Below are 125369 nucleotides of genomic sequence, written 5' to 3'. Positions count from 1 at the left end.
AGAGGGTGGTTTAGTACAAGCTGCTAGCGGCCCCTTTCCCTCCCACACGTTTGTCCTCCCAGGCCGGGGAATCAGCTGACTAATGACGCTGACTAATGACGTATTTGATGGTCAACAGACAAAGGGACAACTCCCTAGGGAGGCTGTGTTCCCTGCTCCCCCTGCTCATGCTCACTTATCACTGTGGCCACAGAGGCTGGCAGCAAGCCTTGCTCCAGCTCCCCCAAAAGTGGACAGGAAGCTTATGGTGCAATGACTTTGTCTTCCAGCTTTTCTCCAGGGTAGTTCTCTGGGTTCAGTCAGATTCTCCAGAGCCGAGGTTTTGATCCCTGGATTAAAGAGCACAGGTTGGCACCGCCCTGCTTGCCTCTGCCCTGCAAGGTGGTACATCTCTGTGTCACTCCCCTGCACTGCCCTGCCCTGTATGACTCTCTGTGGAGCTGGCCGTGTCCCAGCTGGGCTCGAAGCCCTGCATGACTTCCCACCATGCCTCTAATGGACACCACGTAATTCTTACTGCCTTCTCAGAGTCAGACTGCCCTACTTCTGCAGCCCTGGCTCCTTATTGCTTCCCACTGGCTCACTAACACTAGGCTTGCCCTGTGCTTCTAGAATGTCTTCAGAAACTGGTTAGAAGAGACTGAGAGCTTTCGTAAGGCTTGGAAGAATACAACAACAACAAAACAAAACAAAACATAGGCATGTGTGTGTGCCTGCCTATGCGTTTTGTGTGTGTGTGTATATGCATGTGTGTGTGGGCGCCTGTCTGTGCATTTTGCGTGTGTGTATGCATGTGTGTGTGTGCCTGCCTGATGTGGGAGTGTCATGTCAATCTGTTGTTTCATTGGTTAATCAATAGAGAAAACTGCTTGGCCTGATAGGTCAGAAAATTAGGTAGGTGGAGTAGACAGAACAGAATGCTGGGAAGAAGGGAAGTGAGCCAGACGCCATGCTGCTCCTCTCTGGGGCAGATGCAATGAAGCAAGCCGTCAGGTCAGACATGCTGAATCTTTCCCGGTAAGACTGGTGCTACACAGATAACTAAATATGGGTTAAAGCAAGATATGAGAGTTAGCCAGTAAGAGACTAAAGCTAATGGGCCAAGCAGTGTTTAAATGAATACAATTTGTATGTTGTTATTTCGGGTGCAAAGCTAACCATGCGGGAGCTGGGCAGGACGAAAAGCAGGCCCGCAGCTCCTCACTACACCTGCCTATGCATTTTGTGTGTGTGTGTATGCATGTGTGTGTGCCTGCCTATGTATTTTGCATGTGTGTGCCTGCCTATGCGTTTTGCATGTGTGTGTATGCATGTGTGTGTGCCTGCCTATGCATTTTGCATGTTGTGTATGCATGTGTGTGGTGCAGCACATGTGCACATGCATGTGGAGATCTGAAATGACATCTGGTGTCTTCCTCCGTTACTCTTGACTTTGTTTTAAAAAGTTTTAAAAAGATTTATTTTGGGGGCTCGAGAGATGGAGCAAGAAGTTAAGAAAATTTGCTGCTCTTTCAGAGAACCCAGGTTCTGTTCCCAACACCCACGTGGCAGCTCACAACCATCTGTGACTACAGTTCCAGGGGCCCAGCACCCTCTTCTGACCCCCTCAGGCACTGTACATGTGTGATACACTTACATGCCTGTAGGCAAAACACTCATACACATCTTTAAAAAGACTTATTTAACGTGTTTGTTTTTTGTATGTCTGCACGGGTCTGTGAACATGTTTTAGCTGCCTTTGAGGCACCTGAACAACCTGGAGCTGGAATGACAGGCTGCTGTGAGTCAGCCAATGTGGGTGGCACTGAGCTCGGGTCCCTGCAGAAGCAGCAACGACCTCTAAGTGCCACACCGTCTCTCCAGCTCCTGCAATGACTTTTTGTTTTGTTTTGGTTTCTCAAGATAGGGTGTCTTTGTGTGACAGCCCCCAATGTGTCCTGAAACTCACTCTGTAGACCAGGCTGGTCTAGAACTCACAGAGATCCGCCTGCTTCTGCCTCCCAAGTGCTGGGATTAAAGGTGTGCACCACCTTCTGACTCCGAGAAGACATTTTTTTTTTTTTCAATTGAGACAGGGTTTCTCTGTGTAACAGCCCTAGCTGTCCTGGAACTAGTTCTGTAGATCAGGCTGGCCTCAGATTCACAGAGATCCACCTGCCTCTGCCTCCTGAGTACTGGGATTAAAGGTGTGTGCCACCACCGCCTGGAGAGAAGATATTCTTAAGATATAGGAAAAGAAGGGGCTGAGATGGAGCTCAGTTTGTAGCATGCTTGTCTACCATGCATGAAGCCCTAGGTTTGATTTCCAGCATCATATAAAATCAGGCCGATAAATTCAAGGTTATTCTTAGCTACACAATGAGTTTTAGGCCAGCCTGGGCTACATGAGACCGTGTCTCAAAAACAAACAAACAAACACATAAGGAAAAAGGTTGAACAGATTCAACACAAAGCCCATCAAAATCCCAGCAAAATTCTTCACAGACCTTGAAAGAAAGGTACTCAACTTCATATGGAAAAGCAAAAAACCCAGGACAGCCAAGACAATGCTGTGCAATAAAAGGACTTCTGAGGCATCACAATCCCTGACTTCAACTCCACTACAGAGCTACAGTACTGAAAACAGCCTGGTACTGGCATAAGAACAGACAGGAGGACCAATGGAACCGAATAGAAGACCCAGATATTAATCCACACATCTTCGAACACCTGATCTTTGACAAAGAAGCAAAAATATCAAATGGAAAAGGAAAGCATATTTAACAAATGGTGCTGGCATAACTGAATATCAACATGTAGAAGAATGAAAATAGACCCATATCTATCACCATGCACAAAACTCAAGTACAAATGGATCAAAGACCTCAACATAAAGCCAGCCACATTGAACCTTGTAGAAGAGAAAGTGGGAAATACTCTTGAACGCATTGGCACAGGAGACCACTTCCTAAATATAACCCCAGCAGCACAGACACTGAGAAAAACAATTAATAAATGGGACCTCCTGAAACTGAAAAGCTTCTGTAAAGCAAAGGACACAGTCAATAAGACAAAACGACAGCCTACAGAATGGGAAAAGATCTTCACTAACCCCACATCAGACAGAGGTCTGATCTCCAAAATATACAAAGAACTCAAGAAATTGGACACCAAAAGATCATAAATCCAATAAAAAAAAAATGGAGTACAGACCTAAACCGAGAATTCTCAACAGAGAAATCTAAAATGGCTGAAAGACACTTAAGAAAATGCTCAACATCCTTAGTCATCAGAGAAATGCAAATCAAAACAACTCTGAAATTCCATCTTACACCTGTAAGAATGGCCAAGATCAAAAACACTGATGACAGCTTATGCTGGAGAGGTTGTGGGGAAAAGGGAACACTTCTGTATTGCTGGTGGGAGTGCAAGCTGGTACAACTCCTTTGGATGTCAATGTGGCAATTTCTCAGAAAATTAGGAAACAACCTTCCTCAAGACCCAGTAATACCACTTTTGGGTATATATCCAAAGGATGCTCAATCGTGCCACAAGGACATGTGCTCAACTATGTTCATAGCAGCTTTGTTTGTCATAGCCAGAACCTGGAAACAACCTAAATGCTCCTCGATCGAAGAATGGATAAGGAAAATGTGGTACATTTACACAATGGAGTCCTACACAGCAGAAAAAATAACGACAGCTTGAATTTTTCAGGAAAATGGGTGGAGCTAGAAAACATTGTTTTGAGTGAGGTAACCCAGACACAGAAAGACAATTATCACATGTACTCACTCATAGGTGGTTTTTAAACATAAAGCAAAGAAAGCCAGCCTACAAACCACAATCACAGAGAATTTAGACAACAATGCGGACACTAAAAGAGACTTACAGCCGGGCGGTGGTGGCGCACGCCTTTAATCCCAGCACTCGGGAGGCAGAGGCAGGCGGATCTCTGTGAGTTCGAGACCAGCCTGGTCTACAGAGCTCGTTCCAGGACAGGCTCCAAAGCCACAGAGAAACCCTGTCTCGAAAAACCAAAAAATAAATAAATAAATAAATAAAATAAAAGAGACTTACATAGATCTAATCTACATGGAAGTAGAAAGTAGAAAAAGACAAGATCTCCTGAGTAAATTGGGAGCATGGGGACCTTAGGGGAGGATTGAAGGGGAGAGGGAAGGGGCAGGGAGGGGAGCAGAGAAAAATGTAGAACTCAATAAAAATCAATTTTAGAAAAGGTTGAGGCATGATATTATACAGCTGTAATTGGCACTTGGCAAGTAGAGGCAGGAGATTCAGGAATTCCAGGCCGACTTTGGCTACATAAAAAGTTGAAGTCAGCCAGAGCTATGTAAGGATGTCTCAACTCATCAGGCAGCGGTGCTGTATGCCTTTAATCCTAACTCTCAGGAGGTAGAGACAGGCGAACCTCTGTGAGTTCATGGCCAGTTTGGTCTACAGAGTGAGTTCCAGGACAGCCAGGGCTGTTGCACAGAGAAACCCTGTCTGGGGGTTGGGGGAAGAATGTCTCAACTCTCCCACCCCTTCCCTTAAGAGAGAAAAAAGGAGGAAGCCTCTTGCTTACATACACTACACTTTTAAAAAATGTTGGCGGCACTAGGGGTGTGGCTCAGTGGGTAAGAGCACAAACTATTCTTCCAGAGGGCCTGATATGGATTCCAAGTCCCCATGTCAGGCAGCTCACAACTGCCTGTAACTCCAACTCCAGGGATATCTGACACCTCTGGTTTCTGCGGGTAATTACTTGAGTATGCACATACCCCCCCCACACACACATACACACTTTAAAATAATACAAATAAACCTAAAAAGAAAAAAAAATCTTGGGCAGATGAGTAAAGGCGCTTACCTGGTGATCCAAGCTGGATCCCTGGAAACCGTGTAGTAGAAGGAGAGAAGAACTGACTTCAGCAAGTTGACCTCTGACTGCCACATGCATGCTGTGACACACGGATGCGACACACATGGACACATATAAGCATGTTTTTAGTCTTTTTAAAAAAGAACCTGTCTCTTTTCAAATGAATACTCCTCACCCACAAAGCCTAGCCCTTCCCGCCCTGCACTTCGGCTCTTTTCTGGGGGCTAGTCCTCTCAAAGTATCACTATTTGTTTCCTAGATCTGGGGAGTGTGCGTGTGTGCGTGCGTGCGTGCGTGTGTGTGTGTGTGTGTGACAAAGTCTCATGTAGCCCAGGCTGGCCCCAATCCTGCGAGCTGGGATTCTATGTGCACCACCACACTTGGCCCACAGCTTTGCCTTGCTAGTCTTTTAGCTTGATCCATTGGCCCAGATTCTGCTCAGACAGGAGGTAGCCCAGCATTCAGGAAGCCTGGGGTGGAGCAAAGCCTCCGCACCTGCGGCTTCCCACTGGTTAATTTTTACACTCTCTTTGTCCTCTCCTTCCTGCAGGCCACAGCGTAGAACTTTCTCCAGCAGCACCCAACCCCTCCACTCAAGGCTCCCGTGGCAATCAAGCTCACAGGCTTGTTCCAGAGCTAGACTGCACCGCATCCAGGGTGCTGTAAGCTCTAGAAATGGCAGCCCCGGTTTCTGTAGCGTTCACAGCCAAACCCCAGACCTGGCTCACAACACATGGCAGGATCCTGAGTGTTAGCTCTGGTAGCTGCACAGCTAGTTCTTACTTATCCTGCGGAATGCCCTCGGCTCAGCAAGCCTTGGACTCTCTGAAAGGCCCCTTATCTTGCTACTCTCCTGCCCGTCACCAACCACTAGGCCTAAAGGGAAGGCACCGTGTCCTGTCTGCCATTCTGTATGTCTGTGGACAACAATCCCCTTGGCAAACACATAGAACTGAAGACTGTCTTCTCCAGATAACTTTAACCAGCCTCTCACTCCGCTGGATCCTCTCCCGCGTCTGCCTTCCAGAGGGGGCTAATATTCTCCCTAGCCCCGCTTTCCAGGCACCGCGCAACCCTCCCCCTTCACATTCTCCCACCGTCCCACGAATATTATATGATCCTGTTTAGGAATCTGTCCGCAGTTCAGAACTGCCAGCCAAGCGTCTTGTCCCGGTCTCCTTGCTACCTGTCTTGCAGATCGGACCATAGTGGGAGAGGAATCCCCAAACCGTAACAGCCTTTCTTCTTCCCTTCCCATTAGGAAATCCCATACTCGGTGGCTCAAGGGTGCGTCTCCGACCTTCCTCCACAGGCGCTGAGGGCCCTGAAATCACCCTGCCTACTTTTACTAAAGGAAAAGCTGAGACCAGAAAACATGGATGCTGGACCTTAGGCCAAAGCCCACAGTCCCTTGCTGGTGCCCCGCGCTGCCTTAGGCATATGAGAGCTGTTCCGTGGGAGAGGGCGACTCCTGGTGGTGATGAGAGGAATGACGGCCTGGAGCTCAGTTCACAGGACTCAGGCTGACGGAGGAAGTAGGTCACTGAACCTGAGGCCCTAATTATCAAGAATGTAAATAGAGGAAAGTCCCTTCTCGAGGGAAGACTCTCTCCTCACCCACTGTCCTTAGTCATGTTCTCCATAATGACTTAATAACACGGTCCCGTGGTTTTAATTGGACCCTAAAGATTGGATCTTCAGGAAGCAAACATAGTCATTATCAAATGGTTTTGGGCACCTGGCAAGCCACACAAGCTTTTACAATTCAGGAATCAGGAGCTAAGTCCTATTAGAATGCAGGAGATTGCTTATTAGAAAGCCTTCTAGACTCGCCATGACTTTGGGGTCCCAAGTAAGCACTGGGCCAGGATTCCGCAGTAGCCCGCTAGGCGGCGCCCCAGCACACCGTCGTCCCTTCCTGGAGCCCAGAACCGTTCTAACTCTGAAATGCATACAGCTCCCTGAGGAATGCCTGCTTGTACTAAATGATAAATGTCTGCCTCCAAATCTAAGGAAAAATTCTCTAACCAAGCATGGGGGTGCACAACAGTAATCCCAGCACTTGGGAGACGGAGACGAGTTCAAAGGCCTAGTTTTAATTGTTTTTGTTTTTTGTTTGGTTTTCAAGACTGGGTTCCTCTATGTAATAGCTCTGACTGTCCTAGAACTTGCTTTGTAGATCAGGCTGGCCTCAAGCTTGCAGAGATCCCCCGCCTCTGCCTCCCAAGTGTTGGGATAAAGGTGTGCATCACTATGCCCGACTAGTTTCAATTTTTTAAAAATTGAATAGAACTTGCCACTCCCAAGCTATAGCTGCGACACCTCCCTTCACCGCTCCACCCCACACTCCAGCTCCCTCTCCCTTCTCCTTCCTGTAACAGGGTCTCTCAGCCCAAGGTTGCCTTGAGTTCAAGATCCTCCTGCCTCAGCCTCCCGAGTGCTGAAGTTACAGGCCCGTACCACTGTTATCAAAGGTGACCTTGAATCTCCTGATTCTTCTGCCTCCAACTCCCAAATCCTGGGATTACAGACGTGTTCCACCATACCTAGTTTATGGTTCTTCCTCAAAGACTTTCATGGTATCTTAAAGCTTTACATGTTTTTATGAATGTTTTGAGATGGCTGAGCAGGCAAAGATATTTGTCTCCCAGGCCTGATGGCCTGAGGTTATTCCCTGGACCAATGTGATGGAAGGAGGGTTAATCCTTATAGGTGACCTCTGACCTATACGCGGACAGGTGCGACAGTATGTATGTGGACTTGTGCCTATGCACACACTCACACACTCAAGCAAATACATAAATATAATACATTCACACACACATACACAGTCTCACACTCCAACACACACACTCACACACACCCTGGGCAAATGGCTTAGTGGGTAAAGCTCTTGCTGTACAAGTATGAAGCCCTGAGTTTGAATCCCCAGAATTCATATTAAACTGTATGTGACCGGGCGGTGGTGGCGTACACCTTTAACCCCAGCACTTGGGAGGCAGAGGCAGGCGGATCTCTGTAAATTCAAGGCCAGGCTGGTCCATAGAGCGAGTTCCAGGACAGCCATGACTGTTTCACAGAGAAACCCTGTTTCCAAAAACAAAACAAACAAACAAACAAAAAACCTGGATGTGGCCAGACATGTCTTACATATGCCTTTAATTCCAGCACTCGGCAGGCAGATCTCTGTGAGTTTGAGGACAGCCTGGTTTATATAGTTCCAGGACAGCCAAGGCTACACAGAGAGACTGGCTCAAAACAACAACAACAAACGCTGAGCATGGTAGCACTGACGGTAATTCTACTGTTTCTATGGAGACAGGACGCAGAGGCGAGAGGCGTTCTGGACACAGGATCCAGCAAGGCTGAGGCAGGAGGGTTGCTGCAAGGTCAGCATGAATTATATAAAGTTCAGGCTAGCCTGGGCTGCAGAGGGAGATCCTGTCTAAAGAAACAACCAACAAAGTGACCCCTATGCATAACATTTCATAATGAAAACCAAGAGATGAACAAACCTAAAGGAATGCTGTTTTGAAAGATGTTTTCATCTTTTTGTTTTTGTTTTGTTTGAGACAGAGTTTCTCTGTGTAGTCCCGGCTGTCCTGGAACTCACTATATAGACCAGGCTGGCCTCAGGCTCACTGAGATCCGCCTCCTCTGCCTCCTGAGTGCTGGGACTGAAGGCGTGCGCCACCACCACACAGCGTGTTTTATTCTTGTGTACCTGTAGTCTGGGAGTGTCTGTGTACAGGCGCCCATGGAGGCCAGAAAGGGACATGCAATCACCAGGAGCTGGAGTTACAGGCCACTATGAGCAGCCCAGCGCGACTGCTCAGAAACAAACTCAGGGCTTCTAGAGGAGCAGCGGTGCTCTTAACGGCTGAGCCACCTCTCCAGCCCTACTGAAGGAATTCTTTACGTCATGAGCATTTTATTTTGATAACGGTTTTGATTTCACTCGGGGCACTTTTAGAAGGCTGCCCCATTTGTGTTTCTTCATAGCCTTTCAAGAATTCAGAGCTACAGTTCCTGCTTGATTCGCCTCCTGCCTCCCACATGCCATACGGTATTAGGGATTGACTAGGGTTTCACATAGGCGAGGTGAGCACTCTGCCCTGAACTATAACCCATCTGTTAGTTCTCAAACCCAAGACCAGTGACTGAGGTGCCCCTGGCTGCCACACCTCGCCCTTCTCCTGCCCTTTCCTCAGTTGCTCTTCATATAGAATCCCACCATTTTAGCTATGCGGGTCCTGTTTTTGCCCCTTAGGCATCTTGGTCTCCTGGCTCTCCCCTCCCCCCTCTTTTCCCAGGGCCTGGCTCAGGGTCATGCTCACTCTGGAATTTCCTGACGTCTTTGCCTGTTCTCTCCCTCATATCTAAAGTGGGCTTCTCCTCCACCATACCTAGGAGCGTCACGTCCTTCCTTTTCATTTCTTCTTTTTGACCACCATTCTTTCCGCGTGTTTGACTGTGAGACAGGAAGTGTTCCAGGCAGGCCTTAAACTTGAAATTATCTTGCCTCAGCCTCCTGAGAAACTGGAATTACAGGCCTGGCTGACTCAAAAATTTCTACGACAGCCCAAAAGAAAACAACTACAATAACACCCCCAACCAAAACTCAGCAGGAAAAATGAATTCTAACAGTGGGCGAACGGGCTTCTCAAAGCTAGGGACCGGAGCAATGGCTGTCCCCAAACTGTTAGGGTGTTTACCTCTCATCCCTAGGGACCAGAGCAATGGCTGTCCCCAAACTGTTAGGGTGTTTACCTCTCATCCCTAGGGACCAGAGCAATGGCTGTCCCCAAACTGTTAGGGTGTTTACCTCTCATCCCTAGGGACCAGAGCAATGGCTGTCCCCAAACTGTTAGGGTGTTTACCTCTCATCCCTAGCAAAGGGCTATTTAAAACCATGGCTTTCTTTCTTTCTTTCTTTTCTTTTTCTTTTTGATAGTCTCTTTATGTAGCCCAAACTAGACCTGAACTCATGACCCTTCTGCCTCAGCTTCCCAAATGTTGGTTGTCTAACAAAGACTCAGAACTCTAGGAAGTCTCTGAAAAATTTCCAGGCCTAGATGAACATGCATGGGGACCACAGGAACCAATTAATATTAATTTTACCTTGCTACCTGGAGAATGTGGGCAGTCTACTGAGTCCCTTTTGGAGTTATTTCTAATTGTTTCAAGACTAGCTGGGGCCGGGCGGTGGTGGCGCACGCCTTTAATCCCAGCACTCGGGAGGCAGAGGCAGGCGGATCTCTGTGAGTTCGAGACCAGCCTGGTCTACAAGAGCTAGTTCCAGGACAGGCTCCAAAACCACAGAGAAACCCTGTCTCAAAAAAACCAAAAAAAAAAAAAAAAGACTAGCTGGAATATTTCCAGGAAGCAGCTGACCAAGAGTGAGATCTTTCTTAATAGGGTCATGGCTACCCCTTCAGAGTCTGACTTCTGGATTGCCCATCAGATATGGAGTGTACAGACTAAAAATGGGGTCGGAGACAGAGTCCATGTGTTCCTGGCCACTGTGGTGTCACTGTTCCCAATACAGGTGTAACCTGAGTCCCCACATGGGAGCCAGAAATCAGCTGAGAAGACTTCAGGAGAGCAGCCCAGGCGGAGGTGGAGGCAGTGGGGGCCGCAGCTCCGCTCTTTCCACCTAGCTCGGTTTGCACTGAAGGGTTGGGGTAAGTCCCTTCCTCAGCATCTCAGAGGCTCTGTGGGCAACCTGGGGAATAGGCCAAGAATTGAGACACATGGGTTGTGGGCAGAGGCCTTTGAGTGGATGATTACGAGTGTCTTGGTTATTGCCTCCAAAGTAGCCTCTCATCCTGATGCCCAGGGTCAGGACCTCAAATCTCTCGGACCTACATCCAGGGGACAAGGAGGACCCATTCCTGGGCCTCTCCAGATTTGCAAGCCATCCACGGGCGCTAACCAGCTCAGGGTCTGGGCTGATCCTCCCGCCTGTACATGGAGTTAGCCCAGGCAATGGAATCCGAGTCAAGGAGGCGCACTGTGCCCACTGTGGGCGCTCGCCATCATCCACCGTGCCAGGCACCAGCCGTCTTTAGTTCGCTACCAGCCTCCCTCCCCAAAAGGGTCGTCACCACACCTGTTTGACTCCACTTCCGGTGGAAAACATCGGCCTCTAGGCCCCACCCAGCATCCCGAGGGCTGCTGGGATTTGTAGTTAGTGGTGTCGTGGCTGGCGCATGTGCGTGAGTGTGTGCGTGGTGTTTGTCTGACTTTGCCAAAGTGGGCCCTCAACCTAGGCTCGGTTGAGGCAGCATAGATCCTGCTCTGCAGCCCACTGCCTTCTGGGACTTGTAGTTCGCAGCCTTTGTCTCTGGGCTACTGTGGGGCCCAGTCCTGGCTTTCCTGTTTGTGACTCTGGGCAAACTAAAGGACCAGGCTCCGGGTGGGAGAAGCGCTCTCTGTGAGGGTCCAGGCTTTCTCCAGTAAGGGCTTATCCTGGAGACACTGCCTGGCAAAAATGAATTCGGCCAAGGGTCTGGAGTCTTTTCTGTGATCATCGGTTATCCCGAAATAATGAACAGTCCTGCCCAGGACTGGTTGTACATACAAGTTCATTGTCCTGTAGGATTGAGTGATAAATATTGATTTCACAAATTTGTTAACTACTTCACCAAGGAAGGCTTTAATCACCAAGAAATTGGTGAGACAGACTTTGCTGTTGAAGAACCCATATTAGGCTTAAAAACCATCTTACAGTAAAGACAAACTAGGTTCATTCCTGTTTATGATTAAACCTCTGTTTCTCAAGGATTGGGTTATGCCCCACCTGTGACGTTAACTGCAAATGGTTTTGTACTGCCTGCTCTGGGAATGTCAATTATGTCTTTGTTTCAAAAAGTTAATAACCAATTTACAACCCTACTTTTGTTTCCAAAGGGCTGTTATGGCTACCTTGTTATTGACTGCCTGTTGTTAGGACCACCTTGCAATCATGTCTGTTTCAGGAGGTGGTTATGACTAACTTATTACACCTACGTTCTGCTACTGTAACCCCACCTATTTTGCTGATCAAATTCCCGATTTGGGAACTCCCTACCCCTGAGCTATAAAAACCTTGTTGTGGGACTGGAGAGATGGCTCAGTGGTCAAAAGCACTAACTGCTCTTCCAGAGGACCTGTGTTCAGTTCCCAGCACCCACATGGCAGCTCACAACTGTCTATAATTCCAGTTCCAGGGAATCTGACACATTCATAGCAAGTGCATATAAAGTTAAATAAATATTTTTTTTAAAAAAAAAAACCCTGTCTCCCTCACATCTAATGCTGACCTCTTGAACCCCACCTTGCAGGGATGTAGCCCATGTATACAAATAAAAGAGCTTGCTTTAATTAATTGCTTACTTTAATTAATTTGGCCATGATGATTTGGGCCAGTGGTCTTTCTCTTCCCATCTTTGTGATTAACACTTGTGTGTGTGCATGTGTGTGCACATGTGTGTGCATGTGTGTGTATGTGTATGTTGTGTGCATTTTGAAGACCAGAGGTCCACGTTAATGGCTTCCCCTTTGGCTAGCCACCTTTCCTGGTAGGATTTCTTAGTGACATGAGCTCATCAAGCACGGGGTGACAGGGACGCAATGGCACAAGCTTTATATGTAATTTCTGGAGATTGAACTCAGATCCATCAACCTAGTCCCCACAGTTTGCTTTGAGGACCAAACAAATGGGTTTGTGTGGGACTGAGGATATTTAATAAACTGCAAAGCATAGGGTATGTGAGGTGTCCACACCAAAATCAGATTGTGGTATGTATATGACTTGATGCTGCCGGGGGTCCTAGGTTGCCAAGAGTGTTTGGGAAGGGGTGTACTTATTATCTGCAGGTAAGGGTCTCTGGCTTCCAAATACATCGTGAGAGAAAAGGAGAGTACACATAGCACACACAATGAGGAGATAATTTGCTAAATTATTCTCTATGCTTGCCTACTTCAACTCCAGCAATGGGATTACAAGGTATCATATCTGAGTGCTTTTAAAACACTGGCTAGTCAGTGGTGGTGCACACCTGTAATCCCAGCATTGGAGAGGCAGGGGCAGGCGGGTCTCTGTGAGTTTGAAGCCAGCCTGGTCTACAGAGTGAGTTCCAATACAACCAGGGCTACACAAAGAAATCCTGTCTTGAAAAACAACAACAACACCAAAAAATCCAAACCAAGACCCCCCCAAAATAAAAAAAAAAAAAGCCCACATGGATTCTGGAGATTAAACTCGGGTCCTCATGCTGACAAAGCCAGTGCTTTCTTTATTATATATACAGTATTCTGCCTGCATGTATCCCTGTGGGCCAGAAGAGGGCACCAGATCTCATTGTAGATGGTTGTGAGCCACCATGTGGTTGCTGGGAATTGAACTCAGGACCTCTGGAAGAGCAGCCATTGCTCTTATCCTCTGAGCCATCTCTCCAGCCCTATTTGGGGGCAGGGGGATTTCATATTAGAGTTGTATTCCCTGCAACCCCTCAGGGAGGAAAGACATAGTCTGCACTGTACCTTTGGACTGAGTCAGAGGAGCCAGGACAGCGTCTGCGAAGCTAGCCTTTATGTCACTGATGGGGAATGAAGGTGCACGGAGGGCCACATGTCAGGCTGGGTGTGGTGTTTGTAATCCTAGCACTTGGGAGGCTGAGGCAGGAGGATTACAGTGAGTTTGAGGTCTGTCTGGGCTACAGTAAGACACCTTGTCTCAAAAGAACAGACAGCAAACAAGGGAGCTGGAGAGATAGCTCAGCAGCTAAGAGCTGCTCCTGCAGAAGATATGGATTGGCGTCCCAGCCCCCCATGGTAACTCACAACTGTCTGTAACTCCAATCCTTGGGGATCTGATGCCCTCTTCTGGCCTCTGCAGGCACCAGGTCCACATGTGGTACACAGATATATGTGCATATAAAACACCTATTCATGCCGGGCAGTGGTGACACACACCTTTAATCTCAGCACTTAGGAGGCAGAGGCAAGCGGATCTCTGTGAGTTCGAGGCTAGCCTGGCCTACAAGAGCTAGTTCCAGGACAGGCTCCAAAGCTACAGAGAAACCCTGTCTCAAAAAACCAAAATAAATAAATAAATAAAAAAAACCACCTATTCATATAGAATCCAAATTTTTTAAAAAGGGAAAGAAAAAATCTGGAGTGGCGGTACCTACTGCAGTCTCAGCACTTACGCTGAGCATCAAGAGTTCACGGGCATTCTTAGCTATGTAGAGAGTTCACAGCCAACCTGGATTACAGGACACTCTGCCTCAAAAAGGTCAAAAACAGGGGAGTGTGCAAAATGGCTCAGTGGGTAAAATGACGAAGACATGATTTTGACCCCTAGAAGCCAGGAAACAGTTGGATTTGCAGCCCATGTTTGTGACTCCAGGGCTGTGTGAAGAGGCAGACACAGGCAGTTCTAGCACTTTGCTGGCCAGCCGGTCTAGCTGACCTGGAGCTCTGGGTTCTGTAAGACAGGCAGAGGCTGGAGAAATGGCTCAGCGGGTAGGGACATTTGTTACTCTTGCACAGGACCCGAGTTCAGTTTCTAGCACCCAGGTCTTGGCTCACAGCCTCTGTAACTCCAGTTCCAGGGGATCTGAGGTCTTCTTACGCTCTCCTCAGGCACCATGTATGTATGTGCTACACAGACATAAATGCAGCCAAAACACCATACACATATATAAAATAAATAAAATCTAATTTTGAAAAATAAGGTAGAGGGGTGGAGAGATGGCTCAGCAGTTAAGAGCATTGTTGCTCTTCCAGAGGACCCAAGTTCAATTCCCAGCACCCACATGGCAGTTTACAACTGTCTATAACTTCAGTTCCAGGGGATCTGACACCTTCACACCAATGCATATAAAATAAAGTGAAATAAATTATTTAAAAAAAAGAAAAGAAAAATAAGATAGTAATACAAGATACCCAACATTGAACTTTGACCTCCATACACACATGCCCACATACCTGCACATACATGAACATGTATGCATGCTTAACATACACAGAAACACATATATACACACAAAGTAAAAACCAAAACATATTCTCTCAAAATATTTAGAGAAAAGACTGGGCATGGTGGAATTCCTGTAATCCCAGCACTTGGGAGGCAGAGGCAGGAGGATCACTGCAGGTTCTACAGTAAGACCTTGGATCAAAAAAAGAAAAGAAAAAAAGGTCTGGGGAGATGGGTCACTGGTTAAAGTGCTGGTTCAGTCTGGGTCTTGGCATACTATTTTTTCAAAAAGAATTGCCTTGTTGAGAGAAAAAAGACACAACAACCACAACAAATCAACCCACAAAACAAATCACCCTGTAGCTCCTCAGGTCCCAGTCTCCTAGGTAGAAGAATTAGGGTTTCTGTCCTTGTTTTCCAAGGGAGCAGGCTGTCTCCATGACTAGCAAGTGGGCAGTTCTGCAGTGTGGGAGTTTTGACCTTCATCTTCTATGACAGTCAGTAAATGTTCGAGAGTTGGTCCTGCTTAACCTGTGTAGATGAGAGCACCAGAGCTGCGGTAAAGCGTGATGGAGCGTGCCTGCCACCCCAGCCTTCTGGAGGAGAGGCAGGAGGATCAGAAGCTCAAGGTCCAGCACTCGGGAGACAGAGGCAGGAGGATCTTTGTGAGTTCGAAGTCTACAGAGTGAGTTCCAGGACAGTCAAAGATACACAGAAAAACCCTGCCTCGAAAAATAAACAACAACAACAACAAGTTCATTTACCCCTGCATAGGGAGTTTGGATCAGTCTGAGCTATATAGGAACTTGTCTCAAAATTTGTAATTTTTTCCATGTTATTACCTCCTGAGTGCTATGGTGGGTGGTGGCGTTTCAAGGGAGACTTGACATTGTTCCTGGGCCACATGTGCAAACAGTGTGGCTGGTGAGGGGGACAGAACTTGCTGTGGTGAATGTGCTTGACTTCTTGGTAGGGATATGGGTCACATGGGTGTTGCATCTGTCAATACTAGAAAAGTGCTGTGTGCCTGTAAGCCCAGCACTCCATGGGCAGAGGCAGGCAGATCTCCGTGAGATCACAGCTGGCTTACATAGAATGTTCCAGGTAGACATAATAAGACCTTGTTTCAAAAAAAAAAAAAAAATCTGCCCCCCCCCCCCAGCCATCTCACCAGCCTAGGGAGGTCCTTTCTAACCTTCCTCAGTGGGATGTGACTGCTTGGGTTGCCCAGCTGACCAGGAACAGTCAGGGTGTAAATCTTTCAAACCCAGTCAGTGGAACTCAGAGAATCGAATTCTGCTTGACCTTTGCAAAGTTGCTTCTCAAAAAACAAGGCTGCTTTGTCCTTTGTCGACAGAGTCCGTGGGTGGGTTTGTGTGCTGTGTGTGGAGCCAAGGCAGATACTGACACAGACACTGGCTGGTCTGTTAGGCTCTGAACTAGAGAAGGGTAATTGCATTGATGTGGGTCAGGTCAGCCTGGATTCCAATCCTGGTTCCCTCCTGATCCTCCCTCACAATTCAACTAAGTAGGAATAATGGTGAAGAATGGGAAGATGTGGGAAGATGGAAATCATTGTTAAAAATTACATTTATTTATTTGCTTATGTGAGTCTGGTCCTCCAAGAGCTGGGATTACAAGCATGTATTGCCATACCAGGTATTTGTGGTGGGGGGGGGGGTCAAAGTCAGGGCTTCCTGCAAGCCAGGCAAGCACCCCATCAGCGGACCTGCATCCCAGGCTGGAGATCACATTGAAGGCACCAAGTGCTCCAGGGAACTGCGGAGGTTGGAACCCTGATGGAGACCGGGACCCGTGGGTTGAATGAGAAGTGAAAACTGCTCTCCTCAGCCCGTTTTCCCATCATATGGAAAATTAGCTTTCCTGGTCCTGAGGTCCCTACCAGGCCCCCAGTGCAAGGTCTCTAGTGAAGCAGATGATGGAAGGGAAGGGCCGGGCCAGGATCGCCCCCAGTCAGCTCCAGCCACTTGGCCCTTCACGGTGACTCACTTCTCCTAGGGGGTGGAGGCGTGGTCGCCAGCAAAACAACGGTCAAAGCCACCAAACCTTCCTCGAAGCAAGTCGCGCTCTTGGGTATGTGTTCTCTGCGGCCTGGGGCTCATTCTTTGGGGTCCAGAGGGCCTCTGTGGGTCCCGGGACTGCCCGGCTACCTGTTCCCCTCCACACCTTAGGGGCGAAAGCTCAACTGGAATTTAAGACTGGGCGGGTAGAGCCAGCAAAGCACTTTCTCAATTACGTGGGAGTTAAAGGGTAGGGCAGAATAGAAGTGGGGTAGGGGTGAGGGTGGAGGGACCAACCTGAGTCTTAAAAAGAACAAATTCCATGTTTTTCTTTTTATATAACTTTGTTGGGTTTTTTGTTTGTTTGTTTTGTTTTGTTTTGTTTTTTGAAGCGGTGCCTCCTGTAGCCCAGACTTCCTTAAACTCACTATCTAGTCAAAGATGACGTCAAGCCTCTCATTCTCCCGTAATCTTCCAAGTGCTGGGATTACAGGTGTGAACCACCCTACTTAAATTAACCACACTCAGCAAGTCTTTCTTTTCTTTCTAGGTTATGCGTATTCTGTTGTGTCTGAGTGTGGGTTTGTGCATGCAGGTTAGAAAGGCATCAGATCCCTGCAGCTGCAGTTACAGGTGTTTGTGGATGGCCTGATGTGGGTGCTGGGAGCTGAAATTGGATTCTCTGGAAGGGCTGAGTGCTCTTAACCACTGAACCACACACAGCTCCAGACCAAGAACCCTCTCTCTCTCTCTCTCTCTCTCTCTCTCTCTCTCTCTTTTTTAATAAATTTTTCTTCCTGTGGTGAAAGGACCCTCTTAGCTCAAGTGTAGCGAACAGCGATTTTCATCCATCTTTGTCCTCCAGTGTGTACATAGGGACTCAGTCTAAGAGCCACCTAGGTTCTGCATCTAGTGCAGCCAAGACCAGAATATCTGGGCATTCACAGGGAAGTGGGAAGTGGGAGAGGGCCCTGGTTTAACTTTCTCTCCACAGCAACCTCCCAGGAAGCTTGGGAAGGGATGGGCATTGCTACAGCAGGTGCTGGCCACTCTTGCCAGGGTCCCTAGTAAATCGTGTCAGCAATGTTTACATCACTGCTGGCATGAATGGTGACTAACAAAGAGGGTGCATGAGATGACTCAGCTGGCAAGGACGCTTGTCACCAAGCCTGAAGCCCTGAATCTGATTCCCAGGACTCACATGATAGGGGACAACCATAATTTGCCCTCTGACCTACACCCTCAAGTTGTGGTGTGTTCATGCCACCCCCCCAAAAATAAATGAAAAAAAAATATATATACTTGAAAAAAAAAAAGAGTCCAGATTTACTGAACATTCGTTATTTGCTCATTAATTGTAGCATCTTGTTTAACCTTCACGTTTATCTGTGTGTCTACTTTACAGATTGGTCCCGAGGAGGCTCCACGAAGCTGAAGTTGAATCAGACCTGAAGTCATACTGCTGGTAAGTTGTAAAAGCCACTCCCCGCAACACCTGTGGGTAACCAAGGATGATCTGGGACTGCAGGCACTGCTCACTGCTCCCACTCCTGGAGTCTGAGCTCTCTTTCTACCATGTGGGTCCTGGGAATCGGACCAGGTCTTCAGCTTGCTGAGGAACATCTTTAGCAGCTGAGCCATCTCACTGATCTCTGTTGTCCCATGCTGTGGTCCCTCTCAGGGCTTCATGCATGCTGTGTGAACACTCTACTAGCTGAGTTCCAGTCCTTAAGGCTAGCTCTCTGCCCTGCCTGTGGTTCTGTGAGGGACAAGGCCTTGCTGGAATCTCAGCCCAGACCACCATGTTTTTAAGGCTGTCATTTGGCCACGGGGACCCTTGGAAGCCAGCTACAAGATATCTTCTTCTTCTTCTTCTTCTTCTTCTTCTTCTTCTTCTTCTTCTTCTTCTTCTTCTTCTTCTTCTTCTTCTTCTTCTTCTTCTTCCTCTTCAACTGCTATTTATATTCATGTGTATGGATATTTTGTCTGCATGTCTGTATACAGTGGGTGCCTGGTGCTTGAGGTGACCCGAAGAGCACGTTAGATCCCCAGGACTGGAGTTGCAGACAGTTGTGAGCCTCCATGTGGGTGCTGGGAATGGAACCTGAGTCCTCTGGAAGAACAGCCAATACTCTTAGCCACTGAGTCACCTCTCCAGCCCCACAGACTGTGTTCTTAAGAGAGAACATTCAATTTTTTTAAATTTTATTTATTTAGCCGGGCAGTGGTGGCGCACACCTTTAATCCCAGCACTTGGGAGGCAGAGTCAGGTGGATCTCTGTGAGTTCGAGGCCAACCTGGTCTACAAGAGCTAGTTCCAGGATAGGAACCAAAAACCTACTGAGAAACCCTGTCTTGAAAATCCAAAAAAAAAAAAATTATTTATTCATTATTATTGTGTGTACACTTGTGTGCATGCATGAGGTGCATGCCACAGCACATATGGAGGCCAGAGAACAACTTGCTTTCTTCCTAAATCTCTTTAGATTTATTTTGGTATGTGTGTGTCTTACTTAGGGTTTTTCTTGCTGCGATAAAATACCATGATCAAAAGCAACTTGGAGAGGAAAGGGTTGATTTCATTTCACAGTCCATCACTGAGGGAAGTCAGGGCAGGAACCTGGAGGCAGAAGCTAAGACAGAGGCCATGCAGGAGTGCTACTTATTGGCTCTCTCCTCATAACTTTCTTATACCGTCCAAGACCAAGTGCTCAAGGGCAGCTCTGCCCACAGTGTGCTGGACCCTCCTATATCTTCAATCAAGACGTTATACGCCATAGACTTGCCTACAGGCCAATCTTATGGAGGCATTTCTCAATTAGGAATCCCTCTTCCCAGACATGTCTAGATTTGTGTCAAGTTGATGAAACCCAATCAGTAGTATAGTGTGTCTATCTGTGTATGCAAATGTGAGTGCAGTGCTCTTGGAGGCCAGAAGAGGGAGTCAGACCCCCTAGAGCTAAAGTTGTAGGCAGTTGTGAGGTGCCAGACATGACTTCTGGGAACGAAACTCCAGTCTTCTGGAGAGCAGCAAATGTTCTTGACCTCTGAGGCACCTCTCCAGTCCCGGAGGACATCTTTGAGGAGCCCATTCTGTCCTTTTTTTTTCTTTAAGATTTATTTATTTATTACGTACACAGTGTCCTGCTTGAATGTGTTCCTGAAGTCCAGAAGAGGGCATCAGATCTCATGATAGATGGCTGTGAGTCACCATGTGGTTGCTGGAAATTGAACTCAGGACCTCTGGAAGAGCAGTCAGTGCTCTTAACCTCTGAGCCACCTCTCCAGCCCCCTATTACTATAGGTTCTAAGGACTGAACTCTGGTCATGAGCAAGTGCTTTATCCACTGAGCCATTCCATTGCCTCCACTTAATATCTTGAGAAAGCATTTAATTCTTGCCTTGGTGGCATTTTAGAACACAGAATACATCCATCTAGAGGGCACGGTGTTGCACACCTGTAATCCCAGCACTCGGAAGATGGAGAAATGGAGACAGGAGGATTGAAAGTTTGAGGCCAGCGTGGGCTATGGATCGAGGCTCTGTCTCAAACAAGCAAACTCCCCACATCCACTTAGTACTCTGTTTTCTCCGGGCTTTCCTCTAGCAGCATATACTCAGATTGGTGTGATGGTCGGATAGTTGGGAAGGCTTGCTTCTGGTCCTGTTGCATTACCAAGGACAGAGCCTTGTCTCTGAGTATTAAGTCCTGTCTGGAACAGACTGTTGACCAACACTCTTCCAGGACAGGCCTGCCAGAGTCCCTGTTCACTGAGCCACCCAAATGTGGCTGCCCACTGGGTGCTGACTCTCCAGGGCTTCACACAGACTCTGCTCTTCCTCCCTCTAGGGCAAGAGGTTCTCAACCTGTGGGTCACGATCTCTTTGACAAACTTATTTCCAAAATGCATTTAGATTTATAACAGTAGCAAAAGTACAGGTATGAAATAACAAGGAAATAATTTCATGGTTGGGGGTCACCATGACGAGAAGACCGGTGTTAAAGGGCTGCAGCATTAGGAAGGGTAAGAACCACTGGGCTAGAGATTCAGAAGGGAATCGGAGCCTCCTTGACTCAGTCTCCTGCTTCCTATGTGACTTGGGGCTGTGCCCCAGGGTCCTTCATGGGGCCAGTGAGTTAGACCAGATTGATTATATTTTGTGATACTGTTGCCTTGGGTGTAGCCTGAAACCCTACTCCCTCTATCTCTGCTTCTTTTTTCTTTGAGACACGGTTTTGTTCTTTAATTCTGGCTGGCTTGATCATGCTTATGTGCTTCTTTTTTGAGGGGGTCAGGAGGGCCTCCAGGGTCTTATGTGCCCTGGGCTGGCTCTGAACTCTCTATGTAGCCGCGGGTGACTCTCCACTTCTGATTCTCCAGTCTCTGCCTCCCGAGTGCTGCTTTGACGGGTGTGAGCCACCACATCCTGACCACGCTAATTTCTGTTGCTCTCCCCGAGACCCCCAGTGCCAAGACTGTGTGGCAGTGGACACCTGGCAAAGGAGCGGCACGAGGGGGCAGCGTAGGTTTTCATTATTTTTTATTTATTTTGGTTTCTTGAGACAAGGTTTTTCTGTGTGGTCCTGGCTGCCCAGGGTCTTGATTAATAGTTTTGACTGGCCTTGAACTCAGAGTTCCACCTCCTTTGCCTCCTGAGTGCTGGAATTAAAGATGTGAGCCACAGGGGCCGGAGAGATGGCTCAGTGGTTAAAAGTACTGACTGCTCTTCTAGGGGATCCGGGTTCTATTTCCAGCAACCACATGGCAACTAACAACTGTCTATAACTCCAAAATCTGACACCCTCACACAGAGATACATGTAGGCAAAATTCCAATGTACATAAAATAAAGTAAATAAATTATTCAAAAAAAAAAGATGTGACTCAGCACAACCTGTTGAGGGGAGGGGGTAGTCTTTGGTATTTGGGGCACGGAGAGACTGCATTAAATGTGCCAAGGCAACTGGGGTAATGCCTTGATGTATGGAATCTTAGTGCTCAGGAAGCAGAAGCAGGAATGTTGTCATAAATTCGAGGCCAACCTGGAATACATATTGAGTTTCATAGTAGCTTGGGCTCTAAAATAGAACTGTCTCAGTAACAGACAGAGAGACATTTGGGCATGCTGGTACACACCTGTAATCCCAGCACTTAGGAGGCAGGGGAGTCAGGAGTTCAAGGCCAGCTTGAGCTGCATCATAATTTAGAGGATAGCCTTGGCTACAAGAGTGCTTGTCTCAAAAACAAAATACCCAAATGAAAATAGACACACCCCCAAACCAACCAGAATGTGTCAGGGCCCCAAACACTGTCTTGGAACTTTGCTTCAAAAAAGAAAAAAGAAAAAAAAGGTGGCACACGCTTTCGATCCCAGCACTCGGCAGGCAGAGGCAGGCGGATCTCTGTGAGTTCGAGGCCAGCCTGGTCTACAGAGTGAGTTCCAGGACAGACTCCAAAGCTACACAGAGAAACCCTGTCTCGAAACCCCTGCCGCCCCCCTACCCCCGCCCAAAAAGAAAGAAAAGAAAAACACATGTACTCGTGGTAATGAGACGAATAGTCATGGGGAGGAGGAAAAGTTAGTGCAGAGCCAGTGACCCAACCCAGGAAATGTGACTAACCAGCCACAGCAGGGGAGTGCAGCTTCGTCTGTGCAGAAGTGCCTGTCCGGGCTGGTGAGTGGAATGGGGCCTTCCTCGCTTGTCTGACTTGAGGTTGTTCAGAAGCTGCCCTGCCCGAGGCCGCTGTGAGGAGACTGGGTGGGCTCTAGCCTTCCAGTGGCCACGTCTGAGAAACAGCTTTCTGTCAGCGGGCCAGCTGAGTCTCAGAGTTTGCTTCCCTGAGTCCTTGGACCTCAGAACCCTGAGCCTTCCCTTGGGTGGGGCAGGTGGGTGGGACAACTCGGAAGAGAAGAGGGAAGTGAGAAGCGAGGGTGGGGCAGGCTGAGAAGAGTCTGAGAAGAAAAGGCCTGTGGAGAGGTAAAGTGGAATGGGCTCCTGGAGATGGGCTAGCTGGACCCTCTTGGCTGGACAGGGAGGACTGGTTGGGGGAGGGCTGGCTGCTAGGGTCTGGGTAGTCAGGAGTGATGCCCCTGGGCATAAGTCCGGCTGAGGCCGTTGTCCGACTGCCGTTCTGCAGCTGCAGAGAGGCCGGGTGGTGGTGGATGTATTCCAGCTGCAAGGAGGTACTAGCGGGTCTGGGTTCATCCTGGTCTGTAGGAGGTGGCGTCAGACCTTCTGAGAGATCCCCAAAGGCCATCAGTCAGGGGATGAGCTCAGATATGGCAGTGGCTATCCCCAAGATAGCACTGGCCTAGGTCTAGACAGCTGGACCGAAGGGGCTTGGGAAGAGGCAAGATAGGTCCGGCTACTCGAGGGGCATTCAGTCAGCCCCCAGCAGCAGGCCATGCGGGGAATGGTGTGGACAGAGAAGAAGGTAGACTCGGAGGTGTGGAGAGTGGGTTCTGCTTCGTGTATGGGGAAAGAGCATTGTCTGGGTGTCCAGAGCCACTGCTGTCCACACTTCTAAGGAGCATGGGTCACAGTCCAGAAAGTCCCTGCTTTCTTGTGTGGACAGTCCCCTCCCTAGGGCTGGTGCTATTTCAGGTCACAGTTAACGGTGCGAGAGGGACCAGGAGGGGAAGTGGGAAAAGTTTTTGCGTCCCAATAAACCTCTCTGCCTAGTCAATAATTCAAATCAGACCAAATCAAACCGAATTAGAAAAAGCCCAGGTTTAATGGATACTAACACTACTGGGTGGTGTGGCTCTCCAGCCCCTCACAGAGGCAGGAAGGAAGACCGGAAAACCACGTGTTTGTTCTCTGGGGGGGCAGTTTAAATACCGGGTGAGGGGAGTGGTCTTGAGCATCTCTGGGGAGGGGTCATTGTTTGGCGGGCTTTCTCGGAGGTGGAGTCTGGTCTGAGTCAACTCCCAGGGGAGGGGGCTTGGGATGGAACTTCTACCCAAACATTGCAGACTCTTTGGGTATGTGGATGCCAGGAGCTGAGGCTACGCTTCCTTCCGAACAAAGTGACCTGTTGAGAATCGGAGTCCGAGGAGGGCAAAAATCGCCCAGGCTTTCCTTAGTATGGGTCACTGGTGCAGTTAGGTCACTGATGGGGTCAAGCACGTTGTTGAAGGTGGGAATGACCCCAGGGTGTCCATCAGGTTATTCTAAGGGCCAAGATTGGCCACCTCCCCCACAATCAGGACAGTCTGATGGGTCTCTTCACCTCTGCCTTTCTGCCTTAAGGCTGCTCCCAGCAGTGCCCCTGGCGCTGAGATCCTAGGCTATCCTCTGGTTTCATCTACTCTGATAACTGAGGTTCAGCAAATCAAGGCAATTGAACACATTGTTTGGACGCAATCAGATGTACCCAAAGGTCCACAGGCAAACTCTTCCTCCTGCTCCAAAGGTGCTTTATAGTCTCAGGGAGAGAGCCAGTCCCTAAAACTCACGCCACACTATGGCTCAGTGGGGAAAATGAGTCTTCAACCGAGGTGACCAGCTATGATGTAGCTCAGTGGTAGAACGTTTTTTAGCTGTGCCCCTTGACCTTGGGTTTTGTGCCAGCACTCCTGCCACTCCCAAAGGAAGATATATAAAAGAGACTGCCTGGCGCCATCTTCCTCTCTCTCTCTCTCTCTCTCTCTCTCTCTCTCTCTCTCTCTCTCTCTCTCTCTCTCTCTCTCTTCTCCAGGCCTGTACACGCTCCCCCCAATAAACTCCTAAGCTGTCTGTATGTCTGTGAGTTCCCCATCACCAGAAGCATTCAAAAAGGGGACGACGAAGTGTGCTCTGGAAGAGGTGTCTGTAGTGTGCTCTGAGGACTAAGCCCTAAGGCTCCTAGTGCTGGTCTGTGATTACGTGACAGTCTTATGTGGAGGAAGCAGGTCTGTGGTTTCACTGGATGTGATGGTTCCCCCACTTCCCTGAACCTGCTGGCTAGGCCACAAGGCAGACTGTTCTTCATCTCTGTCTTCCCCTCCTGCAGCCGGCCCAGTGCTGAGCCCCTGGTACAGATGGGGAATGCACGGAAGTGCAGGGACTGAATGCTTGAGGGGTAGGGTGTCAGGAGTGCCCCTGCTGAGTGGGCTGGGAAAACTCCCACAGGAGCTATGGTACTGGAGCATCCCTCAGATAGCTGGGGCTGACATGTGTGCTCCTACAGGGATGGAGGGCTGCGACCCATGCACCTCGCACCTCACTGAGGAGGCGAAGGGCTGAAAGCAGGAGACAAGAGTGGAAGGCTGTTTGCTAGGAAAGCCCCTTTCCTCAGGAAAGCGTGGATGCAGGCAGGATCAGGAGCTGATGGGGGGGCAGTCAGGATCTAGGGCTTCTCTCACTGCTACCCAGCCATGTACCCCACTTCCCCACCCTTGGGAGTAGGAACTGAACTTGGAGTCTCTGCATGCTAGGTGAGCACTGTACTACAGAACTACATTCCCGGTTCTCTTTTTACCTTTTATCTTGAGATTGGCCTCATTATGTCGCACAGGCAGGCCTCGAACACACTCTGCAGCCCAGGCTGGTCTTAAACTGCTAATACATCTGCCTCAGTTTATCAACAAGTTGGGATTTCAGGCTTGTACCAGCCTGCCTAGCTTTGTCAGGAGGTTGTTGGTTTTGTTGTTTGTTTGTTTTTGTTTTTTCAAGACAGGGTTTCTCTGTGTAACAGTGCTGGCTGTCCTGAAACTCACTCTGTGTCCAGGCTGGCCTCGAACTCACAGAGGCTCCTGCCTCTGCCTATGCTGGGATTAAAGGCATGCACCACCACACCTGGCTATCAGTTTTAAAAGCCTTCCTCTCCTTCGAGTTCCAGAGCCTGTTTTCATACCTCATGTACTATGGGATCACTTTGAACACCTACGGAAAACACTTCCAGCCTGAGGAGAGTGTCCTGGCCTGCTGATACACTCAGGGGCTGGGGATGTAGCTGCTGGTGGAGTTCCACCCAGCATGCACGCAGACCTGGGTTCCATGTGCGTAAATCCAGCCTGCTCATCCAGCACTGTGGAGGTGAAGGCGGGAGGATCAGAAGTCCAAAGTCTCCCGTGGCTACCTAGTGAACACAAGACTAGCTCAGGCTATAAGAGACCCTATCCCAAAAGAAAAAAGAAATAAAAGAAAAAAAACTTATTCCCTAATACTTGATACCGTAAGGAAGGCTATAACAGGACCGCCACAATAAGTATAGGGACCGAGCACCAGGTCCTTGCAGTGTGGGGAAAGACTAGTCTCAACACCCAAGTAGTGTGAGCCAACAAGGCTTTCACAGTCCAGGAGCTGGGGAAGAGTCAGGGCGTGGAAAATTACTAAAAGAAAGTGCCGCGGGGTGGGGTGGGGGGGGCGTTCTGTCAAACTAACCTAGCAGGTTTCTTGTTGAAGATAGCCAGGATGAGCAGACATCTTGTGGGGGGTGGTGCAGGTCGTAGAACCAGATCTGAATAAAGGATGATGGGATATGGATTATGGGAACTTGCAGCCTAACCCATGTTTCAGGGATCTTTGGCAGCAACCAGATTTTGCAAGGAAGTACGGAGAAAGGTCTAGAAGGTTTAGATGGAGTGATAGAGTTTAGCCAGAGTCTTGCACTTCTGTAAGGTGGTTGGTTATTTTTTTTTTTACTTTTATTATTTATTTTTGTGTATGTACACATGCATGTTTCAGAGGTCAGAGGGCAACTCCAGGAGCTGGTTCTCTCCTCTGTCCTATGGGTCTTGGGTATGGAACTAAAGGCACCTTGCCAGCAGACCATCAGTCCTGAGGAGGCTCTGTAATGAGCACTAATGAGGGCCGTGAAGGAGCAGATAGCTGAACCCCCTCATCAGAACCCCACAGTAACTTGGAGTGGAGGGCACTTGACTCTGAGTCATGGCCCAGCTTCTCATTTTGGTAACACGGAACTGAAAGCACTGAGGTTACAGACTCAGTCTCTCATTCCTGAGCTTGGGTTTGGGGCAGCCTCATCAGTTCCTACCTGACTCACAGGCTAGGCTGCCCATAGCAGGGGGTGTGCACACAGCCCATGGCATTTGTGGGGGTCACGCTGAAACACATGATCCTCTGTTGGGAGGTTGATACTGAAAAGGAAAGTAGTAATTCCCCGTGGGCATTTCAAGTCTTTCACCCTAGCTCCGCCTCCTGCTCTGCTTCCTGTGCAGACTCAACAGTCCCTGCTGACCCAGCCACCCTGACCACAGAGTGGCCTCTGTGCTCCTGCAGCTCCAGTCTGCGGGGTCTGCTTCCTACTCTCACCCTCCATGTCCCTCAGGGCACCTCTCCCAGTAACTCACTGAATTAAGTGCTGGAGACACAGAGTCTCTTCCTTTAAAAGCCTTCAATAAATAAACAAGCAAACAAAACACCTTAGCTATGAGACCTGGCTCAGTGGTAAGGGAGCACTTGCTGCTGGGGCTAACCATCTGAGTTTGACCCCTAGAACTTACATAGTGGAAGGGAAAGCCAATCCCTTCTTCACATCTGTTTACTGTTTAGTGTCTGTACACGTACACTCGAGCGCGTGTGTGCATGTACATTGTCCATATGTGGAGGTTGAGCGCGTGTGTGCATGTACCATTGTCCATATGCGGAGGTTGAGCGCGTGTGCGCACGTACATTTGTCTATACGCGGAGACTGAGCGCGTGTGTGCATGTACCATTGTCCATACACGTAGGTTGAGCACGTGTGCGCACGTACCATTGTCTATACGCGGAGGTTGAGCGCGTGTGCGCATGTACCATTGTCTATACTCGGAGGTTGAGCGCGTGTGCACATGTACCATTGTCCATACGCGGAGGTCAAAAAAGGAGCCAACTACCATTGGGAACAAAGAAAAGGGAGGGTGAAGTTGTTATGACTATTTTTCTGAAATTAAAAACAATGTCAACAACAGCTTGCCTTTTGTGTTCTCCCTATACTACAATTCCTTTTGCCCAAGAAATATTTTCTCTACCGACTCACAAAACAAAGATGGCATTCATCATTCTGGAACTGGAAGATGCTGGGATGGCTGATGCCCAGAACGAGTGCAGTTTTTGGGAGAGCATTGGCTAGGAGGGAGAAAATCCCATAAAAGGTTTGTTTTTAGTAGATTTAGAGAATACAAATTCTGCTCTTTCTCTCTTCCTCTCGCTGGCTGGCCTGGAACCCACTGCGTAGACCAGGCTGGCCTTGAATTCGGCGCTCCACCTGCCTCTGCTTCTGAGTGCTGGGATTACAGGCTTCCAGGCTGCTCCACCTTGCCGAGTTCTCGCTCTTTGTCAGGGTCCCATGGATCCCAAGCTGCTCTCAAAATCTTTGAGGATGATCTTGAACTCTTGTCTCCACCTCTCAAGTGCTGAGGTTACAGGCATGAGCCATCCATCATGTCCAGTTTCTGCAGTGCTGGGCTTGAACCCAGGACTTCATGCGTGCTAGGCAAGTTCTCTACCAATTAAGTGGCATCTCTAGTTCTTTGTCTGTTGTTTAATAGTTAAGATTTTTTTTAGATATTAGATTAAAAAATAACATTTTTGTTGGTATGGGTACATACGCTGCATGCATGTACGGCGTAAATGTGGAGATTGAGGGCAGTCTCAGGGGGTCTGTTTTTCCTTTCACCTTTACTTAGGTTCTGAGATTAAAGTCAGTTCATCAGACTTATGCAGCAAGCACCTTTACCCGCCAAGCTGTGACACAGGCCCCTTGTCTATTTTCCTTCCTTTCTTCCTTTTTCTTGTTCGATGGGGTGTTTTATAGTCCAGTTGGCTCAGAATTCACTAGGTAGCCAAGGATGGCCTTGAACTTCTGATTCTCTGCTTCTGTTTCTGGAATGTGGGTCCCACAGGTGTACACTGTCAAACCAGGCATTTTCTGTTGTTTTAAGACAGAGTTTTATGTAGCCCAGGCTAACCTGGAACCTGAATGTCCCTGAGCATCTGGACTTTCTGCCTTCCCCTTCCCATTGCTGGGGTTACGGTCACACATGATGTCCTTCTCCTCCTCTTCCTCCTCCTTCTTTTCTTCTTTTAGTTTTTGAGGCACGGTCTTCTTGTGCAACCCAGGCTGACCTAAAACTCTTGATCTCCCAAGTGCTGGAATTGCAAGTCTGTACTAGCATATTTAGCTTACTTTTTTAAAGATTTATTTATTTTTATTTTCATGTGTATGGGTAGTTTTGCCTACAAGTACACCTGTGCACCGTGAGCATGTAGTACCCTTGGAGACCAGAAGGGGGCATTTAGCCCCCCCAGAACTGGAATATAGATGATTGTTGGCTCCTGGGAACTGAACTCAGATCCTCTGCAAGAATAACAAGTACTCGTAACTGCCGAGCCATCCCTACAGCACCAGGTGGCTTATTTTGTTTGTTTGTTGATTCTAAGTCAGGAGTGGATGTAAAGTTCTGCTAAATGCTTTCTGTGTACACATTGATATGACTATGATATAGTAATATCACATATACTTGTAAATTTGGTGTGTTATATTGATATGAATAGCCATAAAGATATACTAATGTCACATAGAGTTGTTAATGTCTATTATATTGGTTAAGTTCAGATGTTGGGACAACCTTACATCCCCAACATAAGCATCATTTGATCACTAAGTTTTGTGTTTTTTAATTTAAAATTTTTATTTTGTAAATACTTTTTCTATTTGTGTGTGTGTGTGTGCAAATCGTGTTTGTACGTGTCTGCATGTGTGGACACGTGTATAGGTCTAATAGCATGTGTGTGTATGCATGTGGAGGCCCAAAGTTGATGTCAGGACTCTTCATCTTATTCATTGAAGCAGGGTCTCTTAAACGAACCAGAGCTTGCCGACGGGGCTAGTTTTGTTCTTCAGTTTGCTTTGGGGATCCCCTGTCTCTGTCCTCTGAAGCTGGAATTACAAGTGGGCAGCTCACCCAACACGTATGTGGTTTCTGAGGATTCGAACTCTGGTCCTCACACGTGCCATGCAAGCATGTTAGCTGTTGAGCATCACCTCAGCCCAGGTCATCCTCAGCTCCTGACAGCTGTGAGGACCACCCAGGTTACATAAGACACTGCCTCAAAAGAACCTAAGGGAGACTACTTGACCACCTGGAAGGCTCCCCGAGACCAAGGAGGGAGGTCTGTTAGGACCCTCGTGGTAACCATGGTTTCTCTCCTCAGGTCTGGAGCAACATGTACACACCCATCCCGCAGAGGTAGGCAGTGCGCCCCATGTCTCTGCTCTCACTATACCCAGACTTCGTCTCCAGGCCTGCCCAAGCATCTGTGCTTGAGCCCACTAGCAACCATCTCTTCCTACAGTGGTTCCCCATTCCCAGCCTCAGTCCAAGACCCAGGCCTACACATATGGCGCGTGGAGAAGCTGAAGCCCGTGCCCCTAGCGCGAGAGAACCATGGCATCTTCTTCTCTGGGGACTCCTACCTAGTGCTTCACAATGGCCCCGAAGAGGTCTCCCATCTGCACCTGTGGATAGGTAAAGGCTTTGGAATTCGGCAGAGGCAGGGACGGAGGTTGCAGGGGGTCTCGGGGACCTTGCCTGTCACCTGTCATCTTCATCCTAGGTCAGCAGTCATCCCGGGACGAGCAGGGGGCCTGTGCTGTGCTGGCCGTGCACCTCAACACCCTCCTTGGGGAGCGGCCTGTGCAGCACCGTGAGGTTCAAGGGAACGAGTCGGACCTCTTCATGAGCTACTTCCCGCGTGGCCTCAAGTACCAGGTGAGACCCACCTCCAGGCCCTCCTTCCCGTGACTTTTCTCTGAGTTAGCTCCTCTTTCTGGCTGTTCTTATCCTTCGGAAGGCCTGGGCACCCTTGGCAATTGGTTTCTACGGCAATGCAGTGTAGAAGGCTCTGGGTGCCTGTGAGGCCACTCAGGCCGGTTTTCTGGGTTGCAGGAAGGTGGTGTGGAGTCCGCATTTCACAAGACAAACTCGGGGGCCACCCCAGCAGCCATCAAGAAGCTCTACCATGTTAAGGGGAAGAAAAACATCCGTGCCACTGAGAGGGCGCTGAGCTGGGACAGCTTTAACACCGGGGACTGCTTCATCCTGGACCTGGGCCAGGTGGGTAGGTGGCCGAGACTGAGCACTGTGTTAAGACAGTCTGGGAGGCCGGGGGAGCAGTGAGAACCCGTGTTCTGGTGAACAACCGGGAGAAGACATCCCCAGCCAGCCAGCCCTTAGACCCATAGGGATTATTTCCTAGTGCCACGCAGACACCACTATCCACAGACGTCCAATCTCATAGATTTAGCGATCTCGAATCTGTATACATATCTCGTGTGCTTCCTCCCGTTCAGTTCCAGGCCTGTTCAACCCGCGGCCATTGGCTGCATGCAGCCCAAAGTTTATAAATGGGGCTCAACAGAAAGTTTCAAACTTTCTTAAAACATGTTTTTTGATTTTTTTTTTTTTTTGAAATTTGATTACGTTTTTAAAAATTTGTCTGTGTGTGTGGGGGGTAGCATACTCATGAATGCAGATACCAGCAGAGGCCAGGAGAGGGCGCTAGAGTTACAGGCTGTTGTCAGCTCCCCACGGTGGGTGCTCAGAAAGCCCGGCAAGAGCAGTGGATGCTCTTGACCACTGAGACATCTCTCCAGTGCAGGAGGCACTCTTACAGGCATTGTCCTTCCCTTTCTCAGAGGCCTCTGGAGAGTGGCCTTGACTTCTTGGCTTTTGTTTGTTTTTGAGCTAGCGTCTCAGTGTAGCCCAGGTTGTCCTGAAACTCACTATGTAGACCTGGTCTCAAATACACAGACATCTGCCTGCCTCAGTCTCTGCCTTGTGAGTACTGGGATCAAAGGCGTGCACTGCCATTACTATACCCCACACTGGCACAGCCTTCTTGCTTGCACCGCCTGTGGGGACAGTTTTTCAGTGGGGGCAGGACAAAAGCTACTGGCTGTGATGGGCCTGTCTGGCTTCTCTGCAGAACATCTTCGCCTGGTGTGGTGCAAAGTCCAACATCCTGGAACGTAACAAGGCAAGGGACCTGGCCCTGGCCATCAGGGACAGCGAGCGGCAGGGCAAGGCCCAGGTGGAAATTATCACCGATGGAGAGGAGCCAGCCGAGATGATTCAGGTTGGGAACACTGCAGCGGGCAGATGGGAGCTGCTGTTTGGATGTAGCCAGGAGAGACAATGCTAAGCTGGGATGATGAAGGCTGCTGAGAGAGGATGACTAGGGCCATCCGGAGCCCTGCTCGGCCCTGTGGTTTCACATGGGGTACCCTTTCCTCTGAGTGGGTACAGCCGTGGGCAGGCTGGATCCATCGCTTTGCCCTCCACTTTAGTGCAGGACACAGGTGGCCCTGGATGTGTGACTTGAAGAATTTGGGGGTAGAAGCCTCAGTAATCCTGTCTGGTTCTGCAGGTTCTGGGCGCCAAGCCTGCTCTGAAGGAGGGCAACCCTGAGGAAGACCTCACAGCTGATAAGACCAATGCCCAGGCTGCGGCCCTGTATAAGGTGGGCACGTCAGGCCTGCTGGGGACCAACCAGTCATCTGCCGGTGGCAGAGGCATGGAGCTGAAGGGATTGGAGGAGGAGGGTGTGGGAAGGCTGGGCCAGGAACTAGGTAGGTTTGTAGGGGTCAGAGGAGGGATGGGTGGGAGTAGGCATATGGCAGCCCTCTGAGGAGATACACACTTCCAGCTCGTTGGTGGAGGTTGGAAGCTAAGGCGGAGCTTGCCTTTACTTGAACCCTGTGCAGTTGTAAAGTGGAAGTCACCTCTTTCCCTAAGGCAGTTGTAGCCTCTGAACTGCAGTTGACAGACAAGAGGGGCTGTCTGGAGCTTGCCTTTGGGAGGCTTTTTCCTGCCTGTTGCTCAGAACTGTTGGGAAAAGCAACTGGGGAGGGCCTGGTTAACCCATTCCTTCATTCAAGGTGTGTGTGTCACACTGGGGACTGTACTTCCTCCCCAGGTCTCTGATGCCACTGGACAGATGAATCTCACCAAGGTGGCTGACTCTAGCCCCTTTGCCTCTGAACTGCTGATTCCAGATGACTGCTTTGTTCTGGACAACGGACTCTGTGGCAAAATCTACATCTGGAAGGGTATGTGTGACTCCTCTGTATGAGCCTGAGGGCCCTGCAGCTGCAGCTGCCATGGGGCCCTGCAGCAGGCTCAGCCACATCAGCCTGAGGGTCCTGCAGCTTCCTTGAACCCAGCAAACTCAGCCATTTTGAAAACCTCAGTGGGCCTCAAAACTCCAAGGACCTGTTGAGTACATTTCTGGGTCAGTTCCAGAGATTCAGATTCACCAGGTCTAGGCTGGAGTCTGAGCATGTATGGGTTTAACACATTTCCAGGGTATGTCTGCGGGGCTCCAGGGGAGACAGTGTTCCCAGGGTATGCCTACGGGGCTCCAGGGGAGACAGTGTTCCCAGGGTAAGCCTGGGGGGCTCCAGGGGAGACAGTGTTCCCAGGGTGTGTCTGCGAGGCTCCAGGGGAGACTTTGAGAACTCTCTCTGCAGTTTCCAGGCCTTCAGGGCTCTGAGGTCCCTGACCTTGAGGTTCTGAGTTAACTGTAACTGAGGTAAATTTTAGTTGGGCTTGGTAGCACTTTACACAGTGTGTGGTAAACTTGGAGGCTGTGCTTTTCCAAGAGATTGATTGTATTTACTGGAGAGAGAAAGGCTGCTGTGTGCTGGAGCCTGGCTGCTTGCTTTGACCATGGAAAATGTAAAGACGGCATGATCTCAGGAGCCTCTTTCCTTCCCTCCCTCCCTTCTTTCTCCTTCCTTCCTTCCTTCCTTCCTTCCTTCCTTCCTTCCTTCCTTCCTCCCTCCCTCCCTCCCTCCCTCCCTCCCTCCCTCCCTCCCTTCCTTTCTTTTCTTCTTTCTTTTGTTAAGTCCAAGTTTCTGGTCCCTCAAATGAATTCACAGAGCTGGTTTTCTGATGCAAATTACATGAGGGTTTTTAATATGCAAACTCAAGTTTGGACCAATACCTTTCCAGCACCATGGTGAGTGCCAAAAATGTGGCAGGGTGTGTGTGTGTGTGTGTGTGTGTGTGTGTGTGTGTGTGTAGAACTTTTAAAGGGGAAATGCCACAATCAGGGGAGTTCATGTCCTGTCGCCTTGGGATTGGGTAAGGGGGTCATAGGGTAAGATAGTTTCTGAAACCATTGGTCAGGTTTTGGGCACAAAAATCTAACAAAGAGCCAAGATACCTGACAAGGTATCTTCAAGGACAGGGTGCCTCCTAGGAGCTTCTGGACCTCATTAAATTGTATGGCCTTGCTCCCTAGCCCCTAGCTATTTTCAGGATGTCCGTTCAAATTCTGCTATCCCAGCGCATCTCTGGAGCTGAGATTGAGCCCCCCACTCATTATATGGCTTAAGATGAAGTCCCTTTTTTAAAACAGAGTTTGCGGGCCTGGAGAGACAGCTCAGTGGTTAAGAGCACTGATTGTTCTTCCAGAGGACCTGGGTTCAATTCCCAGTACCCACATGGCTGTCTGTAATTTCAGTTCCAAGGAACTTGACACCCATGGCAAGACACAAATGCCCATAAAATAAAAATAAACAAAAACAAAACAGAGTTTGCAGTCAGGTCCTCACACTTTCTGTGTGTGTACAAGCCTGTGGGTGGCCGAGGAGGCCAGAGGAGGCCATCAGATCCCTTTAGCTGCTGTTAAAAGCAATTTTGAGCTCCTGATGTGGGTGCTGGGAACTGAACTCTGGTCCTTTGCAAAGCAGCAAGTGCTCTTAACCACCGAGTCATCTCTCCAGCCCTTTCCCTTCCTTTTTGAGACAAGGTCTTGTGTAACCCAGGCTGGCCTCTGACTTGTTCTGCAGCCAAAGATGACCCTGCACCCCTGATTCTCTTGCCTCCATCTCCTGAGTGCTGGGATTTTCTCTGGTGCTGCGGCTGGAACCCAGGGCATGCTGGGCAAATATTCTACCAACTGAGCTACATCCCTTGCCCTGGGGTGGCCTCTTCCTTCCTGCAGAGATGCCAAACCCCATGAAGCCAGTGCTAAGATTCCAGAGGCCCATGTGAGTGTCTGTGGTCCCCGAGAAAGGAATCCTTACAGAAAAGGGCACAGTAGGACAGGAAGCTCGGGAGCAGGGAGACAAGTGCCCACAGATGCCACAGCAGTGAGTCACTTACAGAGGAAGGACACAGATACTTCATGGTTCACAAGATTTTGACAGTGGTCAGAGAGTCAGCCACTGCTTGTCTGTTTCCTTGTCAAATGCCTTCAGCTTGAATCACACTTTGCGGCCCAATGATTGCCTGTTGTGGATTCTGTGTTTTTAGTTTTATAAACACTTCATCAGCAAGCGTGCTGGCTTTTGGCCCTGTGTGAGTCAATTTGCCTCTACAAGCAATTCCATTCCATGTACTATTTAGTTGCACACAAAAAGTTTGGCAGCAGAATGTGTTATCCTGTACACACACAGAAGGGGAGGGGCTCCGGGGAAGGGTGAGGCCATGGCCCTAGCGTTTCTCTTTTATTTTACGCGTATGTATGTCTATTTTTCCTGCATGTATGCCTGAGAATTGTGTGTGTACAGCGTCCTTAGAAGCCAGAAGACAGTACTTGCTTTCTCGGAACTGGAATTTCAGATGGTTGTGAGCGCCAAGTGGGTGTTGGGAATCAAACTCAGGTCCTTTGCAAGAGAAGCAAGTGCTCTTAACTGCTGAGCCACTGCCCTAGCCCACTGGCCTTACAGTTCGATGTCTAGGAGGAAGCTCATTCTTCCTAAAGATGGCTCGAGCCAAAAGACTCTGCTGGTTCAGGCAGAAGCTTTAATTAATTAATTAAATCTTAGCTTAGCGTTAGGAATTTTTCCTAACGTGAGCTCTCTGCCAATGCAAATTCCCAATCAAGACAAATCAAAACAAGTCAAATTAAAAAACATCCAGGTTTAATGGGATTCCTGCGCTCTTGGGTGGCCCCAAAGGGGAACCAGGAGGCTGCCAACCCGACCATCAGGAGGAAGGAAAAGGGACCACGCGTTCTTCTTTTGGGAGTTCACTTAAATACTCTGTGGGAGTGGTCCTGACTAATTCCCCAGGGAGGGGTCAGGACCTGGCCTGCTGGGATTTGGAGTTCAGATCAATACAACTCTCAGGCCTGGGGGCTGGGATGAATGCGAGGGGCCGGGGTCTACCCTCCCAACTTAACACTTAGAGCCACCAGCTTTCTGGGAAAAATAAATTAAGGGCATGACTTCATACTCCAAGGCCTTAGATACTCTGATGTTTGTTTTATAAAAAGAAGAAAACTGTCAGGTATTCTGTGTACCCCCTAAATTTCCTCAAGAAAACGGGGTCGAGACTAGAGACTTTCCATTCCCTCCAGTGGCTCATGCAGTCCGGGCTGACTTCAAACTTCCTGCGTAGCTGAAGACGTGAAGATGGGGCTGGAATTCTGAGCTTCCTGCTTCCACTTCCCCAGTGCAGGGCTTACAGATGGTTTTCTGTGGTGCTAGGGACAGAAAGCAGAGCTTCATACACGTTCGACAAGTCTTCTCCAGGTGGCCACACCTCACCTTCTGCTCCTTTTGACATCTCGTTCCTATGTTCTAGGGCGAAAAGCTAACGAGAAGGAGCGGCAGGCAGCCCTTCAAGTGGCCGATGGCTTCATCTCTCGGATGAGATACTCCCCAAACACTCAGGTGAGGACAAACCCATGTCCCCACCTCCTCCTCCTGGTACCCTCCTGTGGCTCCCTACCCCAGCCTGGACAAGAGCCGGACACCTCAGGAGTTGGGAGCTGGCTTGCCTGCCTCAGACCAGTCAGGTGGAAAGGCCTTTCAGTCCTTCAGCCTTTTAAAAAAACAAAAAAAAAAACAAAAACCCAAAACATATTATCAGAGAGAATCCTGGGAGGTGGAAGGGCAAGGTGTGTCACTGGGGCTGGGTGTCCCCAGCCACTAGTGTTCCTTTTCTCTTAGTCCCAGCACGGCGCTAAACAAGTTATTCTCACCCCGCCTCTCTCCGTAAGGGTCTCGTGCAGACTAGGCTGACCTCAAACTCTCTAAGTAGCCAAGGATGACCTTGAACTTCTCATCTTCTGGCCTCTAGTGTGGGTCCCACCTGTTTTATGTGGTGCTGGGAACTGAACCCAGGGCTTGGTGTGTGGCTGGCAGGTGCTCTACCAATGGAGCTACATCCTCAGCCCCCTTGACCCCTTTCGAGACAGTCCCCTCTGTTGCCCAGAGTAGCTTAGAATATGCATCCCTGAACTCACAACGATTCTCCTGCCTCAGCCTCTCAAGTGCCGAGACCACAGGTCACCATTCCCTGGTCAGAAATTCTGATACAGAAATTCTGGTACAGCTGATGTCTGATTGGCGAAATTTGCCAAACTGGGTACCCCAATCCATGAAGCAGTGTTCTCTCAGCCTGTGTCCTGTGAGCTTGATTCTCATCTTTGTCTTCTCAGGACTGGCTCACACTGCTTGTGGCCTCTCACCTGGTATTACAGGGCTCCTGTTTTCTTCTTCTTCTTCTTCTTCTTCTTCTTCTTCTTCTTCTTCTTCTTCTTCTTCTTCTTCTTCTTCTTCTTCTTCTTCTTCTTCTTCTTCTTCCTCCTCCTCCTCCTCCTCCTCCTCCTCCTCCTCTTCCTCCTCCTTCTTCTTTTTTTTAAAGATTTATTTAGTATGTATACAATATTCTGTCTGTGTGTACACCTGCAGGCCAGAAGAGGGCACCAGACCCCATTACAGATGGTTGTGAGCCACCATGTGGTTGCTGGAAGAGCAGGCAGTGCTCTTAACCTCTGAGCCATCTCTCCAGCCCCTCCCGTTTTCTTGAATGAAAGAATTTAGTCAAGAGACAGAGAGTTTGAGCAGTTTATTTAGCAAATCACACAAGGGAACACTCCAAAGAGATTGGAGTGCATTGCCCCCATGGTGGGGACATTGTACCACACTGGGTTCTGCATTGTGGCTTCTGAAGACATTTTATGACTATTTGGGAGGTGGGTGGTATATTCATGAGGCAAAGTGGTCCTTTTTCCTCCTAAATTACGATGAACCAGATATCCCTTTAGAGTGGTTCCTCCATAGCCTCTATAAAACCCACAAAAGGGTGTATGTGTGTGGGGGCCATTGAAAACACAGTGCAAGTGGCATTAGTGAATGTGCACCACTCGAAGATGTGGGCCTTCTGGTTGATGGCACGCGTGGGAAAATGCCCTCGCCCCTGTCTCTGATGTGGCAAGACAATCTAACCGTAGGGCCATGACAAGAAGATTTAACCACAAAGGAACATTCTCTCGGGAGACACAGCTGTCAAGGTATCGCTGCGCGTTCCTTTGGTCATGGCAGCCCTTGTCCCCCTCCTCAGAAGCATAGGCGGGCAGCCTGTGAGCCAAGCCTTTCTCCCACTGCAGGTGGAGATTCTACCCCAGGGCCGAGAGAGTCCCATCTTCAAGCAATTCTTCAAGGACTGGAAGTGAGGGTGGGAGTCCCCAGCCTGCCCTCCGGTCTCCCACCATTTGCCCCCTCCCCCCGCTGCTGAGTCAGCACCAAGGTGCCCTCCGGATGCTCAATAAAGGACGCACATTCCTTTCCTAGTTCCCAGCTCTCTCCTGTGTGCTTGCCCTGGACTGTTTCTTCTGCTTATTCACTTGGGCTCGTCCCCATTCTGGGGTCTGAGTAGAACATAGGTGATAGATAATCCCACCGCTTCCAGGAGCCCAGCTCTGGTTCTGTGTGGCCAGGACTCAGTGGAACCGCTGTTCAATCCCCACCGTGCCCAGAACCTGATAGGGAGGTGGCACAGTGCCAGGCCTCGGCATCGCTTTCAGGCCAGGGTTTAGTTCAAGTCTCACATTCCCGCCTGGGAGAAGACTGTGGCTGAGGATAGATTTCTGTTCAAGCCAGTATTCCCTCAGATGCCCCAATAAACACCCATGAGGCAGTTTTAAATGATTACACGAACCCAGCAACGGAATGTGCCAGAGTCCTTGAGCAGGGCCAGCTGTCCTCTCTTACTCCGCTGGGTTTTGTGTTTGGCTCATCAGCCCAGGGCTGGTGTGTGTGTGTGTGTGTGTGTGTGTGTGAGAGAGAGAGAGAGAGAGAGAGAGAGAGAGAGAGAGAGAGAGAGAGAGAGAGAGGCACCAGTCTATAATGGAGAAGCCCTATTTCTGATCCTTGCTTGCCTGTGAAGTGTGTGTATGAAAAGCACCAGCTTAGTGGAGAGGCCCTTGTTTCCCTGGCCACAGCCCTAGTTCTATTTCTTGTTAATGACAGTATGGAAGAGCAGAGAAAAGAGGGCAGAGAGTGAGTGAGCCAGGTATGGTGGTAGGTGTCTGTAACCCTGACATACCTAGGAGGTAGAGGAAGTGGATCATGCCTTTAGTCTTTGACACACAGTGAGATCAAGGCCAGCCTTGGCTATGTGACACCCCAACTCAAAAGAAACAAGCTAGAGAGAGTGAGGGAGCTGTCACAAAGAAGCCCCGCCCTTTCAGGGCGTGGCGGGAGAGGTGTCTGGGTGAGCCTGAGGCCTGGCAGCAGTAGCCCTGCACCTCCCTCCTGTGTCCCAAGGTGTTATTGCGGCTCTGCGCTGCGTCACTGGATTCTTCTGTCCCACAAGTCATAAAGTCTAATCAAGTTCATCTTCTGATGCTGTGCCAGAGAGCTCGTCTGCGGACCCGCCCTCGGTCTCCCTGAGACTTCCTGGCCCTCGGTCTCTCTGAGACTTCCTAGCCCTCGACTGACCACACAGGGGCACATGCTGGGGAGGACATACCCAGGGATTCTCCCGTGGAAGGCGGTCCTTCCTACCCACAAGAAAAACACTTTTCAGCCTTCAGAGGCCTCCACCCCCAACCCACCCACCAGGAGAACAGACTGCTGAGTTATCCTGAAGCTGTGTGCACCCTGCTCAGGATGAAGGGCCCCTGCTGGGGAGCTGGCTCCCTTACAGCCGGCCCTCCTAGTGTCCCTGCGGCCCTGGGACCCTGTGCTTCCAACCGACGCTGAGGAGCGAAAGGGACAGTAGCCAAGCAAGCACCCAAACTGACTCGGGCCTTGCTGACCTCTCTGCGGCCGCTGAAGATGGGAGCTACAGGGAGAGACACGGTAACAAAGCCTTCAACTTGAGACCCTGTAAATATGCAGAGGGCCAACTGCAGGGCTTTGTCAAGGGCACACTGGGAGGGAGGCCTCTGGAGTGGCCGGAAACAGCAGCAGAGATGGACACAGGCTTCTACAGCTTCACTCGGAAGCCAGAGGAGCCCAGGGGCCTGAGGCTCATGGGTGGTTAGGTGGGGGGCTGGGGTGAGGGAGCAACAGCCAGGTCCTGGAGCAAATGCAGGCAAAGCCTGGGGTGGATACCACACCAGTCAACCCTAACAAGAGCCACCACGCTCACTAGCTAGAGTAGGCAAGAGGTCTCCTGGCCTGGGTGGGCAACTTGGCTTAGTGGGTAAGGAGCTTGCCACAAAAGGAGAGAACCAACATCGCCAGCTGTCTTCTGACCCCCACACGTCAAGTGTGTGCCTCACACCCTGTATCATACGCACAATAATAAAGGACGTCTCCAGGCCTGCACGTGCAGCCAGGGGAACTCGGATGGCAGGCAGCCAGGGTGCAGGAAGCCTCTCCATCTTGGGGCCTGAGGAGTCTGCAACACCACGGCACCCTAGGTGCTAACCTGCCTGGCTCAATCTGGTCCCTGGACAACGGGGTACAGCAAGGTCCTGAAAGAACTGTCTTGGAAGAAAACACTAGATACAACAGTTCCTTTATTCTAAAACGGCTGGTGGGCGAGCGAGTTCCCATCGCCTCTCTGCCAGGCAGATAAACCATTGTTAACCTGGTGCGCGGTCTCCACAGGATCCCCGGCCTGTGCCCATTTCTAAATCACAAACAATGGTGGGCAGGGGGAGGGGGAGAAAGGTGGGAATAAGTGTCCTGGAAATCCTGGTGACTGAAGGGAGGGGCCTGCATCAGTCAGTCGCTTTTTCCTGTGTTGTGCTGCCCCCTACTGGTCGAAGACATTGTTGCCTCTGCCTTTCCAATTCCAAACTCAAGACAGGGGAGGCTGCTGGGGAGTCAGAATCCTAGCAGTCACTTGCTGGGACTCTCTCTCGGTGCGAAGGGGTAGACTGGATGTGTAGGCCGTTCAGACACGGCTGTCCTACTTCACGGCCTGTTCATGCCCCCTAAGATATCGGGGGCCCAACCCTGTGAACAGGGGCCCAGCTGGGAACAACAGACGACTCCTTGCTTCAAAGGTAGGAAGGAGGTTAATTCTAGCTGCCGAATGAGCTATGTTGGTGAAGAAACTTAAGCTTCACCACCCACACGTGGGAGCATCCTAATGTCACCTGCAGAGGCAGGAAGGGTTTGGGCCCAGACACGGTTCTTCAGGTGTGAAAGCTCCAGCAACCCAGGCAGCCTCTCTGGGAATGGTCTCTGGGGTGGGTCAGGTCAACCCTGGTCTCCATAGTGGGTCAGATCAACCCTGGTCTCCATGGTGGGTCAGGTCAACCCTGGTCTCTGGGGTGGGTCAGGTCAACCCTGGTCTCCATGGTGGGTCAGGTCAACCCTGGTCTGGTCTCCGGGGTGGGTCAGATCAACCCCGCGCTCTCGGATGACTGAGACTGCGCGTCACAGACACCTGTGAAGGTGAGGTCCCTGGAGTGAGGACCTTGTGATCCAGAGCACTTCTGTGCCCCCAACAAGGAGGCCTGTCCCTTTGACACCTGGGCTAGGTAAACGTCCAGCGTCTTGAGCAGCCGTTTGGGGCTCTTCTTGGCCAATATTTCCAAGTCTGGAACAGAGGAGATGGGAAACTGAAGGCTTAGGGAGGTCTGGGGTCACAAGGTCTCGAGTCCAATGGCTCTGTGAACACGACCAACCCCTGTCCTTTAGAGACAAGAGGAAAGCAGTCAGCAAAGATGGCAAAACCAGACAGGGCCCAGGGACGGCTTCTCCCTGTGACACAGACCTCAACTCCGTACAATCATTCCAACTGCTAGACCTCAGCTTTCACATCCTTTAGTTTAAAACTTTTCTATTTTATTGTATATGTACGAGGTTTTGTTTCAATGCATGTCTATGTAGCACATGTGCCTGATGCCTACGGAGGGCAGAAGAGGGCACCAGAGCCCCTGGCACTGCAGCTATAGTTGGCTATGAGCCACCACGTGGGTGCCGGGTTAGAGGTCGATCCTCCAGAAGAGGAGCCAGTGATCTTAATTGCTGAGCCGTCTCTCCAGCCATAGGTCTCACGGTTCTGTTCTGTTTGAGACAGGCCTCCTGTAGACCCTGAGCTGCTCGTCCTCTGGTCTCTACTAAGTGACTTGTGCCACCGCACATGGTTTATGAAGCACTGGGTGGGGATTGGGCCCGGGGCTCCTGCATGCCAGGCAGGTGCTTTAGCAATGGCACCACATTCCCAACCAAATGTGGTCCCCTGCAAGAGCAGTAGGCCATCTGAACCAGAGAGCCATCTTGCCAGTCCTGTTTTGTTGTTTCTTGAGACGGTCTTAATATGTAGTCCTGACTTGCCTGAAACTCACATGTAGACCAGGCTGGCCTTGAACTCAGAGATCTGCCTGCACTATGCCTATTGAGCTTTCAAGTTTCGGTTCAGAAGATGTGGGGGTTTTGCTGTTTGATGTGATCGTCAGGAGCCCCTCATGCTCAAGGCTGCAATCCCAGAGCAGGGGGACAGAGGCAGGATTGTAGCCTGGCTACAGTGTGAGACACTATCTCAAAAACAGAAATAACAACTATCAGGCATATAAGGCCAGAGCCCGTCGTGCACACCTGGAATCTTTGTAGTCAGGAGGCAGAGGCTGATGGACTGACATACATTCAAGGTCATTCTGGTCTACACAGCAATTTCCAGCTCAGCCACGGCCTTACAGGGAGACCCTGCTTCTTCGACACACAAATAACAAGCAAGGGAATGGATGCGTTTGGAAGAAAGGGTGGCAGAGAAAGGGGAAAGAGCGACCCCAGGGCTTTCTGAGGGATGGGAGGGAAAGGGAGAGGAGGAGCGGAAATGCAGTTCCACAGAAGGTGCCCACCTTTGAGGACAAAGCCTGAGTCTGAGATAGTCCTCTGCTGGACCCTCCACACGCGTGCCAGGTGAAGGAAGGTGGCTGCGTAGAAGCTGTTCACCACTGGGATGACCTTCTGTCGCCGGTTACATTCCCTGCGGGACGAAGGAGGTGACCTGCTCAGCCACAGTGAACCCGACACACCAGTGCCCTCCTTCCCAGCCTGTCTGGTCACCTCACCCCACTGTTCCCCAAGCAGAGGGGCATCTGGGTCAGGTTAGGGAGGCGAGGTGGCTGGTGCAGGGGGATTATCTGTGGAGAACGGAGCATGGATGGGGCTGGACCAGGCTCTGCCGGTCACTCTGATCCCAGGGACTCACCTGGAGAGACACTCTTCCCTCAGGGCCTGGATGGCAATGCGGGTGATGTTCACAGACATCAAACAGAAAGGGAATTGCTGGAATGGAGGGTCAAAGGTCAGTGGTCAGTCAGCTCTGGCCTTGTGCATCTCCTCTGCCTCGGGTGGCTGGCAGGAGCGGCCGGCTGCCATTACTGCTTCCCACCTTATGTGCCAAAACATTTAACGGTGACCTCGGGCCTGGAATCTAGGGTTCTTATGAGGCAGGTCTAAACTAGCTCTGTATCCCTCTTTTTCATTTTTTTGAAGACCGTGTTTCACAGACCTCATGCTCGACTTAAACTCTCTGTAGCCAAGACCGACCTTGAACTTTTTAATGATGGCGTTTTGTTTGCATGTATGTCTGTGTACCATGTGTGCACCTAGTGCCTGAGGAGCCTAGAAGAGGGTGTTGTGAGCTGTCAGGTCCTCTGGAGAAGCAGTCAGTGCTCTAACCGCTGAGCCATCTTCCCAACTCTTGCTCTGGAACTTCGTCCTCCACCTGCCAAATACTGGGGTCACAGTCACATGCCACCACGCCCAATCTGTGTGGGGCTGGGGGTCAAATGCAGGCCTTGTGAATGCTGAGCAAGACTTCAGCCAACTCAACTCTATCCCATCCCCTTTGTGTTTTGACACAGGGTCTCACTATGAGCCCTGGCTGGGCTGGAGCTTGCTAGGTAGACCAGGATGGCCTCGAACTCGTGTTCCTTTTGGCCATTTTTTTTCCCATTTTCATTTGCCTCCATGCCTGGTGGGTTTAAATAGTTTCGAATACCAAAGCAGGCTGACCCAAACATCTTTTGAGGTTCAGTTGACCACACTCCTGAAGATTCTGGGGTGTGGTTCTAGAATGAGGTGCTGGCTGGGGATCCCTGTGTGCGCAAGTGTGGACTCCAGGCCCAGCTCTCCCACTTCTGAGTGCCTGCTTTGGGCAGGGGCACTGTACCTCTCAGACTCTCAGACTCCAAACTCCTTTGCTGGAGAGGGGACACGCAAGGACAGAACACAATGCTGATCCCGGAAAGCTAGCAACCACGTCGGCATTGCTGCGCGGTGCCTCCTTAGAGGAGACTGATGTGGCCCACTTCCCTCGGGACTGAGCTACTTTTCAGGTTAAAGTGTTAATAGCCCTGGGATGCATGGAGGCTGGGGTCTCTCAGCATCTGGAGGTTTGAGTCAATCCTCTTTTTCTTGAGTCAGGTTTCTCTGTGTTGCCCTGACTGTCTCAGAACTCACTCTATAGACCAGGTTGGCCTTGAACTCAGAGATCGCCTGCCTCTGCCTCCCGAGTGCTGGGACTAAAGGTGTGCGCCACCACTGCCACTACTGCCCTGCTTGAGTCGAATCTCTTTTATCAGGGGCACAATGGGCACCTGAAACTTAAATTCTCTCTTCTTTCTTTTAGAAAATATTTTTAGCTTTACATGTATGGGTATGTTGCCTGTATGAATGTCTGTGTACCAGGTATGCCCGGTAGGTCAAAAGAAGGGGCTACTCTCCCGGGTCTGGAGCTACAGAGAGTTGCAAGGTGCCATTTGGGTGCTGGAAATCAACCTGGGTCCTCTGGTAGCCATTGTTCTTAATCATCGAGTCATCGCTCTAGCCCATAACAGTTTTTCTTAATTATATGCACGTATTTGTGTACATGCATGTATGGGCACATGTCTGTATGGCACGTGTGAAGGTCCGAGGGCAGTTTGCAGGAGTCAGTTTTCTTTTGACTGTGATTCCTGGGGATCGAACTCAAGCCACCGTATAGTGGTGTATCACTTAATAGATAAAGCTGCCTGAAGACCAGAGCACAGAGCAGCCACACTAGTCAGCCCTATAGGCCAGGCGGTGATGGCACACACCTTTAATCCCAGCAGCCACACTAGTTAGCCATAGAGGCCAGGCGGTGATGGCACACACCTTCAATCCCAGCAGCCACACTACTCAGCCCTAGAGGCCAGGCGGTGATGGCACACACCTTCAATCCCAGCAGCCACACTAGTTAGCCACAGAGGCTGGGCGGTGGTGGTGCCTACCTTTAATCACAGCACTAGAAAGGAATATAAAGTGGGAGGAGACAGAAACTCACTCTCTTTCAGTCTGAAGATTTCACAGAGGAAAGAGCTCTCTAGGAGTGTGGCTGCGTTGCTCTTTAGGTTGAACCCCAATATCTGTCTCTGGGTTTTTATTATCTGTGCTGTATCACTGGACTTGGCAGCAAGGGGCTTTACCTGCTATCTCAGTAGCCCCAGCCACGGTTTTTAGGAGTAAACAGACATGGCTTCTGGTTGGCCATGTCTCGTAGACTGCATCTGGAAAACTCCATGTTTTGGAGGTTCCCAGAGCTGGGGTCAAACTTCACACTGTTATTTGTTGTGTTCTAAGACAGGGTCTTACGATGTGGTCCCCACCGGCCTCAACCTCATCAGTTCTCCCCTCCTCAGTGCAGGTTTCACAGGAAAACACTGGAATTGCTAGTCAGGGGTGTGTAGTAACAGCTAGTCAGGGGTGTGCAGTAACAGCTAGTCAGGGGTGTGTAGTAACAGCTAGTCAGGGGTGTGCAGTAACAGCTAGTCAGGGGTGTGCAGTAACGGCTAGTCAGGGGTGTGTGCAGTAACGGCTAGTCAGGGGTGTGTGCAGTAACGGCTAGTCAGGGGTGTGTGCAGTAACGGCTAGTCAGGGGTGTGTGCAGTAACAGCTAGTCAGGGGTGTGCAGTAACAGCTAGTCAGGGGTGTGCAGTAACGGCTAGTCAGGTGTGTGCAGTAATGGTTTGGGAGGCAGAAGGGGATGGCTGAAGGTTAGCAGACATCAGATGGCTCACAACCACCTTAACTAGTCCCAGGGCATCTGATGCCTCTAGCTCTGCAGGTACACACACGTGCGCACACACATACACGTTATATATACACACATACATCATTTTAAAAATAAATCTTTCTTTAAAGTGGATGAGTGAAAATTTGAGGGTAAACAGGATATTTGCATAATTTCAAAGTATTTTCTGTAAGATGGTTATTTATTTGGTTTTACGAGACCAGGTTTCTCTGTAGCTTTGAAACCTGTCCTAGAACTAGCTCTTGTAGACCAGGCCGGCCCCAAACTCACAGAGATCCACCTGCCTCTGCTTCCTGAGTACTGGGATTAAAGGCATGCACCACTATCGCCTGGTCATTAATTGTAAGGGGAAAATAGAAGCTTTATCTAAATGGACATAAACCAGAGGACCCCATCTCAACCAAAGCTAACACCACAGAAGTGTGTGCTCCTTAGTACCAGGCAGCCAGAAAGCACATAACATACACGGTGCCATTCTGCCTCAAATGCATACCTCCAATCTAATTTTGAAAAAAAAAAAATGAGACAAAACCTAAATTGAGGGATATTCCGAAGAATAACTGACCATGGGCCCTTTAATATGTCAGGGCTATAAAAGACAAACAGGCTGGAAGAGATCAGGAGACATGACAAGAAGCAATGATACAAGCACAAGGCCGACAGCAGAAGGTGTGCCCAGAACAGAGGCTGCACAGGTATTCACAGACGATGCACTAGTTAGTCATTCTGTGTGCGTGATCCCCACATCGTTTAGAAGATTACTGGGGAAGTGGAATGATATATGGCGGCTCTTTCTAGCAATCCTTTTGCACGTTTTCTGTAAATTTAAAATTGAAGGGACACAAGCCCACTCGAGCATGGCTCTGGCAGGCCTTGCCCTTCTCCCCAATGCCTTCTGCCTTGCTAAAAACCATTAGATGACGTTCCTAAAGCTAACCACCAACATCTATTCTCTTATTTGGTCACTTCCTCTTCCTGGGGCTGACTACCAAAATCCAGCAATCAAAAGTCCCCTTTGATTCACCTAATTAACATGCTCAATTAAAATTAAACACCTCATACTAATACTGGGTTTCCCCCTTTTCCCCTCACGGTTAATTTTTAGGAGTTTTTATTTAACATCTCTCTCTCTCTCTCTCTCTCTCTCTCTCTCTCTCTCTCTCTCTCTCTCACACACACACACACACACACACTCACACATGCACACTCACGCATACACACAATGTACTTTGAGCCATCCCCCTCGATACCCCACCTTAGCCCGCTCTCCCTAACAAGCCCCTTCCTACTACCGTCTTTTCTCGTACCCACTGCATTTAATCAGAAGTGCTTGTGTGAGCGCAGGCGAAGGGAGTTAGTTGATAGTCATTCTTGACTGTCACCAGAGGGATTATTTCGGTTAGTTAACTGAGGTGGGAAGGCCCACCCTAAACATTGGTGGCACCGTCCCTCGGGCTGGTGTCCTGGACTGAGTAAGAAAGACAAAGCCGGTCGCGCGGCAGCACCCCTGGTCTTCCGCTCCCGCCATCTGAGTCCTTCCTAAACTGTTCTGTCAGGTAATCCGCCATAGCCACAGAACGGTAACTAACACACTTCCACTTATTTATCTTGAAAATACCAGGACTATGGGGCTGGAGAGATGGCTCAGAGGTTAAGAGCATTGCCTGCTCTTCCAAAGGTCCTGAGTTCAATTCCCAGCAACCACATGGTGGCTCACAACCATCTGTAAAGAGGTCTGGTGGCCTCTTCTGGCCTGCAGACATACACACAGACAGAATATTGTATACATAATAAATAAATAACAAAAAAAAGAAAAGGAAAATACCATGGCTAATCTTGTTTTTTTTCTGTTCGTGTTTTCCCTTTTTGAAACGGGGTCTCCTGTAGCCCAGCTGGCCTGGGATGTGCTATGTAATTGAGGATGACCTTGAACTACTGATGTTCCCGCCTCTACCACCTGATCAATGCCTGATCTCACCCAGCTTCATTTTGTTATTTGCCCCTTTCCATGTGGTTCCTCCACCGCCCTTTCCCAGACTCCAGGGTCACGACTGGCTGCCTGCACGCCAAGCCCAATAAAGCTCTGTGGAACCTTGGTCTGCCCCTGTCTCTTACCTTTCCCCTACTTCCAAAATGTGCCACTGTGCTCCTGGCACAGCTCTTGGACTCAATGTGTGATTGAGCTTCTGCTTACTAGCATGCGTTCCTGTGAATAAATATTCACTCTGTCTGTGGTCCTGGCACTCTGCTGGGGACGCAGTTTCCAGGCAGTGCTGTGACACATGATGGCCATTTCCAACCCCTGGGGCTGGAGTGTGTGTGTGTGTGTGTGTGTGGAAGGGTGGTGTGGCCTGCTGTTAAATCATCCTCCCATTTTCCCCTGCTGCCTTCTGAGTCCTGGCGGGACTGAGGATGAGCCTGACTTGAGACTGTGCGGCCTCTCCCTCCAGAGTGCTGGCATCACAGGCGTGTGCCGCAATGCCTGGTTTGTGCCGAGGCCTGAGCGCCAGGCCTGTGGATGCGAAGCAGGCACTCTGCCAACTGAGCCACATTCCCAGCCCCCGCCCTCTCTTTAGAGACACAGCTCCACTACGTTGTAGACTACACTGGTCTTGAACTCACAACAGACCCATCTGCCTGAGTTCCAGAGTACTGGGATGAAAGGTGTGGGCTATCACACTCCAGTTAATTTTTTTTCTCTTTTCTTCTTAAACAGGGTGTCTTGTAACCCAGGTTGGCCTTGAACTTGCTATGAATCTTAGGATGACCCTGGATTTACATGTATGCCCTAACATGCCAGGTCCTGGGGACCTGTAATATCCATTATGCAGGTAAATTGTCACGTGCAGCTTGTGCATGTTGAGAGCGGACTCTTGAGAACAAGTCTCCTGCCTCACACTCAAGCCTGTTTATCTCCAGTGTCCTCCGAGACTCCGTGTCCTGGAGAAGGTTGGCACCCCAGGTCTGGGGGGCGGGGGAAGAGAGCAGCAAACAACCAAGGGCATTAAAGACAGTGCACCTTTGGGACCAGCGAGAAGGAAAACCATTTTCAACAGATGTTACCGTTGTTTGGTCCACAGTATACAACTGCCCGCAGTGGGAACCAGAAGCTGGACGCTCCCCACGAGGAGACCTTGCTTTGCCCGGGGCGATCACTTCAGCATGGGCATTGAAGCAGGGTTCTTCTGGATGTGGGAACTGCCTGATTTTATGAGCATTCTTATTTATTACCTGATGTTATTATTATTATTTTGGTTTTCTAAGACAGGGTTTCTCTGTGTGGCCCTGGCTGTCCTGGAACTCGCTTTGTAGACCAGGTTGACCTCAAACTCACGGAGATCCATCTGCCTCTGCCTCTTGAGTGCTGGAATTAAAGGCGTGCACCATCATGTCCAGCTTATCTTTTTTAAAAATGTTCATTTATTTTATGAATGAGTGCTCTGTCTGCATGTATGCCTTTATGCCAGAAGAGGGCTCCAGATCTCATTACAGATGGCCTGACCATATGGTAGCTAGGAACTGAACTCAGGACCTCTGGAAGAACAGCCAGTGCTCTTAGCTGCTGAGTCATATCTCCAGCCCAATACTTATTCTCTTATTCAAAACTGAAAATATGGGCACCATATAATCTCAGTAGAAAAGAGCTGAACCCAGGGCTTTGTATACGCTGGGCAAGCACCCTACCAACTGAGCTGTATCCCCAAATCTCTAACTTTGATTCTGTACATTTGAAATTTCATGAGAATAACTACTTGTTGTGCAGGGTGGCTCACAGCTGTGATCCTAGTACTTGGAATGCTGAAGCAGGAGGATGGCTATGTATTTAAGGGCAATCAGGAGAACCTGTAAGTTCCGAGACAGTCGGGACAACAGAGTGAAACGCTGACTCAGAAATTAAGAATGAAAAACACAGAACAAGGGGCTGGAAAAGTGGCTCCGTGGTAACGAGCACTGGTTGCTCTTGAAGGACTGGATGGGTTCCCAGCACCTGTCAGGCAGCTCACAACCACCTCTAACTCTAGCTCCAGGGGAGCCCATGCCCTCTTCTGACCTCCATGGGCACCTGCCCACATGTGCACAGATGCACAAATACACATAAATAAAATAAAATAAAATCTTAAAAACAAAAACACAAAATAAAAAACAGGAAAACACACACACACAAACACACACATACGTGCACATGCGCAGAGACACAAACACACACGCGTAGACACACACAAACACATGCTCCAAATGACTAAATCTCAACTTACAATCACCCTTCTTGGCTTCCCTTGGCCACAAAATCCTCTGAAAACTGAGTCTATATTTACTGTCTCAGATTTGTTCTTCCCTTTTAAACATAATCCAAGTCAAGACTCTGCCTCTAACATCTGCTGGAAACGTCCTAGCTGCGGTTCCCAGTGACAACCCGGCAGACCTTAGGTCTTACAGGCCAGCACCATCTGACCCCAGGCCAAGGCCAACACTACATCCTCCTTCCTGTGACTCTGGGGCTTCTGTCTTCTTCCCCCATCTCCTGCTCATGTGACGCTGGAAGTGCTGTCACTCGTGTTCCGGAGTATCTCACTTCACCTTCGTGACTGACAGCCGGAGCTCTGTCAGCACCAAACTCTCAGAATTGCTTGCAGGGCTTCGTAGGACACCGACACCGGCTTCTGAGACACTGGGATGGTTCTCCTCCCCCCATCATCTTCCTCCTCCTCCCTCCCTCTCTTTCATTTCCTCCCCTCTTCTCTTTTCCTTCCTCTCTCTTTCTAGCTATATAGCGCAGACTTGCCTTGAACTTGCTATGTAACCCAGGCTGCTGTGTAACTCACGACAGGTATTTAGTTTACGGTAGTGCTGGGGGTTCAGCCTGTTAGGTGAGCGTTCTCTCCTAGCAACATTCCCAACTCCGGGAAGTTTCAATGTGAGGCCTTGAACTCTTGTCTCAGCCTCGAGTGCTGGGATTACTGTCACAAAGCTCAGAATGTGCACTTATTTAATTTTTATGTGTATTGTGCTTTGCTTGCATGTCTGTCTGTGTACTGCATGCACTCCTGGTCTTGAGGAGGGCAGAAGAAAAGTGTGAGATGCTCGGTCTTTACTGGAGTTATAGACCACTGTGACCCACCATGGGGTGCTGGGAACCAAACTCGGGCTCTCTAGAAGAGCAGGGTTCCTCTGTGTAGCCCTGGCTGTCCTAGAACACCTCTGTAGACCAGACTGGCCTCAAACTCACAGAGATCTGCCTGCCTCTGCCTCCAGAGTGCTGGGATTAAAGGCGTTCTCCATCACACCTTTTTTTCCTTAGTTGTTCTTAGTTTTTTCTTTTTTTTTTTTTTTAAGTCACCAACGTCTTCCTTGTCCAAAGCCTAACCCTGTGTCCATTCCATCAAAAACCACACTGCTTCTACTCTCCTCATTTTATTTCAGCTCTTCTGGAATCCCCTTGTTCCCACCCACTGCCTACCCCAACTAGGCTGGTCCTAAGGGACCTCCCTGGGACTATCCTTCACATGGCGGCTGGTAAGATCCCCTGTCATTGTGCTGCTTGAGCTTTGCAGGACAGGGACAAACCTGGAGTCCACCACGCGCCTGACGGACCTGCCATCTGGTCTGCTTCCTCGGTGGCTTCTTCTCCACTGTGAGCCGTGTTCCTTCTGTTCACCCCTGGCATGCTCCCTTTGTGACCTTCGCTTCTGCTGAGCCCTCTGGCTGGAATGCCAGGCACCCTAGGCACGGGTTTGGCTAACATGACACAGCCTTCCAGACTCAGTTCATCTCCTGACCCCTCCATTAAACACCATCCCTACCTTACCCGCCCCTTTCCTCTGCGCTTACCGCTTCTACTGAATTCTGGGATTCATTTAGAATATCACTTTGTCATCTCTGCTGTTTGTCATCCTAGTCTGTTCTGTTCTCTGACACATCCCAAGCACCATGAAAAATAAGTAGGGGGGGGTGCGGAAGAGATCTTTGTTCATTGAATGAATGAATTTCTAGCCCCAGGAGTTTGGGTAGACAAATGGAAGGAAGCAGGCCACATCTGTTTCCTTGGAGTCAAAACTATCTTCCACTACATGGGAAAACTACCAGACCTATCCCCAAAGGGCAGAAGAGAATAAGGGGCTACCAAAGCCATCACTGGGCTGATGGTTAAGATGGTTAAGACCATGGGTCACCCCAAAACTAACCCTGTCTCTTCAGAGTTGAAAGAAGCTACCAGGACCGAAAGCAGCAACCCCTTTGTGTGCCCAGTGCATACGATCATAGACAAATGAATATTCCCAGCGGGCCAGCTAACTGTCATGATGGTTAGTGCTGACAAATCCCAGTGTCTGGAGTCACCTGGGATATGGACCTTTGGGCATGCTAACAACAGATGATCTCTATCATGTTGCTGACATGGAGACGCACATCTTAACTGTGGGCAGGCCCATTCCCTGGGCAGGGGATCTGGACCCACATGAAACGGACAGTGAGCCGCCCACTTAGCATTCCTGCAGTTACTGTCCGGTTTCTTGACCTTGGTGCAATGTGACCAGCTTCCTCCCGAAGGTCCTGCGGCTGTGATTCCCTGGTATTGATGCACTAGAACGTCAAATTAGGAGCAGAAACAAACCCTTCCTTAGGAGGCAGAAGCAGGCGGATCTTTGAGTTTGCAGTCAGCCTGGTCTGCAAAGTGAGTTCCAGGACGGCTAGGGCTACACAGAGGAACCCTGTCATGAAAAAACAACCAACCAACCAACCAACCAACCAACCAACCAACCAAATAAACAATCTTTCCTTCCTTCCCTCTTCCTTCTTCCTTCCTTCCTTCCTCAGTTCTTGCCAGCATACTCTGTCACAGCAACAGAAAGAAGTGAGCACAGTCTTCAAGATTTCTCTGCAGCAGATGAGGAAATCAAGGCTCAGAGAGGCTGAGCGATTTGCTAAAGACTCCCAGCTAATGAATGGTGGAGCTCAGATCCTAAAGCATCTGACAGAGAAGCCACTCCGGGCTCGTCTCCACCATCCTGATGCGGAACCACACAGTCCTCCTGGCTGCTGGGGTCCTCATTCCCCAGCATTGTCCTCTGTCTTCCCCCCAGAATCCTACCTGGATGTGGTGATGAGACAGGCGGAAGATCTCCTGGGCCATCAGCAATGTCCTTGAGTCCATTACCAGATACAGCAGATGCAGGAGGGCAAGGAAGCCTGCCCCTCTCAGGTCTGTAGCTGGATTTGCTCCTGTGGCAGAAACCAGGGTGTGACAGTGAGCGAGGGTGGAGGCTGCCTGGATCGCTTGAGCTCCCAGGACACGGCTGGGAAACTGCCCTGGCACTGGCCCTGCACAGCCCCTTCCAGACACACCCGTGATGGGCGCTACGGGACCAAACGAACCCATCCTCCGGCACTCGGGACTGCCCTGGCAGCGGGGTTCTGTTCCCACAGCCTTCTGTAGTTATTTCCCCACACAACTACCAGCAAGATTTTCACCAAGACAGGGGCTGGGGTGTAGCTTAGCTTGCAGAGTTATTGCCTGCCGTACACGAGGCCCTGGGTGCCATCTCCAGCAGGGTATAAACTGGACATGTTTGTCAACAGGTTTGCTGTCCCAGCACCTGAGGCGTAGAGGCAGGAGGATGAGACTTCAAGGTCATCCTTGTCTGCAGAGCAAGTTCAAGGCCGGCAGAGAGACTGCCTCCAGAATGGAAAAAGAGGAAGAAAGACTAAAGCTGACACAGCCTGTCCTTTCTCCTGTATCTCCACCATGTTAGGACACAGTGAGAAGGCCCTCACCAGACACCGAGGGGATTCTGAAGTCATGCTCGCCAGACTTCACAGTCACCAGAACCACGAGCCAAATCAGCTTCTAATTTCTACACATTACCCAGTCTTGAGTATTTCGTGATAGCAACAGAAAATAGACTAAGAGCAGAACGAAAAGGCCCCAGAAAAGCTGGCTGTCTAGCCAAAGGGATGGGATTAGAAGGGCAGCTAGCAAGACAGATCTAATTTAGATAACATCTAACCTGCTCTAACCAAACACTATGGAGATACATGCAGCCCACGTTTCTTCCCTTGTCCGACTGAACCCAGGAACCCTTAGCTGCATTAAAGAAAGCCAGGTGAGGAGCTCAGCCTTTACCCTGTAAGGAGCCCCCCACCACGCCCCTTCAGTGGAGGGGACACAGGAGCATAATAACAAAGTCCTCCCAGCTAGTGGTGTTTGAGGAAGCTGAACTCATTCTTTGGGCTTTCACCAGTGAGTGATGTCAGTCCTTACTCCCTGGCCCAGTAGTGGAGGAAGCCTGCAGGAAGAGACGGGATAGACAAGGCCCAGACACTTACAACGCAATGCCCAGTGTGTCTGGGGACAACTGAACTGCACTGTACCAAGAACAAGGATAATCTCACCCTGAACAACATTTGAGGTAAGGCAGATGCTCCAAGTACCTGAGGGATTAGGATAATCCCCGCTTCCAAAGATGTTCATACTCTAAACCTCTGTATGTAGGAACACACTACACGGTAAAGGCGATGAAGATGCCGCAAAATCAAGGCTGATATTGGCAGAGAGGGGAGTGTCTTGGGGTACCTGGGTGGACTTGGCGCACATGAGAGGGATCTGTGGGAGCAGCAGGAGGTGGGAGCATAGCTAGAGAAAGAGGTGAGGCCCACGCGCAGGGACACTGCCTCTGCCTTTGACGAGGCTGCAGGAAGTTTCTAGAAGCTCAAAAGCTGAAGAAAATGGATTTTCTCCTAGGTCCCCCACAATGAGGTCAGCACTGCTGACCCCCAGGTCCTCTCACTGAGCCCTATCAGACTGGACCATAGAACTAGAAGGTAACAGAGCCATGCTTGTCCGAGTCACTCTATTATGGCTGAGACGGGGTCACACGGAGTCCAGGCTGGCCTCCAACCTGTCGTGTACCTGAGCATGACTTTAAAATTCTGATCCACTGCCTCCATTTCTCCAGTGCTGAAAGTGTAGTTGTACGAAACTGTATCTTCCTTTTTTTCGGGGGGGGGGGGTTCAATACAGGGTTTCTCTGTGTAGCCCTGGCTATCCTAGAACTCACTCTGTAGACCAGGCTGGCCTCAAACTCACAGAGATCCGCCTGCCTCTGCCTCCTGAGTGCTGGGATTAAAGGTGTATGGCACCACTGCCCTGTGGTGGGGTGCTGGGCATTGAACATGCTAACGACTGAACTACACATCTCTTGGAATCTGTTACTGCTACTACAGAAAACTAAGGCAGCCCTGCTTGGCCCGGAACTCCATGTGGAAGAGGCTGACTTCAAACTCACAGAGCTCAGGCTACTTACAGTGCTGGGATTAAAGGTATGTACCACTGTGCCCTGCAATATAGTTTTTTTTTCTCTTCTTTTCTTTTGGTTTTTTTCAAGACAGTGTTTTTCTGTAGCTTTGGAGCCTGTCCTGGAACTCACTCTGTAGACCAGGTTGGTCTCAAACTCACAGAGATCCACTTGCCTCTGCCTCCCTAGGGCTGGGATTAAAGGCGTGTGCCACCACTGCCCAGTGCAATATAGTTTCTTATTCTTTACAAATATAATGATAAGATTTGGGGAAAAAAACAGTATTGGGCCATGGATGCAGCTCAGTGAACAGACCGCTTATCTGGCCTGTGAAAAAGCCCTGGGCCAAATGTTCAGTTCTATATAAACTGGGTTTGGTGGGACTACCAACCAGGGAAGGGGAAGCAGAAGGATCAATCCAAGGTCATGCACAGCTATAGTCTGAGCATAAGAGTCCGAGGTCAGGCTAGACTATATGAGACCCTGTCTCAAAAAAAAAAAAAAAAAAAAAAAAAAAAAGGTGTAATCCAAAGGCAAGAGAAGTAATTGTTTCAATTTAAAATAACTAGAATACAATTTTCATTTAAAAAGAGGAAAGACAGCCAGACAGTGGTGGCACATGCCTTTAATCCCAGCACTCAGGAGGCAGAGGCAGGCGGATCTCTGTGAGTTTGAGGCCAGCCTGGTCTACAGAGCTAGCTCTAGGACAGGCTCCAAAGCTACAGAGAAACCTTGTCTCAAAACACCAAAAAAAAAAAAAAAAAAAAAAAAAAAAGGAAAGAACACAAGCAGATCAAATGACGTCACTCCACATATCCCATGTCACAGCAAAAAGGTACTTCCTAACAGATGGCAGAGCTCCAAGGGACACGGGACACTCCTATATGCTGCCCCTAGGGCCCTTGCCTCTTCTGGACCCTCCTAGATGTTCTTCCTCACTCAAGATGGCCTCTTCTCTGGAATCCGGAATCAATGGGACAAGGAAAGCAAGACATGTGCTTTTCTCTCACCCTGAAAGCCCAGGTCTTCCCAGTGGTCTCCATGAAGGGCACAGTCGAACTTGGAGCCAGTCAGCTTCTTGTAGATGGTCCGCAGCACTCGGCCATGCATTGGGTCTTGGCTGTCCAGGCCACCTGCCCCAAAACACACATACCCTTTCTGCTAGGCTGTCCCCAGGGAGAAACCATTGCTCCCTGGAGAATGGGGAATTGGACTATGTTCAAGACAAGCTACCAACATGCCGGTGCTCACAACAATCCGAATAGGCAAGAGCCTCACTGTGTGCCCTGGAGCTGCCCCTAGCACTCACACTGAGCAATGGTGAGGACCAAGTCTCTTTCTTCCCGAAGGTCCTGATGCAGCTTTGGTGGCCCAAAGAGGCAATGCCGGAGGGCAGCGAGCCCAGTCCTTCGAATAGTTGGCTGGATTCTTTTCTGGGAAGAAAAGCACAGGCAATCTATTAAAACTTTTATCAAGCAGAGACTGTCCCCTCAGCTAGTGTCTGTGCCAGGAAAAGGAGTCAGAAGTCACTAAGACTGCAAAGACAGGCACTTGCAGCTCCCAGAGCCTTCGCAAGGTGTCCTTAGGTGTAGACATCCCCAGGCAATTCTCTCCACTTGGTCTTCTGAACTTTTTCAGAACTAGCTATTGATGACCAGGGAGGCTCAGCTGTGGCCACAAGGACTCTCAAATATGTCCAGGTAAAAGTCAGGACAGTAGTCTCAGCAAGGTTATCTACTCTTCATATGGCTATATGAGTTAGATGATCCTTCTAAACTACATCATGCTGGCTCCCTAAAGTCAGGGCACCACTGCCTGCCTTACCAGGTGCTGGGTTTTGGCATCTTCTGGCCTTCTGTATCAGTGCCTGACTCTTGCCTCTCTCACGATCCAGGCTTTAGACCGAATACTCGAGCCCACAATCCCTCGGTGTGTTTATTCCCTGATACTCTTTTCCCAGTCCCACTTTAGTATTGGTGTATGTATTCATGGTGTGTGACGGGCATGCCTGTCATGACTTGTGTGTGAAGGTCAGTTCTCTCTTCCCACTTTTCAGTGGGTTCTGGAGATCAATCTCAGGCCATGCAGCTTGTAAGGCAAGAGCCTTTACCCAGTGAGTCTTCTTATTGCCCCACACAACAGCCCTGGCTGTCCTGGAACTCAGTCTGTAGACCAGGCAGTCCTCAAATTCAGTGATCTGCCTGCCTCTGCCTCCTGAGTGCTGGGTACCACTGCCCACCTGCTACACAACTTTTGTAAGACAAAGTTTCTCTCCATGCGGCTCGGGTTGGCCTTGAACTTATGATATCTTCCTGCCTCAGCCTCCTAAGTGCTAGAACTACAAATGTATGCCACCACACTTAGTACTGACATCTTTTTTAAAGATTTATTTTTATGTGTATGAGTGCTTTTCTCGAATAAATGTCTGTACACCGTGTGTGTGCCTGGTGCCTGGGTTGGTCAGAAAAGCGTGTCAAATCCCCTGGCCTGAAGTAATGGATGGTTGTGAGCTGACATGTAGATTTTGGGAATCAAACCTGAGACCTCTGCCAAAACAAGTGCTCTTAACCGTTAAGCCATCTATCTCTCTAGCTCCCAGCATCTTTCCTAAATTTCTAGGTCATATTGGGTGTGGTGGTGCATGCTTCTAACGCCAATACTTGAGAGGCGAGGAAAGAGGATTGCCTTGAGTTTATTACCAGCCCAGGCAACATAGTGAGTACCAATTTAGCCAGGGCTACATAACAAGACTGTTCCAAAAATAAAAAAAAATTAATGAAATTCCCAAAGAGCTCCTGGCTCCGACAGGGAATATTCCTTCATTTGCCCTGAATCATTAGTACCCCGCTCCTTAGACAGTCTGTCTTCCCTCCCTAAGGAGCTACCTGGTCTTTGAGTCCAATACTTCCCATCTGCCCATGTCCTGAATCACAGGGTTGCAAGAGCTCCTCAGGTTCAGTTCCACAAAGGCTAGCAGGGCCCTACATGGTTTTCAGATATGGCTCATGGGTTAATGAGAGCACTTGTTCTCCTGAAAGACCTGGGTTTGGTTCCCAGCACCAACATCACATCGGGTAGTGTTGGGGGAGGCTACACGCTCATTTCCTGGCTGCCCAGATTCCCAAAATAATCACAAAGAATTTGTATTAATTGCAATACTGTTTGGCCAATACCTTAAGCATATTTCTGGCTTATTCTTATATCTTAGATTAACCAGTTTCTATTAATCTGTGTATTGCCACATGGCTGTGGCTTACTGGCAAGGTTCCGGTGTGTCTGTCTCCTGAGGACAGCTACATGGCTTCTCTCTGACTCTGCCTACTCTCTCTTTCTATATCTCTTTCAGCCTGGCTTTACTCCGTTAAGTCATTGGCCAAAAGCAGATTCTTTATTAACCAATGGCAATAAAACATATTCACAGCATATATTACCTCCCACATCACCTCTTCTTTTTTGTCTTAATAAAAAACAAAACAAAACAAAATCTTTAAAGAGACAGTCATAGGTTGAAAGGAGTAAAAAAAAAAAAAAGAAGCCATGTAAAGATGAAATAGACACAGAGAATCTGGACTATGTATATTATTGTGTTTTCATTGAATTTTTGGCTGTGAAGGAGCTAAGTACAGAGAGACATTTCATTGTATGGGCTGCTAAGCTAAACCAACACACACACGTGTGTGTGTGTGTGTGTGTGTGTATGTGTATGAATGTATGTATGTATGTGTATATATATATATTATATCTTGACTTCAAAATTTGGGTCTAAGGATTTGTTGCTTTGGAAAAGAGGTTCTTCTTTTGTTTCCACAGAGGATGAGAACCTGTAGATTCCTTCCAGACTAATGTGGTTTTATGGACCAAGACCCCCAAAAAAGGTTGCAGTGAACACCTCCCAAATTACTTTGCCGCCGGGCGGTGGTGGCGGCGCACGCCTTTAATCCCAGCACTCAGGAGGCAGAGACAGGTGGATCTCTGTGAGTTCGAGGCCAGCCTGGTCTACAAAAGCTAGTTCCAGGACAGGAACCAAAAGCTACGGAGAAACCCTGTCTTGAAAAATCCCCCCCCCCAAAAAAAATTACTTTGCCAAACAAAAAGCAGGAAGCAATTTGGAGAAAACTACACCCAAATTTCCAAATATTGTTTATAAATGTTTGTTTACATTTAAAGGGGGATATGCTATAGAGATTTGCAATGGTATGGAGTTGGTTTATTGATACAAATTTAAGATCAGTTTTATATATATATATATGTATGTATGTATATATATATATCTGCTCTTGATTAAAGTATTGTGTTTGTATGCCTCATTTAAAAATGTAATGTATAATTAAGAAATATAGGTTAATAGAGAGTCATCTATAATAGTCAAGCTTGTAGTCATGTTAGTTAGGTTTTCTAGATGTACAGAGTTATATGTCAGATGGATAGGTACTCGTGAGATCTTTCAAAGACTACAGAATATGGCATTTAAGATGTTTTAAGAACTTAGGACTTTTCATAACATGAGATTCATCTGCTCCTGACAGCACCAATCTACTTCAAGAGGATGATGGGCATTAAAGAGGCTCCTCATGGAGTTTGTTAGCCATTTGGGCAAGAAACAGCTCTTGCCTGAACTGTTTGGTGTTTTGCTGTATAAACTGGACATGCAGGACCCACAGAAAAATAACTGCTGAACTTGCCTAAAGGTGAGACCATCCTTTAGGGTTTCTGCCTCATTAAAAAGCTGCCAGACATTCTGCAGGACACAGAAGAAAGTGATTGACAAAGTGCTAATATAGGTGGAACTGTCTTTGAAATTTCCTGCTTCATGGAAAAGTCTGCCGGATACTATGGACCTGTACGCTGAAGATGGGTGTCCCAACATTACAGAAGAACTTTGGGTGACTGTCCAGGCAGCAAGATGTCTCTGTCAATTCTAGTTCTGGAAGTTGCTTACAATGTACTTTCTGTTAACTTAGGTAATATTATATCCTTCTTGAGTCTTTGATGGAGTTGAAGAATAGAAGTTATAATTATATCTTTCCTTAGTTATGATAAAAGATAAAGAAGATATAAATATTGTAACTGTAATTCTTGCTTGATACCTGTTTTGTTTTATATAATTTTACTATGTTAAAATTAAAACCTTCCTTTTTATTTAAACAGAAAAGGGGAAATGGTGTGGGAAGTGCCTTCTGTATATGTGTTGATTTTATTGCTTAATAAAGAAGATGCTTTTGGTTAATGGCTTAACAGAATATAGCCAGGCTGGAAGAGATATACATAGAGAGAGAGAGTAGGTGGAATCAGTGAGAAGCCATGTAGCTGCCCACTGGAGACAGACGTGCTGGAAACTTGCCAGTAAGCCACAACTATGTGGCGATACACAGATTAATAGAAACAGGTTAATTTAAGATATAAGAGTTTGCCAATAAGAAGCTAGAGCTAATATGCCAAGCAGTGATTTAAGTAATATAGTTTCTGTGTAATTATTTCAGGTCTGGGAAATCGGGAACAAATGAACAGTCTCCTCTTACAAGGTGGCTCACAACCACCTGTTCCAGAGGACCTAACAGCTTCTGGTCACCACAAGGAATCTGCACACACATAATCTATCAGTCAGTCATGGGTGCTTAGCTTGGAACACATGCTGTAGCTGGCCTTAAGTATGTGACAACCCTCTTGCCTGAGTTCCTCTAATGCTGGCATTATAGATTGAAGTCACCAAATCTGATCCTTTGGCAACTTGAGATTCTGTACCCCAAGATTTCTTAGGTGAGAAAGATGAGTGTTCGGAAACTTTAGAAAACAGGTGCATGCTGGACACCGGTACTTCCCTACAGCCACCTTGAAGGAGGAGAGGTCCAGGGTCTGGAAGTGTTGCAGAGCCTCGCTGAAGGAGATGAGCTGGCCAGGCTGCTGGGAGCTGACCCCACACTCTAGGTAAAAAGAGAAGACTCCTGAGGATTTGGGATAGTAGTTGTCCTGACAGCAAATACCCACTGATGGCCAACTGGTTGTCACCTCTAAACCAAGCACTGGCTACCAACTTGTTACCAGTGCCACAGGTGGTGGCTGGAGCCACATACTGTGACATCTCTCCTGGGCTTGGTGAAGCTTGGGTGAGACCCAGATGGTCTCTACCCTTCTACAGCTCCATCCAAATCTGTCAGAATAGGACTTGAGGTAATTCTTCCCAGCTTTCAGAGACTGCCAGCAGATGGCTGCCATAGGGTCCCTCATTCTCTGCCCCCATCCCTGCCCCCCTTCAGGGGCTAACCCTGACCAAGACTCGCTCATCTTCCCTTAGCACTGGATGGAGGGTGAGCAGCAATGGCAGCCTTGCGCTGTAGTGTTCCCTCCCTACTTCCTGTTGTAGGCTATCATCTCAGGATCTGTGGAAGGGACTTTATTCTGTGTTGCATAGTTAAAATGCCCAGTCACTGTTGACTGCATGTGGATCCTGATGGTAGCTGTGCTGGACTTACCTGTGTCTGGATGGATGGTGCCCACCACTTCCCATTCTTCCTGGGCTCTGAGCACCTCCAGGTTTACAACTGCAACAGTGAGAAAAGGAGTGTCTGTGAGATCTGGGTCTGGGAGGCCGCTCTCACAGGGACCTTCCCTCCAAACCACAGCTGTCCTTCTTCAAATGGCCTTCAGGAGGCAGTAAGCGTTAGATCAGGTTGTCATGTCTGAATCCTGGTGGCTTCGTTAGAGACATCAGGAAGAGAAAAAGAAGTGCATAGACATTGCAGAGCCAGAGAAAAAGGGTATGGTGAGCACCATGCCCACAGGGATCCGCGGGGAGGCCAAAGAGTATAGGGAGCACCACATCCACAGGAATCCCCAGGGAGGCCAAAGGGCACAGGGAGCACCACATCCACAGGGGTCCCCAGGGAGGCCAAAGGGCACAGGGAGCACCACATCCACAGGGATCCCCAGGGAGGCCAAAAGGTACAGGGAGCACCATATCCACAGGGATTCCCAGGAAGGCCAAAAGGTACAGGGAGCACCATATCCACAGGGATTCCCAGGAAGGCCTCAGCACAGGAGCAGAGGGCAAAGAAAACAGAGTTGTCCAGAGAAAGCTGAAGGAACGATCTTTAAAGTCATTTTGGGCTTGGGATGTGGCTCATGTGCTAGAGTGCTTGCCTAACACACATAAGCCCTTGGTTCAGTCCCTAACATTGCACACACCAGGTATGGGGGTGTGTGCCTGGAATCCTAGCACGTGAGAGGTGGAGAATCAGAAGGCAGTTGGGAATACAGGAGACCCTATCTAATAAAAACAAAACAAACAAAAAAACACCAAAAATATGCTATTTGTTTATTATTTATTTATGTGTATATCTATGTGTGTGCATGCACATTGCCTGCAGGTGGCAGTAATGGCCAAAAGAGGACATTGGATTCCTTGGAGCTGCCATCATGAATAGTTCTGAGTCACCTGACCAGGGTACTTAGAAATGAACTCTAATCCTCTGAAATAACAGCAAGTACTATTAACCACTGAGCTATCTCTTCAGTCTCACATTTAAAAAAAAAAGGCAGCCAGGGGTGGTGCATGTCTTTAATCCCAGCACTCGGGAGGCAGAGGCAGGAGGATCTCTGTGAGTTCGAGGTCAGCCTGGTCTACAAGAGCTAGTTCCAGAACAGGAACCAAAACTACACAGAGAAACCCTGTCTTGAAAAACCAAACCAAACTAAACCAAACAAAACAAACAAACAAACAAACAAAAACAAGAAAAAAAAGTAACATATCTTCATCAAAAGTCTAGTGTGTCAGATTTGAAGAAAAGGCAAAAATATTTTAATTCTGGGGATTACAGATTCTGGCTAATGGAAAGGTGAACCAGGCATGGTAGTACAAGCCTTTAATCCCAGCACTTGGGAGGCAGAGGCATGCAGGTATCTGTGAGTTTATGCATTCCCAACCTGGGATTCACCTTGTTTCTAAAAAAAGAAAAAAGAAAAGAATGAAAGAGAGAGAAAAGGAAAGGAAATGAAAAAATAGGAAGAAAGGACTGCACAAAAAATATAAAGGAAAATGAGCGAGCAACTTCCCACTGTGGCCCTGTAAAGCACACAGGGCACTGCAATGTCGTTTCCATGGCACAGGATCCTTCCCTGATGTGGGAGTGTCATATATCAATCTGCTGATTTCATTGGTTAAGTAATAAACTGCTTGGCCCTCATAGGTTAAAACATAGGTGGGTGGAGTAAACAGAACAGAATGCTGGGAGGAAGAGGAAGTGAGCTCAGACTCGACAGCTCTGCTCTCTAGAGCAGACGCCATGCTCCCCTCTCCCCAGCAGACACGATGAAGCTCCGACCCAGGATGGACGTAGGCTAGAATCTTCCCGGTAAGCACACCTTGGGGTGCTACACACATGAATAGAAATGGGCCAAGCAGTGTTTAAAAGAATACAGTCTGTGTGTCATTATTTTGGGGCATAAGCTAGCCAGGCAGCCATGAGCCGGGCTGTGGGAAGAGGCCCGCAGCTCCTACTACACTTCCCAACAGAAACCGCCCCTGTGCTCACCAACTTGGCCATTCACAAGATGGTGTGAGGTTTTATTTAGGTGTGGTTATGGTTGTTGTTGAGACAGAATATCCCTCTGTAGTCCAGATCAAGCTCAGTGCCGGGAGGCAAGCCCCACGCCCCCACAGCTACAGGAGTAGCTGTTACTTCCCTCCTGCAGGGCTAACTATCCTTTCTCTCCTTTTCCTCACTAAAAGGTTGTAAACAGCTTCCTGCGAAGCCTCGGTGCTGCTGTCAAAGGAGAAAACACTGGGCTAGAGATCTGATTAAAGAGTGCATGGAAGGGCCATGCTGGCCTTTAGTCTCAGCACTCTGGAGGCAGAGGCAGTGGGATGTACGAGTTCAAACCCACCCTGAGCTACAGAGAGCTACCAACTGAGTTACATCTCTAGCCCATTTCATCTTAACTGTAACTATGTCTGCTACATGCATTTATTTATTCATCGACATGATCTCAACTGTCCCTTTTTGACATTTATTCTTTCCAATTCAGCTTTTAGACTAGAAATGGAAGCTATTTCCTCCTTGCAGTTCTCTATTTCCAGCTGTAGAGTCTCTTCAAGGTTTTCTTTTAAACACTGTTCTGCTTGGATCTGTTCTTTTAGGGACAGTATTTCAGCCTTCAGCTTCTCCTCCATGTGGTCTGCTGCTGTCCTCACATGAATGATGTTCTCACGGTATTTTAACACCAGTTCCCGGAGCACCTCCACAGTATCCAGGAGAATGAAGTCTTCTGCTAGCTGTAATGACACATGCAAGCTATGCTTCCCCTGGAGGCTGTCACTGTCTTGCTGTAACCTCACCAGCTCTTCTGAAACCTGTTCACGTGACTGCATCAACACCACCATCTGTTCCTGAACATCCCTCTTGGCTTGAGAAAAGCTCTGTTGTAACTCTTCAAGTAAGCCCTCGGAGGCTTGAGCTCTTACAGCAAGTGCAGGTATCTGGTGGCTTGAGTCCTCGGTGCTCTGTCTGATAGAGTCCTCTAGCTCCTGTTTCTCTTTCATTGTCTCTCTAGCTGGACACTGCTTGCCTTAGCATGACTTGCAGCTTTTTCACCTGGTCTCTTGTTTCAGCTTCCGGAATCTGAACTCCTTGTAATTGTTTTTTGTAATTGGAATACAACGTCTACCAAGCTTGTTTCCAGCATTATGTACCTCTTTCTGCAGGAGATTCCATCGATCTCACTCACTAAGTGGTAACCACTGGGAGATACATATGCACTTTCCATACCTTGGGTGACGCTCGAGAGGAGGGATGCGGTCTCCTCCTGTTCAGGCATCATTGCCTTACTTGCTCTTTGGTTAACTTGAATCCACTTGGCATCTGCAGTGACCCAAGGGACACAGTATCAAAGTTCTCAGACACATAATCTGCTCCAACCAGTGGTTCAAAATCCGACTCATACAAGTTTCCAGCTGACTTTGCTTTGTAGTTATAGCCTAATGCTTTTGATTGCAATGAGCTTGAAGTTCCCAAGCTGTCTGTAGACGGAGCTCTCCAGAGTCCATCGTTAAACATGTCATTGTCTGATTTACTGAATGGATCTCCAGATGGTAACAGCAAGTCTGCATCTAAGGAATGGACTGACTCATGGGTGCTGCCTAAATGCTCCTCTTCATGTGATAACGCTGTTGAAAATTCTTCTTAAGCTAAAGCACACACTACTGGTACTTTTACTTCTTCAGAATCTGTTTTCTTTTTTTCTTTTCAATAAACGCTGAGAGCCGGGCGGTGGTGGCGCACGCCTTTAATCCCAGCACTTGGGAGGCAGAGGCAGGCGGATCTCTGTGAGTTCGAGACCAGCCTGGTCTACAAGAGCTAGTTCCAGGACAGGCTCCAAAAAACCACAGAGAAACCCTGTCTCGAAAAAGCAAAAAAAAAAAAAAAAAAAAAAAAAAAAAAAAAAAACCGCTGAGATCCCAGAAACCGGCGCTGGCCTTCTGCCACGCACTTTAACTGGTTGTGCTGCTGTCGCTCTTGCTCTGGGAGACGGCAAACTCCATGCGATTCTTCCCTCAACTTCCCAGCATCTTCCTGTAGAACAGATTTCTGAGTGTTCAAAACAGCTCGGTCCTATAGCTTCTCAGCCTCCAGATAATGGTTCAGTTCCTTAACCTTTGAGGCCTCCAGCTCTTTAATATTCTCTTCAGCTTCTGTCAGTTTATCTTTAGAGCTGCAATTTCTTCTCCATGGGCATCACGACAGAGCGGAGCTTCTCAGCATCTTCTTGGGCCCTTTTCATTTCATTTTCTAAATTTTCTTCCTCTTGACCCTCAGACGACCTTCTTCTCAAATCTGCTATTTCCCGCTCTGCATTTTCTCGATACTGTGCCCACCATGCTCGCTCCTGCTCCAGCCTCAGAAGAAACTGATGCTCACAGTCACAAACTCTCTCTTTCATTACAGCCTCATGTGAAGCAACCTCTTCTCTCCACTGCCTTTAACCTTCATTGATAGCTTCTTGTTCAGTATTCTCAGAGGCTGTGGCGATTGCCTTGATATGCTCCATCTCTGCCTGAACCTCCCACAGTTGTGTCCGAAGGTGACCCAGATCATCCTGTGCAGCTTGCAATCCTGCATTTTGCCTCTTCAGATCCTCCTCTTTAGCCAAATACAGCTCCTTAAATTTTGCTCTCTTTTGATTAAATTCTTGCTCAAGCTGCTGCTGTACACCGTAAAAATTCTGCATTATTTTTTTCCAGTTCTGCTACCCGTTGCTGAACAGAAACTTCTCTCTGCTTGCTCCAAGAGAGTGACTCCTGCTCCTTTATCAGACCCTTAATAACTCTTATAACATGTATTTGCCCATTCATTATTCTAGTATATGTTAGCCACATGGCTTGGTACCTTTTTCAGCAAGGCAGTCACATCTTGCTTCTTCCGTGGCAGGCTCACAACTGTGGGGGAATGGGTTTCCTCCTTCCCAGAATGCTCCTGTTCTCATTGACCCACCTCTATTTCCTGTCAGGTTGTCCTGCCTATACTTCCTGCCTGGCTACTGGCCAATCAGCATTTATTTAAAATATAATAGACAGAATACAGACCATTCTCCCACACCACAAACCAAAGTTTAAGACCACGGAAGTCACATAATTACAGCATAAGTACATTTGGAGCGCCAAAAAAGAAACAGCTATAATGGAACCTGTTTCTGCTTTCACAAAAAATTTTGACTTTGGGTAAAATGTGTCCATTCTGGTGTGACTTAGGTGACTACAATGCTTAAGAGTCATTAAAAAAATTTCTTTAACTTATTATTATTAGATGTATGTCTGTGTTTGTGTGAGCACACATGTACAACAGCACACGTGTAGGTCAAAAGACAACTTCTGGAAGTCGGTTGTCTCCTTCTCCCTTTGCGACGTGGGTTCTGGGGATCCATCTCTAGCCATCTGGCTTACATAGAGAGCCCTTTATCTTGCCAGCCCTGAAGCTCGCAGTCAGTTCTGGAGTACTAGAACATCTTAAACTGATGGACAGGAATGAGACACACATGCGTATCAACTGCTGAGTTCATGTTCGTGTCCTTCTCAAATGGAACTCCCACAAATGACTCATTAAGCTCACATATTAGAAAACAGGCACTGTGCCAACCAGAATCACAAAATACAAAATGCTGGGCTTAGAGAATACCAACCTGAAGCCAGGCATGGTGGTTCATGTCTGCAAACCCAACACTCAGGAAGACTGCTGTGAGTCTAGGGCTAGCCTGGGCTATGATAAGACCATGTCTTAAAAATAGTAATAATAATGAGAAAAAAGTTTTAATAACAAAAAGATTGAAAAGAATACTAGACAGGTCATTGCTCAGTCTTCCCGTGAATCAACCTTTTGTAAAATCATGAGTATTCATGACTTTCAATGACCTTGTATAAACAGGATCTGGTGCTTGGGTATATCTTTTGTCCTCTCCAAAAGACTTCATTTCGACTTTTATGAAAATTACGATTCATATAATTTAAAAATTGCCAGGCATGGTGTCATACATCTTTAATAGCAGCACTTGGGAGGTGGAGGAAGAGGCAGGCAGATCTCTGTGAGTTCCAAGCCAACCTGGTCTACTTAGATCCTATCTTGAAACCAAACAGGAAGGACAGGAACTAGAGGAGACACTGTCACATGACTTTGGTCATGTGATACCCTGCACCAATTTGGGGACTCCAACAGCAGGTAGGACACCAGATGCAGTCCTTTCTGAACTTCACTGAACTTTGGACCTTAGGTAGGGTCTCATGTAGTCCTGGGTGGTCTTGAACTCACAATCTAGCCAAGAATAACTTCAAACTTCTGACATTTCTACCTCCCTCAAGTTCCCAAGTGCTAGAGATACAGGCATGTGCCATCATGCCTGCTTAAAAACCCATTCCACAGAATATTACCCAGCCTCTGGCACTTTGTTGTACTGATGAAAAACGGATTGATGGAACAGACGTGCAGATTAAATAAAACACTCCTGAACGCTAATGAAAACGAGGAGAAAATGGCGGGAAGCGGAGATCACTCACTGCTGCTGTTTACTAGCTGTATTTTTTTTTTTTTTTTTTTGCCAAATTACTTAACCATCTGTGAGTTCTCATGGGACCGTCGTAAGCATGAACAATTCTCCATCTTCTTATAGGGGATGCAGTCTAGGGTTGTTATTGACACAGCAATGGCCTTAGGCCAGCAAGTTAGAGTGGGATAGAAAAATGGATTCAGGGTCCTAAGGAATGGACTGTGAGGACATTCCATCTGGCTACTTCCAGCCTTGGGGTAGCAGACACAGACTCAGAACAACTTAGTTATATAATGCCGACAGACTTGGTCTTGTATGAATAGAGAAAATGAAGTTCAACCTTTAGCATGCAAGACTATGGGAGATAAAAATGAGGAACAAAGTGGATGAACAAAAAGGCATAAATGAGGGCTTGGGGATTTGGCTCAGAGCATCTGCCTAGCAAGTGCAAGACCATGGGTTTGGTCCTCAGCTCCCACTCCAGAGAGGAAAGACTGGAGAGAGATGGCTTAGCAGTTAAAACCACTTGCTGCTCTTCCAAAGGACCTCAGTTTGGTTCCTAGCACCTGTACTGGGAGCTCATAGATGACAGTAACTCTAGCTTCAAGGCATCCAATACTCTATTCTGGCCTCCACAGGCACAAACAGCAACACTCATACACACACACATACATATATGAATAAACACAATTCTTTAAAAGCGAGAGAGCAAGGTGGTACACTCCAGCGACAGGGAGACAGAGGCAGGAGGATCACAACAAGTTCAAGGCCAGCTTGATCTATACAATGAGCTCTAGGAAAGATGGGCCTACACAAGACCTTGTCTCAAAAGAACAGAAAACAAAACGAGTGAGGAGTGTGGAAAGTGGTGGGGCTGGACACAGCCTTCCTACCTTCAACCCTGGTCTCCGAGCACCTTTATCATTGATAGACCTATCTCTCACCCAATGTCCTCTCACCTACAAGTGATTTGACCACATCTGTGAGCCAGAAGACAAACCCTGGCGAGAGCAAGGGAATCTTCCATTGCAACAGTTGTGCAACACAAAGTTCAAGGTTTCAGCTAGCCTTATCCAGTTGGTGCCCAAACCTGGAGAGAGACGTTCAAACCATGTATGCACTGTCCCTGTCCTCTTGGAGCCAGAAGATGATCCTGACATGACATAGGAACCCACAGGAGTGAGTGTGTGTGTGCATGCATGTGTGTGTGTGAGTGTGTGTGTGTGAGAGTATGTGACTGTGTGTGTGGAGCAAATATCTCTAGGATAACTCATGCAGTTCACATTTTTCTTTTCCTTTCTTTTACTATTTAATTGACTCCTTTATTTTGCCTCTCCCATTTATCCATCAGCTAAACAACACGATTTAGTTATCCTGTAAATGGAAATTAGTCAAGAGCACTGCTTTTTTGGTGGTGGGGGAAGGGTTGCTCTGTTTAACAGTCCTAGCTGTCCTGGAACTCACTTTGTAGACCAGAGTGGCCTTGAACTCACAGAGATCAGCCTGCCGCTGCCTCCTGAATGCTGGCATTAAAGGTGAGGACCACCATGCCTGGCTCTGTACTGTCTCATTTTCAGACTGTCCTGAGGATGGGAGGTGTTTACATTCTCACTGCTGTGTTGGTGAGATGGCTCACGCCTCCAAGGCTGGTAACCTGATTTCATCCTTGGATCTGAACAGTGGGAGAAGAGGATTGATTCCAGCAAGTCATCCTCTGGCCCGCACTCCCCCATAAACAGAAAATGTAATTTAAATTTTTCACTGTAAACTGATATATACGGCTTACCCGGAAGCACATAGCAAACTGCCAACAGATCAACTGGCTCCTAACCCAACACTGGTTTTAACTTTTGTTGGGGAATGATACATAGAAAACTCTGAAAGGGCAGGAGCAAGGAGGATTCAGACGAGGGAAAGCAGATCCTTGGTGGCTCTGACCTGGGTCCCACCCAAACCCTAGGGGGTCCCTGGAGTCCTTACCACCTGGCTGCCATCCATTGGTTTCTGTGGTCAGGGCCTGGAGAATGCCATGGTTCTTCAGCTCTGAGATCTGTAGGGGCAGGCGACCTTTAGAGTGAGGGTGGACTTCCTGTCTCCCTCCACACAGCTCTTCCCACCCACTGTATATGAAACATTCTGGAAATGAGAGGCAGAATATAGAATGAGAGAAGAATATAGTTTGCTCTGATGGACTGATTAAAAGTAAGTGTGTGTGTGTGAGAGTGTGTGTGAATGTGTGTGAGTGTGTGTGTGAGTGTGTGTGTGTGTGTAAGTGTGTGTAAGTGTGTGTGAGTGTGTGCACTCACGTAGGCCAGAGGTGAACTTGGGTTTTGTTTCTCAGGAGACTTCCACTTTGCTTTTTGCAAGAGGGTCTCTCACTGGTCCCTGAGGCTCCCCGCTTTGGCTACACTAGCTGCCCATTGAGCCCCAAGATCTGCCCGCCTCTTCTCTCACAGCACTAGGATTGCAAGCACAGCCCCCATGCCTAGTCTTTTATGTGTTCCAGGCATCAAACCCAGGTCCGCATGTGGGCACGACAACTTTACTGTGGATTACCTCAGTCCTAACTGCGTGTGCATGTGCACACTCACGTGAGCTAAGAGCCGAGTGCACACTAAACACTCATTCTACACTGAGCTACACCCCAGTTCTAAATTCAATCTTGTTTTTGTTGAAGACAGAGTATAGCTATATTGCACAGGCAGGCCTTGAACTCTTGTCTTCCTGTCTCAGACTCTGATATGCACGGACTTACAGGCCTGCACCACCTCCTCCAGCTAAAAGATATTCTTAAAGTGGAGGTCCTGGATACGTTGACTGTGCGGTTGCAGTTTGTTAATGTGTGGGACAAACGCATGTCCTGTTGAATGCTATAAACACAGAGGCACACAGCCTCTTGGGACAGTGGTATGCTTTGGCATCCCTAGTGCATTCGATGCTCATCCTCTGGGTGCTATGATCTTATCAGACAGACACTGTGTGTTGGGTTTGTGCTTGCCCAGATGTGAGCTCCTGGAGTCTATGCCCTCCTTTGTCCCCAGTACAGGGAAGCCTAGGTTGGCAGCAGAGGCACGCAAGAGCGGGTGATATATACCGGAACTCCTCTGAAAGCCATGAGTGCGCCACTGTCCTTGTACAATGAGGAGTGCCCAGCAGAGACACTTTCCACCTGCAAGACAGACAGACAGACAGACCAGGGTCAACTTCCTGCAGCAATCTCCCATAGTTTAAATTCCCATGGTTTAAATTCCTCATCTTTTCCTAGAATAAGAAAGAAATGAGCTTTGGAGAAATCTAAAGAAAAACCACTTAGACATGGTGGTGCACTTGGGAAGTTGAGGCTGAGGAACAGAAGAGCCTATCTCTACCCTCAGCTCCCACAGAGGGGGTGGTGCTGCAGGCTTTTGCTTGAGACACTGGGTTCACATGATCTGAAGAGAACCATGTAGCATGGTACATGTAGTACTGTAGGTCTAACATGGTGTAGCACAGATATGGCTAGGGTACCTACCATAAGAGAAAGGAAGGGAGGACAAAGGGTAGAAGAAGGGAGGAAAAAACTATAAAAGGATTACTTAATGATATTTAAGAAATCACTTCATGTATGCATGTATGCTGGTACATACGTATGTATGAGGCCATGTGTGTCAAAGCATGCATGTGCAGGTCAGAGGACAATTTGTAGGGGTTGGGTCTCTCCTTCCACTATGTGAGTCTGGGGACAGAACTCAGTAGGCTTGGCAGCACGCGCCTTTACTGCTGAGCCATCTCGCCAGCCCCTAAGTCCTGGAACTTGCATCAGTGAAGTTCATTTAGGCACTTTGCCCAGCCCTTTCACTCAGCAAACCTTTCCCCTGATAGCGTTTAAAAAACGTAAGAGCTAAGTAGCACTGGAACACACCCTTAATCCCAGCACTTGGGAGGCAGAGGCAGGCGGAGAGTCTGAGGCCAGCCTGGTCTACAGAGTGAGTTCCAGAACAGCCAGGGCTACACAGAGACACTGTCTCAAAAAAACAAAACAAAACAAAAACCTAACAAAAAACAAAAGAAGCAAAACCAAATCACAGCGACAAAGCACTTGCATAACTGGTTCCCCTCACATCACAAGCACAGATTAGGGGCCAATCCTACCTCATTAGGAAAGAATTCTATAAGCCAGTAAATTAAAAGAATTTCCAGGAAGCACGTGACAGGGAGGGAGAGTCAGTTTTCTCAAGATGTGTGGGCCCTGAATGGTCCCAGTGCCCCAGCAGCTCCCTTCACACCCACAAACACCTGAGCAGAACAAACTGCACTTGAGGCATTATTATTTTTTTTTTTAATTAAAGAGAAGTCATAAATTTGGGAGGGGTCTGGAGTGGCTCTGGGAAGAGTTCGGGGCAGAAGTAAGAGGCAAATGCTATCACATGTATATACCATATACATGTACAAAATTCTTGAAGTTAGTAAAAATAAATTTTAAAACACACACAGGGGATTTTGTCTCAAGCCAACCACTCAACCATTTCCCCAAACCAAACAATCCAAACAACCGAGAGTGGTAGTTACAGCCTTGCAATCCCAGCCCACGGGAGGCAGAGACATCGCCTAAGATGCCGTTAGCTGACCAGTCTAGGCTACAAAGCTAGACCGGCACAAATACAAAACACAAAAATAATCCAGTAGAAAATTCGTGATTTGCACAGAAGGAAATATCATTTTAAATGGCCTGAAGTGTGAGGTTTGTGTAGGCGCATGTGTGACAGTCAGAACCCAACCTAACATGTCTATCCTCACTTCCCTCCTTGCTTTGAGGCAGGGTCTCTTATTCCCGCTGGTGTGCCAGGCTAGCAGGAACACGGAGGGGACTACCTCAATCTCGCCATGGGGGTCACAGGCACAAGGCACCACATCTGGTCACATGGGTTCTGGGGATCCATGTCGTGCAGAAAGAGCTTCACCCTGTGAACCACCTCCCTGGCTCAAAAGTACATCCTTATTGTTCAGAATTGTATCTTATTTTTATTGTGTCTTCCCCTGTATCTGAGAATGCCATGTGTGTGCAGGCGCTCAAGGAAGCCAGGAGAGGCTCGGGTTCTGCGGTGACAAGCCCTCTGACATGGGTGCTGGGAACTGAACCCAGGAGCTCTGCAAGAGCAGCAAGTGCTCCAGCTGCTGAGCCCTCTCTCCAGCCTCAAGATTTAAAAATCATAGATGTGATGGCTATTCTTGGTTGTCAGCTTGACTACATCTGGAATTAACAAATCTAAGCTGCTGGACAGACCGTGGGGGATTTTTATTGGCCATCTGAAGTGGAAGGAGGCACCTTAACTCTGGGCCCGCACCTGCTTCTGACAGCCTACATAAAGGATACGAAAACAGAGGCTTTGGCTTTGCCTGCTGACCCTCGCTCTCGCTGGCAAGTCCATCCCTTCAGTGGCATTAGAGCCTACTTCCTCAGGATTCTGGTGCGTTCTGAAGACCAGCTGAGACGTCCAGACTCATGGACTAAACAACTGCCGGATTCTTGAACTTTCTTTTAGGATAGGAGGATCACAACCTGTAAGCCACTCTAATACATACATACATACACACACATGCACGCACGCACGCGTGCACACACACGCACAATCAGTTCTGTCCTTTAGAGAACCCTAATACATATCAATAAATGGCATATGAACTATTCTGAGATAATGTTTCAGTGGTTAGGTTCTCAAAGGTCAAAAAATGTGATAATTTTTTTTTTTTTTTTTAGCTAGATGATCAAGGGTTACAATAACATGCAGGCATGTCTAACCTTTCAACCTTACAGCAGACACTGTCATCTATCAAATTTACAATCAAGAAACACAGACTCAAGCTATAAAAAAGAGAAAGTTGCAAGAAAGATGTTCTAATGCTGTAAATGTCCTCTTAAAGAATATAGTTTTGCTGGGCGGTGGTGGTGCACGCCTTTAATCCCACGGCACTTGGGCAGCAGAGGCAGTTGTTTCTCTGTGTTCGAGGGCAGCGAGGTCTACAAAGAGAGTTCCAGGACTGCCAGGGCTGTTACACAGAGAAATTCTGTCTTGAAAAACAAAACTAAGCCAGGCGGTGGTGGCGCACGCCTTTAATCCCAGCACTTGGAAGGCAGAGGCAGGTGAATCTCTGTGAGTTCAAGACCAGCCTGGTCTACAAGAGCTAGTTCCAGGACAGGGTCCAAAGCCACAGAGAAACCCTGTCTCGAAAAACCAAAAAAAAAAAAAAAAAAAAAAAAAAAAAAAAAAAAAAAAGAAGAAGAAAGAAAAACAAAACTAAACAAAAAACAATCAAACAACCAAACGAAACTCTAAACCTTAAGTAGGTCCAGTCAGTGAGACACAGTGCAGTCCTGAGGAAGTGCTGGTCTCTGGGGTTTATCACAGCACACAGGCTGCCGTATCTGTGCGCCAACTGCACGACCCGAGAGCTTCTTTCCACACGCCCTGTGGAACTTAGCTTTCCTTTTCTCAGAATGGAAGAGACGCCTCTATCTTTAATATTCATTCCATCACTGTTGTTTGTTTGGAATCTTGTTTCATTCTGGAGCTCTGGCTGGCTGATAACAAGTGCTGACCCCTTGGTCTCCAGCTCCTCCCGAGGGCTATGGTGACAGGTGGGGAAGTTTCAACAGAGAGCCACCTCACCGTCTTCTACCCATTTGTTTCATTTATCTTACCATTCCTTCCTACCTTTCTCTTTCCTCCTCTCTTTCCCATTGTCAAACACACACACACACACACACACACACACACACAGTGCACAGGATGCTGTGAGTTCGAGGCCAGCCTGGTCTACAGAATGAGGTCCAGGACAGCTGAGGCTACCCAGAGAAACCCTTTCTCAATTTTTTTTTAAAACTTAAGACTTATTTTATGCGTATGAGTATGAGACCGGCATGTATGCCTGGTCACATTATGCACGCATGCCTGTGACCTGTAGAGGCCAGAAGGCATCAGGTCTCCCGGAACAGGAACTACAGATGGTCACGACCCATCCATCACATGGTGCACAGGCTGAATCTGGAGCCTCTGCAAGAGCAGCCTGTGCTCTTGACCACTGAGACATCTGTCTAGCCCCTTATGTTCTTTTGAGACAGGACTTGATGGTGCTGCCCTGGCTGGTATGGAACTAACTAAGTAGATCAGGCTGGCCTCCAACTCACAGAGATCCACCTGTCACTGCCTCTAAGTGCTGGGACTAAAGGGGTGGCCACCACACCAAGCTCTATTTTGACTTTTTAAATATTAAGTGTGTATATCTGTGGGGGTGTATGTCATATGTGTGCAGAGGCCACAAAGGACACCGATCCCTGGAGCTTTAGTTACAGGAGGCTATGAGCCAACTGACGTGGATCCTCTAGAAGAGTAGCTAACTTTTTTTTTTTTTTTTTGCTTTTTGTTTGTTTTGTTTTGTTTTTCAAGATAGGGCTTCTTTGTAGCTTTGGGGCCTGTCCTGGAACCTGCTCTGTAGACCAGGCTGGCCACAAACTCACAGAGATCCGCCTGCCTCTGCCTCCTGAGTGCTGGAATTAAAGGTATGTGCCACCACCACCCAGCTCTAGCCCACTCTTTAAGTCTTATGACTCCCATGCATACAATCCAAGTTTCTGTGCAAAGGGCTACACAGAGACCTTCTCTTATATGTCTTTCTGCCTTCCACATCCATCGGCCTAGTACAAGATACAATAAATTTTTATTGACAATATATCCCAATAATATTTGGTAAATAACTCATCAAAAGTCTCTCAACCAAAAAAAGCCCAGGACCAGATGGTTTCCGCTCAGAATTCTACAAGACTTTCAAAGAAGAACTAATACCAATACTCCTCAAATTATTCCATATAATAGAAACAGAAGGAACATTGCCAAACTCTTTTTATGAGTCTACAAGTACCCTGATACCCAAACCACAGAAAGACATTACTAAGAGAATTACAGACCAATCTCACTCATGAACATTGATGCAAAAATACTAAATAAAATACTGGCAAATCAGAACCATCATCCACCATGACCAAGTTGGCTTCATCCCAGAGATACAGGGATAATTCAACATATGAAAGAAAATCTGTCAACGTAATCCACCATATAAACAAGCTGAACAATAAAAACCACATGATCATCTCAATATATGATAGTTTATATAAGTGATCCCAAAAATTCTACCAAGGAACTTCTACAACTCATAAACACTTTCAATAATGTAGCAGGATACAAGATTAACTCAAAAATCAGTAGTCCCTCTGTACACAGATGACAAAAGGGCTGGGGAAGGAATCAGAGAAGCAAACCCTTCACAATAGCCACAAATAGCATAAAATATCTTGGATTAACTAACCAAACAAGTGGAAGACTTGTATGACAAGAACTTTAAATCTTTGAAGAAAGAAATTGAAGAAGACACCAGAAAGTGGAAAGATCTCCCATGCTCTTGGGTAGGTAGAATTAACATAGTAAAAATGGCAATCTACCAAAAGCAATCTACAGATTCAACGCAATGCCCAGCAAAATTCTTCACAGACTTCAAAAAAAAAAAAAAGGTACTCAACTTCACATGGAAAAACAAAAAACCCAGGATAACCAAAACAATCCTATACAATAAAAGAACTTCTGGAGGCATCACAATCCCTGACTTCACAAACTCTACTACAGAGCTACAGTACTGAAAACAGCCTGGTACTGGCATAAGAACAGACAAGAGGACCAATAGAACTGAATAGAAGACCCGGATATCAATCTACACATCTTCGAACACATGATTTTTAAAAAATATTTATTTATTTATTATGTAAACAACATTCTGCCTCCATGTAAACCAGCATGCCAGAAGAGGGCACCAGATCTCATTACAGATGGTTGTGAGCCACCATGTGGTTGCTGGGAATTGACTCAGGACCTCTGGAAGAACAGCCAGTGCTCTTAACCACTGAGCCATCTCTCCAGCCCCCGAACAGGTGATTTTTGATAAAGAAGTGAAAAATACCAAATGGAAAAAAGAAAGCATATTTAACAAGTGGTTCTGGCATAACTGGATATCAACATGTAGAAGAATGAAAATAGACCCATATCTATCACCATGCACAAAACTCAAATACAAATGGATCAAAGACCTCAACATAGTCAGCCACACTGAACCTCATAGAAGAGAAAGTGAGAAATGCACTTGAATGCATTGGCACAGGAGACCACTTCCTAAATATAACCCCAGCAGCACAGACACTGAGAGAAACAATTAATAAATGGAACTTCCTGAAACTGAAAAGCTTCTGTAAAGCAAAGGACACAGTCAAGAAGACAAAACGACAGCCTACAGAATGAGAAAAGATCTTCACTAACCCCACATCAGACAGAGGTCTGATCTCCAAACTATACAAAGAACTCAAGAAATTGGTCACCAAAAGAACACATAATTCAATAAAAAAAAAAAAATGGAGTACAGACATAAACAGAGAACTCTCAACAGAGGAATCTAAAATGGCTGAAAGACACTTAAGGAAATGTTCAACATCCTTAGTCATCAGAGAAATGCAAACCAAAACAACTCTGAGATTCCATCTTACACCTGTAAGAATGGCCAAAATCAAAAACACTGATGACAACTTATGCTGGAGAGGTTGTGGGGTAAAGGGAACACTCCAGCATTGCTGGTGGGAGTGCAAGCTGGTACAGTTCCTTTGGATGTCAGTGTGGTGATTTTTCAGAAAATTAGGAAACAACGTCCCTCAAGACCCAGTAATACTACTTTGGGTATATATCCAAAGGATGCTCAATCGTGCCATATGGACATGTGCTTAACTATGTTCATAGCAGTTTTGTTTGTCATAGCCAGAACCTGGAAACAACCTAAATGCCCCTCAAACAAAGAATGGATAAGGAAAATGTGGTACACTTACACAATGGAGTACTACACAGCAGAAAAAATAAAACATCTTGAATTTGGAGGAAAATGGATGGACCTAGAAAACATTGTTTTGACTGAGGTAACCCAGACCAGAAAGACAATTATCACATGTACTCACTCATAAGTGGTTTTTAAACATAAAGCAAAAAAAGAAAAGAAAAAGAAAAAAACAGCCTACAAACCACAATCCCAGAGAACTCAGAAAACAATGAGGACACTAAGAGAGACTTACATAGATCTAATCTACATGGGAAGTAGAAAAAGACAAGATCTCCTGAGTAAATTGGGAGCATGAATACCTTGGGAGATGGTGGAATGGGAGAGGGGAGAGGAAGGGAGGGGAGCAGAGAAAAATGTAGGGCTCAATAAAAATCCACACACACACACAAAGAGAAAAATATGTGGTGAATAAAAACCAGATTCACTTTATTCTCCTCTGGCTAGATCTCAGCCCCTTCCTTAGACTTCCCTTTGGAAGAACAGTTTGTCCCCTTCTGAGAAGGAGGAAACCTCCCTGGAGAGCTCAGCAAATGCTCTGTCTGTATTCTGGTCCCTGAATCTCATTTCTGGCAGCAAGGCAGAGGGGAAGGTATAGAATGTAGGCTAGCTGCCAGGCTCACATGGACATACGCGGTGACTGTGGGCCAGCGGGCCTCAGGGTGGCGGTCTGTGTGCTGCTTACATTTTTGTCAATTTGATATAAAACTAGCACAGTTCGGGGCAGTAGCCTCCGCTGGGGAAACATCTCTCTCATACGTACAGGCCTTTAGACAAATCTGTTATTTTGAGACAGGGTTTCAATTCCAGCTGGACTGGAATTCACTATGCAGACCCAGGTGACTTTGAACTCGACTCTGCCTGTCATTGACTCCTGAGTGCTGGGATTAAATGCCCGTGCCATTCTGTCTGACTGATACTTTCTAGACTAACAATTGATGAGGGAGGGCCCAGCCACTGTGGGCAGTGCACGCCTGCTCGGGAGGCCCAGGGAGGTGTAAGAAAGCAGGGTGAAGGCTGAATGCGAGCCCGAGGGGCAAGTCAGTAAGCGTTAGTGTTCTCTATGGCTGTGTTTCAGTTCCTGCCTCCAGGTTCCTTTCCTGACTTTCCTCAGGGATGGGTTGTGAGTTCTAAAATGAACTAAACTCCTTCCTCTACTTTTGGTCATGGTGTTTATCACAGCAATAAAAACACTAAGGAAGGGAGCTGAAGAGATGGCTCAGCAATTAAGAGCACTGACTGCTTTTCCGGCAGACACAGGTTCAGTTTCATAGACACTCACAACTGTCTGTAAGTCCAAGATCTGACACCCTCACACAGACATACATGCAGACAAAATGTCAATGCACATTAAATAAATAAAGACATAAAATTAAAAAAGCTAAGTCAGACAATCAGCCAAAGCCAGTGAATGACAAGGAAGAGAATACTAAATTAATTGATGCTAAGTCCAAGCAATACTGATTTATTAGGGAATTTCAGACACCATCCCCCTTCCCCACCCAAGCAAGAGGAAACAAGAATCTTCAAATAACCCAGGAAACAAGACCTATATGTGGACAGTTCTTCTGGTTTTGAGACAGAATCACAGGAGCCCAGGCTGACCTTGACCTCATTCTGTAGCTGAGGATGACCTAGAATTTCTGATCCTTTTGTCTCTACCTCCCAAGTGTTAGCATCACAGACGTCCACCATGGTGGCTTAGAATCACCTGTCTCTGTCTGTCATCTGTCTGTCTATCTCTGTGACAGTCTGTCTGTCTGATCCTGGAAATAGAACCTACTGCTGCAAGCACGCTAGGCAATTGCTTTACTGCTGAACTACACCTTCAGCCTATGGACCCCAAGAAGATAGACATACGAGCATTTCCCCTAAATATTTCTAAAACTCCACATTGTCTGTCTCATTAACAGTGCAGCCCCCAAAGAGCACCTCCTTCTCTGAGCAGGAGCGCTCACCTGTCCATCTCGTAGTTTGTTCTCGGTCCCAACAGAGCAAGATCTCTCATTCATGCCTCAAGATCACTGGTTCAGACGAGCCTGTCCTCAGGCTCTGGAAAGGGTTTGACTCGATGGTCTGAGCTGCAAAGCTCCCAGGAGAGCCACAGGCCCACGTGCTCTACCTCTGCCTTCCTTCTTGGCGGCCATGCAGGCTACAAGTAAGCAAACAGTCCCTTTGTGCCATCACCAAGGTGCAGAAGGTTTCTGTGAGTCCTGAACGGAGCCCTGGGGACTGTGCAGCTTCTCTCTGGAAAACAGCGGTGGGGCGGGGCAGGGAAAAGAAGAAAAAACTGGCTCTGTCATTCAGTTCTGCCTCCATTCATGAGGAAAATACTTTTAAAATCTTCTATCAACTGTGAATCTATTCTCAATAAGCAGGATGCTTAGCCAGATGTCTACAGCTTACTGCCCACAATGCAGGACTGGATGGGACATACAGGGGGCTGGAGGGGGTTGGGGATGCACTATGACTGTCTAGACGGCAGTGGCACTGACCTACTTAGTGGGTGGGGTCTGTTTCTGGCCATGACCTCACTGAGACCTAGCTGGCTTATGGGGGTGAGGCTGACTGGCGGTTGCACTTTACTGAAGAGCTCTGGCTCTGTTCAGGTGCTAGACCCAGGAGGAGCTCTGGGGCTTACGAATCTAGGCCTGTTCCCCAGAGGGACAGAAAAACTCAAAATACCAGATGATATCGTAACCTTGCTAAGTCAAAATGACCAAATTTGTTTGTGTGTGTAGTTCTGGTGCTGGCGATCAAATCCAGGTCTTCATGCATGCCAAGCTACCACTGAGCTACATCTTCAGCTCAACTTATGTGTGCACACACAAGCATACATGTTCCTAATAAGCCCAGGTGCTGTTACAACCCAGGGTCTGTTCAGCTTAGTTTTTCAGACAGGATTTCTCATTTGCCTGGAATCCAACAAGCAGGCTGGGCTGACCAGCCAGTGAGCTTTAGAGATCTGCCTGTCTCCACTGTCCTAACGCTGTGATTACAATAATGTGTTACCACACTACCACACCCAATTTTTAGAAATTATTATTTTTATTCATGCAGGTGTGTTTGTCTATCATGTATGCACAGATCCATAGGGTATCAACTGGAGATGGAGCTACAGATGCCTGTCAGCTGCCATGCAGGTGCGAGAGCTCAGTCCTGGGCCTCTGCAAGGGCAACAAATGTTCTTAGCTGATGAGCATCTCTCTCTCTCTCTCTCTCTCTCTCTCTCTCTCTCTCTCTCTCTTTCTCTCTCTCTGACGTAGGGATGTGGATATACAAACAGGATGTAAAGATGCAGTTCAGTCTGGCCTCAGACTTGCTATGTAGCCGAGGCTTGCTTCTGCTTCTCAAGGCTGGGACAACGCTGTGGAAAGCTGAGAACTCTCGCCCAGCTCCTTTGCCTTTCATCTCATGTCATCCAGGACTAGGGCAGGACAAAGATCACATGACAATCACGAGGGACTAGACATCATGGACGCCTGTCACATCAGATGATTGTGTCAAACTGAGACAGTCTTCTCGTGGACAAGAGTTCCCAAGACCTTAGTGGCAGGGATTGATGTGTGTGGGTCAACAGAAAAACACGAGACCTGGGACATAGATCACCTGAAAAGCAATTGCTCATCATGTGTGAGATCCTGGGCTCAATTCCCAACAATGGAAAAAAATATGAAGATCAGGGATCACCTTCAATATGGTAGTGTACGCCCCTGGAGACAGAGTCAGGAAAATAACTCTAAGTATGAGGGCCACCTTATCTACATAGAGCTCCAGTCTACATGCAAGACTTTGTCTCAGTAAAAAACAAAATAAGGGCAGGTGAAATGGCTTAGTGGGTAGAGGTGCTTGCCAGCAAGTCTGACGACCTGAGTTCAATCCCCAGAGGGACCCACATGGTAGAAGGAGAAACAAGTTGTCTTCTGACTCCACACAGGCACCATGGCAAACAGTTCCACTTGCCCCCCCCCCCGCCGCCCCACTAAATACAATTTTAAAAAGCAAAACAAGAAGAGGCTGGGAAGACGGCTCAGTGGGTAAGAGAGCTTGGGTAAGAGAGCTTGCTTCGGGAGTAGAGACCTGAGTTTGGCTCCCTTGCAGTATGGGGATGAAGATGTAATGACTACCAGTTGATGGTCCTAGTTCCCGGTTCTGTTAGAGACCCAGCTCCAAAGGCACAAGGCACAGAGAGACAGAACAGGGCAATTGGCAGTCCTCCTCGGGCCTCTCTGTTTCTATATGGCAGGCATGCTCACACCCACACCAAGGAGTCAGGTGGAAAGGCCGGGGTTGTACCATAGCGGCAGGACACTAGATTCCACCCTTAAAACCAAGGGAAGAAAAACGTGGCTGGAGGGTTCTCACACAGCCGACAGTCACACTTCACAGGCTCGGAGAACTAAGGCAGGAGACAGGCATCTCCACAGAGTCGGCTCATGACTGGAGGAATCTGATCCACCTTCCTCAAAGTCTGGCTGCCCATAATAAAATGGGATCATTGACAGCTTTTGGGCTGTGATCTAGGAAGGATGTGGTAGTCCCTGACCTGCAGCATCCCCCGGAACTAGCTTTCTCTCCCTGGAACCTCAGCATCCACCTCTCTTTTCCTTTCCTCCCATCTTGGCCTGGATGGCAGCACAGGATCACACACACACACACACACACACACACACACACACACACACACACACTAGCTGACCTGGCAGGGGCACAGGTAGGTTTGCTATGGCAGGCTCAGGAAGGTTTTCCTCTCACTGTGTGGGAAACAAACCAAGCATCACAGAGGCATGCCCTGCTTTCAGTGGTTGACTGGAGCGCTGTTGGGGCCTGTGAAAGGGACAAAATCCTCAGTGATGAAGTCCCTCCTCCTGATGGCTGGTGTTTGAGGAAATGGGCTTCCTATAAAAACAGTCTCAAATCAAGTACTTTTCTCAAAGGGCAACGTTAAGAGGGTAGGATAGCTACACTGTCCTCTGGAGCTAACTTAAAGAGGTCATTTAGAAGCTGGTTTATCCTTAAATGCAAATGGACACAGAGGCATGATGATCCCTGATGGTCTTTCTTGAGTCTTGTTCCTAGGTGGTTTGGTACTTAGAGGCCCCTTCCCTCCAGAGTAGTTGTGATTAGGGGATCCAGCTAGGTGCAACTTCAAGGATCAATCCCGTTCCCATACTCCGCCCCCCGCCCCGCAATGAGTGACAGATTCAGAAGAGCACTTGTGCAGTTCTCAACAGGGCTCTCATTTCAAGAAATCCAAAGGAGCAGAGGTTGTGTGGGTGTTTACCTGGGGCCTTCATCCCGGATCCAGGCATAAGACCCCTCTCCAGGGAAGGTCAACAAAGCCCGCCAAAGGGTGACTCCTCCCCAGGGAAGGACCACTTCCACAGGCTATTTAAACTGCCCCTCAGAGAATGAACAAGTGGTTTCCGGTTTCCCGTGTTCTCCCCCTTGCTCTCTTTCCCTCTCTGTGCTTTCCCCGGGCCATCCGGGAGCACTGCATTAAACTTGGGAATCTTTGTTTCTCTCTGACTTGGTCTGAATGGAATTATTTGCGTCGGCAGAGAAGCTCATCTAAGAAATATTCCCAACAGTGGAGGCTCGGGGACTGAAACTTTCTCACTGCCTGTAAGGGAAAGTGGAGGAAAGCAATGAGTTGCTTCCGCGAATCCATCACAGAACTGGCACCAGAAACCAGGTCTTCTCTGCCTCCCAGCGGGATCGCCCTCAGACCTGCAACCTTCAACCTTGTGTGGCCCAGCGGTGACCATTTCCATCCCACATTGTCTCCCTCAACCCCATCTTCCTCACCCTACCCTTGGCTCACCGGACGAGTTCCCAACGTTCCAGTAAGGGTTACCTCATCACCTGTGGGGCCTCATAGCACAGGCTCTAAGCGGCTCCTGGCTCGTGCTAGAACTACATTTCCCAGCAGGCAATGGAAACGCGTTGTACAAAGAGCGAGGAGGGACAATATTGATCAGCTTTGCGCTGGCATTGGTCAAAGTTCCTTGGACATAGTTTGTTGGGTGTTTCTCTAATGATAAACTAGCGGGGCGGAGCTTCGGGCATAAAAACAGAGCTCAGACAGAGAAGTCGCCTTATTCCAAGCTCAGGCTGCACGATGTGGCTCACCGTGCTACTGCTGGCCGTGCTGCTGCTTTTGGGTCTCCACAGGGTTTACTTGGGTCTCTTCAGCGGAAACTCCCCGAACCCCTTCGCCAAGGACGTCAAGCGGCCACCTGAACCCCTGGTGACCGACAAGGACGCTAGGAAGAAGGTTCTCAAACAAGGTCAGCTGGAGGGACTGTGGGTTCCAGGACTGCTCTCAGGTCTTCTCATGGAGGGAACGGACCTATCTGCCCATTAGAAAAGTGCCGGGAAAACTCGCTTGCACACGGAACCTCCACGTCTTAGTATTCTTTGCTCCTGAAGTTTTGGGTGTGGGCACTATCCTTGGCACGCCAAGATATTGGCATAACCTAGTCCCAGCACTTCCAGTTGGAATCTCTTCAGATAGCAGCTGACAGAGTAAGAGACCTTTCACCTACTTGGTTATAGAGCCAACTTTTTCCTATGCTACTGTGCAAACTCGCGTTATGGGAAGCAGCACAGAAAATTTTCCCAACAAGTGGTTTGACAGGCAAAGTGTAGTCCCAGTTCATAGGATTGAAGCTTGATTATAAAATTTGGGAGATGTCATCCCGACATCTGTAAAACACGAGTAGAGTTGCTCCCAATGTGTATGGTTTTTGTGAACGGTCTCACTTTTGGCTTCAAACTCACCATGAAGCCCTGGCTCATATTCAGAGCAGCCCTTCTGCTTTTGCCTACAGGAAGATGGGATTACAAGCAGGTACCAACATGCCCGGCCTCCGAGATTCTAAAGAAGTGTTGGAGCTGGGCATAGTGGTGCAAAATTGAAATTCCAGACTGGAATACACAGAGAGACACTGTCTAAACAAACACCAAATAACCAAAACCCTAAAATGTAAAACCTTCAAAAAACAAACAAGGATCTCATGTTTGACCTCCAGGGGACTCTTGCTTGTAAACTTTAGCCCAGGCTACCTCAATTCACTATTTACTGGGGACTGACCATGTATTCCTAATCCTTGAGTGTCTACTTCCTAAAATGTGCTAATTTAGGTGTTTCATTATTGTTATTGTTTGTGGATTTGGGGAGGGGCTTAGATCTCATACTTGAAGCCCAGGCTAGCTTAGAAGTTGCTATGTAGGCCAAATGTACCTAAAATTCACAAGGATTCTCCTGCCATAAGAAAGAGATTGTAGATGGTGGGATTACAGATATGAGCCACCAGGGCCTGAGCAGTGATTTTTTTTTTTTTTTGAGACACTGTCTATCTGTGTAGTCCTGGCTGTGCTGGAAATTTCGATACAGACGAGGCTAGTGTTGAACTGACTGAGGGAGTTCTTCCTGTACTTCTGCATCTGCCCTGGGCAGGGATTTTAATGAACAGATGTCTGGACCCAGTGGCGCATTCCTGTGACCCCATGCTGGGGAGGAAAGTCAGGTGGATCTCTACACAGGGAGTTCAGGCCTTTAGGGCTGCACAGTGAAACCCTGTCTCCAGGAAACCCACATCAACGAATCCTGGAAAGGAAAGAACGAAAGGGGAAATGAGGGAGAGAGCGGGAGAAACAAACTCAGGTCTTGTGTTGGACGAGCTTTCTAGCTTGGTCCTGTCAGGTGACTGCCACACCAGTGGTCTGTGTGAGGTTGGTGCTGTGACTCTCAGAGTAACAGCTCTGAGCAGCCCTGCCTGCCCCAGCTCCATTGGCATTCACAGACCCTGCCTCTTCCAAAGAAGCCCAGTTCCCAGAGCCCCCAGCACAGGCTCCACCCTCCCCGTGTTCTTTTCTTTCCGTGTTCTCATTCACAGAAATGTCTGCACTTAGATTACAATGCCTACGCTCTTGCTCTCTTTCTGGTAGTCAGCTGCTTCCTACTTTCTTTGAAAGGTATGAAAATGCCAGGTACATAGCAGGGTTAAGACCTATCTCATCACTGATTAATCTGCCTGCCTGGATTGAGTATTCTCTGGAAAAATGTTTCGAGCCATTTTAACCAAGAGTTCTCTGCTAAAGTGCCCTAGACAGGGGTCTGTCTCTCTTTCTGTCCTGTTTCAACACTGGGTCTAATGAGCCCAGGTTGTCCTGCAGGTCATCTGTATAACTGAGGATGACCTTGAACTCCTAACCCACCTTCCAGGGGCTGGAATCCCAGTAGTGCACCAGCATGCCAGGGTTGCCTTAGAGGGTTCTCACATCTATAAGCTAGAGAGGTCCCCTCTGGCTTCTCTGGCTTCTCTGCCTCCCTGCTCTTGTCTGAGAAGCCCGCCCTCTGTCTCCTCCTCTCTCCAGCATTCTCAACCAGCCGAGTACCAGAGAAGCTGGATGCCGTGGTGATTGGCAGTGGCATTGGGGGGCTGGCCTCAGCTGCGATTCTGGCTAAAGCTGGCAAAAGAGTCCTTGTCCTGGAACAACATACCAAGGCAGGGGGCTGCTGTCATACCTTCGGGGAAAATGGACTTGAATTTGACACTGGTAAGGCTTGTGCGGAAAAGGGTTGGGAACTTGGATCTGTCTTTGGGAGGCGAGGAACGGGCACTATGGGGTGATATTGGGTATGCACAATGGGATAATTTGGAGTCACTTGTATGTTTTGAGGTCCCAGCTTCTTTCTGGGCAGCTCCATTTCTGTCTGGCTTGGCTAGAATTGGGTGGTATATGTTCTGGTACATTCCTGTAGAATGGGTGGGCAGCCCTCTCTGGGCATGAACTTGGCCAGGCAAGGCAACCTCTTCCTTACTTGGCGCATTTCCAGGGACCAACTTTCTTCTCCCTGTACCTCCTTTTGTTCCCCAACAGGAATTCATTATATTGGACGCATGCGGGAAGGCAACATTGGCCGTTTTATCTTGGACCAGATCACTGAAGGGCAGCTCGACTGGGCTCCGATGGCTTCTCCTTATGACCTGATGATACTAGAAGGGCCCGGTGGACGAAAGGAATTCCCCATGTACAGTGGGAGGAAACAGTACATCCAAGGCCTTAAGGAGAAGTTCCCCAAGGAAGAAGCTGTCATTGACAAGTACATGGAGCTAGTTAAGGTAGCATGAAGCACAATCAGCATCCACAGTTCATTCCAACAACACTGACTGTTTCATTGCTGAAGGACCTGGTTGGGGCTCTGGTTGGGAGAACTGAGGTGGGAGGCAGGCAGGAGGGACTGGTTATGTCTGTCCTGAATGCAGTGTACACTTGTATATGCCTGTACCTTGTCTGGCTCTTCAGCTGCCGCCCTCACTCTGGCCTCTAGATGGCACCCCTGGGAAGTCAGGCTTTGAGGAAGTTAGATGTCCTCTGAGAGGAGCCAGACTCTTGGTCTTTTTGTGATTTTTGAGATAGAGCCCCACAGTGTAGTGCTGGCTGGCCTTGAACTCACAGAGATCCACCTGCCCCTACTGGGTGTATGCCATCAAACCTGGCTTCTGGACCGGGATATTTGGAAGGAATTTGAGGGCTGGGGATTGTGGCTCATGCTTATTGGCATGTAGGACACTCTGACTTCTGAGTGCCCCATAAACTGAGCATGGTGGTCTACCATATAATGCTAGCACTCAGGAGGGAGGAGCAGAAGGATTAATAGGTTATGGTCACTGGGATATATTGGACACACACACACTCTCTCTCTCTCTCTATATATATATATATATGTATATATATATATATGCAATATTTTAAGCATATGAAAGAGCAAATATATTCTCATTTGAATAGAAAGAAGGAGAGAAATCTGGGGCCATGTTGTTGTTGTTGTTGTGTTGCGATGAGGAAGACAGTCTTGCTATACAGTCCTGGCTTCGGTGTCAGTGTATGGCTATGGTTACTCTTGAACTCATAGCAGTTCTCCTGCCTTAGCACCTCAACTGTTGGGGTCACAAGCCTGAGTCACCATGTCCGCTCAGCTTACATTTTTTTAAGTCCAAAAATTCAGACATGAGTTAGCGTTTTTGGGCTTGTGGTCAGTGCCGGCTATAAGAAAGGTGTCAGCCTACAGAGGCTCTAGAGACTCACCCTACCCTTTCTTCCCCAGGTGGTGGCCCGTGGAGCCTCTCATGCCATCCTACTGAAGTTCCTCCCATTGCCCTTGACTCAGCTCCTCAACAAGTTCGGGCTGCTGACTCGTTTCTCTCCCTTCTGCTGAGCATCTACCCAGAGCCTGGCCAAGGTCCTGCAGCAGCTCGGGGCTTCTCCTGAGCTCCAGGCCGTTCTCAGCTACATCTTCCCCACGTACGGTGGGTGCTCCTGGCCCAGGCTCTTCTAAACTGCTGCCTATTCAGCTTTTGTTCTTTCTGCCTGGCTGATAAGCCAAAATAGACCTAGGCCTGTGGAGTTTGTCAATAAGGACTGAGAAGTCTGTTCCCTGCTGGACACTGGTAGAAATTCTTTTTTTATAAACTCGAGATTTGTTTTTCTTCTTCTCCTCTTTATCTTTTTTTCTTCTCTCCTTTTTTTGTTTTCTCTTCCTTTTTGGTACAGGTTTTTTTCCCCCTTTGGTTTTTCAAGACAGGGTTTCTCTGTGGTTTTGGAGCCTGTCCTGGAACTAGCTCTTGTAGACCAGGGTGGCCTCAAACTCACAGAGATCCGCCTGCCTCTGCCTCCCAAGTGCTGGTTTTAAAGGCGTGTGCCACCACCGCCCGACTTTGGTACAGGTTTTTACAGGCAAGCTTTGAATTCTTGTAGTGAAAGGTGCCCTTAAATCCTGATCCTTCTGCCTCCACCTCCCAGTGCTAGGATTAGAGCTATGTGCCTCTAAGCTTGGTTTTGTGGTTCTGGAGAGCAAACCCAGGCCTTCTTGCATGCTAGGAAAGCACCCTGCTAATTGAGCTACATCCCCAGTGCATTTTCTCCTCCACGTTGCTCACCCCCGAGATAAGTTCTGATTTTGTTCTGTCTGGTCTGGAACTCTCTGTAGGCTAGTCTGGCTTGATTCAGTGATCCTTCCATTTCAGCTTTGAGGTGAGACTGTCACACTGCTCAAGGGCACATTTTCTCTTTAGCCATCAGTGTCAGTGACTTCCTTGGTGTCCGCAGGATAGTGTTTTCAGGGAGTGTATTTATATTCCCCAAAAGCTCAAAATCTGCCGTGCGTCAGGAGCATGGGATCCTGGATGGACTCACATGGCCCTTCACAGGAAGCACTGTTTCTTCCAGAATGGTGCCAAGTGAGCAATCTGGCCCGCTCATCTTTTCTTTCTTTCTTTCTTTCTTTCTTTCTTTCTTTCTTTCTTTCTTTCTTTCTTTCTTTCTTTCTTTCTGCTTTAGGAGTAACCCCCAGCCACACCACCTTTTCAATGCATGCTCTGCTGGTTGACCACTATATACAAGGAGCGTATTACCCCCAAGGAGGATCCAGTGAGATTGCCTTCCATACCATCCCATTGATTCAGCGTGCTGGGGGCGCTGTCCTCACCAGGGCCACCGTGAAGGGTGTGCTGCTTGACTCTGCTGGGAGAGCCTGTGGTAAGAGACCTTCACTGAGCTGTGGGTCACTGGGCTGGGGTGAAGGTCCTGATGTGTCTTTATAGTTGAACCAGCCTGTACATTCATGGTAAGATCCTTGGGTCTGGGCTGGTGAGACAGCTCAGTGGATTAATATTCCAGCCACTACGCCTGATGACCTCAATTTGATTCCCACAGCCTACATGTTGGAAGGAGAGAATTGACCCTGTAAGTTGTCCTCTGAGCTCCACTTGTGGGCTGCAGCACCCTGACCACCACGCAGAACAAAGGAAGAGAATCAGTTGTTACAGCAGGTCAGGATTGACATAAGGGTTTTGTGAGAATGGCCAGAGATGAGGTTGGACACAGAGGCTAGAGCAGACCACAGAAACTCTTGTGATTCATGAAGCTGAGTGATGGGAGCACTGAGGACGAAGAACTTGGCAGCAGTGAGGGAGGCCCGGGACTCCAGAAAACCAGTGTTCTTGGGATGGGAGCACTTGGCTAAAGATAAGCAAGACCTTATGGGTGGGTGAGAAGAGCCAGAGACGGACAAGACAGAGCATTTGAGGTTCGGGCTGAGTGTGAATGCCTGGGGCCTCCTTTGCTCAGAGGAACTTCTAGGTTTGAGAAATGCGGGTATACCCTAGAAGACATCTGGATAGAGTGGCTGTACACAGAACTTAAATTATAAGGTAGGGTTTCTAGTTAGCCTAAATTTGCTAGATACCTGAACTCCTGGTTGTCCTGCTTCTACCCCCTAAATGCTAGGATTACAGGCATATGTCACCATGCCATCGCTACAGCTACAGCTCTGAGAGAAATGTATTTCATGCTTTCCTTGATTTTCTTTTATGCAAGTTTGGGGTGCAGTGATCCTAGGGGCTCACACATGCCAGACATGTGCTGTGCCACTGAGTGATATCCCAGCCATTAAGAGAGTTATTTTTCTGTTGGCACAGAGGCTGCACTTTAATCTGCTGCTGTTTTACCCAGAAAACTTTGGTTTTGAACTTACTGGTCTGCTTCTCTGGCAGGGGGCCAGCTCCTCAGTCCACCGCCATATGTGAATTCCATTCCCGTGGGCACTGGCAATGTCATTGCTGACAAATAAGCTTTTAATTAAATCTCTATTGTTCTACTTTCAATGAGACTCTGGGCTGAAAACATGCTAGCTCACAGAGGCTGAGTAGCAGCTAGCTGACCTTCTCTCTGCTGGCCTCTCCAAAAAAGAATGTCCTTCAGCTCGGCCATAACAAAATAACCTTCCCTCTCCATGCGCCTATCATCTTAAAGACAACCATGACTCTGTGATTCCTTTCTATCAACTAGCTGCTAACTCACCCTCTCTGAACCAACATTGATTTTATTTAATTAATGCAAAAGGAAACTTGTGATGCACAGTGTGATCAAATTTTCCACACGACTTAACTGAGATATGAGGAAGGGTATAGATCTTGTGTTCTTCAGGAGCTCACAGAAACTCAGCCATATTCTTGTGTCTACAGGTGTCAGTGTCAAGAAGGGACACGAGCTGGTGAACATCTATTGCCCCGTCGTCATCTCCAATGCAGGAGTGTTCAATACCTACCAGCACTTAGTGCCAGAGAGTGTCCGCTGTCTGCCAGGTAAAGGCTGGTCCTCTGAACTGGCATTCTACTGTGGAGCTTCTAACCCAGCCTGGGTCACGCTCGTACTCTTGTTGGGCACCCCTCTGGCTGTCGATCTCCCCTCTGCTACCAGCACCATCACATTTACATTTGGGGAACCCAGGACCGCACAGGTGAAGGGCCCTTCACAGAGGCAATGGTGGAGCTCTGAGGACCCAGTTATTATGTCTGTTGTCAATGTATAGGCTGTGGACTTCAGGCTGAGAATCCAAAGCCTGTATATTTTCCTTCCCATGTCTGAGAAACTGGAGCTCTAATAGAAAAGGACTCTCGAAGGGCAGAAGAGGGCTGGGGGTGAAAGTTGGCTGATCAGTGAGCTTGCCTAGCATGCATCAAGCCCCAGGTTTGATCCTCACAAACAGGCAAGATAGCTGTGGGGGATTTGGCAGTAAACCTGACCTGGTAGGTGCAGGCAGGAAGCTGAAAAATTCACGGTCATCCTTGGCTATGTGAGACCCTGCCTCAAAACAACAAGGACCACTGACATGTCTCAAAGGGGGAAAAAAAAAGTACTTGCTGCTAAGTGAGGTAATCTGAGTTAGATCCCAAGAAGTAGAAGACAAGCAATTTGTCCTCTGACTCCTCCCCGCACATCCGGACACACACTTGTCCATGTGCACCTACAGTTTCTAAGGGGACAACTGGGACAGTCTGATCGTGCAGAGGTGCTGTGAATTAGCAGTGTGGAGGCCGCACCTATGACCAATGGTGCATGGAGCAGAGTTGGTAGAGGAGGAAAGAATCTGAGGCTGATGGACACACCAGGAAGAGCAGGTCCCTGCCAGGATCCTGTAGGAAGAGCTGTAAAAGTGGCTATGTCTCTGTGGATGCTGGCAGCTGAGCAGCAAGCTGCAGGTCAGAAAGGGAGTATCCTGAGGCTGTCCTGGCAGGAGGAGCTGTCTGGTCACAGCTCCTGCAATGCAGTGCTCACTGGCTCCCTCTACAGATGTGAAGAAGCAGCTGGCGATGATAAGGCCTGGCATGAGCATGCTCTCACTTTTCATCTGCCTGAGAGGAACCAAGCAGGACCTGAAGCTTCAGTCCACCAACTACTATGTTTATTTTGACACGGACATGGATAAAGCGTAAGATGGGAGGGGTGGGAAGACTGATGGCTCTGGGCTCAACCCTCTGGACCACGCTTCCACCCTTGACATGGTTCTAGGAGTCGCAGGAGGATGTGTGTTGAGGGAGCAGGTGTGCGGTCCCCAGTGGACTTCCAGAAAGGGTTTATATACCAAAGCTGTGTTTGTTTCACCCTGCGTGGAGTTTCTGGAAGTGAACCATCTTCTGGGTGCTGGTGGTGGCTTCAGAGGAAAATGGCCTAGAGATTGGCAGTCACACCCACCTCATTTACAGGATGGAACGTTACATCTCTATGCCCAAGGAAAAGGCTCCAGAACACATTCCCCTTCTTTTCATTGCCTTCCCATCAACCAAGGACCCAACCTGGGAGGACAGATTTCCAGGTAGGGCTCTAGGTCCAGGGGAGCTAGGTGTGGGTCAAGGCAGGGCCAGGCAGCAGAAACATGGCCGTATACCTGCAGGTCGATCCACCATGACTGTGCTGGTACCCATGGCCTTCGAGTGGTTTGAGGAGTGGCAGGAGGAGCCACAGGGCAAGAGGGGTGCTGACTATGAGACCCTCAAAAATACCTTCTTGGAAGCCTCTATGTCCATGGTCATGAAACTGTTTCCACAGCTGGAGGGCAAGGTAGGGGCTGATGTTCACAATGCTGGAGATGATGACACACGCCTTGACTGTTTGTCTTTTCCTGGGTGCAGGGGTACAGCCTGAGGTTACAGAGTCGCAAGGAAGAGTAAGGTCCTTGCAGATTCCCTTGTTCACCTTTGCCCTGCCCTTTTGCCTCCTCAGGTGGACAGTGTGATTGGAGGATCCCCACTGACCAACCAGTACTATCTGGCTGCTCCCCGAGGTGCTCCCTATGGGGCCGACCATGACCTGGCTCGTCTGCATCCTTATGCTATGGCTTCCCTAAGAGCCCAAACCCCCATCCCCAACCTCTACCTGACAGGTACATTCCTTCACTTTGCCAGAATCTGGGATTCCCTGACACAATCTTTTGTTTCCATCCTCAGACCCCACCCTCTCCTTCAGCTCCCATACCAGGAACTGGGCTACCTTGGCTCACTACAGTCCTGGGGTCTATCTGAAGCTGTCTCTCATTGGGTGGCCCTGAAATGGAGGGATGAACACAAGAACCGTTGCTTGCCCATCTTCATGTGTGTAGACATTCATGGACCACTGCTTTTGCTTTCTAGGCCAAGATATCTTCACGTGTGGTCTAATAGGGGCCCTACAAGGGGCCTTGCTGTGCAGCAGTGCCATCCTGAAGAGGAACTTGTACTCAGATCTGCAGGCTCTTGGCTCAAAGGTCCAGGCACAACAGAAGAAGAAGATGAAGTAGCCCATTCAGAGCTAAGCCAGAGAACGGCACCTCCCCAACTTCTTTCTCATGGTGTCCTTCTGCTGTACTTCCTTGTACACATATCAAAAGCGCTTTGTTTCTGATGCCTGCTGCAATTCGAGTTCTCCTCTGCACCCTGCATTTCTACCTAAGGCCTAGTGTGGGCTGCACAGCCTTGATGTCTCAAGATGAAGAATGCACCCAACCTTCCCCACACCCAGCACTGAGCAAGGGTCAAACACTCAGAACCCCTGAGGGTGTTGGCTATTGGAGTAGGTTGGTCCAGTTCTGCCCTGAAGCTTTTTGCTCTACCCACTCTAGTATTGTGCTCTCCCCTCTGTCAAAGGGAAGGATGACCAGCATGGGTTTGGAGTGGCAACTCTCAAAGTGAAAGCCGAGGGGCTCTCGGCTTTAAGCTTTGTCCTCTGATAGAAGCAGCCTGAAGGAGCATTCCAATCAGAGACAGACCAAGAGATACCACTGCACCAGCAAAATGTCCTGTACACCAGCCTGTGAGATCTTGACTACAGAATAGCCAGCCTGGCAGGGAGGGGACGAGAGTGGACATGTTTGGCTTGAATACAGGAAGCCCAAAGAGCACCAAGCCTAGCGATGATATTTGTAGTTGCTGGCACATATTTAAAGCTGTGTATTGTTTCCAAAATACTTGGAATCCAAATTCCTTCAAATTCTGTAATATATGCACATATATGAGAAAACTTGGGGAATGGGCTTCCGGAGTAAAGTCAGATTTGTTTGTTTCATATACATGGATGAGGCACAACAACTTAAGTAATATTTTTAAACTTGTAAGCATTGTATGATCTGTCACATGAGTTCCTACTATTACAAAGCTGCTTTGGGCTCTAGAGTAGGGATTCTCCACCTATATGAATCAGTGGGGAAGATGGTGAAAATTTAAAACCGTTCACTAAGGATAAACAGGCACCAATTTTAGTTCATTTAAGAATCACATTAATACATGCAATGTTTCAGTGTGTTGATATCTGACGTTTATTTTGCTTTCTGTTCAATGATGACATGAAACTCCACTGAGATGCACTTGCAGCTCAACAAAATAAACTGAAAAATACTTATTATACCACAAACTATTAGCATCTATGACAAGCGGGTTCCCATTACGAAACTGCCCTTCAGCAATTGAGCAGGGAAGCTCAGAATAGTCTACGGGAGTGCTGCCTGAGACTCCGTGTGCTTCTTATAAGCGAGCCCAGCCCTGGTGTGGACACCTCAGCTGGGCCAGCACCATCCACACAGTCTAGAAAAACATGCTTCAAGTGGTCTACCTATAGAAAACAACCTCAAATGACTTTCTGTGGTGGGAGCCATCTCCTTCCAGTGCAGCTTTGCAAGTGAGAGAAATTCTGCTGTGTCTGCCAGCACAGGAAACATTGTCAGCAGTCCAAAGGGAGAGGCTCTGAGGACCCTGAGAATATGTCATGTGTCTGTCCTTTTGCTGTCCATCTTTGTTCCTGAAAATCTATCTTAACTCCTGCCCTTCCAGAGCAAGAGTTGACAAGTATACGGTCACAGCAACCTGTGATTAGGAAGAACTGTATGAGCCCCAGTTTCAGATACACCTCCAACAGGAAATGTGACCCCCAAATTCCTGGTGGGGTGTGGCAGTGGGTGCGGATGTTCACTACACTAGGCAGATAGGATACCAATGGCTGTCTCTTGGGGCTTAGTTTACTTGGGGAGATGAGAGTGACGTCAGAACTAGTCATGCTGGAGATCAAGATGAGGGAGACAGAAGGAGCTATCAGTGTGCAGTGGGGAGAGCCGATCCACTGGGGAAGCTAGGAAGGAATATAAGCCTGTGAGCTGAGCCCTTCAGAACACAAGCACCTGAGTAAGTCAAAGGAGAGGAAAACTAACCAAGAGAACCAGGAGAAGCTGGAACACAGAGGACATGATGAAGGCAGAGGCAGACGGAGTGTGGCCTGAATGATGAAGCCAAGGAATCCAGTCGAGAATACAACTCCAGACAAAAGCTTCGACCAGGGCACACATTCTGGAAAGATCCATGTTCCCAATCCTGGCATTAGAAAAGGTCAGGAGAACCAGTTCAGGTGGTTCCTGAAAATTAATGGAGAAGAAACTCAGTTTCTTTTTAAAGTGGGGCGGGAGGATCTGTGACAAGAAAAATGTCATAGTTAGCAGTGTGGAGTTTTCAGATGATTAAAGAATCTGAAGAACAGGTAGAGGAGCTTGACAGGTACAAGGGGGAAATTCTGGCTGGGTGACAAGGAGACAATGTGGCTGAGTTACTTAGCATATAGCAGAAGTTGCACCGTGGGAAGCTTCCTGAGTGCCAGTCTGTCTGACTAATACTTTCTAGACTAACCATTGATGAGGGAGGGCCCAGCCACTGTGGGCAGTGCACGCCTGCTCGGGAGGTCCAGGGAGGTAAAAGAAAGCAGGGTGAAGGCTGAATGCGAGCCCAAGGAGCAAGTCAGTAAGCATTAGTGTTCTCTATGGCTGTGTTTCAGTTCCTGCCTCCAGGTTCCTTTCCTGACTTTCCTCAGGAATGGTCTGCGAGTTCTAAAATGAACTAAACTCCTTCCTCTACTTTTGGTCATGGTGTTTATCACAGCAATAAAAACACTAAGGAAGGGAGTTGAAGAGATGGCTCAGCAATTAAGAGCACTGACTGCTTTTCCGGCAGACACAGGAAGGAAGAAAGGAAGGAAGGAAGGAAGGAAGGAAGGAAGGAAGGAAGGAAGGAAGGAAGGAAGGAAGGATTGCACAAAAAATATAAAGGAAATTGAGCGAGCAACTTCCCACTGTGGCCCTGTAAAGCACACAGGGCACTGCAATGTCATTTCCACGGCACAGGATCCTTCCCAACAGGAACCGCCCCTGTGCTCACCAACTTGCCATTCACAAGACGGTGTGAGGTTTTGTTTAGGTGTGGTTATGGTTGTTGTTGTTGAGACAGAATATCCCTCTGTAGTCCAGATCAAACTCGGTGCTGTAATCTCACATATTAGAAAGCAGACACTGTACCAACCAGAATCACAAAATACAAAATGCTGGGCTTAGAGAATACCAACCTGAAGCCAGGCATGGTGGTTCATGTCTGCAAACCCAACACTCAAGAAGACTGCTGTGAGTCTAGGGCTAGCCTGGGCTATGGTAAGACCATGTCTTAAAAATAGTAATAGTAATGAGAAAAAGTTTTAATAACAAAAAATTAAAAACAATACTAGATAGGTCATTGCTCAGTCTGCCATCAAATCAACCTTTTTTAAATCATGAGTATTCATGACTTTCAATGACTTTGTGGAAATAGGATCTGCTATTTGGGTATATCTTTTGTCCTCTCCAAAAGACTTCATTTTGACTTTTATGAAAATTACAATTCATACAATTTAAAACTTGCCAGGCATGATGTCACACATCTTTAACCGCAGCACTTGGGAGGAAGAGGAAGAAGCAGACAGATCTCTGTAAGTTCAAGGCCAACCTGGTCTACTTAGACTATGTCTCAAAACAAAACAGGAAGGACAGGAACTAAAGAAGACACTGTCACATGACTTTGGTCATGTGATACCCTGCAGCAATTTGGGATTCCAACAGCAGGTAAGACACCAGACGTAGCCCTTTCTGAACTTCACTGAACCTTGGACCTTAAGTAGGGTCTCATGTAGTCCTGGGTGGTCTTGAACTCACAATCTAGCCAAGAATAACCTCAAACTTCTGACATTTCTACCTCCCTCAAGTTCCCAAGTGCTGGAGATACAGGCATGTGCCATCATGCCTGCTTAAAACCCATTCCACAGAATATTACCCAGCCTCTGGTGCTTTGTTGTACTAATGAAAAACGGATTGACAGGCGAATTAAATAAAACACTCCTGAACGCTAATGAAAACTGAGGAGAAAATGGCGGGAAGAGGAGATCACTCACTGCTGCTCCTTACTAGCTGTATTTTTTTTTTTTTGAAGAGGTATTGTTTCCAAGCTAGTGACAGAGCTGTAGATGTGACTGTAGTGCTGCTACCCCAGAAACAGAATGTTAATGAACTTTTACCTTAGTTTACCTTGGGCGATAAAAGGTGATTGGATAATAAACGCCAGTAATCTTCAGGATTTGAATGAAACTTGAAACTTCCTTCTGATATTGCTATGTGAATTGTGTCTCAATTATTCCCGCGCCTCCACACCAGTCCATGCTGGGGCATCAGGCACTGATATAGTGGCGCCTGTGAAGTGGGATTGACCATTGAACCCCAAGAAATGCTGGAGAAGGGACCAGAAGTAAGGAGGAGAACATGAGTAACACATGAGGAAAAATTTCACCACACATGCATACATGAGTAGTTAGCGCTCAGATAATAAAATGGGACAGTACCAAAAGCAATCTACAGATTCAACGCAATGCCCATCAAAATCACAACAAAATTCTTCAAAGACCTCAAAAGAATGGTACTCAACTTCATTTGGAAAAGCAAAAACCTAGGATAGCCAAAACAATCTTGTACAATAAAACAACTTCTGGAGGCATCACAATCCCTGACTTCAAACTCTACTACAGAGCTACAGTACTGAAAACAGCTTGGTATCGGCGTAAGAACAGACAAGAGGATCAATGGAACAGAATAGAAAACCAAGATATCAATCCACACATCTTCAAACACCCGATTTTTGACAAAGAAGTAAAAATACCAAACGGAAAAAAGAAAGCATATTTAACAAGTGGTGCTGGCATAACTGGATGTCAACATGTAGAAGAATGAAAATAGACCCATACCTATCACCATGCACAAAACTCAAGTACAAATGGATCAAAGACCTCAACATAAAGTCAGCCAAACTGAACCTTATAAAAGAGAAAGTGGGAAGTACACTTGAATGCATTGGAACAGGAGACCACTTCCTAAATATATCCCCAGCAGCACAGACACTGAGAGAAACAATTAATGAATGAAACTTCCTGAAACTGAAAAGTTTCTATAAAGTAAAGGACACGGTTAACAAGACAAAACGACAGCCTACAGAATGGGAAAAGATCTTCACTAACCCCACATCAGACAGAGGTCTGATCTCCAAAATATACAAAGAACTCAAGAAATTGGACACCAAAAGATCACATAATCCAATAAAAAAAAATGGAGTACAGACATAAGCAGAGAACTCTCAACAGAAGAATCTAAAATGGCTGAAAGACACTTAAGGAAATGTTGAACAACCTTGGTCATCAGAGAAATGCAAATCAAAACAATTCTGAGATTCCATCTTACACATGTAAGAATGGCCAAAATCAAAAACACTGAAGACAACTTATATTGGAGAGGTTGTGGGGAAAAGGGAACACTTCTGCATTGCTGGTGGGAATGCAAGCTGGTACAACCCCTTTGGATGTCAGTGTGGTGATTTTTCAGAAAATTAGGAAACAACCTCCCTCAAGACCCAGTGATACCACTTTTGGGTATATATCCAAAGGATGCTCAATCGTACCACAAGGACATGTGCTTAACTATTTTCATAGCAGCTTTGTTTGTCATAGCCAGAACCTGGAAACAACATATATGCCCCTCAGTCAAAGAATAGATAAGGGGGCTAGAGAGATGGCTCAGTGGTTAGGAGCATTGCCTACTCTTCCAAAGGTCCTGAGTTCAATTCCCAGCAACCACATGGTGGCTCACAACAATCTGTAATGAGGTCTGGCCTGCAGGCATACGTGTAGACAAAATATTGTATACACAATAAATAAATAATTTAAAAAAAGAATGGATAAGGAAAATGTGGTATATTTGCACAATGGAGTACTACATAGCAGAAAAAAATGACATCTTGAATTTTTCAAGAAAATGGACAGAGCTAGAAAACATTATTTTGAGTGAGGTAACCCAAACACAGAAAGACAATTATCACATGTACTCACTCATAAGTGTTTTTTAAATATAAAGCAAAGAAAGCCAGCCTACAAACCACAATCCCAGAGAACTTAGACAACAATGAGGACACTAAGAGAGACTTACATATATAAAATCTATATTGGAAGTAGAAAGTAGAAAAAGACAAGATCTCTTGAGTAAATTGGGAGCATGGGGATCTTGGGAGAGGGTTGATGGGGGAGGGGAGAGGCCGGGAGAGGAGCAGAGAAAATTTCAGAGAGCCAATGAAGAGCTATCAATGGAATGTCTTACCTCAGGGATTCAAATAGTGCCACCTTATGCCAGAAGTTCGTAGCTCAGGCTACACAAAGGGTTAGAGATCAATTTCCACAGGTTTATATTACCCTTTATATGGATGATATCCTGCTTGCTCACAGAGCTGAGGATATTTTACTAGAGACATATGGATTATTACAACAGAGCCTAAGTCATGCAGGACTAATTATTGCTCCTGAGAAAGTATAGAGACACCCACCTTTTCAATATTTAGGTCAGATGTTATACCTCAAAGAAATTAAGCCTTAGAAGATAAAATTAGGAAGGATGATTTAAAAACTCATAATGACTTTCAAAGGTTGTTAGGAAATATAGAATGGCTGAGGCCTTATCTAAGGTTTCCTACAGGAAACCTCAAGCCTCTAAGGGAAATCCTTAAAGGAGATAGTGATCCAAATTCCAGCAGGCAGTTCTCAGAAGCTGCCAGACAGATTCTCTCACAGATAGAGCAGGGTATAGGGAACAACTGATTATAGCCAAATACATGAAATACATGGCATGTATGTATTTCACCTACAAGACTAGCTCCTACAGCAGTTGTATGGCAAAATGGACCACTTCTGTGGCTGCACCTTCCTGTATCACCAGTTAAAGTATTAAGTCCTTATTTTGAAGCAGTAGCATGCTTAGCACAGAGGAGCAGGATAGAATCTAGGAAATATTTTGGCAAAGAATGAGCTATGATCAATGTTCCTTACACTAAGCAGCAAATTGAGTTGTTATTCCAAAATAGTGATTGTTGGGCAATTGCGTTTGCTCAGATTCAAGGTCAGATTGATAATGTTTTCCCAGCTGACTGCAGTTTACACAACTGCATTCATTCATTTCTTAAAACGGTGGCAAAAGATCCCATAAAGGATGCTTTGTTAATTTTCACTGATGGCTCATTTAATGGGAAGGCTGCTTATGTAGTCAATGGCAAAGGACACGTACAGACAGAACCAGCTTCAGCTCAAATAGTTGAGCTCCAAGCTGTAGCTTTAATGTTTAAAAATTTTGCAAATGAGGCTTTTAATCTATAGACTGACAGCTGTTATATTTATAATGCTTTTCAAATATTGGAAACAGTCCCTTATATAGGGACTAGCAATAAACAAGTTAAGATATTGTTTCAGCAGATTTACTAGACCATACAACATAGAAAGTTACCATGTTTTGTGGGACATATCAGAGCACATTCAAATCTTCCTGGTCCATTAACTGAAGGTAATGCTTTAGCTGACTAATTTACAAAAATAATTGCTCTATCTCAGATTGAACTTGCCCAGCAGTTGCATGATTTGCACCATCAAAACAGTTTAAGTTTAACAAAGCAATTTAAATTGACCAGGGATGCAGCTCGCCAAATTGTTAAGCAATGTGAGAGATACCCACAATATCTACCCATGCCTCATTTGGGGGTAAATCCCCGAGGACTGCCTCTTAATCATATATGGCAGATGGATGTAACTCATGTTACCGAATTTGGAAAGTTGAGATATGTGCATGTGACAATCAATATGTATTCAGGATTCATGATGACCACTGCACAAACTGGGGAAGCCACCAAGCATGTAATAACTCATTGCTTGAAATGCTTTTCATGCATGGGAACCTCAAAAGTAATAAAGACAGACAATGGGTCCATATATGTTAACAGAGCATTTCAAAGATTTTGCACCCAATGGAATATTGTACATAAGACTGGTGTTCCTTATAATCCTTCAAGGGCAAGGAATTGTGGAACGTGTGCATAGCTCCCTGAAAACACAACTCCAAAAGATAAAAGCAGGAGAGCTGTATCCTCAGATGCAATATAACATCTTAAATCTTAAATTTAGTGTAAACGCACTGTTTATGTAAATGTCCACAAGTGACCAGCAGCGGACAGATTGTGGCATAATAGTACAAAGACCACCTTTGCTAAAGCAAGGTGGAGAGACCCTTGCACTGGAATATGGAGAAGGCCAGACCCCATATTAATTTGGGGTCGAGGGCATGTCTGTTTTTTCCCAGGATGAAGATAAAGTGAGATGGCTTCCAGAGCAACTGGTTCAAGGAATTCAGCAGAAGAATACCTGACCTGATGACATCATAGCTGATAATGGCCCAACAGGAGAAACAAAATTAGAGGAGACCCAGGAGGAACCTGTGACCTGACTTTCCTCGCCCCCACGCAAGGAATGCCTGATTAGGAGCCTGTTGTTGCTGCCACCACTCTACACTGGAGGGCGCCATTCTGCCTCCAGAGATCCCAGACAAAGAGCCCTGCTGAGGTGACTGCTATGGCTGCAACTTGCTGCAGTTTGAATCCTATTTACTTGGAACTAAGATGCAGACTGTACATTTGACTGTTTTAGTATCTGGGACACAGAACTCATTTTGGTTAAATATTGGCCCTGAGAACTAAGACCTAAGCTTTCCCCTCAGGGAAAAAAAGACTCAAAATAAGAAATGACTGAAGCCTGCTTCAGTTAAGAAAGAGGCAGCCTGAGGATGTAACAGTTGCTCAGAGACTGAACTGGTATTTGATAACAGCAATGTCATTGTACTCTTACTAATATTGACCTGATATTTGTAACTACAAATAAGATGCTGAGAAAAGTTGGTATTGACCAATGATGCTGAGAATCATGGTACTGACCTAAAGATATTTGGAAGAGTTGGTATTGACCGACAATGCTGAGAATATGATATTGACTTGACAACTGCTGAGAAAAGTTTAACACACTTGTAAACGTTGGGATTTAATGCATACGTTAAAGAATTTTAGATTTTGATACAATGTAAAAGATTTGAGAGGCGCTCTAAACTAGCAGAAGAAACATTTTCAACCCAGGAGATTCTCTTCTCCTTAAAATAGGAGACTATAGCCTTTGGGAGAATGATCATTCCTAAAGCATTATAATTTATCCTGACAAGAAAGTATGGCTCCGAGACACAGTGCCCAAAAGTATCTCTCTTCCATGAACTAGATTTCCAACGACTGGTAATTTGGGTAAATAGGAAGGTTTACCCAAGCCAGATGTAATCATTGGCCCTATTGCAGAAGTACAGGTTTTATTAAAATTAATAAGAAAGAGTGAATTGTGGGCCCATATTTCTACATGGTGTAACAGCCAAGTTCTCTGGCGATGGTTAGAATCCAGAACAGACACGTACCCTTCCTGACAGGCTGTTACTACCCTAACAAAGGCTCGGGATATGCTGCTCCTTTTCTTTGTAATTCGGTAGACCGCCTGAGAAGAGATGTGAATTCCAAGCTAGTGACAGAGCTGTAGCTGTGACTGTAGTCCTGCTCTGGGAAAGATGGGCCTACACAAGACCTTGTCTCAAAAGAACAGAAAACAAAACGAGTGAGGAGTGTGGAAAGTGGTGGGGCTGGACACAGCCTTCCTACCTTCAACCCTGGTCTCCGAGCACCTTTATCATTGATAGACCTATCTCTCACCCAATGTCCTCTCACCTACAAGTGATTTGACCACATCTGTGAGCCAGAAGACAAACCCTGGCGAGAGCAAGGGAATCTGCCATTGCAACAGTTGTGCAACACAAAGTTCAAGGTTTCAGCTAGCCTTATCCAGTTGGTGCCCAAACCCGGAGAGAGACGGTCAAACCATGTATGCACTGTCCCTGTCCTCTTGGAGCCAGAAGATGATCCTGACATGACATAGGAACCCACAGGAGTGAGTGTGTGTGTGTGAGTGTGTGTGTGGAGCAAATATCTCTAGGATAACTCATGCAGTTCACATTTTTCTTTTCCTTTGTTTTACTATTTAATTGACTCCTTTATTTTGTCTCTCCCATTTATCCATCAGCTAAACAGCACTGATTTAGTTATCCTGTAAATGGAAATTAGCCAAGAGCACTATTTTTTTTTTTGGTGGTGGGGGAAGGATTACTCAGTTTAACAGTCCTAGTTTTCCTGGAACTCACTTTGTAGACCAGGCTGGCCTTGAACTCACAGAGATCAGCCTGCCGCTGCCTCCTGAATGCTGGCATTAAAGGTGAGGACCACCATGCCTGGCTCTGTACTGTCTCATTTTCAGACTGTCCTGAGGATGGGAGGTGTTTACATTCTCACTGCTGTGTTGGTGAGATGGCTCATGCCTCCAAGGCTGGTAACCTGATTTCATCCTTGGATCTGAACAGTGGGAGAAGAGGATTGATTCCAGCAAGTCATCCTCTGGCCTGCACTCCCCCATAAACAGAAAATGTAATTTAAATTTTTCACTGTAAACTGATAAACACGGCTTGCCCGAAAGCACATAGCAAACTGCCAACAGATCAACTGGCTCCTAACCCAACACTATTTCTAACGTTTGTTGGGGAATGATACATACAAAACTCTGAAAGGGCAGGAGCAAGGAGGATTCAGACGAGGGAAAGCAGATCCTTGGTGGCTCTGACCTGGGTCCCACCCAAACCCTAGGGGTCCCTGGAGTCCTTACCACCTGGCTGCCATCCATTGGTTTCTGTGGTCAGGGCCTGGAGAATGCCATGGTTCTTCAGCTCTGAGATCTGTAGGGGCAGGCGACCTTTAGAGTGAGGGTGGACTTCCTGTCTCCCCCCACACAGCTCTTCCCACCCACTGTATATGAAACATTCGGGAAATGAGAGGCAGAATATAGAATGAGAGAAGAATATAGTTTGCTCTGAAGGACTGATTAAAAGTAAGTGTGTGTGTGTGTGTGTGAGTGTGTGTGTGTGAGTGTGTGAGTGTGTGTGGGGTGTGTGTGAGTGTGTGTGAGTGTGTCTGTGAGTGTGTGTGAGTGTGAGTGTGTGTGAGTGTGTGGGTGTGAGTGTGTGCACTCACGTAGGCCAGAGGTGAACTTGGGTTTTGTTTCTCAGGAGACTTCCACTTTGCTTTTGGCAAGAGGGTCTCTCACTGGTCCCTGAGGCTCCCCGCTTTGGCTACACTAGCTACCCATTGAGCCCCAAGATCTGCCCGCCTCTGCCCCCACAGCACTAGGATTGCAAGCACAGCCCCCATGCCTAGTCTTTTATGTGTTCCAGGCATCAAACCCAGGTCCGCATGTGGGCACGACAACTTTACTGTGGATTACCTCAGTCCTAACTGCGTGTGCATGTGCACACTCACATGAGCTCAAAGCCGAGTGCACACTAAACACTCATTCTACACTGAGCTACACCCCAGTTCTAAATTCAATCTTGTTTTTGTTGAAGACAGAGTATAGCTATATTGCACAGGCAGGCCTTGAACTCTTGTCTTCCTGTCTCAGACTCTGATATGCATGGACTTACAGGCCTGCACCACCTCCTCCAGCTGAAAGATATTCTTAAAGTGGAGGTCCTGGATACGTCGACTGTGCGGTTGCAGTTTGTTAATGTGTGGGACAAACGCATGTCCTGTTGAATGCTATAAACACAGAGGCACACAGCCCCTTTGGACAGTGGTGTGTTTTGGCATCCCTAGTGCATTCGATGCTCATTCTCTGGGTGCTATGATCTTATCAGACAGACACTGTGTGTTGGGTTCGTGCTTGCCCTCCTGTGTCCCCAGTACAGGGAAGCTTAGGTTGGCAGCAGAGGCACGCAAGAGCGGGTGATATATACCGGAACTCCTCTGAAAGTCATGAGTGAGCCACTGTCCTTGTACAATGAGGAGTGCCCAGCAGAGACACTTTCCACCTGCAAGACAGACAGACAAGACAGACAGAAAGACCGGGATCAACTTCCTGCAGCAGTCTCTCACGGGCCATGGTTTAAAGGAACATGGGATGTACTCACTCATAATCGGTTTCTAGCCATAAATAAAGGACATTGAGCATATAATTTGTGATCCTAGAGAAGCTAAATAAGAAAGTGAACCCAAAGAAAATCATATAGTCATCTGCCTGGAGAGGGGAAGTAGACAAGATTGCAGGGCAAAAACTGGGAACTTGCGGGTGAGGTGGCAAGGGGCAAAGGGGAAATGGGATGAGAAACATGAGAAGGGGAGGATGGGAGGAGCTCGGGGGATTGGGATGGTTGGGATATAGGAAGGGAGGATATGGGAGCAGCGAAGTATATATCCTAACTAAGAGAGCCATCTTAGGGTTGGCAAGAAACTTGACTCTAGAGGGGTTAGCAGGTGTCCAGGGAGATGTCCCCAGCTGGTACCTTGGGCAACTAAGGAGAGGGAACCTGAAATGACCCTATCCTATACTGATGAATATCTTGCATATCACCTTAGAACCTTCATCTGGCGATGGATCGAGGTAGAGACAGAGTCTCAGTTTGGAGCAACGGTCTGAGCTCTTAAGGTCCAAATGAGGAGCAGAAGGAGGGAGAACATGAGCAAGGAAACCAGGACCACGAGGGATGCACCCACCCACTGTGACAGTGGAACTGATTTATTGGGAGCCCACCAAGGCCAGCTGGTCTGGGACTGAATAAGCATGGGTTGAAACTGGACTCTCTGAGCATGGCGGACAATGAAGGCTGATGAGAAGCCAAGGACAATGGCACTAGGTTTCGATCCTAATACATGAACTGGCTTTGTGGGTGCTTAGCCTGTTTAGACGCTCACCTTCCTGGACATAGAAAGAAGACCTTCGTCTTCCCACAGGGCAGAGAATTTGGACTGCTCTTCAGTATCGAGAGGGAGGGGGAATGGTGTGGGGGGAGGAGAAGAGGAGTGGGGATAGGGGGAGGGGACTGGGGAGAGGGGGCAATATTTGGGAGGAGGGGAGGGAAATGGGAAATGGGGAGCAGGTGGAAATTTTAATTAAAAAGAATAAAAAAAAATTCCTTGTAGAAAGAACGGGCGGGCTGCATTCCTGCTGTCCTGCTCGCTTCCACCTGGCTAACTTGTGCCCCGAAATAACAACACACAAACTGTATTCTTTTAAACATTGTCTGGCACATTAGCTCTAGCCTCTTACTGGTTAATTCTCACATCTTGATTAACCCATTTCTAATAATGTGTGTAGCACCATGAGGTGGTCGCTTACCGGGAAAGAGTCTAACCTACTTCCATCTTGGGAGTTTAATCGCGTCTGACCTCACTTCCCTTCTTCCCAGCATTCTGTTCTTTCTACTCTGCCCACCTAAGGGCTGGCCTATCAAATGGGCCAAGGCAGTTTCTTTATTGACCAATGAAATCAACACAAACAGAAGACCTTAACACATCAATTCCTCATCTTTTCCTAGATTAAAAAAGAAATAAACTTTGGAGAAATCTAAAGAAAAACCACTTAGACACGGTGGTGCACTTGGGAGGACGAGGCAGGAGAAGAGAAGAGCCTATCTTTACCCTCAGCTCCCACAGAGAGGGTGGTGCTGCAGGCATTTGCTTGAGACACCGGGTTCACACGATCTGAAGAGAAGCATGTAGCATGGTACAGGTAGTACTGTAGGTCTAACACGATGTAGCGTGAATATGGCTAGGGTACCCACCATAAGAGAAAGGAAGGGAGCATAAAGGGTAGAAGAGGGAAGGGCAAAATTATAAAAGGATTACTTAATATTATTTAAGAAATCACTTGATGTATGCATGTGCAGGTCAGAGGCAATCTGTAGGAGTTGTGTCTCGGGGCTGGAGAGATGACTCAGTGGTTAAGAGCATTGCCTGCTCTTCCAAAGGTCCTGAGTTCAATACCTGGCAACCACATGGTGGCTCACAACCATATGTAATGAGGTCTGGTGCCCTCTTCTGGCCTACATACATACACACAGACAGAATATTGTATACATAATAAATAAATAATTTTTTTTTTTTAAAAAAAAAGGAGTTGTGTCTCTCCTTCCACTATGTCAGTCTGGGGACAGAACTCAGTAGGCTTGGCAGCAGGCACCTTTACAGCTGAGCCATCTCGCCAGCCCCTAAGTCCTGGAACTTGCATCAGTGAAGTTCATTTAGGCACTTTGCCCAGCCCTTTCACTCAGCAAACCTTTCCCCTGATAGCGTTTAAAAAACACAACAGCTAAGTAGCACTGGAATGCACCCTTAATCCCAGCACTTGGGAGGCAGAGGCAGGCGGAGAGTTTGAGGCCAGCCTGGTCTACAGAGTGAGGTCCAGGACAGCCTGGGCTATACAGAAAAACTGTCTCAAAAACAACAACAACAACAACAACAACAGAAGCACATATTAGGGTCAATCCTTCTACCACGTTAGCCCCAAACATTTAAAAATCATAGATGAAAAGAATAAAAATAAATAAATAAGTAAAAAAAAAAAAGGAAAAAAAAAAAAAGAAAAAAAAAATAAAAATCATAGATGCTCACCTTCCTAGACCTGTATGGAGGGGGGAGGATCTTGGACTTTCCACAGGGTAGGGAACCCTGACTGCTCTTCTGACTGGAGAAGGAGGGGGAGAGGAGTGGGGAGAGGGGAAGAGGAGTGGGAGGAGGGGGAGGAAAATGGAAGGCTGGGAGGAGGCAGAAATTTTTTTTCAATAAAAAAAATCGTGGATGTGATTACTTGTCAGCTTGACTACATCTAGAATTAACAAATCAAGCTGCTGGACAGACCATGGGGGATTTTTATTGGCCATCTGAAGTGGAAGGAGGCACCTTAACTCTGGGCCCGCACCTGCTTCTGGCAGCCTACATAAAGGATACGAAAACAAAGCTTTGACTTTGCCTGCTGACCCTCGCTCTCGCTGGCAAGTCCATCCCTTCAGTGGCATTAGAGCCTACTTCCTCAGGATTCTGGCATGTTCTAAAGACCAGTTGAGACGTCCAGACTCATGGACTAAACAACTGCCGGATTCTTGAACTTTCTGTTAGGATAGGAGGATCACAAACTCTAAGCCACTCTAATAGAAACACACATATAACACACACACACACACGCACACACACGCACAATCAGTTCTGTCCTCTAGAGAACCCTAATACATATGGATAAATGGCATATGAACTATTCTGAGATAATGTTTCAGTGGTTAGGTTATCAAAGATCAAAATATGTGATAATTTTTTTAAGCTAGATGATCAAGGGTTACAATAACATGCAGGCGTGTCTAAACTTTCAACCTTACAACAGACACTGTCAACTATCAAATTTACAATCAAGAACCACAGACTCAAGTTATAAAAAAGAGAAAATTTCAAGAAAGATATTCTAATGCTTTTCAAAAGCTAAGTAAGACAGTGAGCCAAAGCCAGTGATTGACAAGGAAGAGAATACTAAATTAACTAATGTAAGTTCAAGCAATACTGATTTTTTTTAGTGAATTTCAGACACCAACCTCATTCCCCAACCCAAGCAAGAGGAAACAAGAATCTTTAAATCGCCCAGGAAACAAGAAAACACTTACATGTGGACAGAAACGTCTGGTTTTGAGACAGAATCAAAGGATCCCAGGCTGACCTTAAACACATTCTGTAGCTGAGAAAGGCCTAGGGTTCCTGATCCCAAGTGTTAGCTTCAGAGATGTTCCACCACGGTGGATTAGAATCCCGTGACTATGTTTGTCTGTCTGTCTGTCAGTGTGACTATCTGATCCTAGAAATAGAACCTACTGCTGCAGGCACGCTAGGCAATTGCTTTACTGCTGAACTACACCTTCAGCCCATGATCTCCAAGAATGAAGATACATGATCATTTCCCCTAAATATTTCTAAAACTCCACATTGTCTGTCTCATTAACAATACAGCCCCCAAACAGCACCTCCTTCTTAGAGTAGGGGCGCTCACCTGTCCATCTCATAGTTTTTTCTCAGTCCCAACAGAACAAGATCTCTCATTCATGCCTCAAGATCACTGGATCAGAACTCGATGGTCTGAGCTGCAAAGCTCCCAGGAGAGCAACAGGCCCACGTGCTCTACCTCTGCCTTCCTTCTTGGCGGCCATGCAGGCTACAAGTAAGCAAACAGTCCCTTTGTGCCATCACCAAGGTGCAGAAGGTTTCTGTGAGTCCTGAACGGAGCCCTGGGGACTGTGCAGCTTCTCTCTGGAAAACAGCGGTGGGGCGGGGCAGGGAAAAGAAGAAAAAACTGGCTCTGTCATTCAGTTCTGCCTCCATTCATGAGGAAAATACTTTTAAAATCTTCTATCAACTGTGAATCTATTCTCAATAAGCAGGATGCTTAGCCAGATGTCTACAGCTTACTGCCCACAATGCAGGACTGGATGGGACATACAGGGGGCTGGAGGGGGTTGGGGATGCACTATGACTGTCTAGACGGCAGTGGCACTGACCTACTTAGTGGGTGGGGTCTGTTTCTGTCCATGACCTCACTGAGACCTAGCTGGCTTATGGGGGTGAGGCTGACTGGCGGTTGCACTTTACTGAAGAGCTCTGGCTCTGTTCAGGTGCTAGACACAGGAGGAGCTCTGGGGCTTACGAGTCTAGGCCTGTTCTCTAGAGGGACGAAAAAACTCAAAATACCAGATGATATTGTAATCTTGCTAAGCCAAAATGATCGTGTGTGTGTGTGTGTGTGTGTGTGTAGTTGTGGTGCCAGTGTCTTCATGCAGGCCAAGTAAATGTTCTACCACTGAGCTACATCTCCAGCTCAACTTATATGTGTCCACAAAAGCATGCACGCTCCTGTGTGTGCGGTGTACATGTCTGTGTGTGAGACAGTGAGTAGGACAACCCCAGGTGCTGTGACAACCCAGGGTCTGTCAGCTTCGTTGTTTCAGATGGGATTTCTCATTTGCCTGAAATCCAACAAGCAGGCTGGGCTGGCCAGTCAGTGAGCTTTAGAGATCTGTCTGTCTCCACAGTCCTAACGCGGGGATTACACGAATGTGTCACCACACGACCACACTCAATTTTTAGAAATTATTATTTGTATTCATGCAGGTGTGTCTATCATATATGTAAAGATGTCCATTGGGAATTGGACCAGCTGGAGATGGAGCTACAGATGCCTGTCAGCTGCCATGCAGGTGCAAGAGCTCAGTCCTGGGCCTCTGCAAGGGCAACAAATGTTCAAATGTTCTTAGCTGATGAACCTCTCTCTCTCTCTCTCTCTCTCTCTCTCTCTCTCTCTCTCTCTCTCTCTCTCTCTCTCTCTCTCTCTCTCTGACGTAGGGATGTGGATATACAAACAGGATGTGGAGATGCAGTTCAGTCTGGCCTCAGACTTGCTATGTAGCCGAGGCTTGCTTCTGCTTCTCAAGGCTGGGACAACGCTGTGGAAAACTGAGAACTCTCGCCCAGCTCCTTTGCCTTTCATCTCATGTCATCCAGGACTAGGGCAGGACAAAGATCACATCACAATCACGAGGGACTAGACATCATGTACGCCTGTCACATCAGATGATTGTGTCAAACTGAGACAGTCTTCTCGTGGACAAGAGTTCCCAAGACCTTAGTGGCAGGGATTGATGTGTGTGGGTCAACAGAAAAACACAAAGCCTGGGACATAGATCAGAGGAAAAGCAATTGCTCATCATGTGTGAGATCCTGGGTTCAATTCCCAACAATGGAAAAAAATATGAAGATCAGGGATCACCCTCAATATGGTAGTGTATGCCCCTGGAGACAGAGTCAGGAGAATCACTTTAAATTTCAGGGTCATCTCATCTACATAGAGCTCCAGTCTACATAGCAAGACATTGTCTCAGTAAAAAACAAAATAAGGGCAGGTGAAATGGCTTAGTGGGTAGAGGTGCTTGCCAGCAAGTCTGACGACCTGAGTTCAATCCCCAGAGGGACCCACATGGTAGAAGGAGAAACAAGTTGTCTTCTGACTCCACATAGGCACCATGGCAAACAGTTCCACTCCCCCCCCCACCGCACTAAATAAAATCTTAAAAAGCAAAATAAGAAGAGGCTGGGAAGACAGCTCAGTGGGTAAGAGAATTTGGGTAAGAGAGCTTGCTTCGGGAGTAGAGACCTGAGTTTGGCTCCCTTGCAGTATGGGGATGAAGATGTAATGACTACCAGTTGATGGTCCTAGTTCCTGGTTCTGTCAGAGACCCAGCTTCAAAGGCACAAGGCACAGAGAGACAGAACAGGGCAATTGGCAGTCCTCTTCGGGCCTCCTGTTTCTATATGGCAGGCATGCTCACACCCACACCAAGGAGTCAGGTGGAAAGGCCGGGGTTGTACCATAGCGGCAGGACACTAGATTCCACCCTTAATACCAAGGGAAGAAAAACGTGGCTGGAGGGTTCTCACACAGCCGACAGTCACACTTCACAGGCTCGGAGAACTAAGGCAGGAGACAGGCATCTCCACAGAGTCGGCTCCTGACTGGAGGAATCTGATCCACCTTCCTCAAAGTCTGGCTGCCAGTAACAAACTGGGATCATTGACAGCTTTTGGGCTGTGATCTAGGAAGGATGTGGTAGTCCCTGACCTGCAGCATCCCCCGGAACTAGCTTTCTCTCCCTGGAACCTCAGCATCCACCTCTCTTTTCCTTTCCTCCCATCTTGGCCTGGACGGCAGCACAGGATCACACACACACACACACACACACACACACACACACACACACACACCAGCTGACCTGGCAGGGGCACAGGTAGGTTTGCTATGGCAGGCTCAGGAAGGTTTTCCTCTCACTGTGTGGGAAACAAACCAAGCATCACAGAGGCATGCCCTGCTTTAAGTGGTCGACTGGAGTGCTGCTGGGGCCTGTGAAAGGGACAAAATCCTCAGTTATGAAGTCCCTCCTCCTGATGGCTGGTGTTTGAGGAAATGGGCTTCCTATAAAAACATTCTCAAATCAAGTACTTATCTCGGACCTACTTTTCTCAAAGGGCAACGTTAAGAGGGTAGGATAGCTACACTGTCCTCTGGAGCTAACTTAAAGAGGTCATTTAGAAGCTGATTTATCCTTAAATGCAAATGGACACAGGGGCATGATGATCCCTGATGGTCTTTCTTGAGTCTTGTTCCCTGTGGCTCTGAACTTAGAGGCCCTGTCCAAGGAACTGCAATTAGGGGCAACTTCATGGACCAGGATTCTGCAGTGAGCGACAGATTCAGGACAGAGCTTCTGCAACTCTCAACAGGGCTCTCACTTCATGCAATCCAGACAGGCGGAGGCTGTGTAGGGATGCGGGGACAAAAACTTTCTCATTGCCTGTGAGGGAAAGTAGAAAAAAGCAATGAGTTGCCTCTGAGGTTTCAGCGAATCCATCACAGAACTGGCACCAGAACACAGGTCTTCTCTGCCTCCCAGGTGAATCGCGGTCAGACCTGCAACCTTCAGCCTTGTCCTGCCCAGCGGTGACCATTTCCATCCCCCATTGTCTCCCTCACCTGCACCTTCCTCACAACACCCGCCTGACTCATCAGACACATTGCCAACCTACCAGTAAGGGTCACCGCATAGCCTTGGAGCCTCATCGCGCAGGTGCTAAGTGTGTCCTGGCCTGAGCAGGAACAAAGTTTCCATGAAGGCAATTGAAACTGCGTCAAACAAAGGGCGAAGATGGACCTTCAAGATCAGCTTTGCACCGGCATTGGTCAAAGTTCGTTGGACCGGTTTGTTTGGTGTTTCTCTAATGACAAACTACTGGAGCAGAGCTTCCGACATAAAAGCTGACCCAGACAGAGAAGTCGCCTTATTCCAAGCTCAGGCTGCACGATGTGGCTCACCTTGCTGCTACTGGCCACGCTGCTGCTGGCGGGTCTCCGCAGGGTTTACTTGGGTCTCTTCAGCGGAAACTCCCCGAACCCCTTTGCCGAGGACGTCAAGCGGCCACCTGAACCCCTGGTGACCGACAAGGACGCTAGGAAGAAGGTTCTCAAACAAGGTCAGCTGGAGGGACTGTGGGTTCCAGGACTGCTCTCAGGTTGTCTCATGGAGGGAACGGACCTATCTGCCCATTAGAAAAGTGCCGGGAAAACTCGCTTGCACATAGAACCTCCACGTCTTAGTATTCTTTGCTCCTGAAGTTTTGGGTGTGGGCACTACCCTTGGCATACCAAGATGTGGGCATAACTTAGTCCCAGCACTTCCAGTTGGAATCTTTTCAGATAACAGCTGACACAGAGTAAGAGACCTTTCACCTACTTGGTTATAGAACCAACTTTTTCCTATGCTACTGTGCAAACTCGTGTTATAGGAAGCAGCACAGAAAATTTTCCCAACAAGTGGTTTGACAGGCAAAGTGTAGTCCCAGTTCATAGGACTGAAGCTTTATTATAAATTTGGGAGATGTCATCCCGACATCTGTGAAACACGAGTAGAGTTGCTCCCAGTGTTTTTGGTTTTTGTGAAAGGTCTCACTTTTGGTTTGGAGCTGGCTTCAAACTCACCATGAAGCCCAGGCTCATACTCAGAGCAGCCCTTCTGCTTTTGCCTACAGGAAGATGGGATTACAAGCAGGTACCAACATGCCCGGCCTTCGAGATTCAAAAGAAGTGTTGGAGCTGCGCATAGTGGTGCAAACTAGCAATTCCAGGCTGGAATACACAGAGAGACACTGTCTAAACAAACACCAAATAACCAAAACCCTAAAATGTAAAACCTTCAAAAAACAAACAAGGATTTCATGTTTGACCTCCAGGGGACTCTTTTTTTTTTTTTTTGGCTTTTCGAGACAGGGTTCTCTGTAGCTTTGGAGCCTGTCCTGGAACTCCCTTTGTAGACCAGGCTGGTCTCGAACTCACAGAGGTCTGCCTGCCTCTGCCTCCCAAGTGCTGGGATTAAAGGCGTGCGCCACCACCGCCCGGCTTCCAGGGGACTCTTGCTTGTAAACTTTAGCCCAGGTTACCTCAGTTCACTATTTACTGGGGACTGACCATGTATTCCTAATCCTTGAGTGTCTACTTCCTAAAGTGTGCTAATTTAGGTATCTCATTACTGTTATTGTTTGTGGATTTGGGGAGGGGCTTAGATCTCATACTTGTAGCCCGGGCTAACTTTAGAACTTGCTATGTGGGCAAACTGTGCTTCAAATTCACAATGTTCTCATACCATAAGAAAGAGATTACAGATGGTGGAATCACAGATGTGAGCCACAAGGGCCTGAGCAGTGAACTCTTTGGGGGACACTATCTCTCTAGTCCCCAGGCTGTACGGCAACTTTCTATATAAACCAGGCTGGCCTTGAACTCACTGAGAGTCTTCTTCCTCTACCTCTAAGTGCCACAAGTGAAGCTGTGCGGCCCTGCATCTGCCCTGGGCAGGGATTTTAATGAACAGATTTCTGAACCTAGTGGCGCATTCCTGTGACCCCATGCTGGGGAGGAAAGTCAGGTGGATCTCTACACAGGGAGTTCAGGCCTTTAGGGCTGCACAGTGAAACCCTGTCTCCAGAAAACCCACATCAACGAATCCCGGAAAGGAAAGAACGAAAGGGGAAATGAGGGAGAGAGCAGGAGAAACAACAAATTCAGGTCTTCTGTAGGAAGAGCTTTCTAGCTTGGTCCTGTCAGGTGACTGCCACACCAGTGGTCTGTGTGAGGTTGGTGCTGTGACTCTCAGAGTAACAGCTCTGAGCAGCCCTGCCTGCCCCAGCTCCATTGGCATTATTAGACCTTGCCTCTTCCAAAGAAGCCCAGTTCCCAGAGCCCCCAGCACAGGCTCCTCCCTCCCCGTGTTCTTTTCTTTCCGTGATCACATTCATAGAAATGTCTGCACTTAGATAACAATGCCTATGCTCTTGCCCTCTTTCTGGTAGTCAGCTGCTTCCTACTTTCTTTGAAAGGTATGAAAATTCTCAGGTACATAGTAGGGTTAAGACCTATCTCATCACTGTTTAATCTGCCTTCCTGGAATGAGTATTCCCTGGAAAAAAGGTTCGAGCCATATTAATCAAGAGTTCTCTGCTAAAGTGCCCTAGACAGGGGTCTGTCTCTCTTTCTGTCCTGTTTCAACACTGGGTCTAATGAGCCCAGGTTGTCCTGCAGGTCATCTGTATAACTGAGGATGACCTTGAACTCCTAACCCACCTTCCAGGGGCTGGAATCCCAGTAGTGCACCAGCATGCCAGGGTTGCCTTAGAGGGGTCTCACATACTATAAGCTAGAGAGGTCCCCTCTGGCTTCTCTGACTTCTCTGCCTCCCTGCTCTTGTCTGAGAAGCCCGCCCTCTGTCTCCTCCTCTCTTCAGCATTCTCAGCCAGCCGAGTACCAGAGAAGCTGGATGCCGTGGTGATTGGCAGTGGCATTGGGGGGCTGGCCTCAGCTGCGATTCTGGCTAAAGCTGGCAAAAGAGTCCTTGTCCTGGAACAACATACCAAGGCAGGGGGCTGCTGTCATACCTTCAGAGAAAATGGTCTTGAATTTGACACTGGTAAGGGCTGTGTAGAAAAGGGTTGGGAGCTTGGCTCTGTCTTTCGGAGGCTAGGAACAGGTTCTATGGGGTGATATTGGGTATGCACAATGGGATAATTAGGGGTCACCTGTATATTTTGCAGGTCCCAGCTTCTTTCTGGGCATCTCCATTTCTGTCTGGCCTGGCAAGAATTGGGTTGTATATGTTCTGGTAGATTCCTTTAGAACGGGTGGGCAGCCTTCTCTGGACATGAACTTGGCCAGGCAGGGCAACCTCTTCCTTACCTGGCACATTTCCAGGGAGCAATCCTTTTATCTATGTACTTCTTCTTTCCACCACCCAACAGGAATCCATTATATTGGACGCATGCGGGAAGGCAACATTGGCCGTTTTATCTTGGACCAGATCACTGAAGGGCAGCTGGACTGGGCCCCCATGGCTTCTCCTCATGACCTGATGATACTAGAAAAACCTAGTGGCCGAAAGGAATTCCCCATGTACAGTGGGAGGAAACAGTACATCCAGGGCCTTAAGGAGAAGTTCCCCAAGGAAGAAGCTGTCATTGACAAGTACATGGAGCTAGTTAAGGTAGCATGAACTCCAATCAGCATCCACAGTTCATTCCCAACAAGAGTGTTTCATTGCTGAAGGACCTGGTTGGGAGGAACTGAGGTGGGGAGGTAGGCAGGAAGGACTGGTCATGTCTGTCCTGAATGCAGTGTACACTTGTATACGTCTGTGCTCTGCTTGGCTCTTCAGCTGCTGCCCTCACACTGGCCTCTAGATGGCACCCCGGGGGAGTCAGACTTTGAGGAAGTTAGATGTCCCCTGAGAGGAGCAAGACTCTTGGTTGGTTTGTGATTTTTGAGAAAGAGTCCCACAGTTTAGCGCTGGCTGGCATGGAACTCACAGAGATCCACCTGTCTCTGCTGGGTGTATGCCATCACACCTGGTTTCTGGACCGTATGTTTGGTAGGGATTTGAGGGCAGGAGATATGCCTCATGCTTCGCATGTACAAACCTCTAAATAAGTTCCTGAGCACTGCATACACTGAGCAAGATGGTAATCCTGGCACTCAGGAGGTACGAGGTGGAGGATTAGGAGTTCACAGGGATATATCGGACTCTATATATATAATAAAAAAAAATACAGTTTTTTTTGAGCTGGTGAAGGAAGGGCAATGGCAGACTCATAGTGGTAAGAAGGAGAAAAATCCGTGGCCATGTTGTTGTTGCTGTTATGCTGTTGTTGTTATTGTATATGTTGTGATGAGGAAGAAAATCTTGCTATTCAGTCCTGACTCGTGTGTCAGTCTATGGCTCTGGTTGCCCTTGAACTCATAGCAGTTCTCCTGACTTAGCATCTCAGCTGTTGGGATCACAAGCCTGAGCCACAACGCCTGCTCAGCTTACATTTTTTTTAAGTCCAAAAATTCAGACATGAGTAAGCATTGCCGGGCCTGCAGTCAGTGCCGGGGACAAGAGAGTTGTCAGCCTACAGGGGCTCTAGAGACTCACCCTACTCTTTCTCCCCAGGTGGTGGCCCGTGGAGCCTCTCATGCCATCCTACTGAAGTTCCTCCCATTGCCCTTGACTCAGCTCCTCAACAAGTTCGGGCTGCTGACTCGTTTCTCTCCCTTCTGCCGAGCATCTACCCAGAGCCTGGCCGAGGTCCTGCAGCAGCTCGGGGCTTCCCCTGAGCTCCAGGCCGTTCTCAGCTACATCTTCCCCACGTACGGTGGGTGCTCCTGACCCAGGCTCTTCTAAGCTGCTGCTCTCCCAACTTTTGGTCTTTCTTCCCCATCTGCCTAGCTGACAAGCCAGAATAGACCAGGCCTGATAAAATTTGTCCATAGGGCTGAGAAGTCTGTTCCTTGCTGGACACTGGTAGAAATTCTTTTTTTATAAACTCGAGATTCATTTTTCTTTTTTTCCCCTTTATCTTTTCTTCTTCTCTCCTTTTTCTTTTCATTCCTTTTTGGAGGCAGGGTCTTCCAGGCAATCTTTGAATTCTTGTTTTGAAGGGTGCCCTTAAATCCTGATCCTTCTGCCTCCAATCCCAGTGCTAGGATTAGAGCTATGAGTCACTAAGCCTGGGTTCACGGTGCTGGAGAGCAAACCCAGGCCTTCCTGCATGCTAGGAAAGCACCCTGCTAATTGAGCTACATCCCCAGTGCATTTTCTCCTCCACATGCTCACCCCTGAGACAGGTTCTGACTTTGTTCAGGGTGGTCTGGAACTCTCTGTAGGCTAGTCTGGCTTTGATTCAGTGATCCTTCCATTTCAGCTTTGAGGTGAGACTGTCACACAGCTCAATGGCAAGTTTTCTCTTTAGCCATCACTGGCAGTGACTTCCTTGGTGTCTGCAGGATAATGTTTTCAGGGAGTGTATTTATATCCCACTAAACTCAAAAGGAGCATGGGATCCTGGGATGGACTCACATGACCCTTCACAAGAAGCCCTGTTTCTTCCAGAATGGTGCCAAGTGACCACTCTTGCCCGCTCATCTTTTCTTTCTTTTTTTATGCTTTAGGAGTAACCCCCAGCCACACCGCCTTTTCAATGCATGCTCTGACAATTGACCACTACATACAAGGGGCGTATTACCCCCGAGGAGGATCCAGTGAGATCGCCTTCCATACCATCCCATTGATTCAGCGTGCCGGGGGCGCTGTCCTCACCAGGGCCACCGTGAAGGGTGTGCTGCTGGACTCTGCTGGGAGAGCCTGTGGTAAGAGACCTGCACTGAACTGAGGGGTCACTGGGCTGTGGTGAAAGGGACCTGATGTGTCTTTATAGTTGAACCAGCTTGTACATTCAGGGTAAGATCCTTGGGTCTGGGCTGGTGAGACAGCTCACTGGATAAATATTCCAGCCACTATGCCTGATGACCTCAGTTTGGTTCCACAGCCTACATGTTGGAAGGAGAGAATTGACCCTGTAAGTTGTCCTCTGAGCTCCACATGTGGGCTGCAGCACCCTGACCACCACGCAGAACAAAGGAAGAGAATCAGTTGTTACAGCAGGTCAGGATTGACATAAGGGTTTTGTGAGAATGGCCAGAGATGAGGTTGGACACAGAGGCTACAGCGGACCACAGAAACTCTTGTGATTCATGAAGCTGAGTGATGGGAGCACTGAGGACGAAGAACTTGGCAGCAGTGAGGGAGGCCCGGGACTCCAGAAAACCAGTGTTCTTGGGATGGGAGCACTTGGCTAAAGATAAGCAAGACCTTATGGGTGGGTGAGAAGAGCCAGAGACGGACAAGACAGAGCATTTGAGGTTCGGGCTGAGTGTGAATGCCTGGGGCCTCCTTTGCTCAGAGGAACTTCTGGTTTGAGAAAGGAGGGCTTAGGAGACATCTGTCTATAGTGTAGCTCTAGACAGATCTAATATTTTGAGGTGGGGTCTTACGTGGTCAGTTTTAGTCCTTAATTTGCTTTATACTGGTAGCTGCCCTTTTAGCCCCTGGTTGTGTTGTTTCTTCCTCCTAAATGGTAGGATTACAGGCATATGTCATCATACCATAATTAAAGCTCTGAGAGAAATACATTTCACGCTTTCTTGGATTTTGTTTTATGAAAGGTAGGGGTGCAGTGAACTTAGGGGCTCACACATGCCAGACATGTGCTGTACCACCGAGTGATATCACAGCATTAAGTGACTTTTTTTTCTGTTGGCACAGAGGCTGCGCTTCAATCTGCTGCTGTTTTTGCAAGAAAACTTTGGCTTCAAAGTTACTGGTCTTCTTCTCTGGCAGCGGGCCAGCTACTCAGGCCATGGCCTGTGGAAATTCTGTTCCAGCAGGCACTGGCAATATTATTGGTGATGAATAAGCTTTTAATTAAATCTCCATTGTTCTACTTTTAATAAGACTCTGGAAAAAAAGGATGGGGGGGGGAACGTGCTAGCTCAGAGAGGCTGAGTAGCAGATAGCTGACCTTCTCTCTGCTGGCCTCTCCAAAAGAGAACGTCCTTCCACTCTGCCAAAACAAAATAACCGATGCTACACCAAGTCTTTCCCTTCTCCTCTCCATGTGCCTATCATCTTACAGACAACCATGACTCTGTGATTCCTTTCTCTCAACCAGCTGCTAACTCAGCCTCCACACCCAACATTGATTTTATTTAGTTAAAGCAAATGGAAAATCGGGTTCACAGTGATCAAATTTTCCATAAACTTAAAAGAGATATGGAGAAGCAGATTATCTGTACCAGCAGAAAAACAACTCACTTAAGTATGGGATGTAATTCAGTGGTACAGCACTTTTCTGGCATGTGTGAGCCCCTAGGTTCAGTGCACCCCTATCTTTCTCTTCTTCAGGAGCTCACAGAACCTCAGCCATATTCTTGTGTCTACAGGTGTCAGTGTCAAGAACGGACATGAGCTGGTGAACATCTATTGCCCCGTCGTCATCTCCAATGCAGGAGTGTTCAATACCTACCAGCACTTAGTGCCAGAGAGTGTCCGCTGTCTGCCAGGTAAAGGCTGGTCCTCTGAACTGGCATTCTACTGTGGAGCTTATAACCCAGCCTGGGTGACGCTCGTCCTCTTGTTGGGCACCCCTCTGGCGGTCGATCTCCCCTCTGCTACCAGCACCATCACATTTACATTTGGGGAACCCAGGACCACACAGGTGAAGGTACCTTCACAGAGGCAATGGTGGAGCTCTGAGGACCCTGTTATATGTCTGTTGCCAATGTGTAGGTTGTGGACTTCAGGCTGAGAATCCAAAGCCTGTTTATTTGCCTGAGAAACTGGGACTCTAATAGAAAAGGACTCTCGAAGGGCAGAAGAGGGCTGGGGGTGAAACTCAGTTGATTAGTGAGCTTGTCTAGCATGCATCAAGCCCTGGGTTTGATTTCACAAACAGGCAAGATAGAAGAGGGGTATTTGGCAATAATCTTTCATCATGGATGTCTCCATGGCAACGTGAGACCCTGCCTCTAGAAACATCAAGGACCATAGAGATGGCTACAGGAAAAAAGAAATTTACTGCAAAGTCTGGTGATCTGAGTTAGATCCCTGAGTGGAAGAAGACAACCATGTTGCCTGCCGACTCCTCCCCGCACATCCGGACACACACTTGTCCATGTGCACCTACAGTATCTAAGGGGACAACTGGGACAGTCTGATCGTGCAGAGGTGCTGTGAATTAGCAGTGTGGGAGCCAGCACCTATGACCAGTGGTGCATGGAGCAGAATTGGTAGAGGAGGAAAGAATCTGAGGCTGATGGACACACCAGGAAGAGCAGGTCCCTGCCAGGATCCTGTAGGAAGAGCTGTAAAAGTGGCTATGTCTCTGTGGATGCTGGCAGCTGAGCAGCAAGCTGCAGGTCAGAAAGGGAGTATCCTGAGGCTGTCCTGGCAGGAGGAGCTGTCTGGTCACAGCTCCTGCAATGCAGTGCTCACTGGCTCCCTCTACAGATGTGAAGAAGCAGCTGGCGATGATAAGGCCTGGCATCATAAGCGCGCTCTCACTTTTCATCTGCCTGAGAGGAACCAAGCAGGACCTGAAGCTTCAGTGCACCAACTACTATGTTTATTTTGACACGGACATGGATAAAGCGTAAGATGGGAGGGGTGGGAAGACTGATGGCTCTGGGCCTCAACCCTCAGGACCACGCTTCCACCCTTGACATGGTTCTAGGAGTCGCAGGAGGATGTGTGTTGAGGGAGCAGGTGCGTGGTCCCCAGTGGACGTCCAGAAAGGGTTTATATACCAAAGCTGTGTCTGTTTCACCCTGTGGGGAGTTTCTGGAAGTGAACCATCTTCTGGGTGCTGTTGGTGGTTTCAGAGGAAAATGGCCTAGAGATTGGCAGTCACACCCACCTCATTTACAGGATGGAACGCTACATCTCTATGCCCAAGGAAAAGGCTCCAGAACACATTCCCCTTTTTTTCATTGCCTTCCCATCAACCAAGGACCCAACCTGGGAGGACAGATTTCCAGGTAGGGCTCTAGGTCCAGGGGAGCTAGGTGTGGGTCAAGGCAGGGCCAAGCAGCAAGGACATGGCTGTATACCTGCAGGTCGATCCACCATGACTGTGCTGGTACCCACGGCCTTCGAGTGGTTTGAGGAGTGGCAGGAGGAGCCACAAGGCAAGCGGGGTGCTGACTATGAGACCCTCAAAAACACCTTCGTGGAAGCCTCTATGTCCATGGTCATGAAACTGTTCCCACAGCTGGAGGGCAAGGTAGGGGCTGATGTTCACAATGCTGGAGATGATGACACACGCCTTAATTGTCTTTCCTGGGTGCAGGGGTACAGCCTGAGGTAACAGAGTCGCGAGGAAGGGTCAGGTCCTTGCAGATTTCCTTGTTCACCTTTGCCCTGCCCTTTTGCCTCCTCAGGTGGACAGTGTGATTGGGGGATCCCCACTGACCAACCAGTACTATCTGGCTGCTCCCCGAGGTGCTCCCTATGGGGCCGACCATGACCTGGCTCGTCTGCATCCTCATGCTATGGCTTCCCTAAGAGCCCAAACCCCCATCCCCAACCTCTACCTGACAGGTACAATCCTTCACTTTGCCAGAATCTGGGATTCCCTGACACAATCTTTTGTTCCCATCCTCAGACCCCGCTGTCCCCTTTGGGTCCCATATTAGGAGCTGGGCTACCTTGGCTCACTACAGTCCTGGGGTCTATCTGAAGCTGTCTCTCATTGGGTGGCCCTGAAATGGAGGGATGAACACAAGAACCATTGCTTGCCCATCTTCATGTGTGTAGACATTCATGGACCACTGCTTTTGCTTTCTAGGCCAAGATATCTTCACGTGTGGTCTAATAGGGGCCCTACAAGGGGCCTTGCTGTGCAGCAGTGCCATCCTGAAGAGGAACTTGTACTCAGATCTGCAGGCTCTTGGCTCAAAGGTCCAGGCACAACAGAAGAAGAAGATGAAGTAGCCCATTCAGAGCTAAGCCAGAAAACGGCACCTCCCCAACTTCTCTCTCATGGTGTCCTTCTGCTGTACTTCCTTGTGCATATATTCAAAAGCGCTTTGTTTCTGATGCCTGCTGCGAATCGAGTTCTCCTCTGCACCCTGCATTTCTACCTAAGGCTTAGTGTGGGCTGCACAGTCTTGATGTCTCAAGATGAAGAATGCTCCCATGCCTTCCCCACACCCAGCACTGAGCAAGGGTCAAACACTCAGAACCCCTGAGGGTGTTGGCTATTGGAGTAGGTTGGTCCAGTTCTGCCCTGAAGCTTTTTGCTCTACCCACTCTAGTATTGTGCTCTCCCCTCTGTCAAAGGGAAGGATGACCAGCATGGATTTGGGGTGGCAATTCTCAAAGTAAGAGGCAAGGGGCTCTTGGCCTTGAGCTTTGTCCTCTGATAGAAGCAGCCTGAAGGAGCATTCCAATCAGAGATGGACCAAGAGATACCACTGCACCTGCAAAATGTCCCATACACCAGCCTGCTGACATCTTGACTACAGAATGGCCAGCCTGGCAGGGAGGGGACGAGAGTGGAGACGTTGGGCCTGAATACAGGAAGCCTAATGATCACTGAGCCTAGCGATGACATTTGTAGTTTCTGGCACATATTAGAAACTGAGTATTGTTTTCCAAAATACTTGGAATATGAATTGCATCAGAGTCTGTAATATTTGAATACATATGAGATAACTTGGGAAATGGGCTCTCAGACTAAACATCAAATTCACTTGTTTTATATACATGGATGAGGCAAAACAACTTATGTAGTATTTTTAAACTTGTGAGCATTGTATCATCTGTCACGTGAGTTCCTACTATTACAAAGCTGCTTTGAGCTGCAGAATAGAAACTCTCGACTTATATGAATCAGTGCGGTAGTGGGTGAAAGTTTAAAACTTTTCACTTCACCAGGTGATGGTAGCCCATCCCTTTAATCCCAGCACTCGGGATGCGGAGGCAGCGGGATCTCTGTGTGTTTGAGGCCAACCAGGTCTACAAGAGCTAGTACCAGGACATGCTAAAGTTACAGAGAAACCCTGTCTTGAAAAAAAGGAAAAAACCTTTCACTCATTCTAAACAGGCACCAATTTAGTTCATTTAAATATGGAATTAATACATACAGTGTTTCAGTGCATTGATATTTGACATTGATTTTGGTTTCTGTTCAATAACGACATGAAACTCCACTGAGATGCACTTGCAGCTCAGTAAAATAAACTGGAAAATACTTATTATACCACAGTAAGCTTTTTAAAATAAAATTAAGCCATTACAGTTAAGTTACAAAAAGGTGAAAATACAAAAACATGACTAACAGTGGTAACCTACTCATTGGGTAAAGAAAATAATTACAATATTCAGTCATTAACTTAACATGGTAGTCTGAGTTAAATTCCTATCACAGTGTGAGGAAGCCCCTTTCATGGGTGTTTGCTGTGCTCTGCAGGCTCCCGAGTTTCTCAAACCCGAGTTTCTCATCTAAAATATTTAAGAGTCACAGCTGAGCAGGAAACTAAATGAACTGAGAATCACCATGATCAATATAGATTAAACATTAATATCTCTGCCGTTTCCCCTTATTTTTTGAGAGATGCTCTCACTGTGTAACGCTGGCTCCCTGGAACTTGCTATTCTAGACCAGGCTGGCCTCAAACTCAGAGATCCTCCTGCCTCTGCCTCCTGAGTGCTGGGTTTAAAGGTTTCCTTCACCACGCCTGACTCTGCAGCTTTCTTAAGGAAATACCAAGCTGAACCTTCCTAGCAAGACTTTAGGAGAAAACTGAATCAGAGCTGGGGGCCCAGTAAAACCCTTCCTCGTTCGAATGGCTCAGAACATGTGCAAAGCATGCCAGGCCCTGGAGAAGAGAGATGAGTGAGTATCACTACCAGGGGAGTTCTCCAGAGCACAGAGCTCCGTCTCCAGGGAAAACACCTTAGCACATTTAGTTAGCTGTTTGGTCCTGAAGTGGCTTCTGTAATCCATAGCAGAAAACAAACTATTAGCATCTATGACAAGCAGGTTCCCATTACGAAACTGCCCTTAGCAATTGAGCTGGGAAGTAAGCTCAGAATAGTCTACGGGAGCACTGCTTGAGACTCCGTGTGCTTCCATAGGCGAGATCAGCCCTGGTGTGGACACCTCAGCTGGGCCAGCACCATCCACACAGTCTAGAAAAACATGCTTCAAGTGGTCTACCTATAGAAAACAACCTCAAATGACT

At 47.8% G+C, this 125369-nt stretch overlaps 4 protein-coding genes, 1 long non-coding RNA gene and 1 pseudogene across 14 annotated transcripts; 3 read left to right on the top strand and 3 right to left on the bottom strand.

Moving 5' to 3' along the window:
- The first annotated feature begins 16882 nt into the window (after positions 1–16882).
- On the top strand, positions 16883–38373 carry Capg (capping actin protein, gelsolin like). Of its 3 annotated transcripts, XM_057768612.1 has the most exons (11): positions 16883–16925; positions 18258–18317; positions 29996–30030; positions 30137–30309; positions 30398–30552; positions 30730–30897; positions 31769–31918; positions 32210–32302; positions 32759–32891; positions 36379–36467; positions 38189–38373. In XM_057768612.1, exons 3-11 carry the CDS (start codon positions 30008–30010, stop codon positions 38252–38254), a joined length of 1050 nt encoding a protein of 349 aa, XP_057624595.1. In that variant the 5' UTR covers positions 16883–16925; positions 18258–18317; positions 29996–30007; the 3' UTR covers positions 38255–38373. The 3 variants fall into 3 exon arrangements, with proteins under 3 accessions (XP_057624595.1, XP_057624604.1, XP_057624589.1); XM_057768621.1 differs by lacking the exons at positions 16883–16925; positions 18258–18317 and adding an exon at positions 22491–22528; XM_057768606.1 differs by lacking the exons at positions 16883–16925; positions 18258–18317 and adding an exon at positions 22785–22831.
- Elmod3 (ELMO domain containing 3) lies at positions 36107–84180 on the bottom strand. 8 transcript variants are annotated; one of them, XM_057768586.1, is made up of 12 exons: positions 84085–84180; positions 80219–80507; positions 71455–71529; positions 70341–70410; positions 61805–61873; positions 61164–61255; positions 56644–56767; positions 56345–56467; positions 53132–53262; positions 43198–43274; positions 42845–42972; positions 36107–36374 (listed from the first exon to the last, which is right to left on the bottom strand). In XM_057768586.1, exons 2-12 carry the CDS (start codon positions 80270–80272, stop codon positions 36256–36258), a joined length of 1062 nt encoding a protein of 353 aa, XP_057624569.1. In that variant the 5' UTR covers positions 80273–80507; positions 84085–84180; the 3' UTR covers positions 36107–36255. The 8 variants fall into 8 exon arrangements, with proteins under 8 accessions (XP_057624569.1, XP_057624520.1, XP_057624529.1 ...); XM_057768537.1 differs by lacking the exon at positions 36107–36374 and adding an exon at positions 39643–41580; XM_057768546.1 differs by lacking the exon at positions 36107–36374 and adding an exon at positions 39643–41580 and having other exon boundaries at positions 84074–84171.
- LOC130876912 (rab GTPase-binding effector protein 1-like) lies at positions 64303–66551 on the bottom strand (annotated as a pseudogene).
- A 120-nt stretch (positions 84181–84300) lies between the features above and the next one.
- Retsat (retinol saturase) lies at positions 84301–94981 on the top strand. Its single transcript, XM_057772764.1, is given in 11 exon segments — positions 84301–84550; positions 86643–86825; positions 87150–87391; positions 88378–88579; positions 89610–89807; positions 91295–91414; positions 92403–92541; positions 92816–92925; positions 93004–93170; positions 93333–93492; positions 93740–94981. Coding segments are annotated over 11 exon segments (1836 nt in total). The 5' UTR covers positions 84301–84381; the 3' UTR covers positions 93886–94981.
- Positions 94982–95771: 790 nt separating this feature from the next.
- On the bottom strand, positions 95772–109763 carry LOC130889014 (uncharacterized). The gene is made up of 4 exons (XR_009058485.1): positions 109710–109763; positions 105640–105714; positions 104514–104583; positions 95772–95985 (listed from the first exon to the last, which is right to left on the bottom strand). It is a non-coding gene; the product is annotated as an uncharacterized LOC130889014 (long non-coding RNA).
- Positions 109764–113565: 3802 nt separating this feature from the next.
- On the top strand, positions 113566–123472 carry LOC130889006 (all-trans-retinol 13,14-reductase-like). Its single transcript, XM_057792449.1, has 11 exons — positions 113566–113734; positions 116038–116220; positions 116549–116790; positions 117739–117940; positions 118737–118934; positions 120567–120686; positions 121633–121774; positions 122050–122159; positions 122238–122404; positions 122562–122721; positions 122969–123472. Exons 1-11 carry the CDS (start codon positions 113566–113568, stop codon positions 123112–123114), a joined length of 1839 nt encoding a protein of 612 aa, XP_057648432.1. The 3' UTR covers positions 123115–123472.
- The last annotated feature ends 1897 nt before the right edge of the window (positions 123473–125369 follow it).

The sequence above is a fragment of the Chionomys nivalis genome, chromosome 1 (assembly GCF_950005125.1).
Source record: "Chionomys nivalis chromosome 1, mChiNiv1.1, whole genome shotgun sequence".
Classification (NCBI taxonomy): domain Eukaryota; kingdom Metazoa; phylum Chordata; class Mammalia; order Rodentia; family Cricetidae; genus Chionomys; species Chionomys nivalis.
The sequence above is the reverse complement of the archived record's forward strand: the minus strand, read 5'-3'. Positions and strand labels throughout refer to the sequence as shown.

Coding starts and splice junctions, on each gene's coding strand:
- Capg (XM_057768612.1), top strand. CDS start 30,008: ATGTACACACCCATCCCGCAGAG. Junction 30,031..30,136: donor TACACACCCATCCCGCAGAG/GTAGGCAGTGCG, acceptor CTCTTCCTACAG/TGGTTCCCCATTCCCAGCCT. Junction 32,892..36,378: donor CAAAATCTACATCTGGAAGG/GTATGTGTGACT, acceptor CCTATGTTCTAG/GGCGAAAAGCTAACGAGAAG.
- Elmod3 (XM_057768537.1), bottom strand. CDS start 80,272: ATGAATGAGAGATCTTGCTCTGTTGGGACCGAGAACAAACTACGAGAT. Junction 70,411..71,454: donor TGGCTTTCAGAGGAGTTCCG/GTATATATCACC, acceptor CTGCCCCTACAG/ATCTCAGAGCTGAAGAACCA. Junction 56,768..61,163: donor TGGACCTCTCCTCCTTCAAG/GTGGCTGTAGGG, acceptor TTTTCTTCCCAG/AAAAGAATCCAGCCAACTAT.
- LOC130889006 (XM_057792449.1), top strand. CDS start 113,566: ATGTGGCTCACCTTGCTGCTACTGGCCACGCTGCTGCTGGCGGGTCTC. Junction 117,941..118,736: donor CTACATCTTCCCCACGTACG/GTGGGTGCTCCT, acceptor TTTATGCTTTAG/GAGTAACCCCCAGCCACACC. Junction 122,160..122,237: donor CTGGGAGGACAGATTTCCAG/GTAGGGCTCTAG, acceptor GTATACCTGCAG/GTCGATCCACCATGACTGTG.